Genomic DNA, 144,179 nt, shown 5'->3' with positions numbered 1-144,179 from the left:
TTCTCTATTTATCGTAAAAAAATGAAATTGCTATAATGGGGAAGGCACCTAATGTATTGTTTAAGGCATTGTCAAAATCCCTACAAAAGGCAGTACCACCGACGAGAACGCAATCTACGATTAGCTTTTACCGGTTTTCCCCGATAGCAGCAGAGCGATGTCGGAGATCAACCATTTTTAAAATGCACCCCCCTCTTAAGGACTTCATTCATTCAGTAAATAAATCAAGATACAATCTGTAGTTTGGCTTGTTTCTCGGCCCCACTTAGCCATAGATCCCACGATGCCGATTCTGATTTATGTTTTTGGATTTGGATTTGTAATTATGGTTTTGAACTTGTTTTGATACGACCTTGACAATAGTTCACGGTAATTGGCGTGGTGTTGGTGAAACACCCTGAAATTACTGGAAGTCATGTCATTAGTATCTAGCTCGCGCTCGCTTATTGGTGCTCTTGAGTGTACTCTGAGTCGTGGTAATACAAGATCACGATAATATCCTAAGATCCTAACCATAACATATTGATTCATCAGAATCAGCTACCATTACCCACTCTAGGTAAACGTTTGTGTTATAGGGCATGTATGTGACTCAGTCTTGTCATGTAACCAGTATATTAAAACTTCTTCAATGGTTTACCGTATTTACACAATAAATTACAAATTCATTTCCAATGGTTGTTAAGGCTAAATGAATGTGGAGCTACTGCTCAGAGAGTTGTCAATCCACGGGTTGTAACTAGCAATACTTCTTTCACTAGTAGTATTTACTGTATAAATGTATTAATAGTAAAAAATAAAAATAATTGGAAAGTAAATGGGTCAATTTGTCAATAGAAAAAAAGTATTTGTTTGGTTTTATGAAACCACGATACAAGTAAAACTTTTTTCGGATTGTAGATATAGGCATTTAACTGAAAATATTCGGAAATTTATCCGATTTAGGGTGTTAAGAACGGGTTTTTAATCTTAACTTAATAAATATTCTCTTTAATTATCTTATAAAAGCTCGCCCAACGCCAATCACGCCAATGTAATTCACGCCAGTTACTCAACATGATGCTGTAGTTCATAATATCGCTTATAGGCGAGTCAAGGGCTAAAGCAACCGGTATAAAGTAAGCTTTCCGATATGAAACAAATGTATGCAATCCGCCTGGCTTGGCAGATCATGTTAACACACACTTATCTATACTTACCTACGTCTTTCGTTCAGTTATTTTTCTATTAATGATATGGTTTGTCAATTTATACACCTATCTAGTAAAGACTAATAGGATATTGCTAGTTAAAACCCGTGGATTATAACACAAACGTATACCTAGAGTGGGTAATAGTAGCTGATTCTGATGTATCAATTTGTTATGGTTAGGATTTTATCGTGATCTTGTATCACCACGACTCAGAGTACACTCAAGAGCACCAATAAGCGAGCGCGAGCTAGATACTAATGACATGACTTCCAGTAATTTCAGGGTGTTTCACCAACACCACGCTAATTACCGTGAACTATCGTCAAGGTCGTATCAAAACAAGTTCAAAACCATAACAAATTGTTAAATCAGAATCGGCATCTTGGAATCTATGGCTACAACCAAAAGTGGGGCCGAGAAACAAGCCAAACTACAGATTGTATCTTGATTTCATTACTGAAGGAATGAAGTGCTTAAGAGGTGAGTGCATTTAAAAAATGGTTGATCTCTGGCATTGCTCTGCTTCTATCGGGAAAAACCGGTAATAGATAATCGTAGATTGCGTTCTCGACGATGGTACTGCCTTTTGAAGGGATTTTGACAATGCATAAAACAATACATTACTTGCCTTCCCCATTATAGCAATTTCATTTTTTTACGATAACTAGAGAACTGTAAGACTTACTGACTTTTACTAGCACTTAAATGAAAGGTAATTAAATTTGCTACAACTTTATTCCTTGCAATATATCTCATAGCATGAGCGGTTGTGCCAATATTTGTCTTAAAAAATAGGAAAAACTAAAAATTTCATTCCAAGGAAAAAAATATCCTTTTTTAAAGCCCCATATCTCAAGAACTATTTGACATACGTCACTGCTTATAGGCTTAAATTGTTCCAGATTTAATATACTTTCAACATTATATAGCAAGTTTTGACCAAAAACCCATAGTTTTATAATGAAACTGTAAAATCTGAAAAAAGTCCGAAATTTTAGCAGTTTTTCGCAAATTACGCAGAGAGCACAACTTTTTTTTGCTTGCAAAACATAGTCTGATATTCCTCCAAGGACTCCACATAATATACAAAAAATACAGAACTACATCACGCATTGTTTTTTTAAGAGATTTTTTTGTAAGATTTGACTGGTGTATGATTGCAACAGTTAAACATGAGTGTGCATGGCGTAGTAGGTACCTAGGTAGTGTTAACCGGAAAATCAAAACTTGCAACAACACTAGCATCGGTGTCAATCCCTAGCGGTTGACAGCGTGGAAAAAAAAAACAGAGATCGCTTGCGCATGTAATGGCGTGTAGCGTAACTAATAACTTGATCGGAATCCCGTAGAAATACGGTAAGTGCTTTCTATATCTTAATAGTAGTAATGCTCAAGTTTACAAGAGGTAAAAATAACGCATATATTATTAAAATAATCATACAACTCAAGCGTAGATGACAAAAGCCGTGCAGTATACTGTAAGTATAGGTTATAATATAAACACGAACGGGCCGCGACCTGTCGGTCGGCGAGCGCGCGGCGTAGCTTTGTAATTCAAGACAGCGACATGCGAAATTGAACCTTGTGCTTCTTAAAGGGACTTCTTATACTTTAACAAAATAAATATTGTTTTGTTTCCTGTTCTTTTTTTAGGTTACGTTAATGTAGTGATTTGAAATTACCTAACCTAACTAAGAAATTAAATGGACATAACGCCATAGCGGTAATAGTACTTATAACTTTGCTATTATTTTCACTTAATGCCACTACATAGGGTCGTATTTCACAAAATGTTTTGATTATGGCATTGTTTAAGTTTGTTTTCTTAAGGTACCTATTCGATAGAGATGTTGACCTAATAGACCAGTCGAAATATAATAGTCCGGTCACATAAATTTCTGGCGTTGACATTATAGTAAATATCTATTTCTTAGTCATTGTGTGATTTCAAATGAAGGAAGATACATACATTTCTATTTTACACTGTATGACTTTTAGAAAAAATTGATTATATTACTTAGGTTTTAATAGTCCAGTAATAGGAGAGTAAATAGTCCAGTAAGTGAAAATTTAAATGTATGCAAAATATGTCAAAATCAAAACCTATAGTACCAAGCAAGATGTTGTAAAGCGTGATGGCTGTTACGACTTAGATGTATAGGTATGCAGATGATGACTGTAATATACCTGGAAAAATGCATAGAAACTGGGAAGGAAGGATGCGGACTGAGTAGGATTGAACAGATGACGTCTGTTTAGTGCCTACTACAGTTCATAAATCAATATATATAAAATACATAATATGTAAAAAAAAAAAAATAAAAAAAAATGAAAAATTGGATGGAAGGATGCGGACTGAGAAGTATTAAACGGATGACGTCTGTTTAGTGCCTACTACAGTTCATAAATCAACATATATACAAAATATATATATATATATATATGCAGATGGAAATTTGGATGGAAGGACGTAGACTGAGGAGGATTAAATGGATGACGTCTGTTTAATGCCTGCTACAGTCAATATTTTTTGTCAACAGGAAGCCAACAATGACAACACCATCGCTGGCGCTTGAAAAGTTTGACTGCGAAGGTGATATCAATTCTGTATGTACACGATGGGAACGTTGGAAGAGGAGTTTGTATATTTACCTGGAAGCGGCAGGTGTTAAGACTGCTGCTAAAAAACGAGCAAGTTTGTTACACTGGGGGGGAACTGAACTACAGGAAATATTTTTTAACATACCAGGGGCAGACGTAAGATCAGAGGAGTCCGGTGAGCAGGATGTATTCCGGGTGGCCATTGAAAAATTGGACAATTACTTCGCACCTAAGCAGAATAAAAGATTTGAACGGCATACCTTTAGACAAATTAAACAAGAAAACAATGAAAAATTTGAGAAGTTCTTGGTGCGCCTTAGACAACAAGCGGTGAAGTGTCAATTTGATAACGTAGAAGATCATTTGATTGATCAAATCATAGAAAGATGTGCGTCAGAAGAACTGAGGAAAAAAATACTTAAGGGAGGAGATAACATGACGATTGAAAATATTATCTCAGAGGCTAATGCCCTGGAGGCTATTAACAGGCAATTAGAGGATTACAAAAATAAAGAAAAGAATGTGCCGATAGAGGTTAATAAAGTGGAAGAGAAGACAGACAGAAAAGGGAAAGAATGTTATAGATGCGGGAGCTGGGGACATTTGTCCAACAGCGAAAACTGTCCTGCTAGGGGAAAAAAATGCCTAAAATGTGGCAAAATTGGGCATTTTAAGTTGCAATGCAAAAGTCAGAACCTGAAAAGAAAACATGAGGACATAAAACATGATGAAACTCGACAGAAACAGTTTTCAAAGAAATTTAAAAAATCTCCTAAAGCTCATGAGGTAAGAAATATTATAGAGGAAGAGGAGGACTCTGAAACCGAAGAAGTCGAGTATTTATTTAACATAAACGGAGATGACATGGTGGTCTGTGATGTGGGAGGAGAAAAAATTAATATGATGATAGATTCAGGATCAAAAAATAATCTAATTACGGATAAGACATGGGAAAAAATGAAGGATATGGGAGTAAGGGTAGTTGACGAAATAAAAGAACCAAAGAAGAAGTTCTTCCCCTATGGATCTAAAACACCTTTGCGACTGCTGGGATCTTTCCGCTCCGACATTAAATTAGCCGGGAGAGAAGAAAACGCAATTTTCTATGTGGTAGATAAAGGTACACAAAATTTACTGGGGAAGACAACAGCAACTAAGTTGGGGGTTTTAAGAATTGGGTTAGAAATAAACCAAATTCAACTAAAGCCTTTCCCTAAACTTAAAAATATTATGATTCAAATACCCATCGACGATAAGATTAAACCAATCGTTCAGCCTTACCGTAGAATTCCAATACCTTTAGAAACCAAAGTCGAGGAAAAAATTACGGAATTACTGGAAAAAGATATTATAGAAGAAGTCCATGGCCCCCCAAGTTGGATATCCCCTATTGTGCCTATAATCAAAGAAAACGGTGACATTCGGCTTTGCGTTGACATGAGACGTGCAAATAAAGCGATTAAAAGGGAAAATCATCCATTACCGACTATGGACCAACTACTGCCAAAGTTTAGGAATGCTACAGTGTTTAGTAAATTAGATATTAAGGACGCATTCCACCAGCTAGAAATCCATCCAAACTCACGGGATATAACGACATTCATATCTGGAAAAGGCGTATATAGATACAAAAGATTAATGTTCGGCATTACATGCGCTCCTGAAATATTTCAAAAAACTCTTGAACGCATATTAATTGGATGTGAGGGAGTTGTCAACTTTATTGACGACATATTAGTTTTTGGCGAAGATCAAAAGGAACATGATGTCAGACTTCAGAATGTGCTGAAGGTTCTTAAAGAGCATGATATCGTTCTGAAAGAAGAAAAATGTATCTACAACGTTAATAAAATTCAATTTTTAGGACACGAACTAAGTAATAAAGGAATTCGACCACTAGATAAATACGTATCGGCTATTATGGACTTCAGAGCACCCCGAACAATCTCGGAATTGCAAAGTTTTTTAGGACTCGTCAACTATGTAGGGAAGTGGATACCAAATATGGCCACAATTACTGAACCCCTGAAGGAATTATTAAGGCACAAGACAGGCAGAAATGCGGACATCCAAGAGCTCTGGAAGGAAAATCAGGAAACAGCATTTAACAATTTGAAAACGGCTTTGTCTAAAATACCTAATTTGGGATACTATAATGTTAAAAATAAAACAATGGTATTCGCAGATGCTAGTCCTGTGGGGCTCGGCGCGATCTTGGTACAAACAAGTGAAGCTGGTCCACGCATAATAGCTTACGGCAACAGAACCTTAACGGAGTGCGAGAGACGTTATTGCCAAACAGAAAAAGAAGCTTTAGCTCTGGTATGGGCAGTGGAGCACTTTCATATGTTTCTTTTTGGGAAAAGATTTGAACTCATAACCGATCATAAACCTTTAGAGGTGATATTCGGACCGAAAGCTAAACCATGTGCTCGTATCGAACGATGGATATTACGTCTACAGTCATACGACTTTCAAGTTATATATCGTCCAGGAAAAACCAACATTGCCGACTCCCTTTCCAGACTATGTAAGAACCTCGACGAACGGAACAGCAACACTAAAGGAAAAGATTTTGTACAAAACATAGTAGAACAGATAAGACCAGTAGCAATATCGCTACAAGAAATAGAAAGCAATTCTAAAGAGGACTCGGATATACAAAAAGTAAAGGCAGGCCTGTATGACTCCAAATGGGACCAACAAATAAAGAGTTACAAAATCTTAGAAAACGAGTTGTGTTTTTGTGGAGATATTCTTTTAAGGGGTAGTAAAATAATTATACCAAAAACATTGCGAGAAAAGGTTTTAGAAGCCGCCCACGAAGGCCATCCTGGAGTCGTTGGAATGAAAGCTAGGCTTAGAGCTAAAGTATGGTGGCCCAGGTACGACAAGGACGTTGAGAGACTGGTTAAGTCGTGTAAAGGATGCACCCTTGTTTCAGCGCCAAATCCCCCAAATCCGATCAAGAGAAGGGAATTGCCGACACACCCCTGGGTTGATATTGCAATTGATCTCTTAGGTCCTTTGCCGTCTGGGGATTACCTTCTGGTAGTAATCGACTACTATTCGCGGTATAAGGAAATAAAGGCTTGCCGCGATATATCAAGCAAGGCTATGATAGCTATATTGAAGGAAATGTTTAGTCGACTAGGATGTCCAATCACGATTACGGCGGACAACGGTAAACAGTTCGTTAGTCAGGAGTTCAGAGATTTTTGCCAAAATAATGACATCCATTTGTTCAACACTATCCCTTACTGGCCCCAGCAAAATGGAGAGGTGGAACGTCAGAACAGAGACATTATTAAACGTTTAAAGATAAGTCAAATTGACAAAAAGAACTGGAAAGATTCGCTCTTGGAATATCTGACTATGTATAATAGTACTCCCCATACGACAACGGGAAAGACGCCAGCGGAATTATTTTTCCAACGGAAATTTAGAGACAAGATACCGATGATAGATACGTTTGAATATAATTATAAAGACCAAGATATGGACGTCAGAGACAGGGACAGAGAGCAAAAAGAAAAAGGAAAAGAGTACGCGAACAAGAAGAGAAGAGTTGAGGATGGAAACATAAAAGTAGGGGATGAGGTTTATGTTAAAAATATGAATAAGACAAATAAGTTAGCTCCAAATTATGAGCCAACCCCTCACACTGTAGTATCTTGTAAAGGGGGAGATGTAAACATTGAAAATAACGAAACTGGACAAAGACTGAGAAGAAACATGATGCATTTAAAAAAGGTCGAAGGACAATGGAAAATCTTGGACGAAGAGACGACAGAGACGAATGATGGCGAATCAGATAATTAAATATATATCTTAAAATTTAATAAGGGATAAGAGGAAGACGTGAAGTAATGCTAATGCATGAAGCGCAAAAATATTGCTAAATATATACATAAATAAAGTGAAGTATAAAAGTACTAAGGAAGTTAACGAAGCAGGAAGTAGTTGTGTTAAAGTAATGATTAAAAAAATAAATAATGATGATTATTGAAATTACTGTTTTATTTAATTATCCAAAAATATTAATACAACAAACTTAACAATAAGGAAGGGATGTAGTATACGTGCGAAAGAGATGCGTATATCTGTCGTCTCCTGCGCACGAACACGGACTCTACGCGCGTGCAAGCGCGCAGTGGTATTTGAGATACGGAAGCCGAGTCACGTCGCGTAGCGTAGCCGAGGAGCCGATATTCATTATTATATTATTGTGTAGTGGAACTAGTGGATACAGTTGAAGAAGCGAACACTACAATTGGAATACATTATTTTTGTAGCAGTAGCCTTAAAATCCCTTCTCACCCCCCTCTCAAACCTTATCTCCCCATTCATAGCCCACCTCTCCCCGCGAAACCTCCTCCTCCTCGCGTCGGTTTCCTCAATGCTGAGGGTCGTGACCATCTCGTCGAAATAGTTTTGTGTGGACCACTCGGCGCCACACACATCTATCTGCTGCCTCGTGAAGAGCGTCGTGTACGGTGGTGTCGAGGGTGGTGCGAACCTGGTCAGTCCAACGTATCGGGCTTCTGCCCCTAGGTCTGTTTCCTTCCACTTTGCCAGTGACCACTAATTTTTCGAGATTATCGCTGCTTTTCCTGGCTATGTGTCCGAAGTACTCCAGAATCCTTCGCAGGCAGGTGGTAGAAAGCCTCGTCTGAATCTTGAGCTCCCCGCGAAACCTACTCACCCCGTTTTACGGTATTGAAAAAATAAGTTTGTTTTAGAAGAGGTGTAAGGGCCGTTATAGACGGACTGCAACCCGACTGCAACCTGTATGGTGACTGCACGTGGGCGTTGCAGTTGGCGTGCATCGGCGTGCAGTTTCCATAGAAATTGCAGTTGGGTCGCAGTCCGGTTGGCCCTTAAGAGTTATAAGCCTCAGAGTTAAAGAACAGTTCAAAGGATGACTCACGATAGACCGGCCCAGACCGGGCCGGGGCGTCCGACATGTCATTTGATGACGGCTGATTGGTCATCACGTGGTGCTTTCCATAGAATGGCGTTTTCTAAAATAAATATCAAAAACCTGATTCTCACAGATCCTGGTGTTTTTGGGTTCTTTCAACTCAGAATCACTAGCATATTCAATTCTGATGATAAAATAAAATGTCCCAAAAATTTGTATGAAAATTGTACGTTCCACTACGTCACGCACATACAAGTGATTTTTTTTTCATACTAAAACGTGCCGTAATGGAATGGACATTTTGGGACATCTTTTTTTAATGGTGGGATGGGGAATGCTATCGATTCTGAGTAGAATGAGCCCAAGAACGTCCAGATTTGAAAGACAACAGGTTTTCAATATTTATTTTAGAAAACGCCCAGAAAACGAAGCGCCGCAAGCTCCGACCCGTACCGGTCTAGCGTGAGTCATCCTTAAAATACTGTTCTTTCGTTTATGATTTATCACAGATAAAAAGATTCCTATTAATCATATTTTGTTCTCCAGGAAAGTTCTGGATGGACGACGTAGTCTGCGAAGGCACGGAGCCATCCCTGAACCAGTGCATCTTCAGCGGCTGGGGCTCATCGGACTGCGAGCCTTCGGAAGCCGCGGGCGCCATCTGTACTGAAACTCCAGTGGCTCTGGTGAAGCCGAGAAGGAGGCGCTTGCTGGAGACACTAGATGGCAGTGCTACGTTGAGACTTGTTGGCGGGAGAAGTCATAATGAAGGAAGGGTTGAGGTAAGACTTGAATGATTTAGTTGTCATGTTTTATCCCTTTTTTATTATTACAAATACAATAGTCAAATGACAAATAAGAACAAACGATTCATAGCTGATTCGGGCCAGTGACGTGATTGTGAATAACGCGCTTTATACTTAAGGTGGAAAATTTTCATTCTTCTTTTTCTTTTCGATATTTTAATGTCAGGGACTCTTTATGTGGCATTTTCTATACAGGGTGGCCTGTTTTCATTGTCCGTGATTATTATTTTATTATTCTGAAACTACTAAAGTTTATTATTTTAAAGTTATCTTGTTAACTTTGTTTATACCGACGAATTAACCTCCAGGTCTATTTGTTATTTATCTTTGTATATATGATTACGACTGTTTGTGTTCTAAATAAACCAAAAAAAAGATTTAATCAGGTCTAGAGGTACCGTAGACCGGGGCACAGATCATATAATACTAGTACAGATACCCAATCCCATACTAAAAACGCGCACCGTCCTAAGTATCTTATACTTGTAGCTAATTTTTTAGTTCACAGTGACAAACTAGATGGCGCATGGAGCTAACAAAACTCTTACAACAAACATGAGTTGAAATAGCGTCGAAACACCTCTCTTGCGACATCTGTTGTAGCTTTCATGCACTAAACCTACATATCACATTCATTTTAAGGTTCATTGTTACTAGATGGCGTTTCAGACATCGGCGACAAAATTAAAATCTATTTACATACTTTAAGTCAATTTACGATTATGAAATCAATTTGACATTTTTGTTTTTTTGGTTACATTTTTTGTATTGTAAATAGAAGTTTGATTGGGTACTTTAGTAAGGGGTCAAAGTTTCCTTACAAATCACAGGTCATGTTCTTATCGCTTACCTTGCTTCGGCACGACGAGCGTTCGAGTAAACCAGCATAACTGTGACTTTGAGATACACAATAATGCATAATCAAAGAGCGACTCTTATGCTGGATTGAAGTTATCTAGTAGGTACCTACGCATCACGTTAGGGCAAAAAGAACAAGGCATTGCGGTACGATCAGTTTTAATAAATCATTCTGGGCGCTAAGCGTTGCATTGGTTGCCGTGCACATGGCCTTGAGAGGCCCAAGGTTGCGCCGATACAAACTATTTGAAACGTTCGTTAAATAAAATTGTAAGTAAAAAGTATGCGCATATTAAATTAAAAATTTATATTGGTAAATAGATAATTATATAATTATAACGCGGTATTGTCTTAGATTTATTATCAAATAGAAAAGACCATGACCATTTTGTGTCAAAAAGGAAAGGCCAACACTTACAACAAATACAAATATATTGTATTTCTAGTGAATCTTGTTATTTTATCTTTAAGTTTTTTGTGCTTTAATTACTGCTGTGTAGTTCCGGTAAGTGAGTAATCAGGCGATGGCACGCCATATCCAAATTTTAATTGTGTACAATGCGATAACTCTTTTAAAACGCAGAGAGGCCTCAATATTCATATTTCCAAAAAACACCGTCTTTGTATCAGCCAAAATGACGCCGGTCTAAATTTAGGCCCATCCCTTTTGACCACCCCCCTTTCTGACCATCCAAATTCTATCCCTTTCCATTTACACCTTAGCGAACTTAAAAATAATGTGCCCGTTATTAAAAGAGTTCCGCGCGGCGCCAGGATCACAGTCGCTAAACACCTTTCAGGCCTACTTACAAAATGTGTGGAAAATAATCAAATTGATGATTGGCATAATCTTTTCCTTTTCTCATTCAAAACCCTTCATGCCAAGAAGCATAAGACAATTTCTTTAACACAAAAAATCAAAAACAATTGCGTTTCGAATACAACTCCACACATTTCTCGACCTTCTGGATGTAGCTCATCCACTTTCAATAGAACTAAATTAATTGAAAGCAAAATTAGCGACGGCGATCTTAAAGGTGCCGCTCGTCTTCTTTTCACAAACGACGTGCTATCGCCAGATACTCCCGATACCCTCTCGGCCTTACGATCTAAACATCCCCCGGCTCCTTCAGTACCACACTCGTTTGCCCCACCTACAGCTGACCAGGCCTGCCTCCAAATCGAAGGCAAAGACGTTATTGACGCCATATTGTCTTTCAAAGCCGGTTCGGCGGCCGGCCTGGATGGGATCTCGCCCCAATATTTGAAAGATCTTATTTCTCATTCCGTGGGCGACGCAGGTGAGCAGCTTGTCTGTTCCCTTACTAAATTAATAAATTTTATGTTTTCAGGCAAAATTAACACTAATATCGTCCCGATTCTATACGGGGCAAACCTGATCGCCCTAACCAAAAAGGACGGAGGGGTGAGACCCATTGCGGTGGGGTCAACTTTACGACGTCTGGCTTCAAAAATTGCGGTTAGACACATTAGATCAAAATTACAATCCCTTTTTGAACCAATACAGCTAGGTTTCGGCACGAAAGGTGGGTGCGAGGCAGCCGTCCATGCCCTAAGGACCTACCTTTCACTCGATGATTGCGAAATTGTTGTCAAAATTGACGTTAAAAATGCTTTTAATTCGGTTAGTAGAGACACCTTGCTGACAGAAGTTAAGGACAAAATTCCGGAACTATACAATTACCTTTTCTTTTGCTATTCAGACTCATCTAAATTAATGTACAAGTCACATGAATTATCTTCCGAGGTTGGCTGTCAGCAGGGTGACCCTCTCGGGCCAGCAATTTTTAGTTTGGCTATAAATCCAATTATCAAAAATTTAAAATCAAAATTCAATGTGTGGTACTTAGATGACGGAACCCTAGGAGGTGACGTGAATACTGTACTCTCTGATTTGTCTTTTATTAAGAGTAGTTTCGAAAATATTGGTTTAGAACTGAATTTCAGTAAATGCGAACTCTTTATTCAAAAATCTTCTTGTACTTTGACCAACTTACAACCCAAATTTGACGATCTGACTCCCAATATCAAATCAGTAGACAAGTATTCTCTTTGCCTCCTGGGTTCTCCTATATTCGAAGAATCTTTTCCCGATTATATTTCTAACTCCATAACTAAATTCAAAAGTCACACGGATCGCTTACTCGAAATTAGCCCTCATTATGCTCTTGTGATTCTTAAATTCTGCCTTTTTGTCCCTAAATTTACGTATGTGCTCCGCTGTTGTCCTTTCTGGAAACATCAAAATTTATTGTCGCCCATAGATGATTTGATCAAAATTAGTTTAGAGACGATTCTAAACATTCAGCTAAGTGAGCCTTCCTGGTCTCAAGCGTCCCTCCCCATTCGGTTTGGAGGTTTAGGAATTCGCAAAATTTCCAGTGTGGCTTCCCCAGCCTTTTTGGCGTCCACTCATAGCACGTCTGGTCTCATAGGAAATATCTTAAGGGCTTTGCCCACAAACTGTGAGATTGCGGGCTTTGAGGATGCCAAAAATGCTTTTAAAATTGCTTGCCCAGGCAAACAATTTCCAGACAACCCAAATTCACAAAGGAGTTGAGATAATGTTTACTGTGATTTAACTTACAATACTCTCCTAAACAACTGTACAGGTCCAGACCGCGCGAGGCTTTTGGCGGTCGGAGCCCGGGAAGCCGGTTACTGGCTACATGCCCATCCTTCGCCCAATACTGGTACTTTCTTGGATCCGGCCTCCCTTAGACTGGCGACTGGTTTGCGACTCGGGGTTTCGGTGTGTACGCCACACATATGCTCTTGTGGCACGGACGTGGACCGACTGGGACACCACGGATTATCTTGTCAAAAAAGTGCAGGCCGTTTTTCGAGACATGCGTCGCTTAATGACATAGTCCGTCGGTCTCTTGCCACCATCAATGTGCCTGCTCTTCTTGAGCCGACTGGCATTATCAGAGATGATGGCAAGAGGCCCGATGGAGTGTCCTTAGTTCCTTGGAGCTTGGGACGGATGTTGGTGTGGGATGCTGCGTAGACACACTGGCACCGTCCCACCTCCAACGGACTACTGTAAAAGCGGGCGGAGCGGCGGAAAGCGCCGAAATTCTAAAACGTAACAAATATAAGAGCCTCGGTAGAGAGTACCATTTTGTACCATTTGGTGTTGAAACTCTAGGTCCATGGGGTCCCAGCGCGCATAAGTTGTTCGCAGAAATCGCGAAGCGTCTGGTTGACGTAACTGGTGACCGAAGAGCTGGCGGCTACCTCGCACAACGTATCAGCATTGCGATACAGCGAGGAAATGCCGCCAGCATCCTTGGTACAATGCCTCAAGGGCCTATTTTAGATTTAAGCTAGTTATTAATTTCGTTTAGTAGTACCACTGTATATATATTGTATGTAAATAAATGTTTTATTCACAAATACCTAAATACCTATGGAAGTGTCTCCTTAGACAGTTTACACACTCTTGCGGTTTCAGTATGTGGGTATAGTGTCATAAGCGCTTAATACCTAATCCCAACTTCAAGTGAAATAATCAGTTATCAGGCAAGTCGGTGCCACACGGGGTTAATGACCTCAATCATTCTGCTGATACGGATATGCAGTGGGCATTCCGGGATTCGTGTTATATTTTATATTAGGTACTTCCTACTACAATGTTTCTGATTTTAATAAATTAATGAGATATTTTTATATTACAGTACCCATAATAAATATATTAATGAACGTGGGTGAAGGTTCTAAAATAAACACTAAGCAAATAAATTTAAAATCACAACATGCGAACGTAATGGTCCGAGGAATATAAATAAACATATTTTCTAATAGAAATGGGTTAACAACGAATTCCTTATCATTAAACTCGAAAAGGATACACGACTCAAACAATAGAAAATCTCACAGTGACCTTCGACAAGCCAGGTAGTCGGGTAAATGGTTATTTATCATTTTAGATAAGTATATTTTGAACAACACTATACTTATTTAAACTTTCACAATTTATTCATGTATTTAAGTTTTAAGATTTACCTCCGAAGTCCGAAGAGGACGGCGTTGACGGCGGCGATGGGGCAACGCCGTCCTCGAAACGTCGGAGGTAAATCTTGAATGACTTATAATTTATACGGAAAATTGAAACAATACGGTTAAAGTGTATCAATGATTTAGGAAAGTTAGGTAAGGTAGGTACCTATTTAATTTGTTATGATATCAAACATCAGAGGGACTACCATAACGAGCGAAATTTAAAGAAATTTCGATGTCGATGATAGGGCCTCCCGAATCAGAAATTAGGTTAGTTTAATTTGTATACCTACCTACTTATTATATGTTTAGTAAGAGGACGTTCAAAAAAGTAACCTTGACCTTCTTGAGGGGTCGATTTTTTTCATATTGAAAATTAAAAAAGAATTGTAAGTGTAATTAGGATTTCTTTTTAGAAAACAATCAACTTGTAACTTTCGAGTTCATTTCATTATGCTCAGCTCAACTCACCGAAAAATCTAGGTATCGGAATAATCTCAATGCCCCTTTTACATGGAGTAAATAAAGAAAAAATATTCTTGTTCATTAATTGTTCTGGTTCTTGCCAATCCATTCAAACTATTAACCGATTTCTTAACCCTTATTTTGGCATTGTAACACCCGTGATACGTGGAACTTTAAAAAATCTAGCAGGTTCACTTTATTATCTAATAAAATATTTTTCCATTAATATGTCGAGCTACGCTCCTTTATTATAGAAAAAAATAATGGACACAAGTGTCATTTTAAATTAATTAGTAATAATCAACATGGCGCCGCGGAAACAACAGATTTCGTTTCGCACTGAAAGTTTGGCACTTATTTCTTAGATACGTACTTATATATTTTTCCATAATCTACATTTTGATGCATTTACTATCTGTTAGGGCATAAATATTTACATTGTGGTCTAATCTAAAAACATTTAATACACAGAATATTTACATGAAACTGTTGTGTAGTATATTTGATACATTGCCAAGTTGTCATCAAAATAGGTTTACTACGCCGTAGTCTGTAGCGCGGAAAAATATGTTTATGGCAAAAAATGCTTCCTAAGTATATATTTTTTTTACTTTTTAATTATTTGTTTACTTTTCCTATTTTACACAACTTTTTGTTGGCGACTTTTTTGTAACTTTACGGGATCAAATTTTTCTTCCATTAATGTGTTCAGGTATTCGTAGATATAATTTATATTTACAGGTGTAATAGTCATCTGATGCTTTAGATTGGGTTTAATTAGCAATAAATGATGATTTCTGCTGCATTACATGTTTTATTTTTATTAAAACCCACATTTTTCTTCTAAATAGTATGTCTAGGGATTGGCATTGTATCAAATATGATACGTATGATTTTCCGAAACTGGAAAATATTGGATTTTTCTTTATTTTTGAATAGTCTAGTATGCTCAATAGGTGACCAAAACTAAAAAAAAAATACATATTTAAGATATTTTGATCCCTGCAAAGATAAAGGTTAACGATCTGTCTGGCCTAGTGGGTAGTGAGTAGTGACGCTGCCTATGAAGCCGAAGGTCCTGGGTTCGAATCCCGGTAAGGGCATTTATTTGTATAATAAGCACAGATATTTGTTCCTGAGTCATGTATGTTTTCTATGTATTTAAGTATTTGTATATTATATGTATCGTTGTCTGAGTAGGTACCCACAAAACAAGCCTTCTTGAGCTTACCGTGGGACTTAGTCAATTTGTGTAAGAATGTCCCTATAATATTTATTTATTAAAAATTTACTTCATGTTAAAAATTTGCATTTTCGTACAAAAGGCATAACACAATTTATTTCATAGTATTTTAAAATTCAAAAACACTATACTCCTATTTGCTCTAAAAACAAATATTTACAGGCATATAACGTGCTTAATAATTTTCCGAATGAATATACAACGTATGTACCTACTTAATAGTTAATGTTTTAAATTTGACGTAAGTCGCAGGTATCAATAAAGCCTAAGATACAATTGTAAGTTTAACCTAGGTAAGTAGGGACAAAGGTATTTGGTAGAATGCGATAACAATATTTATATCTCATTCTGTAGTATAGCTGTGTCCCTATTTACGTAAGTAAAACTTACAAGTGTATCATAAGCCTAAGGATCGGTCTTTCGCGGTGCACCACTAAGCGACTCCAGTTTCATTTCAAACCGTGCATGCTGTTCCTGTCGCCCCTATTAGAAAGAAGTCTGGTTAGAATAGGAGGGCACATGACGGCACCACAGAATAACTAATAGTACTACCGTACAGAAAATTATACCTATACTCGCCGCCTGCAAGCAAAATTGAAACTTATATACCTACGTAACCGCGCACGAACCGTGAATCTTCCTTGCGCGTCGCAGTTTTATGACCGAGCTGTGAGCGTCGGCACAGGGACCACAGGGTTGAAACTTGACAAGTTTTTGTACCTATAACTACCGATTTATTATTTTTAAGATTAATATGTACGAATACTACGAATTACAAACGTTGATTCTGTAAACATATTTTTTTTTATCCGGAGATAGTATGTCTGATTCTTCGGAAGTAGGTAGGTAGGTATGCCACAGCCGTATTCCTTTGAAAATATGTTGGTCAGTTCCTAATATTGTTTTGGGCAACCAATAATCATTTTAAATTGGTCTAAAGCGCTTTAGTTTTATGCAAACAAAACGAATTAGTTATCGAATTTGATTACTTAGTATTTATGTTATGTTTTAAAGTTTAAATTCACCTTTCAATATCGTCCGGAATTTAATAAAATGTTATTTCTACTTCCTTCACTTCCTTGTTCTTCAGACACCCGTAAACAGTACAATAACAACAATATCTTTTATACGGATTAGATCGAGATATAGGTTTCGAAGCCATTGTGTATTTTCAATTTTGCGCGAGCGCCACATCGTGCGAGCCGAGCGGCAGCCCACTGCCATACGCCGGCCCGCGCGGCGCGCCGGCCAAATGTACCTAAACTGCGTAGTGACACCCCTCTGACGGCACGCATGACTGGCGTTCTCGCCTATGTATGTACCTAGTTGTATAGTAGTTTACTTACGCACACAGGCGCACCTTATAAATCTGAGTGTGCAGTTTTGGTCGCTGTGCAGACGCGGCCTTGAGAGGCTGCGCAAGGTTGCGCAAGCGGCGATACGAACAATTTGAAATCGAAAATAAGCACATATTAAATTAAATATAAATACAAACCTATAGACATAATACGCCGTATTGTCAGTTCAATACTATTACCACTAAAGGACTAATAATATAATCATATAATCGAGTGATATTGATCACTCGTAATCGTAATATTCCATATAGTGGGCTGGCCATATCGCACGAAGAACCGACAACCGCTGGGGTAAACGTGTTCTTGAGTGGAGACCGCGACTTGGCAAACGTAGTGTAGGACGCCCTCCGACCAGGTGGGATGACGATCTGCGAAAGACTGCAGGCAGAGGCTGGATGCGGCAAGCTGAGGACAGGGCGCTATGGCGCTCTTTAGGGGAGGGCTATGTCCAGCAGTGGACTACTATAGCCTGATGATGATGATGATGATGATGAATCGTAATATTCGTATTACAAGTGATCAATATCACTTAAGATTCTTAATTTCGCTCATCTATTTCATAAATAGCATGTCATCGTTTTTGAGAACCGGTCTGGTATAGTAGGATTAGTAGGTAACCCTGCCTATGAAGCCGATGGTCCGGGTTCAAATCCTGTAAGGGCATCTATTTGTGTGACGAGCACAAATATTTGTTCCTAAGTTTTGGGTGTTACGTACGTATATGTATTTTAGTATTTATAAAAACATATTTATATACTAAATACTGAGGTCTTATTGCTGTACTGTGGGATTTGACTTGGTCAATTTGTTAAATGGTGTTCTATCTAAGATATATCATTTTCAATAGACTATCGAGTAACAAAATCATGCGCCATAAATGTGCTCAAAATTAATAAATCGGCTGTACTCCCCGTCGCGTCGTAGTCATGAGTGCAGTAAGTAATTGTCGGAGTCCGTCCGTCAAAAAAGTTCGTCTGAATACCAGCGGGCCCAGCGGTAGGCAGGCCCCGCGACCCGCGAACACCGAATATTGCATGGGCATCTTTCTCTTTTACTCATCGTAATTAGAGTGGCATCAGTCCTACCAAGCTATTTTATTAGTGTTATTTAAACGTCAAACTTCTATTAAATTATGAATTAAAAAAAACTCTTGCACAGTCTGTGCTATCAAAATCCCTGTCAATTTAGCTTGGTCTAACTCTCGAAGTCTTACAAACTTCGATTTTCGCGGTTAAAGCCGATCGTTGTTTACAACTTAAGGAAAATTAATAAACTAGTGGCGCTGTGAGCAACGTGGTTTCCGGTAGGCCCTCTGTAGACCTCGCGAGCATAGCTTTAAACTGAATAAAAAAATAACGCTACGCCGTTTAGAATAATTTGGAAAAACTAAATTAACAAAAAGTTAAATAAAATATTGTATGCTTTGCACTCGCTTGATCAATCAACAATACAAAATTTACGGTTGAGAATGTCTTTAGGCATTAAGTCCGCCATTTGTACTTTATTTCTGCAATAAAGATTAAAAAAATAAATAAAAATAAAAGAATATAAAATTTAAGTGTAAAAATTACAAAAAGTTCACACACTTTACTGGGGATCGAACTAGGTACCTCTATGCATCAAAGCAATTGTTTGCCAACTGCGCCAATATAGCACTTAGCTAAAGATACGAAATTTGGCTACTTATTCTCGAGTACTACATACCTACTTATCTAAATACCACCTACACCAGCGTTACTAATTTTTACATTTTTGACAAACACTGTTAATATCTCTCAAAAAGAAAAAAAAACGTATTATATTGATACGACTATTTGTTTCCGCCATTTTCAAAAAAAAAATCAATAATCGAATCGAAAAAGAACTATTTTATTCTAGATTTTGGTCACAAAATTTGATAAGAATCAGTTGAGAATTGAACCGAGGAGAACGTCCGAACATACGAAATTTGGCCCGAGTTAAAACGGAGACCTTAGCAAATGCTTCGGTCAATAAAGGAGTAAAATGCGCGTTTGACTTGGACACCAAGCGAAATAAAAACTTGCATTATGTTTAAAAACAAAGCATTCATGTGTTTTGAAAGACATCGCCCTGTGATGTGAGTTTATTAATTTGTATTTTAACGTCAGGCAGGCCTATTTTAAAATAAGTAGGTACTCATTTAAATTAGGTATGTTTATTCACCGTACCATTTTTTTACATTTTATACTGAGTACTTAAATTCCGAAATTTATAACTCAAATGTAATTATTCTAATCTAAATCAAACTTCACATCATGTCTTAAAACGAAAATCAAATCGTAGGAAAAGAAACCCACACTCGTTTCGTTTTGGAATGATTAGGTAAGTACTAGAATCGTAGGTCTTACTAGAATCGTGGTGGCTCCATCTAGTGACATTATTCAATATTACTTCGACAGCTCGACATAATTGTCCTGCGCTGTAGCTCATAACGTAGCCAGTCGCAATATAATTGTGGTTTCAAATTTTGTAAATTATTGCATTGAATTCGTGTTGTTATTAATGTTTGTATTTCATTTATAATGATTTTAATTTATGACACTTTAAATATCTCTTAATCCATCTTAATATGTAGTATAAAAATTTCATAATGGCTGATTGTGACATTTAGCGCCATCTATGATATCGATTTGAGAATAATTATAACGCCTTCGGGATGGGAGGGCATGACCGGGGTGACTTTGGAAAATTTGGTGTTACTTTGATAGATTTAAAACGGCCATAGAATTACCATTATTCATTATTTACTGAAAAAGTTCCTGTAACTAGTTAGATTACTAACGTGTCCCAAAATTTAACGATAAGCTGGCACCAGAAGATGGACCTGCGGGCTCAGCACGGTTCCATTTTTATCGACTATCACTATGCGCGTCCCTTTCGCACTTACATACTTGTTAGAACGTGACAGGCATGGTGACAAGGGATAAAAACGCGACCGTGCTAAGCCGCCTGCTCATGACTACTCGAGGAAAAAAAAAATATCTCAATTTATTATGGAATTACAAAAAATTTAAAATCGACACCCCTAATGGTAACATTCCATTTCTAACCGCAGCTGCATTACTGTCAATTTTACTATGGAAATAGACAATGACAGCGACGCTTTCAGTACCGGTAGTGCAGCTGCGGTTAGAAATGGAATGTTACCATTATGGTATTTTTAACGACCATGTCTACAATTTTTCAAATAATTCTGTTTTTTTTTTTGTATCGGCAACCTAAGTAGCATTGCTATCCACCACAACCCTTAAAATACCAGAATACCATTAGGGGTGTCGATTTTAATTTTTTTTGTAATTCCATAATAAACTGAGATATATATTTTTTATTTTTTTTCCTCGAGTAGTCATGAGCAGGTCCATCTTCTGGTGCCAGCTTATAGTTGAATTTTGGGACACGTGGTATATTCATATTCATCTACTGTAAAAAATCTCGCATAAATATATATTATGGCTTAAAACTAGAATTTTAAATTCGCCCCTGCATTTGAAAGTCACCCCGGTCAATGGTACTTAGGTATTGAGTTTCGAAAACGTCCCGCTTGGCGCGCTGTTTAAAATCCCATACAAAAATAGACATAATGCAAACGAGAACGCTCGTCACGCTATCGAATGAAATTTACTAGAGATGCAACGGATAGTTGTTTGGCCGGATACCGGATACCGGATATTCGGCCTGCCCATCGGCCGAATATGCGGTATCCGGCCGCTGAATATTCGGCCGGCGGAACTATACCTACATTTCGGTTTTTCAAGTGGGCATTGTGCAGGTTTTGACCTGTTTCGTAGTGATCGTTCGCGCGGACTCATTTCTAGGTTCGAAATGAGTGCGCGTGCAAGTGAGTGGAATGTTTAAATTGTTTTAAAATAATAACGGGTAAGATTATGACCGTGACTGTTTCTTAAATCCAATTTTGTTTACTCCGAAATCAAGCAATGTTACTATCCGGTATCCGGCCGGATAGTAGGTCACTATCCGGTATCCGGCCGGATATTAAAATAATGGCCGGATAGGCCGGATACCGGATAGTAACCGAATATCCGGTGCATCTCTAAAATTTACACGAGTTCAGAACTTCAGACCAATACAAGTCACAAAGTAACTTTTCCCTATAATTCTAATAAGTGCTTACCGTACTTACCCCGTTAATCATTGGAAGTTGTTTCGTTCTGAAGAAACTCCTTAGCGATGTCAAAGTCTACTTAGCTTACTCTTTGGGCCCGATTCGGATTTTGAAATAGACATCTATTAGATATCTTTTAGACATCACCAAGATACGATAACGATATGTTTAAGATCTAACCTGTCAAATATGACATTTGCGCGATTCTGGAGATACTCTTGAACGATTTCCTCAGGATATGACTTAGAGATCCAATTCACATCTAATAGATATCTTACGCTATCTAACGTAAAAGTGACATTGGTTGCCCGAATTGCGCTGCAAAAGAGAACTAGTTGATATCTAAACTATAACGTATCTACAATGGATCTAGTACGTGTCGTCTCTTGTGAATATCTTGAAGTTCGAATACGGCAGTTTACCTACTGGAGTGTTATTAAGAACGACACTTTAAAAGGGAAGCTTTTGACGTCATGTCAGTCAAGAAGTTTTATTTAAGACTGTAAACTTTAAGAAATAAATTATTACCTACCTATATACATACAATATACAGTGGTACTACTAAACGAAATTAATAACTAGCTTAAATCTAAAATAGGCCCTTGAGGCACTGTACCAAGGATACTGGCGGCATTTCCTCGCTGTATCGCAATGCTGATACGTTGTGCGAGGTAGCCGCCAGCTCTTCGGTCACCAGTTACGTCAACCAGACGCTTCGCGATTTCTGCGAACAACTTATGCGCGCTGGGACCCCATGGACCTAGAGTTTCAACTCCAAATGGTACAAAATGGTACTCGATGTATGTATCAAAGAACATATTATGTATCATTAACCGGGGTGAATAGGTTGGTTGGGGTGAATAGGGACAAAGTTGCTTTGTGCTGTAATTAATGCTTATTGCCTTTATATAGGGTGGTTGACTGTCAAGTCAAATCAAGTTCTCTTTTTTTTTGCGACGTTTCGGAACGGTTAGCGACTATGGAGTGTATATGAACGCACACACGACACGATGTCACGTTAAAATTACATTCTCCTTGTATATCTCGTTAATTAAATATATTACATATATTCTATATTTTATATACAGTCAACAACCCTATCGGACTTTAACCTTATAATGTAAGCTGTAACCTTTTTTGTTTTCTCTTTGTTCGATTTGTTGCTGTAAGTTTAGTTGCGACAATAAATGACTTTAAATTTTTTTTTTTTTTTTTTTTTATTTAAAATGTGATTTCCCTGACAATGTGTTAATACTATATCAGTAGGTACTTAAATATATATTATGAGTATTATGACAGCGTACAGAAACACGTTGAACATTTCAATTATATGTAGGCTTTTTAGGGTTCCGTACCCAAAGGGTAAAACGGGACCCTATTACTAAGACTCCGCTGTCCGTCCGTCCGTCCGTACGTCTGTCTGTCACCAGGCTGTATCTCACGAACCGTGATAGCTAGACAGTTGAAATTTTCACAGATGATGTATTTTATGTTGCCGCTATAACAACAAATACTAAAAACAGAATAAAATAAAGATTTAAGTGGGGCTCCCATACAACAAACGTGATTTTTGACCGAAGTTAAGCAACGTCGGGCGGGGTCAGTACTTGGATGGGTGACCGTTTTTATAGGTAATGGTACGGAACCCTTCGTTTGCGAGTCCGACTCGCACTTGGCCGGTTTTTTTAGTTCGAATTGGTTGAACTCAATCAAAAGAACACAAGAGGTATTCAAGTCCCTAGACTATTCATTATCATGAGATTAGATTGTATTTATAATACAATTAAATCCAATTACTCCTATTTATTGTCTTCTAATATCAGCAAAAACCTCCATAATTTAAATATCTCCAAAAAATACAATAATTTTAAATACCCTTAAAACGACTACATTCAATAATCCCCTTAATTAAGGATGACTCACGTTAGACTGGGCCGTGTCCGGGCCGAAGCTTCCGGCGCATCGTTTTCTATGGAAAGCATCACGTGATCATCTGTCATAGAAAAGTAAGCGCCGGCAGCTCCGGCCCGGACACGTCCCGGTCTAACGCGAGTCATCCTTTACTCCTATAAAATCAAATTAACTTTAATTTATTTATTTATTAAGATTTTTATAACATAATAAAAACACTAAAAACTTATACTTAAATAAAAAAATTGACGTAAGTCGCAGTCGCTCGGTAGGGTGCCGAATTTTCGTCTGTCAACATACACTTAATATACAAGAACTTGTTACAAACATTGTCTTGGTAAACTAAAATCTTTCCTAGAAGTTATTATATTGGCAAAAGATGTTGTGTAGATTTTATGTTTGTTCGTGAAAGAGCAATTTCTTTCAAACTTACAAACAAACAAAGATTAATTAATGTTGTTTTGAAATTACAAGAGTGCTTACCACTAACATAGAGAAGTATAGTAAGAATGGAGTGCTCACTCCATACATCAGTTTAATCAGTTTTCATACCAAAATGACTATTATTTTCGTAGTCGACATCTAGCATCGAGTAGCGGAATTATCAGTACCGCTACTCGATACTAGATGTCTCTAGTGTGGCGACTCACGAAAATTGTGTTGGACAACAATTTACAACTAACATTTAAAGCAGAAGGAGTTGAAAGTAGAGTTCCGGTTAATCCGGTTATAATATTAGCGGAAAATTGTTGAGCATTAGACTTTTCGGTCGTCGGAACATCTATTGTCAAGAAGTATTACTGAAAATTTCGCTACTCGATGCTAGGTAGATGTCGACTACGAAAATAACAGTCGTTTTGGTACCCTACTAAAACGAATGAATGGAGTGAGCACACTATGTATTTTTTTCTCTATGCCACTAATTAGGTATACTTGTAGAGAGATGTAAACAACATATTGGAGCTACATAAACCTTAATATTCGAGAAAAACCAATGTACTATATCATGTTTATTTTACCTTGAATAACTTTCGACGCACACACGATGCTTTCTGTAACTTTTAAGGATGACTCACGCCAGACCGGGCCGGGGCCGGGCCGGAGCTTCCAGCGCTTCGTTTTCTATGGAAAGCACTACGTGATCACCGATCAGCCGTCATAGAAAATGACATGTCGGTCGCCTCGGCTCAAGCCCGGCCCGGTCCAGCGTGAGTCATCCTTTAAGGCAACCTTTAGAAGGCCGTAATGAAGATTGAAGGTGTATGAGTTTCCAGCTTATCCCCCCAAAAATTCCCATAATTAAAAAAAAATATCCCCATAAATTTAAAAAGATCTATTATCCTTTATCTAGGTAAGTTTATAAATATTGTTATTATATTTAATAAGTGGCCACCGCATAAGATTTGCGATACAGCGAGTAGAAACCCACTTTAGATATACATACATTTTTTTATTTTTTTTATAAATTTTTTTATTTACATTGATACTTATACTCTGTATCTTTAGGTATTTAAATAAAAGTAAACAAATAATTTGTAAATTTTCGGGTAGTTATAACATTTATTGGTGAACCAACCAAATACTGCCACCTGGATCAGTCACTGAACGGCCTGACTTTAACCTACATTATTTGATCACGTAATGTTTTCATCTACCCTCAACTGGCTTAAGGAGCCATTTGAGGGTAGATTCTGTTTACTTTTATTTAAATACCTAAAGATACAGTCTATAGTTAATGAGTTCTTTTTTATTTAATTTTTGACAATTTACGTAATAAAATTAATTTCCAAATTGTTAAAATATAATTATGTAAGTATTTTACTACGATATTATTTGTTCAGATATACTACAAAGGCGAATGGGGCAGCATTTGCGCAGACGGCTGGTCTCTCTACGAGGCCATACCCGTCTGCCGGCATTTAGGTCTCGGCTACGCGGCGCAGGCCTCGCAAACGAACGTGTTTGGGGCCTCGAAGGTCGTCCTCAGCGGCGTGGAGTGCCAGGGGAATGAGAAGAGTCTGTTTGAATGCAGTCATGAAGATATTGGGAAGGTTTATTGCCCGGGGGAACTAGGTGAGAATTGAGGCCTTTTTATTTATTTAAACTTTATTGCACATAAAATTATAAGTACAAATGGCGGACTTAATGCCTTAAGGCATTCTCTACCAGTCAGCCACTGGGCCAAAAAGAGACGGTTGATAGGTGCAGATTTTATAATAGAAAAATTAAAACGATAATCACGAAACTACATATTTACAAAATAAACACTAATTAACATACTCTGAAATAATAACTTACACATATAATTTTTGTAGTAATTTTAGAGTTAAGTTTACAATTTTATTAGTGCCGGATTAGTGAGATTGTACTGTTTATGCAATGGTGCTTTATGGTGCCCTTTATCAAAATATGTAGTCTATCATTATAGTAAACATATTTCATGTGTAACTACAGATTCCATCTCAAACGACGCGTACAATATCTAGAACATTAACCTTAATCTCAGTACCTAGTCTATCTTACTTTCTACCTGAAATTACTTAACTACAACTTGAAATTCCTTCATTCCTTTCTCCTCACTCTTATGTGGAAACTGTATAGATCAAGAGAGACAGCAAGCATTTTCTACAGATCCTTGATTTCGTGAGTTAGGTACTTGAATTGTCTTTTCACTGTAAGGCATTAAGGTGGCTAATGGTGTTAATAAATTGACGTTGATTTAAGACTGTGTTTATGAACAAACGTAAACATGATATATGTCACCCACGGTGACATTGTTAACTTACACCACATAAGGTGTTTTATTGAAGTGAAAACTTCTTTAGCGGCGCTGTGCACTTTTTGTGATGGGGAAAAAATTAAAAACTCGCGACAGGTCACGTGGTCGTAAGATTCGTAAGACGTAAGACGGACACGTGACCTGATCGAAAAACTGTTACAATGTCATTGAGTTTTCACTTCTGCCGGCACTCCCAGTGCAACCCGTTGTTTTTTTTTTATAGCACAGACCACCTAAAACTACTAGACGGAGCACATAGGTAATTCAGTCGAGGTCACCACACATAAGCCCTCCCGTACTAATTTAGTCACGCTAGACCGGGCCGTGCCCGGCCGGAGGCGTCCGACGTGTCATTTTCTATGACGGCCGATCGGTGATCACGTGGTGCTTTCCATAGAAAATGAAGCTCCGGAAGCTCCGGCCCGGCCCCGGCCCGGTCTAAAGTGAGTCATCCTTATTTCAGTTACGCTCACAATTAGGACCACTACTTGAGTATTTTTAAAATATTTATAATTATCAAGCTTTAGGGCTGTTCTTGGATTATTATAGTATAAAATAGCATAAAATACAACTCTATTGTGCTGCTAGATTCATAGTACTTTTACCCGACTACGGCAACGCAAAAGGAGGGTTATGATTTTGACCGGTATGTTTGTGGGTATGTATGTATGTATGTATGTTCATCTGTTGCCTCATAACTTCTAAAGTACTCATTGAAATTTGACAAACGACGTGTCATTCGAATCGTCTTAATCGTCCGCTGGTTATAGGCTATATGACGTCACAAAAAAATGAACACGGCGCCCTCTAGAGGTCATAAAGTCACGAACCAAGATAATAAAAATAAGTAATGATGACGTGTTGTATATCATTTGAAAGAGCTCAATTAGCACATTTAAAATATATACATATTATTAGCTTTTGCACCCCGCTTTGCTTGCATCCACCCGATAAAACATTAATTTATCTGGTAGGTAATTCGAACTACGAATCTACAATCGCTCTGGATTCTATCTATCCGCGTGTTACGCGACTACGGCGATACAAGAAGGATTTTTCAAAAGAAATTTGTTTGGCCGCTATATACATGGTGTTTTTTAATGACCTGCAATATTTTATAACGTGAATAGGTATAGAAGTCCAGATCAGCAATTTTTTTTACGAGATCGGCTTTGGTCCCATGGTAAAAGTTGCTTAGTAATCTTTGTATATTCACCTCGTTAAAATTCGCAGTGGTCAGGCGAAGCATACTGAAACGTACCTATGTGACGCACCGGACTCGGTCCAAAAGGCGACACTAAAAGGGTCAGGCGTAGCCCGATGTACGTGGCGCGCTATACGCGGTCCAAAGCCGGGCGCCTTCGGCACCCTCATACTAAAAGAGTCGGGCGTAGCCCAACGTACGAGGCCTGATGTACGCGTTCCAAAGCCGGGCGCCTTCGGCGCCCTCATACTAAAAGAGTCGGGCGTAGCCCGACGTACGAAGCACGATGTACGCGTTCCAAAGCCGGGCGCCTTCGGCGCCCTCATACTAAAAGAGTCGGGCGTAGCCCGACGTACGAGGCACGATGTACGCGTTCCAAAGCCGGGCGCCTTCGGCGTCCTCAAACTAAAAGAGTCGGGCGTAGCCCGACGTACGAGGCTCGCTGTACGCGTTCCAAAGCCGGGCGCCTTCGACGCCCTCATACTAAAAGAGTCGGCCGTAGCCCGACGTACCGTAGCCCGACGTACGAAGCACGATGTACGCGTTCCAAAGCCGGGCGCCTTCGGCGCCCTCATACTAAAATTGTCGGGCGTAGCCCGACGTACGAGGCTCGCTGTACGCGCCGCGTTCCAAAGCCGGGAGCCTTCGGCGCCCTCATACTAAAAGAGTCGGCCGTAGCCCGACGTACGAAGCGAAAATATTATTGTAAGTAACGAAATCCTGACCCCAAAATTAATTAAATAAAAAATAAGTTCAAAAACTAAAACACGACTACTGCAAATCGGGCTCTAAAAAGTATGAAACAAGATAGAATTCTTATCTGAAATTATCATATAGGAAAATTCAGAGATTCAGAGGATAGCCGTGGTCGTATGCCACTTTACCTTAAAGTTTATAATCGTGGCATACGTTCACGGCGATCCTTTGAATATCTCTGTAAATATATAAAGAAATGATAACTCTTATAATTTTCCTATATGATAATTTCAGATAAGAATTCTATCTTGTTTCATACTTTTTAGAGCGCGATTTGCAGTAGTCGGGTTTTAGTTTTTGAACTTATTTGTTATACAAGTAAAGTTGTACATTATGCGTGGTGATCTCGTGCTTTTTATAAACACTTCATATTATGCGGTGTCTGTGTAGTCTGTGATTTAATCACGACGAATATGTAGGTAGAGTCTGACCGAGAAAATTCTGCAGTGATTTTGATAGTCCACGCAGTGTTAGTTTAAACGTCAAACTTCTATGAAATTATGACGTATAAATAACACTTCCACTACGTGGGCTATCAAAGTCGCTGCAGACTTTTTTTGGTCTAACTCTACACAAGTTTGAAAAAAATTATAAATTTTGAAAGGCTTTATCTCGGAAACTATTAGATGTAATGTAGACGAAACGTGTAATGAAACGCCCAAACGCCCAAATCTAAAAGAAAACCGAAATTTTCGCGGTTTTTTCGATTTATGACAAAGTTGCGTTGGGCGCTCGCGGTACAAACTTGGATTATTCATTGGGCCAACATGGTGAATAAGTCTGCAAAAAATCAGAACTACCGGATTTGACGCAAAAGATCCCGGTAACAAAAATCTACTAAATTACTGATTTAATTATAAACAATTGTGTCAAAAGCTAGCAAAGCTGTTTCGCATGTAGGTACCTATCTAATATTAGCGATTTAGTAGCTACAATCAAACCACTATTACAAAACCTTTTAGTTAAAACCAATTTAATATAATGACATGGACTCATTAGATCATAGTGATGTGCCATTACCAAGCAGTTACTCCCGTTCCCAGCAATATTGACATCTTGGCAATAATAGTAATCACTATAGAATAGTAATATGCAGACATCGTAAACTTTATTGCGTTTTCGGTGCAGCGGAGTGATGTTAACAGAATTGGTAAAAACAATTTCAACCCTAATTATTAATTAGCGTTAATTACGTTAATATTAACCTTAATTTACCATTTCAGTTGGAATTATCTTAACACCACTCCCCTGCACCAAAAATGCTATAAAATTTACGATGTCTGGTAATATATTACTTATTGATGAATTAAAATTAAATAATAGTAAATTGCTAGTCTCTGCTTAAGACATCGTCCGCGTAAGAAGTTGTTAAAAAATGTTAGCCATAGTTTCACCCCCTTATGGATTGAATTTCTAAGAATTACCTACATAGACTTTTAGGTAGTAGGAAAAAACGGTCGATAAGTCAATCAAATCAGAAAATAACTAATTGTAAAAAATATATTAATTATGATATTTATTTGATAATATAAAACAAATACATACAAAACTTAGGAACTAAAACCCGTTCTGAGCCATGCCGGGTCCAAAGGTCCCCATCACACTTGCAGCGTTACCCCGCTGTATGGCGATGGAGACCTGTTGGACAAGCCATGACTCAGAACGGGGGTCATTCCCCTTTTCCCTTAGGCGCTTGCCGATCTCTCTAAATAGCTCACGCGCCTCCCGTCCCCAGGGCCCGGCTGTCTCGACGGCAACGGGCACAAAGTCGTAGTTGGCTCCCAAGGCAAAGTATTTTTGGTGCTTGTTTTTGGCGGCAGTCTCTGCCGCTGAGCCTGCCGACTTAGCGGTGTGTCCTACATGGGACGCAGCAAATGTACTCACACAAGTTGCGTCCCATATAAGACACCGCCCTCTCTGCCAGGGAACCAAGGTCAGCCCGTCGGGTCGTTTGCCGTCTGTTCGAGACAGCCCTGGTGGTTCAAGGAGGCACGGAACACCCACCGACAGCATGGCTCGACGTACGATTTCATTTAGAGAATGGTGCCTGGGGAAACGACCGGCGCATCTCTGGCAGCTGAGCCCATGGTGGCCGTTCTCTTCCACCATCACTCCGCAGATGCAGCGGTGCGGGTTGCACACCTTGCACCCCAACCTTAAGGCCACTGCGATCCTAAGGGAATCATTGTCCAGCAGTGTGCCTAATTGAGGGGATGGCAAGGCGTGCAGCCACGCACCCGACTCAGGCTTATTAATTTATATTTGCAACAACTTTAAAAACCTTAAGTTACCTACCTTAAACCCTAACCTTATCTTAGATAGACTCTTATTGCATCTACAGGAGTAATGCCGGTAATGTCGGTAATATTATCGCAATATTACCGACATTACCGGCATTACTCCTTTAAAAGCACAACATTACAGCCTTGGCATCGTATTATATCAGTTAAGCTACGAAAATCGAATTAGGCTCCCGGCTTGTTTCGTACGTAAAATTTTAAAGGCTGTGAAACACCGGCTGGGGTATTAATGGTTTAACACTTACTTTTTAAGCTTCGAGCAATACCGGGATGGGAGACGGCATTCGTACTATTTCCTGTCTGCCGAAGCATAGGTACAACTGTACCTATGGCGATGCGTGTAGTGTCTCATCCGTACCCAAAAAGAGATCGAAGTTTGCAAGATTTGTCTGTGACGTGTGTCATTTTCTGTGTAAATGTGTCGTCATCACAGATTGGATTTTGTATGTCGTGAGTGAGAAGTGCGTCTGTGTGCCCGCAAAAAATGGCAGAATGATTTATACGGTAAGATATCGCTTGGGCTCCTTCCGACATGTCGGAAGCTGGCGTTGCTCGAGGGTTTTAAGAGATCAGGAGCCTATTCTAGAGCCTATATTCAGACTTAATAACTTGTCACGGTTTTCATCTGGTTTTGATACGACCTTGACGATCGTCTTAGTGATTGGCGCTCCTCACTTCATTAAAACTTACACGAAAACTTCATTAAAAAATTACACGAAAATGTCGCCTAGTTTGTAAAATGTGCATATTTTAAAATGAACCCCCTGCGCATACCCCCAGAAAAGGGACCCCTAAATTTTTATAGGACTCGGCAGATCGCATTTCTATAGTTCGTTTTTTTTAGCATTAGAAATAAGGTAAACAATCTTGATGTGTCTTTTAATTGAAAAACACATTTTAAAAATAAGTTACGGCAAATATGTAACAATTATGACTCTAATACGATAATTTATATTCTTCTGCTTTCATAAGTAAGTAATATTTACTGATTTTTAAAAAGCGTTTTTCAATTAAAAGACATGTCAAGACCGCTTACCTTCTTTCAAGTTCTTTCTAATGCTAAAAAAAACGAACTATAGTTCCAAGATAAAGATAAAAAACAAAGTTTCATGGATTTGCCGGATATGCTATTTTTTCTCTACTATTATCAATTCACATTACAATATAATTTTTTTGCAGGCCACGTAGCAGCAGTGGTGTGCACAGACCGCCTCGCTGATTTAGAGCTAGACACCGTGGCCATTGAAAGATCGGCACATCTTCAAGATGTTCCTATGTATCTTCTGCAATGCGCTATGGAAGAAAACTGCCTCAGCAAGACCGCATACGAGGTGACATGCTAATATATTGCTTATGTACAAACTCCGTTATCAATCTTGTGATACATAAACTAAACATAAAACTAAATACAAATATAAACTAAATAAGTATAAAAAAGGTGCCTACTGAATCCCGTCCCGGGCTGCCCCCGACGCAAAGGTGCCCATCACGCTCGCTGCGTTGCCGCGTTGGATTGTAATGGAACCTTTGCATCAGGACGAACCCGGAGGGGGGGTCAAGGCCCCTTTCAAGCATCTTGTGATTCGTTAAAAATCTTTTGTTCACCGTATATTAGGACCTACACTCTCGAGTCTCTCGACTACAAGCTTTGCTTAGTTTGGGACTAGGTTGATCTGTGTCAGATGTCCCCTGATATTTATTTATTATTATTTATTTAATTGATAATTTCCCCTCTTCGGGGTATCGACCTATGCACAGTTAAATATTTTATTCCTTTCCACAACTAAACTAAGTATGCTGTGATTACTGTGTGCATTATTTATGAGTTGTCAAATTATTGGGCTGTACCTAACTGTACCGATCGAAGTTCAGTGACTTTAGGGGCCTTGAACCCCCAACGTTTATCATTTTTAGGGTTCCGCACCCAAAGGGTAATAACGGGACCCTTTTATTATGACTCTACTGTCACAGTCTGTCTGTCTGTCTGTCTGTTTGTCACCAGGCTGTATCTCATGAACCGTGATAGCTAGACAGTTGAAGTATTCACAGATGATATATTTCTGTTGCTGCTATAACAACAAATACTAAAAACAAAATAAAATTAATGTTTAAGTGGGGCTCCCATACGACAAACAAGACGTGATTTTTTCGCCGTTTTTTTGCGTAATGGTACTGAACCCTTCGTGCGCGAGTCCAACTCGCAGTTGGCCGGTTTTTAGTTTGAATATGAAACCTTACAAAAGTTGATGAAGATATTGATAAAGATACGTAGGTACTTATTGGTTGTCTATTCGGGTTCTTAAAAATTTGCGTCATAAGATTATGCAAAATAATTTTCAAATAATTAAAGTTTTGATGCTTAATATAGAACAAAAAAAATAGATACCTACCTGTATTCTAAAAAAATATTATTACTATGTAATTAACCGAGCGTTAGCGTCTCCTTTTCAGCTTGGTCAAAATACCTACCTACATTTTCCGTTAACAACGTTAATTTCCTACGAGATTTTCGATATTTTCATCTTTTTCGATTTTTCCGCAATTTTCAAAAACTTAGATCTAGTGTCGTTGCCCTCAGCTCCAAACTTAACGTTCTGTTAAATAAATATAAAAAGATTAAAAAGTAACTTCGCGATATCATTTTAGCCGACCCCGACTCATTTTCGATCATTCAAGTCAGTGAATAGTCAAATGTTTACGTCGGCCGTGATTGGTTTAGCTGCCGAAGCGAACAGATTTTTGACGCCCGCCAACAACTTTTCAATATTATATCGTATTATTTTTTTGGCTCCTTCTACTAAGGATTATATTTCCAATATTCCATACAATGAAATCAAAGCGTGGGTGTGCGTAGTAAACTCTTACTTCGATAACGCGACCTCATTATACCTCTTGCTTTGAATGATGGTCCCTATATAAGACAGGTCTTTCAAGTCTCTTTTGATTGATGGGCTTACCTAATTAAAAACAAAATATTGAAGAAATGTGTGTTTACCGTATTTTTATTACATATATTTGTATTGTAAATAGATAATCGTACTTGTTTATTAGTTTAAAACAATTTAAACATTCCACTCACTTGCACGCGCATTCATTGCGAACCTAGAAATGAGTCCGCGCGAACGTTCACTACGAAACAGGTCAGGAAAAAGTCAGATAGGTGTAAATAGATTAATGTGCTAAATTTCTACAAAATGACTACAAATACGTGACTATCATTCGACGCGAGAGAAATACGTAGGCTTTTAACACATACATCAAGTACGGTAACAAAAATTTCGCCAAACTTTATAACAGTTTGTTGGCGATGCGCTCTTATCCTGGATTTATAGTAATAACAAATTGAATTCATAATGAACAATCTAATGTTATTTCACCCTAAATGCTTCCGTTTTTTAATCAGATCCAAAAAACCAACCCCGCCTGGCAGTACGAGACCCGGCGTCTACTACGATTCACCGCGGCTTCTCTTAACATCGGCAATGATGAATTCCGGCCCTACCTACCTAAACATCTGTGGCAGTGGCATCTTTGTCACATGTGAGTTAAAACATTTCTCCAGATCCGAGACGATCCAGGAAGATCGCGCAGTCTGGAGGGCGTGGGGTACCAATTGGCCGAAGACCGTCTGGACGCCCTAGGTTGCTGGAGAGACAGTGCAAAAAGTCCTTAGCGATCTCGGCGCCGTCGGCTGGACAAAAACGGCTTTGTACAGAAGCATGGCGGTCTTTGGTGTCGGAGGCCAAGATCCACTTCGGGTCGTTGGGCTACAGCAGTAAGTAAGTACCAGATCCGAGACACTGTGAATATCAGCCGCCGCTCCGTTGGAGGATTAAGGCATTCTACAATATATTTTATATATTATCATGTTGTATAGACAATGTTGAGTTCCGGCCTTATCTGCTAAGCATTTGTGGCAGTGGCATCTTTGTCACGTGTAAGTTAAAATATTTCAGTTCCAAAATACCTCGTGAACGCAAACTGATTGAAGAATTCTTGTCACCAATAACTCGTGAAATCAATAAATAATTTTATTATTTTTAGTAATTTCCCCCTATTGAGAATTGTGAGACTGATGACTTCACAGTCAAACTCATTGTTGAGTTTTGCGGGGCCTGTGACTATATTTAAGAATACCACTGTATTTTCTTAACACAGACAGAGGTATTCGCTAAACTCGTTCAAAAACCGCCCATGAATGATGCATGAGGATGAATGAAAGAAGCATTCACAATATTCACGAATAATGCCAACATATTAGTAATAATTCCCGAATATATAAATTCTATCAAGAATTTCGTTAGCGAGGTACGAATCAACGAGGTCAAGGTGACAAGCGGTTGCGCTTCGCCATCGAATCGTTTTGTCTCTCTATCACTCTTCCATATTAATGTGACAGTGACAGTTACGTTTCCTTTCGCACGAAGTCGCATTCACAGGCAGAAGCTAGTCATATATAATGACGGTGCTAAGCCAAAAATCGCTCCATACAAAGTTCATTAACGGCTGTTTTCATATTTCCAAGGCACTACCACAGCATGGAAGTATTCGCGACGTTCGATGTCCTCAATTCGACTGGGCACAGAATAGCAGAGGGCCATAAGGCCTCCTTTTGTCTGGAAGACAATACTTGCTTGCCTGGTGTGGAGAAGAAGTATTCTTGCAAGAATTATGGGGACCAAGGTAAGTTCACTGAACATATAGGCCATAACTATGGGGCATTATCTATGAAAAGGTTAGGGACCTTATTGTCGATAGCGCCTACGCCGCACGGCGTCGCGCGGCGTTGTATTTATATCGGAGCATCGTTCATAATGGCGTAAGCGCCATCGACAATAAGGTCCCTTTTAATAGATAAAGTCACATATGAGTTTAATCATTTATTTACATACAATATATATACAGTGGTACTACTAAACTAAATGAATAACTAGCTTAAATCTAAAATAGGCCCTTGAGGCATTGTACCAAGGATGCTGGCGGCATTTCCTCGCTGTATCGCAATGCTGATACGTTGTGCGAGGTAGCCGCCAGCTCTTCGGTCACCAGTTACGTCAACCAGACGCTTCGCGATTTCTGCGAACAGCTTATGCGCGCTGGGACCCCATGGACCTAGAGTTTCAACTCCAAATGGTACAAAATGGTACTCTCTACCGAGGCTCTTATATTTGTTACGTTTTAGAATTTCGGCGCTTTCCGCCGCTCCGCCCGCTTTTACAGTAGTCCGTTGGAGGTGGGACGGTGCCAGTGTGTCTACGCAGGTAGCATCCCACACCAACATCCGTCCCAAGCTCCAAGGAACTAAGGACACTCCATCGGGCCTCTTGCCATCATCTCTGATAATGCCAGTCGGCTCAAGAAGAGCAGGCACATTGATGGTGGCAAGAAACCGACGGATTATGTCATTAAGCGACGCATGTCTCGAAAAACGGCCTGCACTTTTTTGACAAGATAATCCGTGGTGTCCCAGTCGGTCCACGTCCGTGCCACAAGAGCATACGTGTGGCGTACACACCGAAACCCCGAGTCGCAAACCAGTCGCCAGTCTAAGGGAGGCCGGATCCAAGAAAGTACCAGTATTAGGCGAAGGATAGGCATGTAGCCAGTAACCGGCTTCCCGGGCTCCGACCGCCAAAAGCCTCGCGCGGTCTGGACCTGTACAGTTGTTTAGGAGAGTATTGTAAGTTAAATCACAGTAAACATTATCCCAACTCCTTTGTGAATTTGGGTTGTCTGGAAATTGTTTGCCTGGGCAAGCAATTTTAAAAGCATTTTTGGCGTCCTCAAAGCCCGCGATCTCACAGTTTGTGGGCAAAGCCCTTAAGATATTTCCTATGAGACCAGACGTGCTATGAGTGGACGCCAAAAAGGCTGGGGAAGCCACACTGGAAATTTTGCGAATTCCTAAACCTCCAAACCGAATAGGGATGGACGCTTGAGACCAGGAAGGCTCACTTAGCTGAATGTTTAGAATCGTCTCTAAACTAATTTTGATCAAATCATCTATGGGCGACAATAAATTTTGATGTTTCCAGAAAGGACAACAGCGGAGCACATACGTAAATTTAGGGACAAAAAGGCAGAATTTAAGAATCACAAGAGCATAATGAGGGCTAATTTCGAGTAAGCGATCCGTGTGACTTTTGAATTTAGTTATGGAGTTAGAAATATAATCGGGAAAAGATTCTTCGAATATAGGAGAACCCAGGAGGCAAAGAGAATACTTGTCTACTGATTTGATATTGGGAGTCAGATCGTCAAATTTGGGTTGTAAGTTGGTCAAAGTACAAGAAGATTTTTGAATAAAGAGTTCGCATTTACTGAAATTCAGTTCTAAACCAATATTTTCGAAATTACTCTTAATAAAAGACAAATCAGAGAGTACAGTATTCACGTCGCCTCCTAGGGTTCCGTCATCTAAGTACCACACATTGATCCAGTGCCGTAAGTTCGAGTCTCGCCCGCGAACTGTCGCGGAGAAAATTGTACTTATTGGGATTAGAAATAAATTAAAAGTGCAGAAATTCCAATTTCTAAGCTTCCTTGCATCGCGTTCAGACGTTTCTGCTTAATACAAAATTATTTTTCTTTTATTTTTTGTGATATTTTCCGGAATTTTCCGAGATTTACGTACACTTTCCGCAAATTACACTTAATAATCGAAACGAAAACTCTTATCCAAACGAAAAAACTTTTTTTTTTGCGTAAGCAAGACTGCTAAAAATGAGAGGGGTTGCGAACCATTTGTTAGCAAAATTTAATAAGAAATAACAGCCGACAATCCACAACAAACATTTTCATTTAAAACCTTAACGCCGCCAGCGCCTGAAATCTAGCATTTTATGGAGCGATATATTAGACCTAGACCATTTCAAATTGCTTTCCTGGCGCGTTGCCAGAGCCTGGTGTGAGATACGTATATTTTGTGCAAGCGATGTCATAAAATCGAGAATGCTTGTTAGATTATGCTGATACCAACTTCTCCGCTTCCTGAATATCTTATAGCTACATACATAGTTTTTATGGTATAAACGAGTGTTTGAGAAAATGAAACATCGATAAGTCATAGATTAATATTTAAAATATGTAACTTCTAGTTGGTGTAGGTAAATTACCGAGCTGGCGAGGTTGCGGAAGAGTACTTCGGCGTTCCTGGGACCTCGCCTTATAGCAGCGAGGCGGCAACAGAGGGGTTTTAGTGGGTAAACCTGGGGTCTCATTAGCCCACAACAGGGAGTCCCACATAACCATCCCGGCCCGTCCCCGCGCCGGGTGGTATGCGTAAAGCATTTCCCCTCTTAAAAAAAAAAAAAGGTAAATTACCGACATATTTCAATAATGCAAATAAAATACAAAGCGCTACATAATTTCTTTACTATTACCAAAAATATATCAAAAGAGAAGAAGATATCGAACGTGTTGTGTATTTCGCGGTAGCTATCTTCTTATAAAATGTAATAAATATCTAAATACATAACGTTAAGGTAACATCGACAACAGACATGTCCTTATTTCATTTTGGCAATCACTTTATTTTTCCACAAAAACTTCTATGTCTGTATCAGTAGTTTTTGAGTTTATCGCAAACATACTGACGCGGCGGGGAACTTTGTTTTATAAGCTTTGTTATATATGTGTGACGTTCCACGGGTAAAGGTACCTTACGGCGGTTGGCGCTTACGTCACATACCTTAATGGAGCGTCGTTAATTGCAGCGTAATCACTGACCGCCATAAAGTACCTCTACCCTTGGAACGTAAGGAGCACGCTGTTTGTGGAGACTGGTATATTTAAGCTAACACGAGCTATTATATTTAGTAACTTTATTTTGAGTATAATTACATTGAGACGTGTCATTTGGTATGTTTTTTTTTCTCTTAATCAATGTTTTAATTATACAGATTTTGGCTCTTGGGGACTCTATAACCCTTTACATTTCTATTTGATTAACTATATAATCTTTTCATTTATACACCTCTAAGTAATTGTAATACTTAAGTTTGAATTGATATTTGCGGTTGGATGTCTTTTATAATTGTTGATGTTTTTTTTTTGCTTGTGTGTAAATTCCGTGTTGACGTGTAAAAGTGCTCTTGTGGGATATTTGCTGAATAAATGTTGATGTTTGATGTTTGACGTCACATAATTATACCTATCGTTACACAAGCCTTATCTGTCGGTATGTGTGTTTGTATGTTCGGGATAAACACAAAGACTACTGACCGGATTTTCATGCGGTTATCATCTATCGATAGAATGATTCTTGAAGGTTTAGGTGTATAATTTGACAAGGTTTTGTGTAACCCGAGGAAAGCCGGGGCGGATCGCTAGTCTTTTAACCTTGTAAGACTCAGGGCAATTTTGGCGCTTTTGAATTTGGAACTTTCTTTTATTTCTAGATGCGTTCAAAACTCGAGTTTTATTTGTACTTGTACAACTACACGGGGACTAACTAGGCTATAATATTTATTTATTCAAACACGTAATCCCGAGAACTCCTCACAGACTACTCAAAATTATTACATATATTCCCAGCACGCAAAACCAATTCTGAATTATATGAGTTCAGAACTAATTACCCGCACGGAGTTTCCATTATCGGTGCATGAATTGAATTCGTTCGATGATTGGGTGCGGTGAACTTTTGTTGTTGAAGGGGTTTTTGTGGATTCATTTCGTTGTGGATAAAAATATCTCAATAATTTCATAAATATAAGTGAGTCATGGATTTTGAACACTTTATTTAAACTAAATGTTAGGGTTCCACCACGCTAATGAATCTTTAGTTATTTGACAAAGTGTCGTCTGTCAATTAGTAAATTAAGGTAAACATACTAGTGCTGGAAATGCTAATGCCCAATAGATGACACCTAGCTTGTTGTCACCTCTATATTGGCAATGATTTCAAGAAATCGTTACAAAAAATTGACAAAGACGAAGTTTCAAGATGACTGGGAGCGCGTCGAGCTGGTCGAGCACCAGTACGTTTAACTTAGGTTTACCAAAATTTTCATTTTTTTGGACCAAATTGCATTATCATCGCTTTTCGTTTTTCACCATACAATCACACAATAGGCAAATCGTATTGCCGATTTTAGATTATCCTTCATCTCTATTGTAGTTATTGTAGTGACTGTCGGCAAATGGATCTATTGTCCCTGTTACCGACATGCATTCGATATCCGTCAGAAAGTGATTGAATGCAGACCCTATATATCGTTGGCTATATCGCAAGTTTCTCTGTTGAGAGGAGTATTTGTGATATACAATCAATAATCATTTTTTTGCATTTAATTAGCTTACTCACTTAAAATGGGAATCAATTCGCGTTAACCTCAATGAGCTGTATTCAAATTTTAAAAACTTTTTTATGATTTATTTTAAAGAAAATAATCAAGTTAAGTTTTTTTTCAAATTTAAACACAGCTGCAATACAATATGGGGCATTATCTATGAAAGGGGACCTTATTTTCGATGGCGCTTACGCCGCACATCGTCGCGCGGTATTGTATTTATAACGGAGCATCATTAATAATGGCGTAAGCGCCATCGACAACAAGGTCCCTTTTCATAGACAACGTCACATATGGAGCCTGCTGGCAGCTAACGCTAGACATCATTTTGCAGGCATTTCCGTCAACTGCTCGGACGTCTACATGTACAACATCGACTGCCAATGGGTCGATGTCACTGATGTTGAGTTGGGTGACTACACTTTCAAGGTAACTTGGAGGACAGTTTCATCTATACTCTGTATCTTTAGGTATTTAAAAGCCAGTAAACAAAATCTACCCTCAAATGGCTCCTTAAGCCAGTTGAGGGTAGATGAAAACATTACATGATCAAATAATGTAGGTTAAAGTTAAGTCGTTCAGTGACAGATCCAGGCGGTTTTTGTATTTGGTTGGTTAACCACCCGAAAATGTAAAAATTATTTGTTTACTTTTATTTAAATACCTGAAGATACAGATTATAGCATAAAATCTTCCGAATTTTTAAATATCCTTATCGCATAATTTGCCTGGAAATCAGGAAAGTTGTTATGCAGGAAAGCTAACCCCACCAGCGACCATGCAGTATGTGGGATAGATAGCTAGAAAGAGAGAGTTGTTACGCTTGTATTTCCCTGTATGTATGTGTGTGTTCTGTGTATGTGATCTGTCAAATTTATAGAAAAGAAGACCTTATACGATTATATAGTTTTCGGGGCTTAAGTAATTTCAGTTTTAAAACATCGCACTTATGTCGGATTTTATAAGCGCAGCGACAAATTAATTAAACATTTTTGTACAGTCAGCAGCAGAAGTTGCTAAGCAGGCGAGGTGTTCAAAATTACCTTGACACGCTCTTATTCTCTTAGCAATAAAGTCGCGTCAAGATCATTTTGAATACCTGGCCCGCTTAGCAACTTCTGCTGCTGAATATATTTATCTGCGGATGTATGCAGGTTTACTCACGAATCATATTGGATGTCAAATCACTCAGCCTAAGCCGCTCTTGTTTTCTTTTAATTAATAAGAGTATATTTTTCGTTATCCTCAGAATGGGTTAAATGTTATTTGTTATTTAATTGTCCTCTTAAGGCCCAAAGTCCTACCTATAGTACTTATTCAGTTCAATGAAATTTAAATCATGTTCAATAAGTTTTGTGACAAGTTTTTACAGACAATAGGTAAAATATGACATTGATGCATCAAGGCGATTTGTTAACAAGGATATTTATTTAATAACATAGTTAACAAGGGCCTACCGGGAAACGAAATTTAGTTATCTGCCTCTTTATCGCTCGAATATTATGCAAGAGTGATATATAGGTTAGATAACATGAAATCACTTTGTTCTGTTCAATTCGATGCAAATTTAGCTTAGACGGACTCTATACCCATATAATTCGATGCAAATTTAGCTTAGACGGACTCTATACCCATATAATTCGATGCAAATTTAGCTTAGACGGATTCTATACCCATATATGCATTTATTAAAAGTGAACTTTATCCACAGGTAGCGGTAAACCCACACGCCCGTATAGCAGAACAGCAGTTCCACAATAACGCAGCGACTTGTGTACTACGGTTATCAGAGACATACGCGAGCGTGTACGGCTGCACGCTTGGACGACCATAGATTTTAAAAGGTCGCGCCTACATTTGTCCTACTTATAGGACATAGAGCATACTTATTTACAGTAAACCAATATTATAGTTTTTTATAGCTTAGCAAATCTGCATTCATTTTTATAGCTGGTCCCATCGCATACACACTGCACAATATGTGTCTAGGTTGACTTGCCATATCCGTTTTAGCCTTCCCATTCCCCCGTAGAATCCCAGAAAAAATTGTTTACCTGACCAAACCCTCATTTTGTGAAGTATTAAGTTACATATTAACTCTCGCAGTAGGTATTAACCAGAATACATTCTGTATATATTGTAGGACTAGCTGTACCCGCGGCTCCGCCCGCGTGGAATTCGGTCTGTTCTGTTTCTCTCCCTCTCCCCTGGAGGCGGAACTTGAAGTAAAGTTGACAGATGGATATGCTAGAGGACTGTAGTCCAGATAAAATATTTTACAATTAGGTACCACTAAATAAAACTACACTCCAAAATCAATAGTTTTTTTCGCCCTTATTTAAAATTTACACGTGATTTAAACGACAGAGTAGTGGGTGGGTGTATATCGGACGATACAGTAAGGTATACGCGCGCGAGCGAAAGCGAAGCGGCCTGCCTGGTTAGAGCGCCACTCACCGTGGTCATCTTCCTAGACTCCTGAGGAAGACCACGTGCCCCTTGTAACCTCAGTGCGTTGCGAGACTTTCGCGAATCATTCGATTTTTTTCGGGAAGGCATGGTAATACGTATAAAATGCGAGTCCCAAATCGTTTGACTCCGCAAACGACCAGTGCCGGATTAAGATATTTTGATGCCCTAAGCATTTCTAGACCATGCATGGTGCCCCCTCTCCCTAGGGTCATCAAGATTATATTGAATATTTTTGGTCAATTGAGTGACGTTCATTGCCGCATTACAGCTGAGTATGGAAATCAGTCACATCATTTTATCACGAAAATTTACAGTCCTGCAGCAGTCACGTTGTCACGTTGCAACAGAGTAATGCTGCTGCAGTCGCCACCCGAATATCTCCTTTATCATATCTTAGAATGTTATTGAAAACGCGAGCGAAGCGAGCGCGAAAAATGTTCGATATAAAAACGCAATTTGATAGACAGTTGTACATTTTTACTTTTAGTATGGAAATCAGTCACATCATTTTATCACGAAAATTGACAGTGTTAGTGCTGCAGCAGTAACGTTGCAACAGAGTAATGCTGCTGCAGTTACCACCCGAATATCACCTTTATCATAACTTAGAGCGAAATTTTTTCTATATAAAAACGCAATTTGATAGACAGTTGTACATTTTTACTTTTAGTATGGACATCAGTCACGTCATGTTATCACGAAAATTGACAGTGCTGCAGCAGTAACGTTGCAACAGAGTACTCGTAATGCTGCTGCAGTTGCCACCCGCATATCACCTTTATCATATCTTAGAATGTTATTGAAAACGCGAGCGAAGCGAGCGCGAAAATTTTCGATATTAAAAACGCAATTTGATAGACAGTTGTACATTTTTACTTTTAGTCCCAACCAGGCGCGAATCCAGGATTTCAAACAGAGAAGGGATGGGACAGTTTTCTATCAGCCTAGCTTCGCATAGGGCTCGATATTTAAGGATCTCAGCGAGGTTGTTTTCATACAAAAAAGATGCAAGAAAGCAGAGCTTGGAATTGACCAAGTGAATTGAATTGGCGAAATGTGAGCAAAGCAGAAGGCCCAGCTGCGAAAGAGGAAAGCATGGATTTGGATCCACGCCCAAGTGTAATTAAGGCAGAAGATCAACTTTGCCGTAAGGCAGAAGGCCTCGCATAAGACCTCACGCCGAACTGCAAAAGAGTGGCTTGAAATTGAATCTATGCATGTAATCACGACTCTTCTACTGCTCGCTCTGGCTTCACTCCAAAGCGCTACTTGATAGGATGCTTTTAGTTTTCGGCTTTCACGGGGCCCCTGAGACCTAATTGCCAAAGTGTTATCACTTTGACAGTTAGGTCTCAGGATCGCGGCTAAGGAGCAACTCGCCTTGGCCGACAAATCTGCCGTGCAAGAGAGCAAAATTCGCTATAAAATCGGTAACCTATGTCGAAAAAATCGGCTGGCCGCAAGCCCGAAAGCAAGATTTTTTCCATGACTTTAAGGGCCTCCGCGTAAGGTCAAATCGAATGCCTACGTTGGAGATGTTCATACGTACCCTCACTCTCTTACTTTTAGTATGGAAATCAGTCACATAATTTTATCACGAAAATTGACAGTGCTGCAGCAGTAACGTTGCAACAGATTACTCATAATGCTGCTGCAGTTGCCACCCGAATATCACCTTTATCATATCTTAGAATAAAAAACGCAATTTGATAGACAATTGTACATTTTTACTTTTAGTCCCAACCAGGCGCGAAAAAGTTTGCCCCTCCTTCCTTAGTAGCGCCATATGATTTAGGGGCAAACTTAAGTCAATCGAGTGTTGTGGCTGACCCCCCTTTTAGGGATTGAATTTTTATAGCCTATAACCTGGCCGGGGATTTTCTCGACAGATTGGTAAAGTTTTCATCAAAATCCGTTCAGCCGTTTTCACGTGATGCGCGTTCAAATAAACAGACAAACAGATAAACAGATAAACAGACAAACAGACAAAAATTCTAAAAACTATTGGAACGTGTTCTGTTATCGATTCTAAGTATCCCCAGCCAAATTTTTTTCGAATATCTTCCATGTACAGACTTTCGACCCTCTTCAGCTTTATTATATGCATAGATTTATACATAGAATATAGGATTTATACATTCACGATGACGCGCAAATTTGACAAATTGGTTAATTTGTTAATGGCATGACAATACGAACGAAGGCACGCATTCTCGTGTATGACACGATCTATAAATGAATAATAAAACACAAGTTACATTTCTAAACCACTTTTATTTACAAAACCTTAACTTTACTATCAGTTATCACAATGTCAACAATATCTAATTGAGCCGTTATAATTCTATTGTACTCTAAAATAACACCCATTATCAAACCAATAAAGTCCTATTTACAGTGATACCTTCCACCTTCATCCTTGTGATTTATAGGAAAAAATATATATACATTTTCCTCTTACGTCCCAGCGTACTTTTGGAAGTACAAATTCAATTCGAATCTTCAACTACTTCTAATAAATAATCTAAATCAGAATAAAAAAAAATTAAATTAAATTTATTAAACACGAAAGTCCTTTTTCTGAAGCAACATGCATTACCCTCTCGGCTTCACTGCTTTATCCCACAGGAAAGGCGAGCCAAAACGTGTGGAGACAGGTCAGCTGCAGGAATCTGCCGCTTATTTAAGGTTGGACCCTACTCGCGCCTAACAGAAACTCCATTTCGGGTTTTAATTTTGGAGCATCCTTCTCCTAGATGGATTGCAAACCAGTGCTAAGAGGACCATTTCCCCTGCCAACCAATCCTCGTCGGTGTCGTTCCACAAATTACGAAGCAAGAAGCTATTTCGATAACAACTATATGACACCAAGAAAACAATATAACAAAACACCATAACACCATAACAAAACAACAATAGCCCAACCTATTATGTAAACTTAAGTTTTACCCAAATTTCCATAATTTAATTCAAAGCAGGTACAGAATTGTTTATACACGGTTGCTTTTAATTTAGATAAGGCGCGATAAGAACTTATAGGGTCGAACACAAAGGTTTAGAACTATCTAATTCTGAATCTTTATTGTGTTTCAGCCTATTTTGGCGATTATCCGTCCAGGCCGATTGCCAACTTGGCTAGGCCGGCTGTTTCAGGGAAACTATTTGACTTTTTGAAGTGAAAACTTCTTTAGCGGCGCTGTGCACTTTTTGTGATGGGGAAAAAATTTAAAACTCGCGACAGGTAAGATTCGTAAGACGTCGCGTCACGTGTCCGTCACAATGTCATTGAGTTTTTCTTTATTGATTTAAATGCCATCTAGTGATTTTCCCTCTAACTGGTACTAAATTATAACAGTGATGTGCTTATGGGTTTCAAGTAATGCGACGAAATAACGCTAGATGGCGTTAATCTCAATTATACATAGTGCTGCAGATATTTTGCACTAGATGGCGCTGTTATTAATATTTTGAGTTTTCACTTCTGCCGGCACTCCTGGAGTGCTACCCGTTTTTTTTTTATTAGCCTATAGGAGTGTCCCACTGCTGGGCAAAGGCCTCCCCTCTTTCCCGCTATTTGGTCCTATCCGATGAACACTGCCGCTACACTTTACCACGGAATAAATAATAGTACTAAGTACAGAAGACTCACTCTCTAACAAAACGCGTCTGTTACGATCAGCACAGATATGGCCGCTAGGTGGCGACAGCGCCACGCGCGGCTTATGGCAAACCCCAAAATTGGGGCCGAACGGATGTACTTTTAGCTACCTGTAGCAAAGCGTCGAAATCGCGGAGTGAGACACGCCTGACTTTACAAAATGTGTCAAGGTCGTCCCGCCATCTCCGTTTTGGTCTTCCTCTGCCCCGAGATCCGTCCTATGGGAACTAGTCTGTAACTAGTTTGGTCCGTTTACGTACGGTACGGTACGGTACGGTACGGTACGTTTGACTTTGTACCTAAATGATTTCACTGACAAAGAAAGGGATGAAAATTCCGGTGTTCATCTTGCCCTGCTATTCTTATACTCTTACACTGTCTGATCCTTTTTATCGAAGACAATAAACGTTGAACATGATATTAGGTCTAACGGGTTCACTGTCCCAAGCGAATTGTTAACCTTACAGTTTTGTAGAAGAGGCTTGCCGTGACCCATAAATGGGGCACGGACAGTGAACGTGTTTAGTACCTCTACATCCATTAACAAATTGTACAGTCAGCATGGTCTAATAAAACATGGTCTTCTATTCCCAGAGTGACACAGGCCTACGTCACGATAACATGGCCGCTATATATAGCGCTATCGCATATTATCATATAGCGCTGTCGCATGATGACGTAGGCTTGTGTCAGTTAGGTGACCTAGAAAAGACGGGAATAGAGTACCAGGCGGAGTATATTATTATACCATGACAGTCAGTATCAAAAGTAGAAGATCAGACTACGGGTCAAAAATATGTATATGTACTTATCTTCTTATTAAAAATATACATTTCTTTATAACGTAGAACAATTACCGTTACCGTGTAATTTTAAACTGTAGAGATACATATCTCTTTGGATAAGTATTCCTGCAGGCGCAACATGTTTCCATTTTTATCGCCTGTCTATGCCCGACACTTGTATGTAAGTACATACTTGTTAGAACGTGACAGGCATGGTGACAAGCGATAAAAATAAAAATGCGACCGTGTTACCGCCGCAGGGCGGCAAATACCTACTTATAGTGACTCTTACAGAGGAGAGTTGTGACATTGTCGATTTTTTGGAATCTAATAACTGTTAGTGAGCTCGCAACAATGTGCGTTTGTTAGCTCGCAACTTGAACTAACAAACGCGCGCTATTGCGACCTAGTTTTTAGTTAATAGATTCCAAAAAATCGACAATGTTTCAACTCTGTCACAACTCACCTCGGTCTCCCCTACGTTGTTTTATTTGCTACTATTGGTACTATTGACTGTGTTTGGCGAAGTCAGATACGAAATCGAACATAAGACAAATCGACTAAATGTCCTTATGATATGGCATAGTAAATACAATCTTGAATAAGTACAATTTTCAAATTGTAAATATAAAACCGCTTTTCAGAGGCATTCGAAAAAGTTAATTGACTCAAAATAAATATTAGCCAAGTGAAATCCATAGGAATATTTTCGGTTATTTGGACTGGCCCCTCGTTTAAAAAACCCTCAGGAAATTTAATGTAAATATTTCAAAATAAAGGTGTATTTGCGTTTGACCAGGTTATTTTTTGTAAAATAATGCGTTTTTGGGCGAACTCAAGGCAATTATTACTTACTAAAATTGAGTTAAAAAAACAGAGTGTAATTTTATTCACCATTACTCTGCGTAGTAAATTTAAAGGTCATACTGAACAACTTTTATTATGGGACCACCTATAGAAATAAAAAAAGAAATTGTCTGTTTCATACATTCCGGCTGATGGGATGCCGCTGATTTCTATGGAACAGCCAAATCTTTTTTCGCGATATGGCCCTGTACAATAACTACAATAAGGCTTGGACAAACAATGACCTTGACCACACACCTCAGAGTCCCCGTCCTCACGGACAGAGCTTGAACCACTATAATTCGTGTTCATCTGGGACGAAAGTCATAGCACCAGTACTGCGCTTCTCAAGGTAACTGAAGACATCAGGCGGGGCATGGAGAATCAATTGGTCACGGTCCTTATTCTTATTGACTTTTCTAACGCATTTAATACCGTTGACCATGACATTCTCCTTGCCTTGCTCAAACATATGAGAGTCTCTGAAATAGCCCTTCACTGGTTGGGTGCCTACTTGCGGGGGCGCCAGCAGGCAGTCCGAGTTGACCGGTCTTTGTCTGACTGGTATGATCTGGCGACTGGCGTGCCTCAAGGAGGTATCTTATCCCCACTTCTTTTTTCCACCTTTATTAATTTTATTACACCTGACCTTCGCTGTTCCTACCATCTGTATGCTGACGACTTGCAACTCTACGACCAGTGCTCCGTGACTGACCTCCCAACTTGCATTGATAAACTTAACCTGGACCTTTTTCATATCCAGAAGTGGTCTGAGAGGTTTGGCCTCTTTGTAAATCCGTCAAAGTGCCAGGCTATTGTTATAGGTAGTTCCAAACAGCTTGAAAAACTAGACTTGGACGCACTTGCACCTGTAAGCTTTAACGGCTCCCCAATAACATTTAGTCGGAGCGTTAAAGACTTGGGCGTTCTTTTCGACAACACCTTGAGTTGGAGAGCACAGGTTACTGAAATCAGTCGTAAGGTCATGGGCTCACTTCATTATCTGAACAAACTGAAACACTTCTTACCGGCCAAAACTAAAGTTGCATTAGTTAACGCCCTTATACTACCCATTATTGACTATGGTGATGTCTGTTATCCGGACATAAACGAAGAGCTTCTTGATAAATTGGACCGCCTGCTTAATAACTGCATTCGCTTTATTTTTTGCCTCCGCAAATATGATCACGTTTCTTCTTTTCGCTCTCAGCTTGGCTGGCTTCCCATTCGACAACGTCGCAATATTCGCTTGCTTTCCACTCTTTTTTCTGTGCTTAATGATCCACTCTCTCCGGAATACCTCAAATCCTTCTTTCAATACTACGGCGTTTCTCGCGTCCGCCAACTTCGCTCTTCTGGCAATATGTCTCTGTCCATCCCTCCTCACCGAACCGGGTTCATGTCGAATTCGTTCACTGTGCAGGTGGCGCGTCTTTGGAACGGACTTCCTTTCAACATAAAAAATGCGCCTAATAAGTTCGCTTTCAAAAAATCCGTACGTGCTTTCTTTGCTAGCAGAATGAAAAAATCTTAGTGTATTATATATTAGTTTCATAATATGTTTCGTCGTTATTTATATATATATATATATATATATATATATATATAGGTATATAATATATACATGTACATATATATCATAGTATATTTGTATACGTAATTAATATGTTATTCGTAATTTATTGATTGTTTTTGCTGTTGTAATTGTAGCACCGCTCACAATCTCTCTGCTTAGCCTTAAGGTTGACTGGTAGAGAATGCCTTATGGCATTAAGTCCGCCTTTTGTACTATAAGGTTTTCTTTTGTGCAATAAAGATTAAATAAATAAAATAAAAAAAAATAAAAGTAACTAATTTTCGACCAGGGCTACAACCGCGAAAATCGAAGTTCGCAAATTGCGGGCATCTTTCTCTGTCACTCTTATTACGCCTTCATTGGAGTAAAAGAGCAAGATCCCCGCAATTTGCGAATTTCGGTTTTCGCGGTAGCCCCTCAGTATCGTGTCCGACGCCGGTGGAAGCGCGGAACAGTCCTTCCTAAAGTCTATTTTATTATTCGGTAGACTAAAATGACATTTCATACTATGAAATGTTATTTTATGTTCATACTAGGAAATGTCATTTTAGTCTACCGAATAAAAAACTATAGACTTTAACCTTTTCGACGCCGTGTCAAACACAAAAGCTGTCACGCGGACGCCACGTCACCAAAGTGTCAAAACGGAAATTGAACTTTATGCATATGCACGTAGGTTTATGTTGTTCTGTGGTCTGTGACCGACTAATCAGTCTTTGGCGTTGAACCTGCGGTGCGTATATATCGGTCATTGGCGTCCAGAAGGTTAAGCGTAAAGTCTATTTTTTCTTTCCGTAGACTAAAAACACAACCACAAATATCATACGTAGAAATAACCAGCTTAAAACAAATAGTGCCGACCTTTGATTTCGGTTTGTGAATAACCGATAAATATTAAATTCATTTTAGATTCAAAATAAACAATAAATGAAAAGAAATACAGATTTTTTTTCTTCTGCCAAACTGCAGGGCAGTTTGTTGGCAGAGGGAACTCCCTTAAAACATAGATGGGTAGACTTAGCTAATTGCCTAATTAATTGTTAACTTACATACATCTTATTGCTTATATGCTGGTAACATTATCTTAATTTTGAAATGTACTGAACAAGGCAGTCTTCTGAGATACCAAAGTTTCGAAAATTTCAAGCTGTATAAAACTGAGATTAAGGTCAACTTGGGTAAGACCGGAGAGTAGCGTGGGTAAATAAGAATAAGCCCATTATTCTTAGGTACACGTAGGTACACACCTACACACATTGATATTTTTATGGAGGGAAACTTTCCAACATTCCACCTTTTACGGGCATTTAAACTGGAAATTCTAACCCTTTAAATAAGGTCACTGTGGCGAAGTCCGGCATACTTTATTTTTTTTCGACTTTGGAGTGATCTAGTTCCGTTAATTATTCACCTATGTTACTGCTTGTAATCGCATACGATGAAGAATTTAATAATTAATAGTTTAGCCTTAGTGACAGATCATTTCAATCACAAATTAAGCAAAAACAACGGCATTTTTTAAAATTCGGCGAGTAGACGGACTTCCCGTGCAGTTTAAGGGAAGTCCGTCTAGTTATGATATCAGCCAATCTATGGGTGCGTATATGTTCGTAGTTAAATTCCTAAAAAGAACGGATCAAGACAATGAAAAGTGTATTTTAAACTTGTTAATATACGGTTCAGGTTCGAAATAAACACCATTTTTCTAAAACAAAGGCAAGTATATACTACCAAAATGGGGTGGTAAACCTTTTTTGGCAAATAATTAAACATAATTATTTTTTTTATTTCCGAAATAAAAGATCAATAGTAATTTTAAAATGAATTATAATCGTTTCTTTAAATTTACTGAGATCAAAATTTAATAAAGTAACATCATGCGCAAAGTCAGGAGGATTTTTTGATACCTTATCAAATCGTTATAATATTAAAGTCGCAAAAACAGTTGGTAATCTCTGATTTAACGAAAGTCCGGCATATGACGGACTTGCCTTGAACATAATAGACGGACTTTCCAACTTAGTCAAATTTTAATATGATAAATTGTGGAACGTATAATTACAAAACTAAGCTAATTTCTGATATTTTAAAAATAGAATAAAGACAACTGGTTCTTATGCTACCTACGTAGTTACTTTCTGATGCACAATCTTTTCAGAAACTATTTTTAACAATTTTTTTTCGAACGGCTGTCGCACTATTACTTCGAGTTCAAAACACGAAATGACTTGTTGAGGCGGATTGCTCTGAAGTTGGTTGTCACAGCGCCATCTGTTTTACAGTGACGGAACTAGCGCGAAAAACTGGTTAATCGACTGGACTCCAAAGTCGCATACGCCTTCAAATTCAAAAGTTATAACGTGTTGACGGACTTGCCTTGTAGACGGACTTGCCCACAGTGACCTTACCTACAAAAAACCGGACAAGTGCGAGTCGGACTCTCCCACCGAGGGTTCCGTACTTTTTAGGGTTCCGTACCCACCCAAAGGGTAAAAACGGGACCCTATTACTAAGACTCCGCTGTCCGTCCGTCCGTCCGTCCGTCCGTCTGTCACCAGGCTGTATCTCATGAACCGTGATAGCTAGGCAGTTGAAATTTTCACAGATGATGTATTTCTGTTGCCGCTATAACAACAAATACTAAAAAGTACGGAACCCTCGGTGGGCGAGTCCGACTCGCACTTGTCCGGTTTTAGTATTCGTTGTTATAGCGGCAACAGAAATACATCTGTGAAAATTTTAAATGTCTATCACGGTTCATGAGATACAGCCTGGTGACAGACAGACAGACCAACAGACGGACAGAGGGACAGTGGAGTCTTAGTAATAGCATCCGGTTTTTACCCTTTGGGTACGGAACCCTAAAAAACATAAATCGTTTCTCACATTCTTTATATTTTAAGCCAGGTAACGTTGCAAAATGGAATATTGTGACAGGCTTCGTGAAATGAAACACTGGCCGATCCGGGGATGACAGCTGGGAGACAATAAGATGACAGTTGGGTTTAATATAGAGAGTAACCCCCTTTTTCGGGTTCCGTACCCAAAGGGTAAAACGGGACCCTATTACTAAGACTCCGCTGTCCGTCCGTCCGTCTGTCCGTCCGTCCGTCCGTCTGTCACCAGGCTGTATCTCACGAACCGTGATAGCTAGACAGTTGAAATTTTCACAGATGATGTATTTCTGTTGCCGCTATAACAACAAATACTAAAAACAGAATAAAATGAAGATTTAAGTGGGGCTCCCATACAACAAACGTGATTTTTGACCGAAGTTAAGCAACGTCGGGCGGGGTCAGTACTTGGATGGGCGACCGTTTTTTTTTTGCCGTTTTTTGCATTATGGTACGGAACCCTTCGTGCGCGAGTCCGACTCGCACTTGCCCGGTTTTTATTCATAAACGTCTACAGTTGACAAGCCGATAATAATCGTTTGTCCCTTTCCATCATACCAATACGTCGGAAAGAGACAAACGATTATTATCGGCTTGTCAACTTTAGTAGACGTTTATGAATACGGACGTAAAAACCTACGAAAAAGCTGAAAAGTTAGATACAAAATCGTGCAAATTCTTACCATACAGTCAGCAGCAGAAGTTGCTAAGCGGGCGAGGTGTTCAAAATGATCTTGACGCGACTTTATTGTTAAGAGAATAAGAGCTGTTGTACAGAACATTGAAGCAATTTATTATCCTCGGCATTTTATTTATTGATCATTATTTTTCTACAACCATCAAATTGTCGTCCCTACCCTCGTCATAAGAGCCCTTAGAGTCGAATAAGAGTCTTCAGGGTGCGTAGCCAACGTGCCAATCGTTAACGCTCCGTAACGAACGAAACGCAACTGTTCTCTCTTCTTCTTCTTAGTCGTTATGCTATTTGCAGAGTGTCGTGGTCAACTGCTGACATCAGTACGGTTACCGTCAGTTTGTCACTGATGTAAACGCCGTCGAGAACGTAATTTACTTTCTATACATCCCGTTTGCACTAATATGCGAGTGCGAGCGAGATGTATAGAAAGTAAATTACGTTCTAGACGGCGTTTATGTCAGTGACAAACTGATGGTAACCGTACAGGCACAGATGTGACGCAACTGTTACTGTCGCACTAATATGGAAAAGCGATAGAGAGAGGTGACTACGATACGTTAACGATTGGAACGTTGGCTACGCACCCAGGTAACAAAAATGTCGTAAGAAGCTTTAGGATTAGAATTAAGATTAAGGTGTAGTAGACACAGAGAACAGAGTTTTTGAAAAGTCGTGGCGCCTTTTTTATCACAATACGGTTATAAAACGAAGTTTACCGCCGCGTCTGTCTGTTTGTGTGTATGTATGTTCGCAATATACTCAAAAACTGCTGAACGGATTTCCATGAGGTTTTCACCTATCAATAGAGTGATTCTTGAGGAAGATTTAAGTGTACAATTTGTTAAGGTTTTGTGTAACCCGTGCGAAGCCGGGGCAGGTCGCTAGTTGATTTATAAATTATAACTCACGCATTCTCAAACGTGTCTAATGGAGCTGCCATCACGTCAATAAACTTTGCTTTCTATAATCTTGTACAAACTTCCAACACAGTGCATTCAGTGGCAGTAACTCAACTAAGACCATTAACGTGTCAATGATTTCAATACAAAAAGTAATAACTGTATATAATAAGCAAAAACGGCGTATGACGCCCCTGGCGGATTCCATTTTGTTTTTCTTCCTTGACTTCTCGGCGGCAAAACTTATTGGCCCGGGGCGCCAAATTTCAAAATATGCCCCTGATAATGTGTATATGTCGCAGTCAAAAGTGTGAACTGGTCAAAAGAACTTTTAACCGACAAAAACAGGCAAGACTGCTTTTGACTGAGCATGTTGGTCAAAAGTAGTTTTACCTGAAAATCATTGGTTAATAGTAATTGTGACTGTTACTATCAGTCAAAAGTACTCGCAGAAATAGGTAGGTTAGGGTTATTTTTTTTTTGCTACGCCCTAAAAACGAAACTGTTCCCAGAGATAGGTAGGTTAGGGTTATTTTTTTTTTGCTACGCCCTAAAAACGAAACTGCTGCCAGAAATAGGTATGATTTTCAGGTAAAACTACTTTTGACCAACATGCTCAGTCAAAAGCAGTTTTGCCTTTTTTTGTCGGTTAAAAGTTCTTTTGACCAGTTCACACTTTTTTTAATTTTTTTTAATTTATTTAGGCTCACAAAACAGGTTACAGTCATTGCGTTTACATGCATATTAGAGGCGTACAGCGTTCTGAACTGGACTCTAACCCTAAATATGTGTGCACATTAAGAACAAAATTTACATGCGATAAATTTGTGTCTAAATATCAAATAATCATTCAAATATGTCAAACTTATGGTATCAAAATTACAAACAGTTATAAGCATAAATCATGTCAATATTACATCGTGTTCGTACAAGTGAGGAGAGACATTATTAATATTATTATGAAAATTACAATAGAATAACAGAGAATTACAATATCTAACAAAGTGCTTTTTTAATGCTAATTTTGAATTTAGGTAGATTATTATTAAAGATGTCGAGAGAAGGATGTTCAGCAACTGTGTCGTTGTACAATCGACACATTCTGGTAACCGGATTATAATAAGATGTGTTGTTTTTGAAAATTTGTAGCTGGAAAATTCTGTGTGAGGGGTTTCGTGTGTTTATGCGTGTAATTAGGTTAAGTTGTGAAAGGAGGGAAGGACAGTCAATGTATGAGTGAATGATTTTATATAGAAACAATAACTCGCTGTATTGTCTCCGCGTCGACAGATATGGCAAGTTGAAATGTTTAAGCCTACTGGAATACGATCTGTATGTGCGACCAAGCTGAGATCTATAGCAAAGGATATTAAGGAAACGCTTTTGCACCCTTTCCATGCGATCAACGTGAATTTTGTAGTAAGGTGACCAGATTATAGATCCGTATTCCAGAATGCTTCTTATTAAAGAGAAGTAAAGGATTTTAATTGTTTGATTGTTTTTAAAGTCCCGGGAGGCTCTAGTGATAAAACCTAAAAGCTTATTGCAATTGCCGATCAAGTGGTCGTAATGATAATGGAAATTTAATTTTTCGTCGAAGTACACTCCTAGGTCGCGGATGACTTCCTTGCGATTAATTGAGACGTTGTTTAGTGTATAGTCAAAAGTGATTTTATTTTTGGAGTTTGTGAATGAGATCGTGAAGCACTTGTCCGTATTTAAGTACATCCTATTTCTGTTGCACCATTCAGATATAGTCTTGAGATTCTGTTGAAGCATTGTGCAGTCTTCAGTATTCTTAATAGTAGTAAAAATCTTGAGGTCATCCGCATATAAAAGGCAAGGACAGGTCAACTCAGCGACAAGGTCATTTATATAGACAACAAATAAAAGCGGGCCCAAGTGCGATCCTTGTGGTACGCCAGACGTGATGGTAACGGGCGCAGAGAGATGACCTTTGATATTAACAAGTTGGCTTCTGTTCTCTAAGTAAGACTTAATCCATCTCAGCAGATTGCCGTGAACCCCATACCCCTCTAGTTTTCTGATGAGAATAGAATGATCAACCTTGTCGAATGCTTTTGAGAAATCTGTGTATATAGAATCAGTCTGTAATCTTTTAGCAAAAGCGCTGCAGAGATAGTTCTTGTAAACCAATAAATTGGTAATAGTAGATCTGTTTTGTACAAAGCCGTGCTGGCTAGGAGAAATAAAGGCTTTTAAGTGTGAGTAAAAACAACTGTACACTACGGATTCTAGCAATTTTGAAAAAGCAGATAGGATACTTATAGGCCTGTAATTTTTGCATTGATCTTTATCGCCTGATTTGTGGATTGGGATAATAAATGCAGTTTTCCACGCATCTGGAAAATTACCGTTTGATATTGATTTATTGAAGATAATGGAAAGAGGTGGGCTGAGTTCGTCGACACATTTTTTTATGAATGACGCAGGAATGCCGTCAGGTCCAGCCCCCTTGTCACTGTCAAGACGTTTTATTTTAGCCTTTACCTCGTCCACACTGACGCGAGTATCGCAAAGAGTAATATGCGGATAGACTGCATTGGAAATACGAGTAGCATACGTGCATACGTCAGCTGGTTTCTCAAAGACGGAGCCAAAGTAACTAGAGAACATTTCACAGACTTCATTTGTATTTGACGATACGAGATTGTTATATTTCATCGTAACTGGTATCGAGTTAGAACCCTTTTTATAGTTTACGTATCTCCAGAAGTGTTTAATATTATATTTAATGGAGTCTTGTACTGAGTTTACGTATACAGTATAACATTTATCTATCAATTTTTTGCACCTAGCCCGTAATAAATCGAACGTGTCGTAGTCTCGAGGATTACCATATGTTTTATAGCGTCTGTGGTACTTCGACTTCTCTTTCAAGGCCTTTATTAGACCACGACTAAACCAACACGGATAGGTATCAGCTTTTACTCTTTTTGAGGGCGTGTTATTTTTGATAATTTCGTCCAGTTTACTGTGGAAACTATGTACAGCTGTGTTTATGTCAGAATCAGATAAGAGTTTCTCCCAGTCGACCGATCGTAGCTCCTGGCGAAATTTTTCGTAGTTACATTTATTAAAGTTTGGTTTCTGTTGGTTAAAGGAATTGATACATTTTGGTGGCAAGATGACAACATCAAGGTCTATTATTAATGGCGGATGATGTGCATCAGTCCGGCTTAGAGGAGGACTGCAACATATACACAGCGTCACAAATGCTCAACACATACTTTATAAATTTATACATTCAACACAATCTGTTTGAAGTCAGAAACTCTGTGATCAACTCCATTTGCTCGGCAAACATGGAACAAAACTTGCACATTTACACTTCGCAATGTTGGTACAAACAAACAAAAAATACCGTGTTACTTTGAGAGAAATTGAGACACACTGCCAAAGTCTTTTTACTGGCACAACTTTATTTTTCTGAATAGTTACCTACTAAACTTATCGTACTTTTGAGTAGGTAATAATGTATTATAAATATAGAATAGTAATGTACCGAATAATATGACGTGTAAAATTGTATTGGTTTTATGAATAAATTATTGTATTGTATTGTATTGTATATACATTTACGGGTAATAGGTAGGTATACATATACAGGATGATTCATGAGACGCGAGCAGGACTAATCCTGCACACTCAGTAACTGATAATTGATCGATCACCGTCGTATTTAGGTGAAACAACCACACTTATTCCTATTTTTTAACTTTTTGGTGAGGGCAAATTTAATCCTCTACAATCATGGTCATCCTACAAGACCTAATTAATAAGCATAAAACCTCTTTAAATTTTTGATTAAGAAGAAAATAAACTGTCAATCTTGAGTGAGATACGAGTTTTCAAAAGTAACCAGACCGCGATGACAGTGATGACATTCAATTTGACACAGAATATCGGTAGTTTAGTATTCTAATTTTAGGGTGACCACGCATATCGTAAATAAATTAATAACTTTTTTTTTCAACACGACTAGAAAATTAACGTTAACCTCACTAAATAATTATAAGTATCAGTATTAACTGATACTTATAATTTACGAAATGCGCAGTATTAGTCCTGCTCACGTCTCCTGAATCACCCTGTATATTGGGTATGGCAGCGTAAAAGATGTCACGCACACTTCTGACATGACCAAGATAACTCAAGATGGCCGGCTCTTTATCATTTGTCAGTATTTGTCACTATTCCTGTCACGTTCTAACAAATATGTAAGTGCAAAAGTGACGCATGGCATGACAGAAGAATGCGACCATGATACCGTTGCTGAGGTGACTAAGGCCACATGAAAAAGAGGGTCACGAAGTATTTTGCCACGCCAAATACAAGTAGAATCGTCATGAATAAGTTAGAAAAAATTTAGAGGGATTACTACGTTCTCACTTGGTTCTTACTAAACCAGGTGACTGTGTCGTGGACTCGTTGGTGACCAAAAGCACAGAATAAATATTAGTACTAGGTATAGTTACAGAAGGTTCACTCTAACAAAACGCGTCTATTACGAGAGATAGGTACAAGCGCAAGCGCGAGCAGGCGTCCATTCTATAGCGGTGCGTGGCAACTACTACTGCTAGACACCAAAACTGGTGTGGGCCGCATGTACCTAATTATAGCGACGCGATGAAATCGCGGAGTGAGCCACGCCTGCCAAAAGTTAGATAATCTATTAATTTGAGCTCCATATCGTACTAATACTTGTATCTCAAACTCTCCACGCTTCAGCCGTACCTACACATAAATTCGCCACATCTGCCGCCAGTTAAATATCGCCGATAAATCAAACGGCGATTTACACGCTACCGTCGATGGGTGTCAGCCATATTTTAGGGATACGGTAAGGGCGTGCCGCACACACATAAACCTGCATTTTGAGGTACAGATACGTCCCAAACGTAACTTAAAAGTGTCTGAAAAAGGAAAATTTATAGGCATCATCTTAGTCCTACGTGCATGTCTAGTGATTTAAGCATATACGCATAATAATAATAATAATTCAGCCTATATACGTCCCACAGGCACAGGCCTTCTCTCATGCGCGAGAGGGCTTGGGCTATAGTCCCCACGCTAGCCCAATGCGGATTGGGGACTTCACATACACCTTTGAATTTCTTCGCAGATGTATGCAGGTTTCCTCACGAAAAGCTAGTGGTAAATATCAAATATATTGTGGTCGAGTGGATATATGACGTCCGACTTTCACTCCGGAGGTCGCGGGTTCAAATCCTGGCTCGTACCAATGTTATATTATATTATAATGTTAAAACATTTAGATCAAACAACGGTTACAGTGCACAATGTATTTTTAGTCGCTATTGGCGACAAGTTTCGGGCCCATCGGGGGTCCTTCCTCAGGCTCGAGTGCTCGCGGTGGCTGCACTCCGTGACAGAAGTCCCAACTAGCAAAATAGTCGTATAAGAATTGATTTACTCAGCCTGTAATCGTATAACAGCCGAGTTACGGTTGTTGAAGCACCAATATATCGTATAATAGCGGTTAACTCGACTATTTAGCAATTTTCGCTAATTAGTGCTATCTTTTAGCACTTTTATTCCACCTTTTAATAAATGCTGAGTTAGCGCTACTAAATCACTTTTATTCAGCATAATTGTTCTATTAAAATCATATAACAACTATAGATTAGCTAATTGTCTGAATAAGGCGCTTTAATACAACTGTTACTTAACTCTCTTCTCTGTTGCTATAAAAGCCTATTAAAAGCAATCAAATAACCATTTGGCAACAATGCTGCTGTAACAGCGCGCTTATATCATAATTCGGGTAATGGGGTTCAAACCGCTGTTATAGGAGCTGAAGTGTATTTACAGGTTTTATTCAAAATGTATTTAGCTTAGAGTACTTTTAAAGAGTTTTGAACTACATTAACAGCACAAGTCAGCCATTTTGACGTGTCAATATAGTCCGGTGGCCAACTGCATGAAACCCTACCTGACAAAAAAATAGAATAATCCTACTCTATAGGGGTAGCTGACTTTTAGTAGCATCAACTGTTCTTGGTCGGCCGCGGCTTAATTTGGAAAATTTTGCGCTAATGGCAAAATAGTGGCACAAAAATTCATAAAAAAAAACCCCATCGTATAATAGAATGAAACTTGCATGGTAGGATAGCTGCCTTTGAGGACAGCAAAACAAAACTGGTCAGCTACATTCTGTGTTGGCAGGTTCTTGTGTCCGACCGAATTTGTGGTACCACGTGACAGCTACAATTTACCTCATCGAAAAATAGAATCAAAACAACTGATTGTAATACCTACATTAAATTTGTTGACATATGTCTTGGTCGGCCTCACCTTAGCCTGACAGCGTTTTCAGTCCGTCCGCATTAAAAAAAAAGTCAATGGCAGCTATCCTACCATACAAGTGACATTCTATTTTTCGATGAGGTAAATTGTAGCTCACTTGGTACCTACCACAAATTCGGTCGGAGACAGGAACCTGCCAACACAGGATGTAGCTGACCACTTTTGTTTTTTTGATGAATATTTGTACCACTTTTTTGCCATTTGCGCAAAATTTGCCAAGTTAAGTCACGGCCGACCAATAGCAGTTGAAGCTGCTAAAAGTCAGCTACCCCTACAGAGTAGGATTTTTAAATTTTTTTATCAGGTAGGGTTTCATGCAGTCGGCCATCGGACTATAAATCCATAAACATGGCGACATCATGTGCTATAAGTGTAGCAGTAAACGCAGTTACTCGACTTATAGTCGAATTAATGAGATATAACAGAAACTAGATCGTGTAAGCAAATTTTTACTTATTTTTATTAATATTTTTTTATTGAAATTTAAGAAAATAGGCGGCCCATGAATATATATGAACCAGTGCCTTTGGTTTTATCAATAAAGTATTTTTCGCGCTGGGTTTTACTGTATTACGTGTACTTACAGACAGTAAAATCTTATGTACACAATCACGGTAAAAATAAATGTCATGGATGACAGCAGTAAAAAATACTTAAGTACCTTTTTGTTTTATTAGACACGTGAAGACGATTAGGCCTCAAACTTAATCAAATAATTGAAATATAATCGCTTACCTGAGATCGTTTTTAGCACATATTAGTTGAATAAAAGCATTTACTGCACTCTTACACATTTAAAATGCCGAGTAAAAGCAATCCGGCTACCTTTACGAAACATTTTTGCTGAGAAAAAGCAGTGCGGCTGCTTTTATAGAACACTTTTACTGAGTAATAGTAAATTGCTAATGTTTATAGAACAAATAGTCGAGTAAAAGCACTATCGTTGCTATTAAAACACTAGAAGTGCTTTTATCCACTTTTACTCAACTCTTACAGCATCGATTTGCTTCTTATACAGCGCTTACTCGATTTTTATAACACTTTTAGTCTGTATAAGTGCGCCTTTTCGCGTTGAGTAAACGCTTACAGGACTTTTACTCGACTGTTTTTACACCGTTTATAGCACCAAAAAGCGAAAATAAAAACGTGCTCTCATCTTTTATAGCACATAGAGTTGCTAGTTGGGGTAAGTGTAACCGTTATGAACTAAATATTTTAAAATATGTCTCCCGAAATTTTAATTTCGATTATTATAATGTTCCTTTAAGACGAAACAGGAGCTGAGTTTTAAATATTTTAGGTAAATATACCCGTCTCGCTAACGGAAGCGGCACCTAAAAGTAGTGCGATAAGGACAAGGTGAAAAATCCTGCGAAAAATCTCAAAAATCGAGGTTTCGTACTCCTCTGTTTCCTCCTCCAAAACTTAACCAATCGTAACCAAATTTGAAAATCTAAATTATTATGAAATTATCTGTGTCGGACAGTTTTGCTTTTTTGGCTAATTGATATCAGTTTTGAATGCCACGCCTCTCATTGCGGCATAGTCAATTAGGCCATTTTGGCCATTTTTGAAGGGCTCTAGCGCCTTAAAAAACAAAAATATCAAAAAAGCAAAACGGTCCAACACAGATATTGACAATATTAATCTGTGTTGAAAAAATCATTGCTCTAGCTTCAAAAACCACGGAGGAAAACGAGGAGTACGTTTCTATGGAGAAATGACCACTCCCGTTGGCTCTTAATCTTGTCCATGAGTGTATAAAGTCTGTTAAATCATTTAGACAGTGAGTGAGACGCCGTTTCCATTATCCCTTGATTTATGTATTAGACGCAAAAACCGATCATTTGTTACCAGATAAACCCTTTGCCAACTCTTATTATGTTTTAGAGCCATACTTTTTTAGAAACTAGGTACCTACTTAAGGGGCCGGTATATGACGTTTTCGATTTAGACCTCACTTTGTAACCATAATTTGTTCAATAAATGTTTGATAATTGCATTAAATTACACGTAAATTTATTCACGAAGAAACCGTGTACCGACTCTTCATGCCATTATATTTTTAATTTGCTGTTATTCTCTACAAATGGACACTAAAAGTATCAAAAAATCAAAATATGGAGTTCCGTTTGAGACAGAAGCAAAACAATTTTGTCTTTGACAGTAATTGAAATATTGTATGATTTTGGAAGCTAGATAATTCAGCTACCAATTTATTATCGATTTATATTTTTACTCACAAAGACAACACAGAAATTCAATCTCAAATGTAAACTTTCGAACAATTTCCATACATTGACGACATCACTCAAAATCCTTCGTCAAGTCAGATGCCCGTTGGGGCTACACCGGAGCACACGTGTACTTCTTCTAATGAAAATGACAGCTTGATTTTCTTGCTTTTGACAATTATATTGACATTAAATCATATACGCACACGAGAAAGCATACCAGTAGATAAAATGTATTTCAAAAAATAGGGTACATAAATATCAGCTCGCGTCTCATTTAAATTTCATTTGCTGTTATTTACGGTCATTATTGTTGAAAACCGCAGTAAACTATCTTAAAACAATACGATTACAGTCGAATTTAAGTATTATGTTCCTTCAAAACTCGCTTAAAATGAAAAAAGTTTAAAGACTCATCTTTACTTATTGGGATCAAATTTTATTATGCTGGTATCATTTTGCGTCATTTTAAAAACGTATTTGACTTCTGTATGTCAATGAATTTTGATGACAACTGTAATCTTGTATTATATTATAGAACTTTTATATTAAAATATTGCCTATTAACAGGAAGAGTTATGTAATTCGTATAAGTAATACCTGAAAGTCTTGTACCTAGATCTGTAATACCATGGATTGCGACGAATAAATTATTATGATTATGCCGTTCGTTCCGTCTATATGTATAATGCGTGTGTGCTGTTCTCTGAAAATCTTCAAGAAAAATAACGGCTAGACCAGCACTAAGTACTAGCAAGTTTTTGCGGCTTTGGAGACCGAGATGAAGCTTACAGGCCAATAGCGTTCTGGCCTGGTTATTGTTATGTATACCTATGTATCGAATGTTTTATAAATTTACTATAAAAAGCAATGTTTTATTTCGATTAGGTCTACATTTTGTGCATATTGCATATCTGAAGTATTTTCGTACTAAACTTGAAACTTTCGTTGAAACTAAATAAAATAATTATTCCAAATGTACAGTCACCTGCAATTTATGTTACACAACGAAGGCCGCAAAAATATCTGACACGATCTTATTTGTAGAACCATAAGAGCATGTCACATATTTTTGCGGCCTTCGAAGAGTAGGTACCGTCATTACTCATTATCACCAACTTTGCCCGCTTTTTTTTTAAACACGAATTTCTCAAAAAAAATCACATCATATGACTTTTTTTTGCTCAGCATGTCCATTGTGATCAAACGCATCAGTTTATGTGAAGAAAACATTTTTTTATCGTGTTTTTACCCATTTTTTTGCGTTTTAGAGGGCGGGCAAATAAAAAAATAAAATAAAAAAATATCCGGGGTTTTCGCCAACATTGCCCACGTCAATTTGGTATTCAAATACAGCTCGTATGATGATGATGTCTAAGGATCACTTAAAGGTTTTGGGCAATCCTACCATACCCAGTTAATAACTTAGCGATAAGTGTAAAAACTTTTAAATAAATTTGCTGGGCAATGTTGCCTACCCGTTTTTGCCCATTTCCAAATAAGGCTCGCCTAAGCATTTTACAAAGGCTAGGGTTGTCACTTTTGAGAAAATCTGTTACAATAGTTTAATGACCAAAAATATGATTTTTGTTGTGTTTTCATTCGTTAACGGGATAAAACATCTAAATAAAGGATAATAAGACAAATTAAATACAGTATATATTTATAAACTTATTTTAGTGTACAAACATAACCTTCTTTTACTTGCGAAGTAGGGTAAATTAGATGAAAGTGACAAACCTAATCCGTTTTTGGTGGTGGGCAATGTTGGTATGGATGCCAAATTACCGGATTACTTTGCCCACCGCTAAAACTTTTGTGTCTTTAGGCCTTTTTAGTTTAAATCTCAATAGACATAATCTATGCTTCATGTGTTATAACTGAAACCCGAAATATTTGTCAAAGGGTTCTCAATTTTTTCTATTTGTATTCATTATTTATCAATTTTTTGCCCGCCGAAATATACCCTATATTAGACAACACGCTCAAAATTCCCAAGTCAAGTTATGCACAAGTTTGGCATATACTTTGTCAGAAATATAACCAATTTTCTACTAAAAACAGCAGGGTGGCTATAACTATTATCAATTTTTCTACATTAACGAATTTGTTTAAAATTGTCGTTTTGGGCAAAGTTTCCCTGGAGGCAAAGTTGGCGCTAATGACGTAACATATTATTGCAGGTGACTGTACATAAATGTTTCGGTGATTTTGAGATTATTTTCCAGGTTAGTTTACTAACAATCAAGTTATGCAGATACCGATTTCGTGAACGTATAAGTAGTACGGTACCGCTATTGTTTAGCGATACCGATTATTTTTGAAGGTAAAACTATACCGGTTGAAATATAAAGATATTAAAATTACAGCAGGGACAAATTTTTTTTATAGGTGTACCTAAACCATCATTGGCCGAGCGTTAGCAAAGGTCTCCGTTTCAGCTTGGGCAAAAATGCTTTTGTATGTTCTCCTTTGCAGATCACATTTCTCAACTGATTCTCGTGAAAATTTGTAAGCAGGTTCGATAGAACTATTCTGTTTCGCTTTATCCGCCAAAATGGAATCGCCACCCTGCTGAAACTTTATTTATTTAAATTCCTATTGAATGGATTTTGCACCTTATGAAAAACCGTATAGAGTAGTAAATAACATTTTACATCTGACTTAATGACATCTTGTTTTATTCGCTTTAATTGTACAAAACGCGTATCTCAACAAAGCAATATTAGGTAGTAAAACAGTCAACAATCAAATGAATTAAATAGGTACGTCACGTGTGACATGAACAGACAAGGAAAGCAAGATTAAATGCATTGTTTCTCTTTCATCTTTAAATGGAATGCTTTTACCCTCAAAGGAGGCTAGTGGTCAATACTAAACTAAAAGTCCAATCATAAAAAAACATGATGGGTCACTGACCTGTCCCAGTAAAGTGAGGTAGTGTGCGTGAAGTGCGCTTGTGTGTGAAATGGGGTAAATTGACAGAATCTGATATTTTACCCACCGCTACCGTCGCCTTAAGTAAGTAAGTAATCTTTCTTTATTTAATAAAGCAGAATGCTCAGCTTTTCAGTTATTTACGAGTTATTTAACCTTCAACATAAAAGATAGAAAGTTATTTACTCTAGAGTTAGACCAAGAGAAGTCTGCAGAGAGTTTGATAGCCCACGCAGGGCAAGTTACCCTTAGGTATACAGGATGGCTAAAAAATATAACTGCATTCCCGTGGCTAGGAAGGTTTTGGGATTATACTGAGCAACTTTTACTATAGGACCCACCCCGAAAACACGAAAAAAAAATTGCCTGTTTCATATAGGTATGTAGGTATTTTGGCTAGTCCATTTTCTATGGGAGAGTTATTTTTTTTGCGATTTCGGGGTTGGTCCCATAGTAAAAGTTGCTCAGTATACGAGCCCCAATGCAAATTATTTCGTCTAGTTCCACGCAACAATTTTGTTTATTCTAATATATTTTACACATGAACATAAAATGACCCAGTAATGGGAACCATAATAGTAATGTTTAATGTAGTTTATTTTGATCGTATAATAAAATTGCATGAGACTTTTATTGCAGAAGAAACGTACTTTTCAAAAACGTTGTCCAAATCGTATTGTCCTCTCCTACAGCACTGCTGCATGCATGGGCTCGAAACAAAATTGTCAGTAGAATTGGCAGAGCCCTGTTGCTTTCCCTAGTAATAGCCCTTTATTTTTTTTCTTTCAGTACAAACGGTATTTCTTGTATTTGGATTTAGTTATTGCAGGGTATTACCATATAAAATGAAATTACATTAGTATAAGCATTAAATATTAGTAATTTTAAAACTAAAACATTATTTTTGAACAAACGCGAGAACCTCAAAAAATGGTCTCACTAGACGAAAACATGTGCATCGAGGCTCGTAATCTCGAAACCTCTCTGGCAACGGGAATGCAGTTATTTTTTAGCCACCGTGTATCTCTCTCTCTCCTCAGCATTATTATTCCCATCTGATTGTGGGGTCTGCTTTTCTGGTCTTTTCTCTCCACTTCGCGCGATCGGACGTGTCGTCTACTGAAACGTCGCAGGCCCTCATGTCTTTTGCTATGGTGTCTGCCCATCTCATCTTCGGTCTTCCTCTTCCTCTGGAGCCGACAATGTTCAGATCTATAGCAACATTCCCGATGAAATCAGGAGGTCTTCTTTTTAGCCACCGTGTATAATATATTATATTATTGTGACACTAAGGTGACTAAGGCTATCAGTAAAACGGTAGAGCTTAGCTTCGTAAGTATTTGGCAGATTTGAATCAACAAAACTGTTAGCTTAGCACCCTTGCACAGATATTTGTACCATATAGCAATTTTGCATTCAACACCTACCAGTTTTAACCCAAAAACCAGCCAAGTGCGAGTCGGACTGGCGCACCATTATGCAAAAAACGGTAAATTTATTTTATTTTTAGTATTTGTTGTTAGCGGCAACAGAAATAAAGTTGGCCAAGCAGATCTTGTCAGTAGAAAAAGGCGGCAAATTTGAAAAATGTAGGCGCGAAGGGATATCGTCTCATAGAAAATTTGAATTTCGCGCCTTTTTCTACTGACAAGATTTGCTTGACCATCTATACATCTGTGAAAATTCCAACTGTCTAGAGTCGCACCAAGAAAAGTCTGCAGCGGATTTGATAGCCCACGCAGTGTAAGTGTTATTTATACGTCATAATTTCATAGAAGTTTGACGTTTAAAATGACACTTGCACTGCGTGGGCTATCAAAATCACTGCAGACTTTTCACGGTCTGACTCTAGCTGTCACGGTTCATGAGTTACAGACTGGTGACAGACAGACGACGGACGGACGGACAGCGGATTCTTAGTAATAGGGTCCCGTTTTTACCCTTTGGGTACGGAATCCTAAAAACAGTTCCAGTAACGAACCTCGAAAACTCGCACAAGCCCGGACACATCAAAAATCATTTTTAAATTGAAAAATCAAACGCTGTAAAAGTTTCGTCCGTCGCAGTCTAAAATGGCGACTGATTGCAAAAACTTGCGGTCTGAGTTTCAGGTCAGTTTAAAATGTTAAGAGGGCAGCAATTGTTGTGAGACCCTTAGTTTTAGACGCAAGCTGCAACTTGCCGTTCACTACAGCCTTCTGATAAGAGGGAAAATAGACAACCCTGTGGCGTTGGGAGGTATCCGTCTCTTTGTGCCCGAGCAATACCACAGAATAACTAATAGTACTACCGTACAGAAAATTCACTCCTTCACAAAAGTCAGATTTAGGTATAAAATTATACCTATACTCGCCGCCTGCAACAAAATTGAAACATACCGCGCACGAACCGTGAATCTTCTTTGCGCGAGCGCCACGTGATACGACTATCGTGCGGTCGAGCGGCAGCCCAAGCCCAGGCCGCTGTTCGTGGCGCCGACGACGGAGCCTCGCACGCGCCGTGCCGGCAACGCGCCTGGCGCTCGTGCGCCAGCGCTGCTCAACCAACTCGTTTTAAGCCAGGATGCCGACGTGTTCGCCGATGGCTGGCACACTTTGACTAGTAAAATACGCTCATTATGTAATCGATTCATTTAAAATTTAAATATGCTTTAGATCTAAGTGTTACATTATTGTATTGTTAAATACTGTTGTTAGCATTATAGGCGCTTTGGTACTACTGTAAGCTTGTAATTGTAATTGAATAAATAAAATAAAAATAATTGTAGCTGTTGGTTATCAATTTTGCTCTAAAGTTAATAATGATATTATACTGCACTATATGGGGAGCGTGCATGAACTGTAGACGGCAGCACAGAATCCCCCTATTCATAGGCTCGAAGCATTGAATGACTGAATGAATGTTTCTTTTTTTCAGCCAATAGACCTATTGCATTATTTCAAGTTACCTATCTGACACAATCTTATTTGCAGAACCAAACAAAGAGCGTAATATGTTACGTATACTTAGCGTGCCTTGTTATGCAAAATATTATTGCATAATACATAAGTATTGTCGTTCAATAAAGAAACTGGTTATTTTTCATAATGACTTTGTTATTTATACTTAAGTACAGAATTCAAGACAATATTTTGAGACATTAAGTTACGTATGTACATGTTTATGAAAACGTGAAGAAGTGCTGTAGATATCACCTTTATTGTAGCGGCACGTAGCGGTATCACCGCTGCGCGTGAAGATCACGGGAGTCCCCTTTTACCTAAAATAAAATAAGTTTATATTAAAACTTAATAAAATCAAGCGCCAAAAATGATACACCGAAATGAAAATAATTACCCAAACTCATTGGAGTAATTAAAAACATAACTGAACTTAAATGTGTCGCTTAACTTCAAACTCGGGTAAATCCATTCGACCCTCTCAGCAAATATCTACCCTATTACCTTTTCTTAATACCAAAATCGCATAATCTGCCAGATGGATTTACCCGAGTTCGAAGTTAAGCGACTCAAATAATAGTTACATTTTGATCAATATCCTTTAACCAATTGTGTTGTTACAAACAGACCTGGGGGCCGATTTTTGAATTTCGAGCGTTCGATTTCGTCACTCGAAAATCAGTGGAAAACAGCGAAATGCTAACTTTTGAAATACGAGCGATAGAAATTGGGAATCGAGTGGTATTGACTCGTTTTCAATTCTATTAGTAGAAGTTAAATGCCGGGTACTGGAGATATTATTGGACGAAATACACGAAATCGAGCGGTCGAAATCAAAAATCTGCCCCCTGTTGGTTGTTGTAACATAAAGGGTCTACCGCGAATCACGTTCGAAGTGTTGTCTCCTGTCACACTTACTTATGAAATTACAAGTGCGACAGAGAGGCAAAACCTGGTTCGCCCGGTAGGCGACTTAGGTAACAAAATGTTTTGTTAAATGTTATTTTGACGTTTCTTTCAACAGTCAACAAACAAACTGTTTCTTTCAGTAACAGTAAAATAAAAGTAAACAAACAATTTGTAAATGTTCGGGTAGTTAACACTAATTAACCACTCGGTCGGTGGTCGGTTAACCAATAAATAACATTTATTGGTTAACCGACCAATTACAAAACCGCCTGGATCAGTCACTGAACGACTTGACTTTAACCTACATTATTTGATCATGTAATGTTTTCATCTACCCTCAACTGGAGGATTTGAGGGTGGATTTTGTTTACTTTTATTTAAATACCTAAATATACAGACTATAAGTCCAAGAAAGGTAAGTATATTGTCTATTACCTCGAAGCGAAACAAGCACTTGAGGCCTGGCAAGCAAGAACACATGCATATATTATGCGCCAGCCTTCTTAGGAAATCCCAGGATCCTTTGCATATATCAAGAACGTTCTTAGCGACGGAAGTTTCCTTGTTTTCAACCATTATTGAACTCTGGTTGCCAGGCAGGCCGGAGTCACGCAGTTAATTATTGCACTCTGGTTGCCAGGCAGGCCGGAGTCACACAGTTACAATGTAATCCGAATAGTCCTAGGAATTTGTTGATGATTCTTATTCTGTATAGACACCAGTTTGGGAAGCAGCTACACAAACACATGCTTTTTGAAAAGCATTGCTTTTTGGAGGTTAAAGTTCCATAAATAACATTTTATTTGGATTTTACAAAGTCATTATGAATTTTACTTTCTATTGATTTTGATTGTCTTGATGTAGGTATGTCAAAGTGGCATGTGCTACAGAGGATGTTTAAATTCATAGATTCTAGCACATGTCTGTCCAGCCAGTCATAGAAATAAGACTCCTTGTTGTGACAACATATAATATATTTGCACCGACTTGGTAGAGTCTGTGCGTAAAGAGTCGGAGGTATTTAAATTCATAGATTCTAGCACATGTCTAATTTGTCTATATATCTAACCAGCCAATCGTAGAAATAAGATTCCTTGTTCTGACAACGTATATTTAGCATCGACTTGGTAAAGTCTGTGCAGAAAGAGTCGAGTCGTGAAATGTATGGGGCCCAACACATTCCACGACTCTTTTCTTTTCGCACAGACTACCAAGTCGGTATTAAATTACACGAATAAATAACACTTGCACTGCGTATGCTATCAAAATCATTGCAAACTTATCTTGGTCTAACTCTAACTTGGCCCACCTAACACCCTGACTTAACTGAGTTGTTTCTGACCCAGTAACAGAAATAAGAGACGAACGAAACAGTTCAGTTCTAAATAACCTACTAATGTTTTAATAAGGGCACAACATTGTAAAAAGAGCAGGCAAGTGAAGATAAGCTTGATTGATCTAAGGCCTTGGCCTTGATCGGAAGTTTCATATCAGAAAAGAATCGGGAAACACATTAAGCATTCGTATAAAACTTTTTCCGACATGAAAAACTTATTGTCAGTATTAGGTAGGTACAGACTGCATCAATAATATCGGATAGAATTACGCGCCAAAAGTAGTGTCCGACCGAAGGTTCGGTTTCGGTTTCGGTTTCGGCCAGTTTCGGCCAAAAAATCATGTTTCGGCTGGAGTTTCGGTTTCGGCCAAAAACCGGCCGAACCTTTCGGCCGGGCCGAAACTTACGAAATGGTACTTCGGACAAAGACCAAAAGTTGGGGAATAAGTAGGACAACAATATTAATACCTACATATACTGATTCATGTATTGTATAGGTACAGAAATTAATTGGTTTATTATAAAATACAATTCCACTAATGAGGGCGTTACTGGACGATCGACGCAGTCTTAAGAGGCTGTCAATACCTATAACGCGCACACTGTCTAATTGTATCGGAGTGAATGAGATCGCACTGTCGCATGTTACTGGGCCCTGGGCAAGAGAATAATAAGAAAACTCATCATCTTCCTCGCGTGATACCGGAATTTTTGCCGAGCCGTGGCAATGGGAATGGGAGCCTCGGGTCCAATTGACAACTAATCCCAAGAATTGGCGTAGGCACTAGTTTTTACGAAAGCGACTGCCATCAGACTGATATTCTAACCCAGAGAGTAAACTAGGCCTTATCGGGACTAGTCCGGCTTCCTCACGATGTTTTTCCTTCACCGAAAAGCAAATAATAAAATAAAATAAAAATAAAAAAGCCTTTATTATTCCAAATTCATACATAACATGCATTATTTAGTTGTAGTTATTTTACTTATTACATTATAATATTTTTTCCAACTAGCATGCATTTAAGTATAGTTTTAAATTTAAAGTGTTCTAAAATTATTGTTTAAGTCAATTCTTGTTCTTATATTATAATTACATATTTAGAATTTGTCCATTTAATTGAAAATTATATTGATTTAGCACAAATTAAAAAAAAGATGACATTTTATTCTTACTGCCGAAAAGCAAATAGTAAATATCAAATGATATTTCGTATATAAGTTCCGAAAAACTCATTGGTCCGAGCCGGGGTTTGTACCTGCGACTTTCGGATTGAAAGTCGCACGCTCTTACCGCTAGGCCACCAGCACTTAAGGAAATAATAAAAAAACTATTGTAATAAAAATAAACGTGGATTATTTGTGTAATATTACTCGTTAACGGTTTAGGTATAAATATTTACACATTGTGATTTAAATTTCAGATACATAAGTCAAAAAAATAAAGACATTAGAACCGTTTAATGGTAATTTTAAGCAGGGCCGGATTAAGCATGTCGGGGCCCACAGTATCAGGTCGGCCCGAGTCGAACGATGTCTTTTTCGCTCTTATTCATTCACTTATTCAGTCATTTTCCTACATACCTCTAATGGCAAATTTTAAGCGAGGCTAAAGGCTACGGTCAACTACGCAAAGTTGATTTTCTGAATAGTTTACATTTAGCGAGGCTGAACAGTTGACAATTGATTAAAACGAAGAAAAAACTCTTAAAAGTGTCCCCAGTACAGTTTATCATACGAATGCTCGACCTTAGCCTCACTTTTTACCTCAATTTACTATTGGTTTGTGTCCCACATGTCCTCTACATCAGCTTAGCATTCAGCCTCGCTGCGCCATGCTCGGCCTGCGGTCTCGCTTTTTAATACAATGGACATTGGTTGGAGTCTGTGCTCAACTACTTATCCTGAAGCCTGAAGCACGACTTTGACTTCGCATGAAAGTTCGCCTCACTTCGGACTATTGGGCCTACGGGGAACTTCGGACTATTAGGCCCAGTTAAAGATCGGTACCCGGCCTTGCGATATTTGTGAACAAAAAATTTCGCGCTCGCTGCGCTCGCGTTTATGGTTGGTTTTTTAGTTGACCCTATATCTACATGTTAGCTTGACTGGTGAATGAATAGAGTTAAACGAATTATTTTGATAGCAGTGCAACTAGTGCAATAGTACATTACATACCTAGGGAGGTAAATTCGTAAATGCTCCAGATCGCAGGTGTTTGTGGCCAGAACCGAAGGTGAGGGCCATAAATATGCGATCTGGGGCTTTACGAATTACCGCCCGTGGTTTGTATAAAGTTTTACGTCTTGCCTTGGCCAGGAAGTGAGATTTTCTTCCCATCCCGTGGGAAGAAAATCCCACTTACGGGCCTGGTGACGTAAATGTTATTTATACGTCATAATTTCATAGAAGTTTTGACGTTTAAAATAACACTTGCACTGCGTGTGTTATCAAAATCGTTGCAGAATTATCTTGGTCTGACTCTAGTAATTTTCTTAAAAAACTGCTTAAGTAACATCAATTTCAAGGACATTGGGTGTTGACAGCCCCATAATATGTGTGTAAAAGCGGTTTTATACATTTCTTCAACTATTTTAACAAATCTACAAAAGGTTCGGTTTCGGTTTCGGTTTCGGCCGAAACTAGAGCCAAAGCCGAACATTCGGTTTCGGTTTCGGTTTCGGCAAAAAAACATGTTTCGGTCGGACACTAGCCAAAAGTGTTTACGACCATACATATACCTAATCAATTTCCAAATAGTGATACATATCAGTTCATGTTAAAAAGTATCTGCTAAAGTCTTCATTTAAATGCCTTCCGATAAAGTTCAAATTTTCCGTCAAAAGCGTGAACTATTAAGAAAGTAGAGTTAGTAGAGTTAGACCAAGAAAAGTCTGCAACAATTTTAATAACATACGCAGTACAAGTGTTATTCTAAACGTCAAACTTCTATGACATTAGGATGTATAAATGACACTTGCACTGCGTGTGCTATCAAAATCGTTGCAGACTTTTCTTGGTCTAACTCTAGTATTTATTGAACACCGCAAAGTTTTAAAAACACAGAATAAAACTAGGGAATAAGAGACCACTCTTATATTGATTTTATTACCTACAAATATCTATGCTTAAGGTGTAAACATAAAGTTAATAAATATTATTTCCTACTAGCTTTTGCCCGCGACTTCGTCTGCGTGGAATTAGTGACAGCAGCTAAAGTAGGTATAGCGCCTGGATAATGCTAATGCAATCATTCAATTCGCGCATTGCCCAACTAGCAAATCTATGTGCTATAAAAGCTGAGAGCACGTTTTTATTTTCGCTTTTTGGTGCTATAAACGGTGTAAAAACAGTCGAGTAAAAGTCCTGTAAGCGTTTACTCAACGCGAAAAGGCGCACTTATACAGACTAAAAGTGTTATAAAAATCGAGTAAGCGCTGTATAAGAAGCAAATCGATGCTGTAAGAGTTGAGTAAACGTGGATAAAAGCACTTCTAGTGTTTTAATAGTAACGATAGTGCTTTTACTCGACTATTTGTTCTATAAACATTAGCAATTTACTATTACTCAGTAAAAGTGTTCTATAAAAGCAGCCGCACTGCTTTTTCTCAGCAAAAATGTTTCGTAAAGGTAGCCGGATTGCTTTTACTCGGCATTTTAAATGTGTAAGAGTGCAGTAAATGCTTTTATTCAACTAATATGTGCTAAAAACGATCTCAGGTAAGCGATTATATTTCAATTATTTGATTAAGTTTGAGGCCTAATCGTCTTCGCGTGTCTAATAAAACAAAAAGGTACTTAAGTATTTTTTACTGCTGTCATCCATGACATTTATTTTTACCGTGATTGTGTACATAAGTTTTTACTGTCTGTAAGTACACGTAATACAGTAAAACCCAGCGCGAAAAATACTTTATTGATAAAACCAAAGGCACTGGTTCATATATATTCATGGGCCGCCTATTTTCTTAAATTTCAATAAAAAAATATTAATAAAAATAAGTAAAAATTTGCTTACACGATCTAGTTTCTGTTATATCTCATTAATTCGACTATAAGTCGAGTAACTGCGTTTACTGCTACACTTATAGCACATGATGTCGCCATGTTTATGGATTTATAGTCCGATGGCCGACTGCATGAAACCCTACCTGATAAAAAAATTGAAAAATCCTACTCTGTAGGGGTAGCTGACTTTTAGCAGCTTCAACTGCTCTTGGTCGGCCGTGGCTTAACTTGGCAAATTTTGCGCAAATGGCAAAAAAGTGGTGGTAAATATTCATCAAAAAAACAAAAGTGGTCAGCTACATCCTGTGTTGGCAGGTTCCTGTGTCCGACCGAATTTGTGGTACCAAGTGAGCTACAATTTACCTCATCGAAAAAAAGAATGTCACTTGTATGGTAGGATAGCTGCCATTGACTTTTTTTTTAATGCGGACGGACTGAAAACGCTGTCAGGCTAAGGTGAGGCCGACCAAGACATATGTCAACAAATTTAATGTAGGTATTACAATCAGTTGTTTTGATTCTATTTTTCGATGAGGTAAATTGTAGCTGTCACGTGGTACCACAAATTCGGTCGGACACAAGAACCTGCCAACACAGGATGTAGCTGACCAGTTTTGTTTTGCTGTCCTCAAAGGCAGCTATCCTACCATGCAAGTTTCATTCTATTATACGATGGGTTTTTTTTTTATGAATTTTTGTGCCACTATTTTGCCATTAGCGCAAAATTTTCCAAATTAAGCCGCGGCCGACCAAGAACAGTTGATGCTACTAAAAGTCAGCTACCCCTACAGAGTAGGATTATTCTATTTTTTTGTCAGGTAGGGTTTCATGCAGTTGGCCACCGGACTATATTGAAACGTCGACATGGCTGACTTGTGCTGTTAATGTAGTTCAAAACTCTTTAAAAGTACTCTAAGCTGAATACATTTTGAATAAAACCTGTAAATACACTTCAGCTCCTATAACAGCGGTTTGAACCCCATTACCCGAATTATGATATAAGCGCGCTGTTACAGTAGCATTGTTGCCAAATGGTTATTTGATTGCTTTTAATAGGCTTTTATAGCAACAGAGAAGAGAGTTGAGTAAAAGTTGTATTAAAGCGCCTTATTCAGACAATTAGCTAATCTATAGCTGTTATATGATTTTAATAGAACAATTATGCTGAATAAAAGTGATTTAGTAGCGCTAACTCAGCATTTATTAAAAGGTGGAATAAAAGTGCTAAAAGATAGTGCTATAAACGTTTATACGACATGATTATAGCACTAATTAGCGAAAATTGCTAAATAGTCGAGTTAACCGCTATTATACGATATATTGGTGCTTCAACAACCGTAACTCGGCTGTTATACGATTACAGGCCGAGTAAATCAATTCTTATACGACTATTTTGCTAGTTGGGTGCTTACTTCAATTATCAGGCAATTCATTAACTCTTTCAATTCCACCCCCTTCACCCCTTTGCACTCTCTTCAGGGATGATTTCCGGCATAAAAACTAACCTGTCTTTCCCCGGGACTCAAACTATATCTAAACAATTTCAACTAAATCGGTTCAGCAGCTTAAGCGTGAAGAGGTAACAGAAACAGACAGACAGATACACTTTCGCCTTTATAATATTAGTATGGATTAACAAGCAAGACTCGAATAGATTATTATAGCAAATATACCTAGTATTTGTTATGATAACTACGCAATAAGTAGGTACCTACTTATACTTATTTACGTCTCTTGAGTCATTTAGGTAGGTAGGAATCATCATCATCATCACCCACTGCTGGATAAGGGCCTGCTCATGCATTCTCCAATAGCTTACCTTAAATCTGCCCGTAGCAAAGCAATTCTACATCAGATCAGCCCTAAGAATAAATAAGTTGTGTTTTATATAATATTGATGTAGCTTTTTATCTGTCAAATTTCTTGAAATCATCAAATCCGAGAAGCTGTAATTTTTTCCTTATTTCCCAAGTCATGTTGTATTTCCGTAAAGCTCTTCCCTTTAGTCTCAGGCAATTTAAATGCCACAAACACTGCTAGTATGACGCAAAGCCCAGCAGAGGTCCAGAAAGTCGCCGTTGGTCCGATAGCGTCTATGATAGCTGTGAAATATCGGACGGTGAGGAAAGATGGGACGGTTCCCAAGAGGAGTGTGGACGCTACACCGATACCTCTGGAACGGTCGTCGAAGAGCTCCGCTATGAGTAGCCAGAGGAGGGAGGCCGTGCCTGGAACATGCAACCAAATTGAGGACCTTTTGAAATATTGAAGTAGATAAAAAAAATAATTATGAAATGGTTATGCCTTTGTCTTTTCAATGTGCTGTTGGGTATTGTATCACTTCAATTTTTTTTACGTGCCTTTGTAATACTATCCTAACCTAACTCTTGGTGAATAATGAAATTGGGTGTTAAAAGTTCATTCAAGTTTGACATCTATTTTCAAGACTTTTTTTTGTGTGTCGATGGCGTAAGTCTCGCCACTAACTAATAGTTTTAAGTCAGATCCCCATTGAAAAGCAGGGCCACGGATTGCCGCGGCATTATGCTGAGGGGGATCCTATTTTAGCGTCCAATGTTTTTTTATGTCTGTAAGTATGTCTTCTTTTCCATATGTAATATGTTGTGGCGTTAAATACGTTAAATAAATGTATTTTCTTTCTTTCTTTCTCATTTCCTTGGCCATATTTTTTTTCTTTCTTTGGTTATTTCTTTGGCTTGGCTTAGCCTATTCAACCTATGTACAATTATAAATAAATTATCTCGCGATATAATAATTAACTCCCAATGATTAATATATTTTATAATTACCTGCACTGTAGCAGAAAACTATCACAAGTAGCGACAAGAGTGGCAGGAAGTTTAAGAAGCCAGAAATTTCAGTTTCATCTCGTGTAAGCTTGAAAAAGGTTCCAAGGCCAACCTGAAAGAAAAATTGATATAAGTAATTACAATACATATATATAACAGGCCTTTTTATTTTTTAAGAAGCATCCTGGTAACGACACATGCGTTCATGGGTGGTTCATGGTTGTATAGCCCTATGCGAGAGAGGATCCCTCGTCTACAAAAGCTATCTAGTGCTGTTTCTGACCACTCTGCCACGCTTCTATTTTTGTCTTTTACCAAATAAATAAAAAAACCGGGCAAGTGCGAGTCGGACTCGCGCACGAAGGGTTCCGTACCATAATGCAAAAAAAAACGAAAAAAAAAAGCAAAAAAAAAACGGTCACCCATCCAAGTACTGACCACTCCCGACGTTGCTTAACTTTGGTCAAAAATCACGTTTGTTGTATGGGAGCCCCATTTAAATCTTAATTTTATTCTGTTTTTAGTATTTGTTGTTATAGCGGCAACAGAAATACATCATCTGTGAAAATTTCAACTGTCTAGCTATCACGGTTCGTGAGATACAGCCTGGTGACAGACGGACGGACGGACGGACGGACGGACGGACGGACGGACGGACAGCGAAGTCTTAGTAATAGGGTCCCGTTTTACCCTTTGGGTACGGAACCCTAAAAAGGTGACTGCTGTAGATTATAATTCTTGAGAAACATTCAAAACTTAATTTTACCCCATGCAAAAAGCTCCACTCCGTCACATTTTTTGGGGACAAAAAACAAGACAAACGAAAAGAATTTTGTTTTTCTTATGATGCAAGCCTAAAAGCAATTTTTAATTAATTTGCATCACTGATAGCAGAACTTACCATCCCAACAGTCATTCCAAATAAAGTTGACACCAAAATAGGCTTCCTTCCAAACCTATCAGTAGTCATCAGAGTCGAGAGACTGGCTACAACATTAATGGCACCAATAATCCCCGACGCCACCTCCGACCTTACGTTCGTCTGCGTCGCAACCAAAATAGTTTGAAGATACGACGTTACAGAATTGTATCCTATCAACAAAACCATGATAAGAATAAATGAGGCCATCGCAAGACTTTTCTGGAACAGTTTATTACGGAAAATTATCCGTAGACTGACTTTCTCGTCAGTTCTGTTTGCGGTATATTCTTTTATTTCTTCGTCAGCTCGGTGCTCAGAGCCTCGCAGGAAAATGAGGACATTTTTGGTGGCTTCGGGTCCAACTATAAAATAAAGTTAAAAATATAATACATTTGAATGCAAAGTTGTCTATATATTTTGAAAGATTATTTATTATGAGCATTGCGATACAACGAGGAAGCATCCGTAGTACAATTATGCCTCAAGGGCCTATTCTAGATTTAAGCTAGTTATTTAACTTATTAATTTCGTTTAGTAGTACCACTGTGTACTTATATATTTTATGTAAAATGCCTTTTTCTTATCAATTTTGAAACATAATTGAGTTTTAACATGTAAAGAATCACACTTCTTAATTAAGTTTATACCATGTTTTTTTTGAAAAGAAGATTTATTATTGTAGGAGAACAATGACAGAATATATTTTTTTGCTATAATATTATTATGTACCTAGCAATAAAATGCAATGGCTGTTATAAAATGTTATAAAACAGACAGTTTGGGACCACCATTACGTGCGTGACCAGGTGTTTCTTTCTTTCAGAATAAATTAAAATACCTACTATCACAAAATAATACAATTGTTTATATTCAATAGATGGAAGATAAAGAATGGTCACAGAATTAGTAACAAATGATTTTTACGGTTAATACCTAATATCCGCCACTAATGCATTTGCGTAATGCATATTTACGATACGAATTATTAAATTATTAATGTACTTAATGTAGTATTACAAAGTAAAATTATGTGGGATTGTGTTAACATTATAGTAAAAAAACAGACTAGAAAAAAAAACTTCTAGCCGCCCAGACATCATAACTTGCCAATTCAAATACAATTTTGATTTGTCAAAATAAAGATTCAAATTAGAATGGAACGGGAGGCCTTTTTATAGACCTCTAGGCGGCTAGAGTTGAAAAAAGTACCTTTAGAAAACAAGAAGTTAGGGCTATCAGGTAAGAAAAGTGTAGGAATGCTGGTAGCCAACACGAGCATCGTCAGCATGAGATTCAGTTGAAAGTAGGAGATAAACGGTCCAACGCTCAGCATGATCACTGTGCCTATGGAGGAAAAGATCTGCAGCAGCGTGCCGAGGGCTCCGCGGACTTCTTTCTGTAAAAAAAAACAAGTAAGTAAGTAAACTTTGACGACCGGTCTGGCCTTATAGTGACCCTCCCATATAACCATTCCAGTCGCAGAATCACAAAGTGGTAACTAAATGTCAGATGTGTCGTAACAGAGTCCACACAATGTGTCTAGAATTGTTTCGAAACAAAGTGTCGTCGCCGTGTCTACACTTTTCCGTAACAAGGTGTCGACACATTTGTGTGCACTTTGCGTGCGGTTTGCGACTAAATCTGACAGCAAATTTGTGACAGCAAATGTCAATATAAAATACCTCTTGAAAACCAAGGTTTGTCAAACTACTATTAGTGTCTCGTGTGCTCGTAATTCTAGTAAGTCATCATGGGCAATGCAAATGATAATAATCGACCGAAACCATATAAACACCCAACACCCGTCAACCTTTTACAGAAAAGTTTTTAAAGAAATGCAATTTTAAGCTACTTAGGTCAGGCAACGAATGCTCCAAAAGTTGTAGAGGGAAATGCTCGGAACACAATTTTTGACTCCGTAACTCGGTTTGACAAGTTAGGAGGTGAACATATCAAAAGTCCCCGGCCGTAGCCCTTGAGCGGGGGGGAGAGAGTGGGCTTTGAAGGTCCCATTTTCCCGTTTTTCGATTATATCTCGGAAACTATGCATCTCAGCGACATGGCCACTTATACAAAATGAAAGTTAATTTAATTTGTTACAAGTTTATTTAATCAATTTTTTCGATATGTTGAATAGTTTTTGAGATATCCGTTCTTAAAAGTTTATTTAGGGCTCTCAATTTTATCTGGGGTGCTGAATCCATTTTTTAAGATATCACATTGACACCATTCCACAAAATAAAAATAAATCTTTTTAGGGTTCCGTACCTCAAAAGGAAAAAACGGAACCCATATAGGATCACTCGTGCGTCTGTATGTATGTCCGTCTGAATACACAAAATAGTTCTTTACCTATAGATGACAGGAAAACCTATTAGAAATGTGCAGTCAAGCGCGAGTCGGACTTAATGTACGGAACCCTTAATACGCGAGTCCGACTCGCACTTGGCCGGTTTTTTTGAAACTCTTCTTGACGCTTAACCGCTGAACCGATTTCGTTGAAATTTGGTATAGAAATAGTTTGCGTCCCGGAACAGGACATAGGATAGATCTTATAACCAAAATCATCTTTTGAAGGTGTGAAAAGTGGCGTGGAAATTTGTACGGGAAATCAATAACCGCTGAACCGATTTATATGAAATTTGGGATGGTCTACATCTTTGATTTAGTTAAAAATGATGAAAAAACATGACTTCAAACCTAAACTTAAACAGTATTAACTTCAAGAAGTCAATTCTGAATTCTCCCCTACACCTCATTTCACACCTTTAAAGGATGATTTTTGAGATAACTTATTATATCCTGTCTCGGGACTCAAAATATATGTGTACCAAATTTAAATTAAAACTGTTCAGCAGTTTAAGCGTGAAGAGGAGTTTAAAAGAAAGTATTTTAATAAGTTTATATGTTTTTACTTCGGAATGGTGTCAATGTGATACCTTAACTAAATTTGGTACTGCGAATTTATACGAAAACGATACCAAACATGGCCTCGTAGCTTTACTGTTGTAGAAGTCAAAATAAAATTGAGAGCCCTAAATTCTTATTACTTGGCCAAACTTGTGTAGAAGGAAAAGGTAAAATAAAAGTCTTATATAAGACACAAATATATTTTTTTTTTGCGTTACTATTTCATTCATCAAATATAAACATACCTTGATTATACTATTCTAGTGAGATCCTCATAGATAAACAAAAACATTTACTTAAAAAATTACAAGGTCGAAATGTCACGGAACTTGTGAGAGTAATATGTGAAAAATAAAAACTTTTATGACAAAAAAAATCTGGACACAATTTAAGAATCACCCAATTGCGTCGAGGAATCATCTGTATTTTTGCTTGTTTCATTACCTCCTCGCTTCTTTTTTGTCCTTTGTATTCTGTAGCAATTTGTTAGATCTGAAAATAAAGATAACTTGCGTCGTCACGGATGTCGATTTATAGGTTTTAGGGAGTGCAGAATTCGAAAACGATGATCATTTTATAATCCAAGATGGCGGCTACGTATTTTGTCATAAAAGTGGAATCCAAAATAGTTATCATTTTCGAAATCTGCGCCCCCTAAAACCTATAAAACGACACCCATGACGACTTTTATGGCATAGTGCATGGCCGCCATTTTGGATTCCAAAATGGTCATCATTTTCAAAATTGGAGCCCCCTAAAACGTATAAAACGACATCTATGACGACTTTTATGACACAGTGCATGGCCGCCATTTCGGATTCCAAAATGGTCATTATTTTCGAAATCGGCACTCCCTAAAACCTATATATCGACACCCATCTCGACTTTTATGACAAAGTGTTTTGCTACCATCTGCATGCAAGACATTTCTATTATTTTTACGTACAAAAATGGCCCCCTGTCAACCTTCAATCGAGATTTAATCGATAATTTATTCGATTAATATTCAGATTAATTCAATTTCAATCTATGTTAGGTCGACTAAACTAATCGCGATTAAAATTAGAAAATTAACTTTTTTTATTCCATTAATTAGTCGAATAAACAGTTAATCGATTAATGCCCATCTCTGACCACGGCATTTTTACACTTTGAGAATATCTGAAAACAAATCAACACAACGAGCCATTTTGCAAATCCAGTAACATACCAGTAACTTTGTTATTACTTTTGACAGCGCGTGTCATGTGTCAACACAGAGTCGACATAAAGTCGAAACATTGCAACTACTTTGTGACTGCAATATTTCTCAGCCTTAAACCATATTTATACATCATAATTAACAAGTTTCGTAGTATGTAAAGCGTTATTTCTGTTATTTAAGTATAGTATACGCATCGAAGTACTAAAAATGCTTCAAATAATATAGTTATGAACACAGGCACTGAGAAGTAAACAATTTCATTTCCGGCTAAACTAAAACAATGTGGTGGCGCGTTGATTATATTACACTTAGTTTATCAAATCACTCGAGCAGTTTAATTCCCCATAATAATTTAAGTCCTATTCTAATATAAATGCAAACAATATATAATTACGTCTTGTAATCCGTTTAAGAGATGGCGTATTAATGTCACTTAATTTTATTTAAGTATTTTTCCATCTGACAGTTTCCATTTGACAGGAACAAAATGAACGAATGAACGAATGATTTTGGCATAAAGTAGTCGCAAACCCGAAACAATGTGTGCACACGGCGACCACACTTTATGTCACTTTGTGTCATGTGTCGACCCTTCCCCATTTCTGGTAACTGTGTCGACACGGCGACGACTCTGCGACTGGAATTGTGACCGAAACAGACGGTGTCGACACAAGATGTGTCAACACCGCGTCGTAACGGCGACTGGAAATGGTTGTATGGGCTGCCTATGAAGCTGATGGTCCCGGGTTCGAATCCTGGTAAGGGCATTTATTTGTATGATGATACAGATATTTGTTCCTGAGTCATGGATGTTTTCTATGTATTTAAGTATTTATATATTATATAGGTATATCGTTGTCTGAGTACCCACAACACAAGCATTATTGAGCTTACCGTGGGGCTTAGTCAATTTGTGTAAAAATGTCCTATAATATTTATTTATTTATTATTATTTATTTATTATTTATTTAAATATTCTCTATCGCACCAATAATTATACATTTTACATAGGTACCTACATGTAAAACTACAAAGAAATTTTAACGAAAAAATAGAACCAGATAACAACAGGCAGGTAACAAGTTAGGTATGGATAAAGTTTTTTTCGACGCGACGGAACCTGCGCGGTATTAATTTAGTAAGGTCATTCTTTGATTTCTCCTGGTTTTGTTGCTTATTTTTTTTCTTTTCGGTCGTGGTAAAATATGACTTTCTCCCATTTTCATTATTTTGTTCCTGATTTATTCCCTGCGTCTGTTTCATATGCCGGTCTGGGTTTTCTCTATTTCTGAAAGTATATTTTTACGGCCATAAATACTTACACTGGCAACTTCTGAAGCGTAAACCGGTATAACACCCAGTAAGATGCCATCCGCCGTGCCAATGACGGCCCTGCCCAGCATAAGGATCCACACGTCATTCCCGAACAGAAACAGGAGAGCTGACACCAACTTGATGACGCTGGATAGAAGGACGCATTTCTTACGCCCTATAACGTCTACCAAAGTAAACGCAACGAAGTAGCCTGAAATGATAAAATGGGACATTATCTATGAAATAAGGTCCCTATTGTCTATGGCGCTTACGCGGCACAGCGTCGCGCGTCATTGTATTTACATCGAAGCATCGTTAATAATGGCGTAAGCGCAATCGACAATAAGGTCCCTTTTCATAGATAACCTCACAAATATGTAACGTGCCAAACCAGCTTGGCCTTTTTTGCGTTCGTACTCACCAGCTGCTCCTAAAAGGAAGTATATAGAAACAATCCAAGATGCTTCTGTTGGATCCAGGGGCCTTGGAAGTATGGTCTCCGTGGGATCAGCTAGCTTCACCAACACGGGAGACGGCCAGTTCAAGCCAAGACCGTAGCCGAGGAAGTTCAGGTTTACTGGGAGTTAAAATTATAATGAAATATTTAGAATTATTTAATCAGGCAACTATAAATAAATAAATAAGTAAATATTATAGGACAATTTTACACAGATCGACCTAGTCCCACAGTAAGGTCAATAAGCCATGTGTTGTGGGTACTAGACGACGATATATATAATATAGGTACACATATAATTATAAATACTTATATACATAGAAAACACCCACAACTCAGGAACAAATATTTGTGATGAACACACGAATAAATGCCCTTACCAGGATTCGAACCCGGGATCTCCTGCTTCGTAGGCAGGGTCACTACCGACTAGGCTAGGAGGCCGTTTAACTATAGATTCATGGATACGCTCTACTAAATCTCAGGGCGCGAACTGGATGCCTCGTGCGTTTATTATCTAAAACCAAAAATACACTAACCCGGGGTTGACCGGTTAAACCGTTAACCCAGGACAAATTGTACTGGTAACCAGGTTTAACCGGTTAACCCCGGGTTAATGGGATGGTGCAAGTGGCCCTAAAGGGGCCCACTGATTAGCAGTCCGCCGGACGGTATCGGCCTGTCAGTTAGAACAAAATTTTGACACTTCCGAACAACTGACAGGCCGATACCGTCCAGCGGACTGTTAATCAGTGGGCCCCTTAAGTAACGAACTTAGTTACATCATTGAAAATGATTTTTTAGTATTTAAGTTTTTTATTATTGTATATATATATGTTAGTTTGTAAGGTATGTATCTATGGGCCTTAGTAGCCTGAAAATAAATGCTTTGATTTGATTGATTGATTGATTGTGAACGTGCCAAAAGTGATCATAGAAATAAACGCAGACATGTTGCTCCTCAGCACGAGTTATCTCACTAATCTTTACGAGTATAATCCCACTCACATTTTACTTATCTATACCTACTTGCTATTTGCAAACATCTGTATACGTAGGCAGCTGTCCCAATAGTAATTGTTTCAAAAATGGTCTTGACATTGCATTGACTTTTCCTTTACCAAAATAACAGCACATTTTATCTCTTAAAATATTTTGTTGTTATATTTCGTTTGTTATGTATTTCATTTATAAATAATAACAATAGATAATCTAAACCATACTAAACTCTAATTTAATGTAAGAAATCAAATGAAGAATAAATAAAATAAATCCTTGAAGTTATTATATTTTTAAATCATTATTATTATTTTCACTTTATTTTGCCAGAATGCTTCTTATTTAACTGAAAATGTGTCCCACCATGTTACCTAACAATTTTCACGTCACCACTTACTTGCAAAAACCACCATATATTGCCGAAATACTGCACCGTCGAGCACTTTAATCATTTTAAACAACACTAATTTCCCAAAAAATGCACGACTTAACAAAAATATATAAGTAAATATTACGAAATTATGATAAAAACACGTCGAACCGTTTCGCTTACAGCCATAGAAGTATGTATGAATAATTGTAATCTTTAAAATGGAACATCTATGTAGTATACCTACGTTGATTTGCATTTAAAGAGGTTTCCACTTTACTATCTAGGCGATTATCTCAGTAAGATTTTACGGCGGCAGTACTGATAATAGGTATGAGGATGATGTTTTTTTCCCATACCATCCCATACCTACCGTAAAATGTGCTTACTTTGCCCCAAAATTACAAATTTAATCTAAATTAAAAAAAAATATTGGCTAACCAACCAAATACAAAACCGCCTGGATCCTGTCACTGAACGACCTGACGTAATGTTTTGATCTACCCTCAACTGGCTTAAGGAGCCATTTGAGGGTAGACTTTGTTTACTTTTATTTAAATACCTAAAGATACAGACCATAGACTATGCACATAACACATACAAACTGGTTAACATCTCCGAAGCTGTTCAAATTGTATGAGTATGAGTCACAACTCACAATACAATACAAATGCAAATATTCTTTATTGCACACGACTGGTTTGATCATTTTCCCAAAATCATAATTTACCTGTAGCATAATTTCTATTCGCATTTTTTCCTAATCTTAATTTACACTAGACGCATTAATTCCTAACATGATTTTTCCATTCGCATATTTTCCCATTAGACAATTTGGCCACTCACAAATATTTCTTACGGCGTTTATTCTATAATCAAAAAATCGATTACCCCACCCCACTTTCTTTTCAAAAAACATTTAGTGTACAACTTAGCTAGACGGAGCCCCGCTTCGCGGGGCTCCTATTTCTGGGCGATTTGCCCTTCGGGCATCTGAAGCTACCTAACGAACCTAATCTACCTACACTTTTTTCCCCAAAGTGTAATGTTTTCATGGACGTCACACTAAATTAATAGGTGGGACCATGGTAATATTATCGCCTAAGACATAAAAATAATGCGAATAAAATGACTTGGAAAGTATTAATTATGAGAAAAATTTAACCTAGGAATTAATGCGTCTGGTGTAAATTAAGAATAGGAAAAAATGCGAATAGAAATTATGCTACAGGTAAATTATGATTTTGGGAAATTGATCTAACCAGTCTTCAATACAGAAAAAACAGCAACACGAGTATGGATAAACGACAGATGGTGTTCGATGTAAGTTAAACGTACTAGTACTCGACATGCTAATGCCCAATAGATGATACTTTGCTGTCACCTCTATTGACAATGACTTAAGTTTCAAGATGACATGTACTGGGACCGCGTCGAGCACCAGTACGTTTACACTCCTCAATTAAGCTCTTGTGGTGAATAAAGAAACTCCAGGATAGTACTATCTTCTTTTTATTAACTTATTAACTATAGTTGGTCAAACCAAGCAAAGCTTGCAACACCCAAACACTCGCAGGTAGCTCAAGCTAGATGAAAAATAGAAAGATTTTTTGCCACGTGTACCTATCACGCGGCCTGTTTTGCTTTGGAGAATTTCTCTCTTTTATCCGACTTGAAGAAAGGTAGTAAACTTTCAGGAAATTTACGCTAAGAATCTCTACTTATTTATCTTAAGTATCTAGGCAAATAATCATAAAACATCTTTATCATAATACTATGTTTTATCTGTATTCCTCAACTCATACTGAATCTCAGCAAAATTCTTCCCACTAGTCTCCGGCACTCCAAACGCTATAAACCCAGCTAGTATTACAGAGATCATTCCAGAAATCCAAAATGTCGGCGCTGCCCCAATGGAGTCGACCAAGGAAGAAAAGTATCGGAGTGTTAGGAAGCCAGGTATGGTGCCTATGAAGAAGGCAGTGGTGGATCCGATGCCTCGGGAGCGGTCGTCGAAGAGTTCCGCTATGAGCAGCCAGAAAAGGGAAGACGGGCCTGGAAGTTGAAGAAATGGTGTTTTATGCAACGGGAATATTCAGAATTTGAACCTGGGTCTTAAGGTATCATTCGGATTCAGTTTAGACTGCACCAGCGTAATTGCTGCAGTATGCGCGACATTGCTGTAGACTGCATTGCTGTCGCAAATGTCACAAGTTCAAAAGTGTCGCTTAATCGAATTTAAACTGTTGTGAGACATACTAACATTGAATAATTTTACGGTTATGTTAGTGCTTGAGAAAGGAGACCTAGGCTCTCCGAAACATGTCGCGCGAGTGACTAAAAACAAGTGAGTCTAAACCGTAAAATTATTCAGTGTCGCTTAACTTCATAGTCGGATAAATCCATCTGTCAGATTATGTGATTTTGGTATTAAGAAAAAGTATAGTCCTCCACCTCGATTTCGATGACGGTGATCTCAGCAATCAAGGGTTTTTCCTCATGAGCTCTTATGTGGCTGGCCAGGCCAAACTTGTGCTTAAAAACTCTGTCACATTCACGGCAGTAGAGTTGACCGGCTGTGTTGCACGTATACACGTAGGAGGGCTTAGGTCTTTCCTTGCGTAATTGGCGTAAAGTAATAGGGTACCCTAGATATTTGTTGAGAGGGTTGAATGGATTTACCCGAGTTGGAAGTTAACCACTCACTTGCTTTTGGTAACTGTAGCTACCAGCTGTCACCCTTATTTTATTATAATAATAGAGGTCACTGAAAAATATCAAGCATGTGAGTGGTTAAGCGTCACAAAAGGTCCATTTATGAAGAAGTTTATATTAAATTTGACGTTAATTCAAATGTCATAATTGATGTCACCGCCCGGATTTATGACATTTTACGGTAACAGTAATGTCACTCTGCAATAATACTGCGAACTAACGCTGGTGGAGTCTGAATCCAGACGGTTAACACAGAATGATGATCACATTTTGCTTTTTTAGGGTTCCGTACCCAAAGGGTATAAACGGGACCCTATTACTAAGTCCGTCTGTCTCCACTGTCCGTCTGTCTGTCCTTCTGTCTGTCTGTCACCAGACTGCATCTCATGAAAACTGATAGCTAGACAGTTGAAATTTTCACAAAAGATGTATTTTTGTTGCCGCTATAACAACAAATACTAGAAAGTACGGAACCCTCGGTGGGCGAGTCCGACTCGCAATTGTCCGGTTTTCTGTAAAATTTGCTTCCAATATCCTTAACTTTGAGGTACAGGAGGCTAATGCGTAATTTATAGCTTATTAAGGTGGTGGTACTAGTGTTCGACATGCTAATGCTTTATAGGTGTCACCCTGCTGTCACCTCTATTGACAATGACTTAAGTTTCAAGATGACATGTACTGGGACCGCGTTGAGCACCAGTACCACCACCTTAGGAGGAGGCATAATATTATGACCAGAAACGGGCAAACAAAATGCTGTAATAGATAGAGAGACATCACGCTTTGCGTTTTAATGTAAAATTTGACTACTGTAAATTTGAATACCTACATAATTGTAATTTTCTCCCAAAAACTAGTTGAACAATTACCTGCACTGTAGCAATATACGACGATTATCAAAGATATTAGCGGTAAATAGTTCAAGAACCCGGATACTTTTGTGTCCGTCTCTGTGAGCTTGAAAAATGTTCCAAGTCCAACCTGTAGAAATATTAAAAACACGAAATATAATTATGAAACCAACGCAATTCTAGGATAATATAAGACCTATAGGTGTACAATTGTACTATGTAGTTGCGGAAAGTTTCCCAAAAATCGAAAATGTACTCGAAAAGTATCCTCGGGTTAAACCTACTAAAGATTAACCTACGAAAAATTGTCAAGCTATTTAAAATATCTTATCTGTAAGTACCGTAAAATGGGGTGAGTAGATGCAAAACTGATATTCAAACCTCGATAACATTTTATTTTTACATATGCAAACTGAATGGTGTAGGTACATAATAAGTGTTCCGGACGTTTGTATTTTAGTTTTTATTTTATTTTGGGTACCGTAAACCGGGGATACTTTGATCAATTTTAGAGTTTGGCACCATTTTTTGACGATCCTAATATACGTAAAAATATGAAATAAAAATATAATAATCGGTTTTTTCTCTTCTTTCCGTCTGCCAAATAAAAAAAAATTAGGACTTATAATTTTTTCAGAAATAAATAAAAACAACGCGATCAAAGTTATATTCAGAATGGGGTTACTTTGAAACCACTAATTTTTTTGCTGACAATTTAAAGTAGACCCGCTAAAAAGGCTGTAAAAAATAAAAATAATAAAATCGGTTAAGTACTTTTTAAGTTATTTATATCTTTAACGTGTGGGGTTACTTTGATACCATACCAACAGATACAAATTAAAAAATTTAAGCGCTTATTAGATTATTTACTATAAATAACGTAGGGATTTAACTTATCATTGCACTTAGCAACAGATTTTTGAATTGCAAGCCTTTCCGTTTCAGTAAATTTGGTCTGTACACCCGGGTTTTTGATATGTTGCCTATATAGGTAGGTACTTATTGTATGAAGTTCTATAAAAATATTGTATGCTTTCGATGCGGCATGAATAGATTTTGTGCCCATGTTTGCGAGTGTTGTTCTTCTTGGTATTTTTTGTAGTCTCGTTACCCGATATTATTTGTAATCTCTGGCATTATTTCTATAAAAAAAAACAATGCATATTTATTTATTGTAGAATTAATACCCTGGGCTGGTGGCCTTACGCACGTATAATAAAATACCTAAAGCAAAGCCGCAGGATACAATATAGCCAATTTCCACCCAGAAAGTTAATTCCATACAATAGAAACTGGTAAAAGAATGTTTAAAATCAGATGAGCAGTTCCGGAGATCAACTCCTACAATACCTACAAACTTATAATTCTACAACCTCTACCTCTTTCACTGACTCAAACGATACCTATTTGTTATATAACTACTGAAAAAAATACATAAAAAAATCGTAAGCTGCCAAAATAATTCATGGTGTTACTTTAATCTTTTGATCAATTTCACCACGTATAAGTGATCAAAGACACCCCGACCCATGGATTCCCCGGTTACGTGCGCATGTGGAGGTTGTCGAATTCAGGTATTTTTTTATAAACTCGCGAATAAACACTGATTGACCTAAGACACTATAAAATTTACATGTATTAATTATTGACACGAATACAGTCAAAGTTTTTCAACCAATTAAACCAGGACGAAAAGCGTACTCGCCATTAATATTTTTTTTCTAGACGAAATAATAATATTACACTCGCATCCGCTTACTGCGCGGTGAAACAATTATCAGTGTTGCCAATAAAGAAAAAACAACTGCGAAATTATTTTTCAACTCGTTAAAACAAGGACTTTAGTAGCGGAGAGAAGTTGCTATCAAAGTCGACCCGCAAATCAAAGTAACCCCGGTTTACGGTAGTTCCATTTCGTAACTTTGACGATAAACAGGAAATCCCACCTCACCCCGTAGTTCCTCGAATTTGGGGTGAGTTGAGTTTTCATACAAAGGTGATTTTGGGAGATTGTTGGATCGTTTTTTTTAATTATGATTACTATAGCTCTATTTTAAATTGGAATACATTATTTTTGTAGCAGTAGCCTTAAAATCCCATCTCACCCCCTTTCATGCCTTCTCTCCCCATACATAACCCATCTCTCCCCGCGAACCCTACTCACCCCATTTTACGGTAGCAAAAACTTACCATACCAACAGTAAATCCAAGCAAAGTCGTCGCCAAAATGGGTTTCCTCCCAAACCTATCCGTAAGCAACATAGTCGAAAAACTGGCCACAAGTTGTATAGCACCAATTATACCAGACGCCACTTCCGACCTTACGCTCGTTCGCGTAACGTCTAAAATCGTCTGCAGATACGTCGCCACACAGTTATATCCAATCAGGAATACTAATGCACTTATAGCACAAGGCTTTATAAGACTTGTTAGGAACATTTTGTCCAAGAAAGCGGTCAGGGGGTTTAATATTTTGTCAGGTTTGTTTGATGAATACTCCTTTAGTTCTTCGTTGGCTTGTTGTTCTGAACATCGAAGGAAAATGAGGACTTTTTTGGATTCTTCGAGTTTACCTGAAACATTAGGGAAGTATAACTACTCACAAAAGGTATTTTTCATACAATTTCCATTTCGGGAGAAAACTGTTTCCAATAACTAAATCTTAACATATCACTTTGATTTTGATGTCGACCGCTTCAGCATAATATATTCTAGGTTTATAGGTTTCACTTTAAAAAAAAATTTGCCTACTTATTGCAAACTGTTAAATAAAATTTGCCCCCGAGTGAAACACAACATTTTTCACCGCACCAACCCGAACAAAATATTTACTCTTATATCTATTAAATATGTATCATTCAAAATCATCATTTAAAAGTCAATTCAACCAGCAAACATAAGAAAACAACTCAAAATTTGCATTTGATTACTTTGCCTCACATGTGAATAAAATGCAACTTTGCTATCGGTCTTTGAACAATCAAGAAAGCCTTTACCAATTGGTGTGGTGAAAAATAAGTTGTTTAGATAGATACCTACATACAAAAGCTTTTGTTGCCGACTATAATTTTATTGATAGAGTTCCGTACCTCAAAAGGAAAAATGGAACGCAAGACACACGTGCGTCTGTCTGTCCGTCTGTCACAGCATATTTGCTCCGAAACTACTGGACCAATTAAATTCCAATTTGGTACACAACATAATGTAACTCCGTGACCCAAAGACGGGCATGTAACGTAAATCAATATATTTTAAATATAGGTAGTGGCCACTTTTGGGCCTGAATACTTATACACAGGCTGCGTATACCTGATACCCTTTTTAGCATGTTGGAAAAGGTACGTACTACAAAATAACAGCGTAAATTCTTACTGTATTATATCAAATGTCTATCACTAATCCAAAGTCAATATAGATGAAAACACAACAATAGCGGCGCGAGAATATTATGAATATTAAGATATTGTTATCCCAACTGGCGGGAGGTCAAAATGGTCACCCTAAACAGTTTAGGTAGTTATAAACAGACATCGTAAATTTTATAACATTTTTGGTGCAGGTGGTGGTGTTAACGGAATTGGTATAGATAATTCCAACGGAAATGGTAATTTAAGGTTAATATTAACGTAATCAAAGCTAATTGATCATAAGGGTTGAAATTGTTTATACCAAATCCGTTAACACCACTCCGCTGCGCAGAAAATGCTATAAAATTTACTATATCTGGTTATAACATAACATTCTTACTTGATATTTTAGAAAACAACAGCTAGCAACAGTAGTCTTTTTTGTGAGATTTTGATAAACTTTAGTAAGTTGTACGGAAATATCATACGTTTCCGTAACTCAGAGGAAGAATTTGTAGAACAAGGACATACAGTAAGCTGTACAGAAAAAGGAACTCAATATATCCACCAAATTTTCTAACAAAACTAAAACAAAATAAAAATTGGCTCATTTTGATGCCTTTATAACTTTCTTTTATTATTTTTGCCCACTTTACTCCTATTTGGTAAAGTAGGTAGAAGATTTCTAATATTAGCTGGTTAACAATTAGCGTAAGCACTAGTTTAGACACACTAGACCTAATCGAGACTATAGATAGCCCAATTTTATTACGATGTTTTCCTAAATATGACATAAGTTCCAAAATACTCATTAGTAAAATTCTCAACGCATTTTTAGGCCACTATGTATTCATAGAACCCACCTTTAGAAAACAAGAAACTCGGACTGTCCGGCAAAAATATAGTAGGTATGCTGGTCACTATAACAAACATGGTGACCATGAGATTCAGGCTGAAGTAGGATATGAACGGTCCAACTCCGAATATGATAACAGCCCCCAACGAGGAAAATATCTGTAGCATCACTCCAAGGGCACCCCGGACTTCCTTCTGTGAATCATAAAACATCCATAGATGACTGAATAGTCTTATGGAACTTTCAGTGGGAGTAGGAGAAAGCGCTATTATTGTTTGTCCCTGTCATAGTCTCATTGTCATTTCAGCCTACTCTAAGCAGTCCTAACTCCGAAGCTACGTCAAAATGCTGGAGGAATTATTGTTAACCACTAGTGCTTGGTGGGCAACAATGAAATCGAACCCGACTACTCTGTATCTTTAGGTATTTAAATAAAAGATGCGATATAATTTCATTCCAACGTTTCAGCTGAGTTGCACCAGCTGTGGTCACGGAAACACTAGGTCCGTCCTTCTTTCCGTGACCACAGCTGGTGCAACTCAGCTGAAACGTCGGAATTTAAGGTAAAAACAATGAAATTATATCGCGGTAGACCCGTTTGTGCACGGGCGTAGCTTTAGTATCGGGGGGGGGGGGGGGGGGGGGTTCGAGATATAAAACGACTAAAAGTACATAAAATAACCCTTATACAAGAAAAATATTAGAGACTAGCTGTGCCCGCGGCTCCGCCCGCGTGGAATTCGGTCTGTGTCAGTAAGCGGCTAATTTCTAATCCTAATTTCTCTCCCTCTCCCCTGGAGGCGGAACTTGAAGTAAAGTTGACAGATGGATATGTTAGAGGACTGTTATTACTGCCCTCCTAAGCCGAATAGCGCTATCTCAAAAACAAATGATTTTGAAAATGGAACTCTCAGTAATAGAAACTAAAGTATAAGTTAGCAATGGATTTTCTTTTGAGATAGCGCTCTTTGGCTTAGCAGGGCAGTGTAGTCCAGATAAAATATTTTACAGTTAGGTACCACTAAATAAAACTACACTCCAAAATCAATAGTTTTTTTCGCCCTTATTTAAATTTTACACGTGATTTTAACGACAGAGTAGGTGTATATCGGACGATACAGTAAGGTATACGCACGCGAGCGAAAGCGAAGCGGCCTGCCTGGCTAGAGCGCCACTCACCGTGGTCTTCTTCAGACTCCTGAGGAAGACCGCGTGCCGTTTGTAACCTCAATGCGTTGCGAGACTTTCGCGAATGATTCGATTTTTTTCGGGAAGGCATGTAAATGTGTATAAAATGCGAGTCCCAAATCGTTTGACTCCGCAAACGACCAGTGCCGGATTAAGATATTTTGATGCCCTAAGCCTTTCTAGACCATGGTGCCCCCTCTCCCTAGGGTCATCAAGATTACATTGAATTTTTTTGGTAAATTGAGTGACGTTCATTGCCGCATTACAGCTGAGAATGGAAATCAGCCACATCATTTTATCACGAAAATTGACAGTGCCACAGCAGTAACGTTGCAACAGAATAATGCTGCTGCAGTCGCCACCCGAATGTCACCTTTATCATATCTTAGAAAGTAATTGATGCGATCCGATAATCGACGATGGCGGAGAAATCCAAAATCCAAACCACCGTATACTAGGTAAATAGTTAGTAATCAATGAAATAAATATGCCGCACACCTGTTCTTATTTTAATTCTATGAATGTTAATATTCTGAACTTTTCGGGGGGGGGGTTTGAACCCCCGAAACCCTCCCTCTGGCTACGCCCGTGCGTTTGTGTAATTAGATATGTGTACAAAACGCTAGAGTTTAAAGTGTTATGTTGAAACGTATTTTTAATCTCGTCATATTAGGTATTGCAACTCTATAGTATACTTGCTTTGAGCCTCAAAGTAAATATTATCCCAGGAAGAGGTGACGCTTAGAGATTGTATAATGTAAACGCAAGATACTACCGATCCCGTTTGCATTTGCTGTTTGCAGTTAATGCGAGTAATTTGCTTTTCATTGTGGTGAGATTATGGCAAAAACAACGGAGATAAAGCCGATGCCATGTTTATAATTCTCTCTCGAGTGGCGTAGACCCTCCACAAGGTGGACTGATGCCCTAGTAAAGGTCGCGGGAGTCCGCTGGATGCTGGTGGCGCAAGACCGATCATTGTGGCATTATTTGGGGGAGGCCTATGTGCAGCAGTGGACGTTCTCTGGCTGATATGATGATGATGATGTTTATAATAATATAGTGGCTATGTAAGCTATAGACTTTTATTCCAGAGCATTTATTCTGCTCTTCTCTGCCATTTATAAAAAAATCTATGAAGTGAATCGACAAAATATTTTTTATCACCGAACCTGCTCACATAATTTCACGAGAATTGGTTGAGAATTGCGACAGAAGAGAACATTCGGACATTTACCAAAGCATTTTTGCAAAAGCTGAAACGCTGACGCTGAAAAGCTCAATTAAGCCAGATCATCATCATCATCGTCATCAGTCTATAGTAGTCCACTGCTGGACATAGCCCTCCCCTAAAGAGCGCCATAGCGCCCTGTCCTCAGCATGCCGCATCCAGCATCTGCCTGCAGTCTTTCGCAGATAACGTCAGCCCAAGAAAAGTCGGCAGCGGATTTGATAGCCCACGCAGTGCAAGTGTTATTTTAAACGTCAAACTTCTATGAAATTATGACGTATAAAATAACACTTGCACTGCGTGGGCTATCAAGTCCGCTGCAGACTTTTCTTGGTCCGACTCTAGTCATCCCACCTGGTCGGAGGGCGTCCTACACTATGTTTGCCGAGTCGCGGTCTCCACTCAAGAACACGTTTACCCCAGCGGTTGTCGGAATTAAGCCACAGTTCACCTCAACTAAGACATTTGTGGATGAGGAGGATTTCACAGTGGTATCAAGAAAGAAGAAGGCGCGCACGGCGCCTCGTAAGATTCAGTGTGGTACCGCCGAACCGGCTAACTCTGGCTTGCGGATTGCTACACCGAGTAAGGCGCTGTACGTATCGCGCCTGCATTACACCGCCACGGCTGCTGAAGTGGTGGAGTATGTACACCAGAAGACCGGATACACGCTGAGGGTATTCCAGCTTCGATCGCGCCACTACGTGCACTTCAACTCTTTTGTGGTGCGCGTGCCGCGACCGCTGCAGGGAACCATCGAGTGCGTCGACTTCTGGCCGAAAGGTGTCGTGTTTCGGAGGTTCCGGGGCAAACTGCCGAATCCGACACAAGAGCAGCCGATACAACGGAGCCACGCCGTTTTGTCGACTAAATAGTGTTTAGTTTTAAGTTTATAAAATACATATGTATGTTAGTCTGTAAGGTATTTGTAATATGGGCCTTGTTGCCTGAATTAAATTTCTAAATAAATAAATAAATAAATAAGACCTTAGAGGATATAACCAAACGGAGTAGCCATTAACATGTGTTCCCCTCTGTCGAAAATAGGCGGCCAATGGTCATTCACAAAGTATGGACTGACGTTTATATACGTTGCTATTTTTAATTAATTTATATGGTACAAAAACAAGTCAAAAATAATAAATAAAAATAACTTAAAATTACAATTAAACTAAATACAAACTATTCTAAAGTAAAATTAAACTAAACTAAACTAAATCTAAAAAAGGCCCCTGTGGCAAGGTCCACAAGATGCTGGCTGTGTTACCCCGCTGAACTGCCAGACTGAAGCGTTGAGCGAGGTAACTGCCAGCTCTTGGGTCCCCAGTTGCTATTTTTACGTTCCTCCCCCGCAAAAATCGGCAGACAGATTTGTACAGAAAATTACAGGCGTCTCCGTTCGGTTATATCCTTCAAGCATAAGACAATTGAGGTCAGGTAAAGGTGAAACTTTGAACTCCTTTCTCTACTCGTTTGCCTCCTAAACACAAACAAAAAAGGGAAAAAAAACTTACGTTAGCAATCTCCGAGGCATAAACCGGCACGACTCCCAGAATGATCCCCTCAAACAATCCATTAATGGCTCGGCCTAGCATGATCATCCATACCTCATTAGCGAAAAGGCACAAGATGGCTGACACTATGCTAAAAATGGCCGACAAGATGGCGCAGTGCTTTCGACCAATGTAGTCTATGAGGGTGTAAGCAACTATAAAACCTGGAATGAAAAGGAAAAAAAAAAACATTTTTAACAAGAAAATTACGAGCGTTTGTAAGGACAAACGTCCCCATTTTCGTCTGGATATTGATATATGCTTAGAGCCATCTTAGAGCATTTAGTAACTGGAGACGCCTTAGCTGTCATTTTCTGTACAAAACAGTCTGCCGGTTTTTGCGAGCGGGAGGGGCACGTCAAATGTATGTACATAACGTACAAATCATGTCAGATAAACGTCAGTCCATTGAAAGTTTGCATACCTAATTGTGCAAGGTTTTCGGCAGTTTGGTAAGCTCTTAAAGGCTCCGAAAGGCTTCGGTTATTAAATGCTCTAAGGAATGTAACTAATGCAAAATATTTTGGGAGTGTGGAAAACTCCGTATAAAATATGTAGTACCCAGTTTTATCTTTGGATATTTCATTTCATTTATTCATTGTATAATCATGTACATAAACGCAAACAGGTGTAAATAATTAAATAAAGTCAGTCCATGACGCCCTGCTAGGGCACACAACATAAGTACTTAAAACTTAAAACTATTGTTATAAGTTAGTGTGTTTGGATAAGTTAATGGAAAATATTTGTGCACAATTTGATGAATATTAACCACAGCTATGCCGCTTTGTTTGAGTTACGAGTGAAATTTAATAATTATAGGAGTTAAGAACGAAAACAAAACTGCAAACAAATTTTTGGAAGCTTTATCTCTTATAATAATTGAAATAAGTTTTTTTTATCAAAAATTTGGTTTTTTGTCGCCGACTGTACTTATCTTTCAATAGGCAACTAATATTTATATTTATTTATTTAAAGACTATTCTAACAAACCCAAACACAATTAGGTTGTTGGTTTTATCACAGAGTGTTATGGTTATATTATCTTGATCCACTTCGCCCTGTGATCCGATTCGCCTCGGTCTACCCTACGCGTACATACAACTGAGATAACAGACAGGTGAAAGTAAATAAAAGCTTGTAAAATTTTTAAAAGGCTTAGCCGTGGAAGATATACCTACGTCAAATTACGTAAAAATATTTTATATTCATTATTTTATAACACATTTTAATAGCAACTATTACATTTTTTTATCATATATATAATATATATCTAAATGTAGGGATTGAATTATAAGGAATTGTCAATATTATCTTAGCTTGCAAAATGTAATAAAATAAAATTAATCCTTAGTTATTTATTCTCACAATACGCTAGTTACGGACAGATGTCGCAGGCAAATTGTAAGATTCGGCATTTTACAAACGGCGTCGTCATTTTACAAACGTTGTCACGTTTGCAAATTGCCGAAGGCAAATTGTTAGTGCGCTCAATAGTGTCAACGTAAACGTGATGGTTGTCTAAGGGTGACTATGGTTTACTGTTTTATCAATTTATATTAACTTTTATACCACACTACCATCCTCACGGCCACCAAAATCTCAAGGTCCCCCAAAAGTCTCAAAACCGAATCAGAGCACCCCACTATCCACGTAGTCTTGTGTGTCCTACCTCTAGAGAGGAATTACGAAACCGGAGGCGCGGAGGGACAGCAGCCCTCGCCAGCTAGTAACCACCAAGCCGAAGCTGCGGAGCCGAGTGTAGTGTGACACTAGTGACCGTGCTTCGTCACGCGAGGGCGGAAGGGCTGCTCTTCCGCAGCGGCGAAGCCACCCAGATCCAAAAGCCTCCCCCGTCCCACGCGCCTTTAATAAGTCCGACGAATTCCAGATTTGTTGCACACCCCAGTATTTTTCATAGTTTTGATGAGCAGCGCCATGCGTGGTAAATTAAAGAACTATTGCGACCAAAATGCCGTGGCAAATTGCAAACGGCGCTGCCAATGTTGCCGACTATTTACAAACGCCGTCGTCATTTTACAAACGTGAAAACCTTTGTAAAATAACGACGCCGTTTTGTAATCGGCGGATTCTTACAATTTGCCTGCGACATAGTCATATAAAACTTATTAAATACATACTAATATATATACACATACAGGATGATTCATGAGACGTGAGCAGGACTAATCCTGCACACTCAGTAACTGATAATTGATCGATCACCGTCGTATTTAGGAGAAACAACAACACTTTTTCCTATTTTTTAACTTTTTGGTGAGGGCAAATTTAATTCTCAACAATCATGGTCACCCTACAGGACCTAATTAATAAACATAAAACCTCTTTAACCGTAATGGCATTTTGATTACGAAGAAAATAAACTGTCAAACTTGAGTGAGATACGAGTTTTCAAAAGTAACCAGACCGTTATGACAGTAATGACATTCAATTTGACACAGAATATCGGTAGTTTAGTATTCTAATTTTAGGGTGACCATGCATGTCGTACAAAAATTAATAACTTTTTTTTTTTCAACACGACTAGAAAATTTACGTTAACCTCACTAATACTGATACGAAACAGTTGCTTATAATTAACGATATGCGCAGTGCTAGTCCTGCTCACGTCTCCTGAATCACCCTGTATATACCTACCTAGTTACCTACATTTGTGATAGTGATACTCACCAAAAGCCGCCGTGAGGAACCCGATAGAACCAATCCAGGAAGCATCATCAGGTGTTAAAGGGTGAAGGAGTACTGTTTCCGAAGAATTCGCCAACTTCACTAACACGGGGGACGCCCAGGAGGCTCCCAGGCCAAGGCTTAGGCAGTTCAGGTTTACTACAAAAGAAATCACTTATAGTATGTATCTTTAGGTATTTAAATAAAAGTACTTAAACAAACAATTTGTACATTTTCGGGTAGTTATAACATTTATTGGTTAACCAACCAAGTACAAAACCGCCTGGATCAGTCACTGAACGACCTGACTTAAACCTACATTATTTGATGGTGTAATGTTTTCTTCTACCACAGAATAAATAATAGTACTAGGTACAGAAGGCTCACTCTCTAACAAAACGCGTCTGTTACGATCAGGGCAGGTATGGCCGCTAGGTGGCGACAGCGCCACGCGCGGCTTATGGCTAACCACCAAAATTGGTGTGGAACGGATGTACTTTTAGCTACCTATAGCAAAGCAACGGAATCGCGGAGTGAGCCACGCCTGCTTCTACCCTCAACTGGCTAAAGGAGCCATTTGAGGGTAGATTTTGTTTACTTTTATTTAAATACCCATGGTATAATAATATACTCCGCCTGGTACTCCATTCCCGTCTTTTCTAGGTCACCTAACTGACACGGGCCTACGTCATCATGCGACAGCGCTATATGATAATATGCGATAGCGCTATATATAGCGGCCATGTTGTTGTGACGCAGGCCCGTGTCACTCTGGGAATGGAAGACCATGTTTTATTAGACTATGTAAATACCTAAAGATACAGAGTATAGAGCCACCCCACACTAAGCGTCTTTTGAGCGTTGGCGTCTAGTCAGCGCTATGGAAAATAGCGTCCTTGCAGCCGCAGTTGCGTCAACGTTGCGTCAAGCAGCAGCCATTGACTAGACGCCGACGCTCGGGAGACACTCCAGGGGCGTATTTACCCCAGGGCCATCCGGGCCATGGCCCGGGGCGCCAACCCCCGGGGGCGGCGGGATGCCGACCCTGGCGGATTGCATTTTGTTTATCTTCCTTGACTTCTGGGGCGGCGAAACGTATTGGCCCGGGGCGCCAAATTTCAAAATACGCCCAAGCGCTAGTGTGGGGTGGCCTTTAAGGTTAGGCGGGGTAAGAGAAACGCGGACGAACCACTTGTACTTATAGATAATTAAAACAAAACAAATGTAACTCTAAAAATAATATCAACTTTAAAAATACTTATACTTAAGTAGAACTTTCTTATACGGTTTCTCTCGCCCCTAAGTAATAATATAAACGGTTGGTATTTAACTGATCGCCAGATATTGTACAAATTTAACATCATCATTTTTTCCACCAAAAATTTGGTCCTATATGTGAACACCTCCATTTACACAATCCATGACAGAACGATTACCGTTCTACATATGTGAACACCTCCAATTAAATCTAGGTACAGGCCAGTAGGTACGGATATGATGGTCGTTTTTGTCTACGTGACAGCGTGCTAAAACGGTGTCCGTCACTTACTATTCCGCGGAGTTAAAAAGTGACAGTTATTGTATCACGAGGATAAATTATAAAGCGATCCATAATACGCCGGCTGAAAACCACTATCTGTCGTTACGACATAGTCGGACGGTTGTAAGTTCCGTAATCAAGTAGGAATCTACCAACTATATGAGACAATATCTATGAAAAGGGACCTTATTGTCGATGGCGTTTACGCCGCACAACGTCGCGCGGCATTGATTTATATCGGAGCATCGATAATAATGGCGTAAGCGTCATCGACAATAAGTTCCCTTTTCATAGATAACGTCACATATAAACTAGGCGTACTACTATGTGGGTAGGATTGCGCCACGGTATTCATCGACTCCGTAAAAATTACTTAAATAAAAATACTTTATAATGCATATTCGCTACAAAACATGTGTAAAGTGATTAAGTTATCAACGAATGTAGTGATACATTGAAGACAATAAAAATTAAGCTGTGTAAAAGTGTAAAAACTTAAAAATGCTAACTCATAACGGACTATGGATTTCTGTGTTTTTCCGCATATGTGAAGCCAAACGGATGATGCTGAACTATTTTAAGGAGTTATAGAGTGAAACCGCAACCAAAAAAAAGTGAATTTTATGGACATTTGACCGATATATGTTTTATATGAACTTAATATTGACAACGTGATAGTAAACAAACTTAAGCGCAATCTGGTGTGTAAAGTCCGAACTACAACGTCTTGGATATTTGTGACAAGTTGACAACCACGGGAATATATGAACGCAAATCAAGTGTACATTCAGCGACATCTACCTCGATAAGCAGGAACTACTACGAGATCAACGTTAGAAACAACACTCAGTCAGATCTATCGTAATACGAGCTTACTAATAAAACGGTTCGTCAACAGAGGGCGCTTAACTCAATCCTAAAAGTTCATATAAAAATCACACAAATATGGAAGACATCCTGAACGAGCTGAAAAAGATACAAAAGGAGTTGAACGAGCAAAAAATAACAATTCAAGAAAGCGGGAAAAGCGTAACAGATCAAGTAACCAAGAATGTTAACGCTTTGTTAGAAGAAAAATTCTGTGTATGGGAACAAAAACACGAAAAACTCAAAGAAATAATAGAAAATCAAGAAAAAAGGATATATTTTTTAGAAAAACAGGCGAGAAACAGAAATATAGTATTTTTTGGTATTGAAGAGACCGAGACATCATACGAGACCCTAGAAAAGAATACTATTAGATGGATAGAACAATATTTTTCCATTAAACTAAACTACAGCGACATACAAGAGGCCAAAAGATTGGGAAAGAAAGGCGAAAAACCAAGACCGTTAGTTGTAACTTTCTCAACTTTAGGCTTAAAAATAAAAATATTTAAAGAAAAAATCGCACTTAAAGATACTCAATACTACATGAAAGAAGACTACCCAAAATATGTCCTTGAGAAAAGAAAAGAATTACAAAATCAGCTGAAATTGGAAAGAGAAAAGGGTAACATTGCCATACTAAAATACGATAAGCTATTTATTACCAAAAACAACACAAAAAGAAAACTCCAAACATCACCTATCAACAATAACTCGCCAAAAGAAGCTGTAAATTCCCAAGCGAATAAAAAGAACAAAACACAGTCACATGAATCATCAGTAAAGAGGTCGAATAGCGTCACCAACGGAGTTATAAAGCCGGGAATGCTAAACTTCTTAGTCAATAAAAACACAGAGACAAATAACAACCAAGCTAGTAAAGATAGCAACCCATAGCAATTAAATTCCTCCTCCCACTCACATACTTTATTCGAACATACAAACATAAGAAATATAAATCAACTTCCAAGCCGGCTGGTCACCGTGGAAGTTCACGACCAAAACCCTCCATGCGAACAGATATACGTATGCACATACAATGCAAGATCTCTCTTGTCTCATGAAAGGTTAGTAGATTTCAAGCAAGCCATTTCAAACATAAAGTACGATATTATTGGCTTATCTGAGATAAGAAGAATAGGGTATAACATCGAAGAAGATGATGATCACATATTCTGCAGCTACGGCCAAACTAAAGGCCAATACGGAGTTGGTTTTATCATAAAAAAGAAATATAAACAAAACGTTGAAAGCTTCGTTGGAATATCGGAACGCATATGCGTCTTGAAACTCAATTTTATAAATACAAAACTTTCTCTGATTCAAGTTCATGCACCAACGTCTGATTCGAACGAAGATGAAATAAACAATTTTTATAATCAACTTGTGCAAGCTTACGTGCACTGTCAAGAGCGTCAAGGCCTACAACTTATATTGGGTGATTTCAACGCACGCGTCGGACAGCGTCGTACAGGCGAAGAAAAAATACTAGGAAATTACTGTTATGGAAAAAGAGATAAAAGAGGCCAAACTCTACTGCATTTCTGCCAGCAAAACAATTTAATAATTGCAAACAGCCTATTTAAAAAGAAAACCAAGAACCTCTGGACATGGCTATCTCCAAAAAATAAAAAAAGTCAGATAGATTACATACTAACCAATAACAAAAATAAAATCGCCAACATTGAGATACTCAATAATATTCCGTTTCCCAGCGACCACCGCCTAATAAGGAGTACGGTTTTGCTATCTAAAGTGACCAAGAGTAGAGCCAAATTCAAAAATAAAATAACCAAACTAAATTCACCAGAACAAACCGAACAATTCCTAGTTAACCTATACGAACAACTCAAAAACCTGGAAGTAAGGAACACCGAGGATACAGAGTTTTTCTATAAGACGATAAAAAACTCTATTACAGAAAGCTTGAAAAACACAGACGACAAAGCTCTGAATATTAAACATTATACAATCTCAGATGACATAAAACGCCTTATAGAAAGACGACACGAATTGACAAAGAAGGATAAAATTACAAAAGAAGAAAAGAGAGAGCGCTGTTATCTATACAAACATATTCATAAGCTCATGAAAAAAGAAAATCAAAACCACAGAATAAAAACTATAGAAACCCATCTCAAATCATCAGGCAGCCTGAAAAAAGGATATAAAGCACTAAATAGCACTAAGCATTGGATTCCTTGCCTATACGATAACTCTACATTAGTCAAAACGTACTCTAGATCAAAAATAATTGAGATCGCTACATCATTTTATACATCTCTTTATTCATCAAACACAGAAGAAATAAATGACTGCCAACCAATTCCTCAAAACTCTACCAAAATAGAGCGATTTTCAAGTTCAGAGATCATGAAAAAATTAGAAGAACTGAAAGCAGACAAAAGTCCCGGGCCCGACGGAATCCCGAATGAAGCATTAAAAGCAGGTCGGTTTCTATTAGTATCTCATATTACTGACTTGTTCAATAAAATTCTGGAAACTAGAAAAGTACCAAAAGAATGGGCAAAATCTGACATCACTTTACTATACAAGAAGGGCGATCCAGCAAATATTAGCAACTACAGGCCTATCAGCTTACAACCCAACATCTACAAGCTATTCGCCTCGTGCCTTGAAAATCGTCTTGTAAAATATACGGAAAACTACCAACCCCCTGAACAAGCTGGTTTCAGAAAACACTTCTCTACAACAGATCATATACACACATTAAATCTTATCATAGAGAAATACCAAGAATTTAGAACACCGCTCTACCTGGCGTTCATTGATTACGCCAAAGCTTTCGATACTATATCGCACAATAGCATGTGGAGAGCTTTACACGACTGCAATGTACCAACAGAGACTATAGAGCTTTTACAGGATATTTATAGAAAAAGTGTGTCATGCGTGAAAATGGAAACGAAAGGCCCAGAAATAAAAATATGCCGAGGAGTCAGACAAGGTGATCCCCTCTCACCTAGAATTTTTATTACTGTGCTCGAAAATATAATGAAAAAGCTCAATTGGCAGGGAAAAGGCATATACATAAAAGGCGACTTTTTAACTAATCTTAGATTCGCTGATGATATCATTATTTTCTCAGAATCAGCTAGTCAACTGCAGAAAATGATATGCGAACTCAACACAGTCAGTCTCAACATTGGCCTAAAACTAAACACTACAAAAACAAAAGTAATGACAAATTCTACAAAACTACCCATTAACGTTAACAACACGGCACTAGAATATGTATCAGAATACGTTTATTTGGGAAAACAAATATCATTTCACAAAAATAGACATCAGGACGAATTAAATAGACGAATAAACATAACATGGAATAAATTCTGGAGCTACAAAGAAGTATTGAAATCAAGAATCCCTATAAAACTAAAGAAAAAAGTTCTAGATTCCTGCATACTTCCCTGCCTGTCCTACGGCAGCCAAACATGGATATATGGAAACGACACCAAACACAAAATTCGAACATGTCAAGCAGCTTTAGAGAGAAGCATTTTAAATATTAAAAGAAAAGACAGAATACGCAACGTCCATATCAGGGAAAAAACGAATGTTATAGACGCTCTAGAATACTGTAAGAAACAAAAATGGAAGTGGGCTGGCCATGTTGCCCGTATGAACGCCGACAAATGGACAAAAAAAATCACTACATGGACAGGCCCGCCCAATAAAAGAATGCAAGGAAAGCCGAAAGATAGATGGAACGATGAGATTGTCAGAGTGGCGGGAAAAGACTGGATAAGAAAAGCAAGAGATAGAGACACCTGGAAGAGTATGGAGGAGGCCTTTACTCGAGAAGAGGTCCTTAGAAGATATTTTAACTAACAAAAAACATATATATACTGCATGTTATACATTATTATTATTTTGAATTTTTTATATTTTTAATCGTAAGTTTACAATTTATCGAGATGAAATGCGTTTTAATTATTTACAATTTATTTTAACTTTTTTTTTGGATTTAATAATGCAATACAAACAAAATGTGAACTATTTTTATAATGCAATTATTATTTTTGTTTTGATTAACTTTAAGACTGTGATATAGATATATTATGATTATTTCAATATTTTTAAACGGATTTTAAATAATTTTATACAACAATTTTGCTCATTTATTAAATTAATTATCTTTATTTCACGGTTTATGACCAAAAATAATTTATTATTAGGTATACTTTTTTATTATATTTTATTTTTTATTAAATTTTACAATCTTATTTTTATTCATTCATGACTTCCTAAATGTTGTTATTAAAATTATTTAAATATCTTGACTACTATAAATCAAATATATTTGTTGCTCTAAAAATTAGGTAACCTATTGTTATATAAAATCAGCATAGCATTAAGCATATTTGCAACTTATGATAATGATGAAATGTATTTACTACTTCAAGCTGTAAAAAAAAAAAAAAAAATTATGTATATACTTGTAACTAAATGTGAATCTTTTTAAGGAATAATAAAGGCTATAATAATAATAATAATAAACTAGGCAAGCAGTTTGTAAAAATATCTAAAAAACACTTTACTCACACGCAAACACTACTGCATATTGCCGAAAAATTGCACTAGTAAACAAATTATGCATTTCTTACTGAACGAATAACACGACTGAACTAAATATAAGTATTACAAACTAATTCGACAATAACTGCTGTTAGGGGTCATCCATTAATTACGTCACATGAATTTCTAGATTTTTTGACCCCTCCTCCCCTCCTTGTCACACTTGGTCACATTTGGCAAACCCCTCCCCCTGGTGCGTCGTCACATTTTTTCAACGAAATCGGCAAATCGAATTAAGTATTATTAATATTGTAGCACAATATTTTTGACAAAGAAATATTAGTAATTTTATAACCCAAAACTGATTAGGATAGAAAATTAAACGAATAAAAACTATTATCATTCCAATAACTTGTTATTTAACTCTAGGTACAGAATATAAAATAATAATATAAATATTTTTCCGGTTACTGATGAAGTTAATCTGACGTCACAAAGTTTGTGACTATCCCGCCTCCCCCTTGTCACATGTCACATTTTCTTGTCCGCCTCCCCCCCTAAACGTGTGATGTAATTAATGGATGACCCCTAAACGTGTATATTTTGTATATTAAGAAATAAATACATACACTTAATTAGCGTTTAAAATTGATTTTCCGCGACAGGTGCAATTGTATTGTATATAAACAAAGAACTACTTACTTATAAAAGCTGTCAGTAACGTCTCTGACGTATGTTTAATGCACATACGGTCATAATGGTCAACCGGGGTAAATGGTACTATGGGGTTATTGCGTCTATTTAACTTTCATTTCAACTTTTGAACAACGTTTAGTTAGTAGAGTTCCCGTCATTTGGAAATAAAGGTACGAATCGCATTCAAATCGTCGACCATTTTAAAATTTTACAGTACATATGCTTACCGCACTAGTGCGGTAAGTAGCACTTTACCTGTCTATGTCGAAAATTTAAAGGGCCATATGTAGGTATATACTGTAAAACGCTGTACGATACACGTGCGAATAGGTAATTCGCAACTCATGTCGATTTAATACACTCCCTTGGTAGTTTAAATCTGAGCAGCAATGTAAAGTTAAACCAAGATAACTGTGCAACGATTTTGACAGCACAGACTGTGCAAGTGTTATTTAAAGGTCATATTTGTATAGAAGATTGACGTTTAAAATAACACTTGCACAGGACTGTGCTATCAAAATCGCTGCAGGAGGTATCTTGGTCTCACTCCATAGGCAAAGGCAGATATGAAAAATCAAGATACACGTATAAATATTTTATTATTTAATACTGGGTTCACTTACATAACTATTTAACAAATCGTCGGCTAGTACCCACCATAGTCTAATAAAACATGGTCTTCCATTCCCAGAGTGACACGGGCCTACGTCACAACAACATGGCCGCTATATATAGCGCTATCGCATATTATCATATAGCGCTGTCGCATGATGACGTAGGCCCGTGTCAGTTAGGTGACCTAGAAAAGACGGGAATGGAGTACCAGGCGGAGTATATTATTATACCATGGTACCCACAACACAAGCCTTATTGAGCTTACCGTGGGACTAGATTGATCTGTGTAAAAGTGTGTTTAATATTTATTATTTATTTATTTATATTGAGAACTAAATGGCTATAGGTTACCTATAGTGACTCTTCATGATTGTTGAATCATTTAGGGTTCTAGCTAAAACGCTATGGAATGTAAGTATAAGTATTGAACAACCAATTTAGCGAGGACCCTAAAAGGCTCTACAATCGCGGAGCGTAATGATATATCATTAAATAAATATCATTACATATTATTATAATTCTAATTAAATATCTCTCGTAATTTGTACTAAACTAAAACTAAAGTACCTACTTATTTAATGAAAACAGATCACATTTAACATCGTCAGGTGACAAGCAAAAGTCACTAATTACTAAAAAAAACAACCGGTTGCACTCCGGGAGTGCCGACAGAAGTGAAAGACTAGTCCAAAATGTCTGCAGCACTATGTATAATTGACCCATCCTCCTTTCTATTGAAAAACTTTAGTTCCGAAATTGCTGGCCAGTGAGCTTAAATTTGTAGCGTTAATTGTTTAAAATTCGAATAGAAATTGTAAAGTTACCTTACAATATATTTGGTCATGATATTTTGAGTTTTATTCACCAGTACTAGAGTTCACTTTTATTAGCGATTTCATCAAGATGAGACTTTATTGAATTATTGAATTATATTGGAGTGATATAAAGTTAGAATGTAACTGTGAGATCCTCGTATTTCAGCCCGTACAAGATTAGAACATTGAGCTTTATTGCTTAATATAAAAGTCCAGTTTTAAATAATTGACCTGATTATGATACGTTATGACTAAAGTTCTTTGGTGAATAACATTGTCCGTGACACATGACGTCAGCGTTACGTTACGCGTTACGCTGAACCGAGTTTATCATTTTTTCCCCACCTCAAAAAGTGCTCAGCGCCGCTAAAGAAGTTTTCACTTCAAAAAAGTTAAACAAAAATCAACCTTCTTTTAGTACTAATATGGTTCACTATGGCTATGAACTTGTGGTGGTACTTAGTGACTGTTGCTTGTCACCCGACGATATATTATATTAATTACTCTGGCAAACTCACTTTTTCAGTAGAAAAAGGCGCGACATTCATATTTTCTATGGGTAATGGGGTATTTTTAAAATTGCCGTCTTTATTTACTGACGGAAATGGGTTGCCAAACTATAATTCCCATACACATCGCTTCTGCGCTAGAATGTACATACCTACTTAGAACGCTTAGGTAAGTAGGTACCTATACAGTGTGGAAAGATAAGTCGGGCCCTGGAGGGAAACTACCTTAAATCCTTAAGCTGGCTCATTTTACTTAAAGGAGACATTCCTTTATTTTTAAAAAGAAACAAAACTGCATTTAAAGATTTTTCTTTTTTTCTTCAATTTGGCTTGTCTAAAAAAATCTTGAGTACTAAATATTAGATTTTATGGATATTTTGTATGACAGACGAGTCTAAGACCTAATGTTTCTTGGAGAAATGTTATCATAACCAGTAACTGTATCGACTAATAGAATAAAATTGCGAGTATATATTTTTTGGAATTTTTAGTCGGTTCGAGTCCAGGGCGAGGCAAGCGAGTTTTAGAAAATCTTTGAATGCAGTTTTATTTCTTTTTAAAAATAAAGGAATATCTCCTTTAAGTATAATGAGCCAGCTTAAGGATTTCAGGTAGTTTCCCTCCAGGGCCCGACTTGTCTTTCCACACTGTATTTTGAATTCCAAATTGAAAAAAGTACTTCTATAGTAGGAATCTTCACTTATATACCTAAATATTATAAATATAAATGTATACGACTACGACTTATGTCAAATTATTTATTTACACGTTTTTAGTGCTTTTACAAAAATATGTTAACTAATAAATAAATTACTGCAATTAAATAATTAATAGGGGAAAAAATATATAGATTATCACATAATAAAATAAATATATACATTTGCATAGGTACATCAACGTTATTATTATCGTGTTTTTTTTTTTTTTAATAATTTGTAGACAGTATTTTGTGTCATGGATTTATCACTAGAGAAGGCAACTAGAGTCAGACCAAGAAAAGTCTGCAGCGAATTTGATAGCCCACGCAGTGCAAGTGTTATTTTAAACGTCAAACTTCTATGAAATTATGACGTCTAAATAACACTTGCACTGCGTGGGCTATCAAATCCGCTGCAGGCTTTTCTTGGTCCGACTCTATCCATCGGCTATTTTGTCGCGTAGCTTCTTAGAGCATTTAGTAACTGGAGATGTCATCGCTGTCGTTTTCTTTACGAAATAGTCTGCCGATTTTTGCGGGGGAGGGGACGTCAAATGTATTGCTACGTAACGTACAAATAGCAATGTCAGTCCATAGAATAGTTTGCACACTTGTGCAAGTATTTCGGCAGAGGGGTAAGCTCTTAAAGGCGACTCCAGTTATTAAATGCTCTAAGGCTGAAACACACAATAAATATTCACAATTAGATAGTAAATATGCTCTAAGCGCAGCTTAGAACTATTTAATCTATTTATAATTTAATCTAGTCCAAATAAAGTAATAAATTAACATATTTCTTAACTTTTTGCCTTAACTTTGCTTAACTGTACTGATCATCAGAGCCCCTAAACCATAGTATATTATAGATATAGGTACTCGTATTTATTTTGACATCAGCTGCTTTCTATTAGGTAAATTATACCTAATTTTTCAGTTTGTCTATGTCTATCTTAATGGTTGAAATTCGACTCCAATTTTCTAAAAATTTTCTACCTGCTTCTCACTATCAATTTTCTGTTTAGCCCCCAAAGCCGTCTGAATCTCGGCTATAGTCTTCCCCTTTGTCTCCGGAACACAGAAACACACGAACAAACACATGAGCACACAATTAACGCTGAAGATGCCGTAGGTTGTTGGTGCGCCGATCATAGTTGTCACAAGAGCGAAGTACTTGACTGTTAAGAAGATGAAGACTAAAGAAGTTAGCATGCTGATGGTGACGCCTACGGCGCGGGTCCGGCCCTCAAAGAGCTCCGCCAGAAGACCCCAGGATAGAGAGCCAAGACCTGAAAAAGAAAGCAACCATAACGTCAGCGACCTTCGACAAGGAGGGGTTTTGGCCGAAGGGTTTTGGCAAGTTCCTGCGGTTCCGCGGCCGCCTTCCTGACACTGCGGGGTTGCGTAATGCATCGCAGCCATAATGTGTGTGTGTGTGTGTGTGTGTGTGTGTGTGTGTGTGTGTGTGTTAAGTTCTATCAATTAGACAATCGCAAGTAAAATTTGTGATCAAGTCAAGATTTAAAACAGTTATCTACCCAATATTGTCTTTCATCATCATGCAAGCCTACCTGTCGTCAGTTACTTTAATTTTAAGTATTGAAGGGATGTAACAATTTAGTTATTTTACTGTCATGATCTTATCTAAAGTTTCAGTTATTACAACTTACCTGCACTAAAGCAATAGACCACGAGGATTAATGATATGAGAGGCACATAGTTGAGGAATCCGGTGACAGGACCGGCGTCTTTCAGCTTGAAGAATACGCCAAGTCCAACCTGGAATAATTGTAATAAACATTTTACACACTGTCTTAACAAATTGACCAAGATATTTGTAATTTTAACTATAAAACTCCCGTGAGACTCACACGGTTTCCTCGAAATCTCTCTCTCTTCCTAGCTATCTATCCCACCATGGTGGTGGAGTCAGCTTTCCTGCTTAACCTTCTCCACTTCGCCCTGTCCACGATATCATCCTCGGATAACTTGCAGTCACTCATGTCCTTTTAAGTCCTTTAGCACTACATCCTTCCATCTTGTTCTGGGTCTGCCCCTAGATCTTAAGTCTAGATTTCAAGTCCTCGAAATCGAAAGCTATTTTCGATCACTATGTAGAAAAATCAATGCTACTGATGATGAAACTGTACAAAGTCCTTATTAAATACACTTACCATCCCCACAGCTTGTCCAACCAGCGTCGAAGCCAAAATCGGCTTCCTCCCAAACCGATCAGTCACCAACGTCGTCGAAAACGCTGCCAACAGCTGAATAGACCCAATCACCCCAGACGCTATCTCTGGTCTAACACTCGTTTGCGTAGACTCAAGTACAGTTTGCAAATAAAACGAAACTGCGTTAAACCCGACTAACTGTAAGCCGGCTCCGAAAACAATACCGATGCAGGCTGATTTTAAAAATATTCTGTCCCTTAGTAACTCGCGCGCAGTAATTTTTTCTTCGTTTCCGGATAGCGAGTACTCTTTCAATTCCTCTTTGGCAGCAGTTTCTGTGTCGCGAAGGTAAAGGAGGACTTTTAAAGCTTCGTCAGTACGACCTGAAAACGAGGATTTTATTACTTTTAGAAAGGACAAAAGGCTACTATACAAGTAACTATACAAGGTAAAAAATAACTGCATTCCCGTTGCCATGGAAGTTTTGGGATTATACTGAGCAACTTTTACTATGGGACCAACCCCGAAATCTCGAAAAAAAAATTACCCTCTCCTTGAAAATGGACCAGCCAAAATGTATGAAACAGCTAAATTTTTTTTTTCTCGATTTCGGGGTTGGTCCCATAGTAAAAGTTGCTCAGTATAATCCCAAAACCTCCCTGGCAACGGGAATGCAGTTATTTTTTTGCCACCGTGTATATTAATTCCTAGCCCCTGTTAGTTTCATCATAGCAATAGTGTTATTATAATGAGATATAATTATCGACAAAGCCACGCTTCAAACTTGAGTAAATGACAAATTAATTGATATCAAAGGAAAACATGAGTGCAATTTCGTTACATTCATTATTATTCACAGTATTGATATAATTACTTTTCAAATAAAAACCAATACTTACTTTTCAAATTAAAAGCGAGTAGGTAACTAACAATTCTATTAGAAAATACCTGGACATGTAAATTAAAGGAATACTACGCCTTAAGATATCATTTGTATTATGACTGCACCAGCGCCACCGATGCAGCATCGCGGAGCGATATTGCTAGTTTGCAGAATTAGCTTGGTCGGACTTTAAGATTGTCTTACCTTTAGAGTACAAGAAGTAAGGGCTGTCAGGCAAGAAAAACACTGGCACCAACGTGACGACAGCAAAGGTTTACATCATGACGTTCAGGGTGAAATACTCTAAAGGGGCCCACAGATTACCAGTTCGCCGGACGATATCAGCCTGTCAGTTGTTCGGAACTGTCACCTTTTGCGTTTAACTGACAGACTGATATCGTCCGGCGAACTGGTAATCTATGGGCCTCTTAAGAAGGGGCCATCTTACCTTTAGAGTACAGGAAGTAAGGGCTGTCAGGCAAGAAAAACATCGGCACCAACGTCACGACAGCAAAGGTCAGCATTATGACGTTCAGGGTGTACTCTATAGCTCGTTTTTTTTAGCATTAGAAATAGGTAAACAATCTTGATGTGTCTTTTAGTTGAAAAACACATTTTAAAAATAAGTTACGGCAAATATGTAACAATTATGAATCTAATACGATCTTTTATATTCTTCTACTTTCATAAGTAATAGTTATTGATTTTTAAAAATCGTTTTTCAATTAAAAGACATGTCAATATCGCTTACCTTCTTACAAGTTCTTTCTAATGCTAAAAAAAACGAACTATAAGAAGGGGCCAGCGAGAGATCTTACCTTTAGAGTACAGGAAGTAAGGGCTGTCAGGCAAGAAAAACATCGGCACCAACGTGACGACAGCAAAGGTTAGCATCATGACGTTTAAAGTGAAGTACTCTAAGAAGGGTCCAGCGCACAGCATGATCAGGATCCCGAGGGACGAGAATATTTGGAGGAAAGTTCCTAGGGAACCTCGCACTTCTTTCTGTAAGAAAAAATTCAATGTGTTATGATTTCAGCAGTCTACGTATCAGAGCTGCAGAGACACTGGACCCCCCTGCTTATAAACAGTCTATGGCTAGTCTATGGCTGACTATATGTACTTATGTTTGTTCTGATCCACTGTAGAGTCAAAATGTTTGTTTGCAAAGAAGGAAGCGGTTTAGATTTAGGCCAAGCACCAACAGAAGTCTGCAACGACTTTGATAGCACACGCAGTGCATGTGTTATTTATACGTCATAATTTCATAGCAGTTTGACGTTCAAAATAACACTTGCACTGCGTGTACTATCTAAATCGTTGCAGACTTATCTTGATCTAACTCTATGTTTCTTTGGATTTAACGATTTAACACCTTCTGCGTTAGGATTTGCTCGTTCCCCTCACTAAAACTGTTTTACAACAGTTTATTTTATAGTACTTAGATATATAGTGTTAGCTATAAATTTAATTATTACCTACTAAGTATGATTAAATCGTGTCAATCTTTAATTCAACTTATCTCGTTTACTGCAATAACTTATTTTTTCTGACTTGACTGACTCATGTAATTAAATTGTGACTTTTATTTATGTCGATACATCAATTCCCCATAAATCGTGTGGAGAATGCGAATCACGTATTGCACTCATAAATTTATATTAGCTGCAATCTTATTAGTGTGATAGCAAAAAACCGAATAAATGAAATTCAACCCAATTAAAAAATAAATGGCGAGCGGAACAAGGATATTTATAGAGAGTTACTTGTCATGGTAAATTATGTTATGTAGCTACAGTACATTGTCTGCCATCTTTCGACAGGCGATTAAAACTGTTAGAACGCCATTTGACTTTGATCATTATTCTTTCACTGATATGTGTTGACTTGTTAAATATTAATATTAACGCCATCTACTCGAGAATAGGCTGAAGGTTATGGCGCCATCCCTCGAAAATATACCCATACCTTTGGCCTATAGTCGAGTAGATGCCGTTAATATTAATATTTATTATCAATAGCAATATAATGAAAGTAAAATTATTATATCCAGGGGCACATTAGTACTCCGGCCAAGTCAAGCAAAACTCTGTACTCACACTAGCGATCTCCGAAGCATACATAGGAACCACAGTAAACGTGATGGCATCACACAGTCCACTCAAGGCTCTGCCCAGCAACACCACCCAGAGTTTGGAGGCGAATGTCAAGGCGACACACATGATGATGCGAGGCACGTAGCTGATGATGACGCAGTACTTGCGGCCTATGCGGTCGACGAGGAAACATGCTAGGAAGTTTGCTGAAAAGTAATAATTGGATTAAAGATGACTCACGCTAGACCGGACCGGGGCCGGGTCGGAGCTTCCAGCGCTTCGTTCTCTATGGAAAGCGCCACGTGATCAGGTGATCACTGATCTGCCGTCATAGAAAATTACATGTCGGACGCCTCGGCCCAGGCACGGCGCGGTTTAGCGTGAGTCATCCTTTAGGCTGCTTATTGCAAACAATCTTTAATCGAAATAGATGTCACATACCTAGTGGTCAAGGCGTCTGTCGCGAATGCAGACGCTGGTTCGATTTCAGCCCTGGGCACTGAAGGTCTTGGTCACTTCTTTTTCGTATATGATATCTATTTCAGTTTATAATGTGTCTACCTAAAATAATCCAAATCAAAATATTTTCAAACAATAAAAATAATTTAAACAAATTCTAGTAGCTTGATACGTAAGTCTTACGTATTTTCGGGCTGTCAAGATGGTGTTCTGGGGACGACCGACTGGTGGCCGTCCCGTGGGTCGGCCTCGGTATCGCTGGGATGACAGCGTGACGGCGGATCTGCTTCAGCTTCGCGTCAGTAACTGGCAGGAAGTTGCCAAGATTCTCTTTGGCTCGCTGAGCCAAAACAGTTAATTAGTTAGGATATTCACCTAATCCTCCCGTCAAGAACCCAGCAGAGACGATCCAAGAGCCCTCAGATTCGGTGACAGGTCTCGGCAGAGTGGTGGTGTCATTCCTGCTGAGCTTGACCAGCACTGGAGACGGCCAGGCGATACTGAGCCCAGTGCAGAAGACGCATAGATTAGCTGAAAGTAATAAGAGTAGGTAAGAAAAAAATATTCATTCATAATACTCAATTATTACACTTGTCTTTAAGGGTAATTCCGGGGTAGATGGCCATAATGGCGAGATTGCCCATCGAAATATTTCATGACTCTGATGGCTAGATGTCGCTTGTTCTTGTTTAATACGCTTCAAGTCATGCTTGGAAGCAAGGATGTGGCCAAAATTTTGGGGAAAAAATTGAAAAGGTACGTAAAATCTCTATTAATTGTTTTGACTGGTGAAAACATTTTTAGAGGGTTCATATTTTCCATGGTGGTGATGCTAGTGTCTTATCCTAATGGAGTTGCCTTTATTTGCTTTTGCTAGGTCGCGTAAAACTCATGGTGAGGGTACTAGTATCTAACAGAACAGTCTATTCATCGCATAAAAGGCACGTTTACTAAAATTACAGTTCAATAAAGGCAAGGAAGTCTGCAATGATGTCACTTGAGCCATCATTATAAGGCCCACAGTCCACGTATACCTTGCAGTATTACGTGCATTATGATTTCGCGCGTGTTTATTGCGCATTTAAAGAGAGCCTTGCGGAGTATAGCTCATATAGATGCGCAATTATATGCGCGCCATTCTAATTACCGTAAAATGGGGTGAGTAGGGTCAAAACTGAAATTCAAACCTCGATAACATTTTATTGTTACATATGAAAACTGAATGGTGTATATAATAAGTGTTCCGGGCGTTTGTATTTTAATTTTAATTTTATTTTGGGTAGTTCCATTTCATAACTTTGACGATAGAGAGGAAAACCCACCTCACCCCGTAGTGCCTCGTATTTGGGGTGAGAGGGGTTTTCATACAAAGGTGATTTTGGAAGATTGTTGGATCATCGTGTATTTTGTATGTAATTCGACATTAAGAGACCATATACATCTCTTAGTAATTGTAATACGTTAGATTGAATTGTTAGTTTTATTTTATAAAATTGTTGATGTTATTATTTTTGCTTGTATGTAAATTCAATGTTGACGTGTAAAAGTGCCCTTGTGGCCTATTTGCTGAATAAATGTTGATGTTGATGATGATCGATTTTTTTTATGCGTATTACTATGGCTCCATTTTAAATTGGAATACATTATTTTTGTAGCAGTAGCCTTAAAATCCCTTCTCACCCCCCTCTCAAACCTTCTCTCCCCATTCATAAGTTTCATAACCCAACTCTCCCCGCGAAACCTACTCACCCCGTTTTACGGTACTTACGTAGGATTTGTCACGAAATTGTCATTGTCAATACTACATAGATTTTTTATAGGTACTTAACTCTATGTTACGTTTAAAAATATTATAATCCATTTATTCAAGTTATAAGTTTCAAGTTTTTTATTGTATGTAAGAATCAGGTTACATTGCAGGTGGAATATACAATTACATATTTAATTACACCGAAACTTTACTTTTTCAGGTGTATGTACATACATTTACAGTATGTATACATATTTAGTTATTAGGAACACTCGTGATAAACATATGTAAATAAGCATTATTAATACAAACCGTGGGCAAGCCCACGAAATTTTGTATAGGAACGTGGGTCGTGTACATAGCGTGCGCAGCAGTGGGGCTCCGGCCTCATTGATATGATAGGTACCTAAAATGCTCTAGTGCAGAAAATGATACATTTCTGCACTAGAGCATTTTAGGTTCCAAGTACGATTTAATTATTTTTTTTTACGATAAGCAATTGAAATTTGGGTATAAATGGATTTGTTATACAATTTCCATTCTGATGTTTGACTCGCCATTCCATAAATAACGATACTTTTGCCTAAATTGTTAATTGAAAGTAGGTACCCTCAAAAAAGATTATAAAAATGTATACTTAGTCATGTTTTTAAAAAACCACATGCATTTTACTTTCCTCGTATTCGAAATGAAAAGTAGAGTGTTTAACTCGGGTGAAAGGCATCATTTCAGCTTCGGACTATTGGCGCTCTCACTGCCTTCGAGCGCCAAACTACCTCGGCAGAGATGAGTGCCTTTCATCCCTTGGTTAACAATCTACTATTTTATATTTGCTTTGAAAAGCTCTATTCATGTCTTTAAAACGATCAGGTAATTTATTGTAAATTGTGACACACGTAATATAGGCGTTTTTGCCGTGAGTAATAAGTTAACATATGGCCCAGGTAACCTGTGTCTGTATTTAGGTCTTAGGTACTACATGAGGACCCAATGATATATTTTCTGTGAAAAGATATTTATACAGGATGATTCATGAGACGTGAGCAGGACTAATCCTGCACACTCAGTTACTGATAATTGATCGATCACCGTCGTATTTAGGTGAAACAGCCACACTTTTTCCTATTTTTTTACTTTTTGGTGAGGGCGAATTTAATTCTCTACAATCATGGTCACCCTACAAGACCTAATTAATAAACATAAAACCTCTTTAACCGTAATGACAGCATTTTGATTACGAAGAAAATAAACTGTCAACTTGAGTGAGATACGAGTTTTCAAAAGTAACCAGACTGTGATGACGGTGATGACATTCAATTTGACACAGAACATCGGTAGTTTAGTATTCTAATTTTAGGGTGACCATGCATGTCGTAAAAAAATTGATAACTTGTTTTTTCAACACGAATAGAAAATTAACGTTAAGCTCACTAATACTGATACGAAACAGTTGCTTATAATTTACGAAATGCGCAGTGTTGATCCTGCTCACGTCTCCTGAATCACCCTGTATTTGTGAACAAAAACAGAAACTTCATACACAGGGAAAGTCAGAATATTATTTTGTATAAAATATGGACGGCATGACTCAGTAGGACTAATCGAAAAATGGCTTTAATACAGCGTTTTTGAACAATTTATACATTATGTTTGTCTGTGCAGTTTCCCCAGATTACTACGCCATATCTTAAAATAGAATGTACATATCCATTATGCTATTAACGCTGCTGGAATGGAAACAGTTTGACTCACTCTTCTTAGGGCAAAAACGAACCTATTTACCTTGGAACACAGTTTATCTATATGTTCCCTCCAGTTGAATTGATTATCAATAAGAATTATTACCTATTGTTTTATGGAGTAGGTATAGTATCATAGTCACGTAAATTTATTCTCATAATATATTAAATATTATGGATTTCTAAAGATGTTAACACAGCGTAGCGAGTCAAATGCACGCAGCTACCTTCTGAAGGTTTACACTACAGAAGTTGCCTAACCACGAGCTTGAGACTGACATGGACATATTTAGTCGATATCGTGTGCGTAATTTACTTTCTATGCATCTCGCTTGTACTGACGTATTAGTGCGAGAGAGATGTATAAAAAGTAAGTTACGCAGACGTTAGCGAATATGTCAGTGTCAAAGTCGTAGTAGCCGTAAAGGTCGCATCGTGTATTTGACGGCTCTAGGGCTAACTGCAGGCTGGTTTTTATTATGTCTGACCACGTCTGACCATATTTCCTACAGAGCAACTTTTATTTTGGAGCCGATCCCGAAACCGTAAAAATAAAATCTGCAGTTCCATAGAAACATTGACTTGACGTCATAATAATGCATACTGTGTGAAGTCAATGTTTTCTATGGAACTGCAGATTTTATTTTTACGGTTTCGGGATTGGCTCCATCCATAGCAAAAGTTGTTCAGTATGACCTATATACCCCGTATTCACCCCTTAGAGTATGGTCGAGAAATCTTTAATCATTAGGCTAGCAGTAAAATTTTATATGGGACATTGCTATATGATTTTACTATCATAAGTTATACAAACTGTAGGTACATAAATTTTAATTGCGTTGCATTGAAAAGTAAGAATGTAATGGACGATAGTCTTAAACATTGCGTGCCTACTAATAGTCAAGGTCTATCTACCTGGGAGCCTACCGCGAACCACGTTCGACGTGTAGCCTCCCATGCATGAAGTTTACGTACGAATTTACTTAATTTAACGGGTAGGCCCTCTGAGGCGGTATTCATATTTTTAAAATCCGTTATTGACATGATATAACTCCTTATGCACATTGACATGCACTGGCGGTAATATCAAATTAAGATCAGATGTCTAACGTTAGAATGCCATTCAAGGTTTTTCTACGTGTTCGTGCATTAATATCATCGGGTTCATGAGCATACTTAATTATTGTCCGACCGAAGTCTCAGTTTCGGTATAAAAGTCATGTTTCGGCTGAAGGTTCGGTTTCGGCCAAAACAACTGCCGAACCTTTTGGCGGCGCCGAAACTGTATTTTCGGTTTCGAGTTTGGCGTAAACATCATGTTTCGGTCGAAGATTTTTAAACCGTCTGAGGGCCTACCGCGAACATCGAAGTTCACAAATTGCGGGCATCTTTCTCTTTACTCCAATTAAGGCGTAATTAGATGACAGAGAAAGACCCGCAATTAGCGAACTTCGGTGTTCGCGGTAGGCCCTCTGATCACCCAAAATGTATGAAACAGCCAATAATGTGGCTTAAAAAAACTATTGTATTTTTTTACGTTGGTGGCATCAAACTCAGCTCGCCTGATAGTAAGCGGTTACCAAAGCCTATAAACGGTTTCTACCAACGCGGTGGGTGTTAATTGGGCAATTTTAAAAAACGTGATAATTTGCACTAATGGTGTTGGCGTGTGTGTGACATTTTAAGATAATTAATTAATTATAACATATGGCAAGGTTAATAATATGTGTTTGAATAAGGTCTAGTGTAAATTATAATGCAGTTCTAGTTCATGTAACCCTAGAGCATTTAGTAACTGGAGACGGCTGTCATTTTCTGTACAAAACAGGCAGCCGATTTCTGCGGGGGAGGGGACGTGAAATGTATTGCTATTCTTAGATTCCTATATGATTCCATAGTCCATACAAAAGTTTGCACAACTGTGCAAGGTTTTCGGCAGAGGGGTAAGGTCTTAAAGGCGACTCCAGTTATTAAATGCTCTAAGATGTAACCTCCATTGCTTATAGGTTATCTATTTTGTTTCCATAAGTACCACACTGTGTTGCAGTGTTAATGAAGTAACAGGGATCAGTAATTAATTTTAATGTTTACTAATTAGCAGCCTGAATGAGAATGTTACTTATTCTATCAGAAATATAGGTACAGTCAGCAGCAGAAGTTGCTTAGCGGGCGAGGTGTTCAAAATTACCTTGACACGCTCTTATTCTCTCAACAATAAAGTCGCGTCAAGATCATTTTGAACACCTGGCCCGCTTAGCAACTTCTGCTGCTGACTGCAGTAATATGTTACACAACGAAGGCAGCAAAAATATCTGCCACGATCTTATTTGTAGGGCTATAAGAGCGTGTCATATATTTTTGCGGCCTTCGAAGAGTAACTTTGCATGTGACTGTACTACCTACTTAATAGCAAAATTATCTTTGTTTAACTACTAACTTAAAATAGAAAATTGTTGAAGAGTCTAGAAAGTGACCAATAGATGGAGGAGTTACTTATACGAGTTGATCTTTCCCACGTTTTTGTGCCCTTTAAGTGTGGAGGCCAAAGAATATAATACTCACTAGGAGAAGAACGATAACTCCATACAAAAAATTGTCCCTTTCAAAAGTTCGTTTATACTACTAGCGCTCTGGTAGGATACCATTGTAATTAGAATTGACAACCCGTTTAGCCTAGCGGGTATTGGCAGTAATCCAGTTCAGGAAGCTAATGGTCCTGGGTTCGAATCCCAGAGAGGGAATTTCTTTTTGTATTTTTTTATTTTTTGTTCGGGTCAGGTTTTTAAGAGCCCATCAACGTGCACACTAGCGCCACTGCTGAATACATTAAACTAGTTTTTATGTTATTGGATTCGTCAATCTACCCGTCCAAAGTTAAAACGGCCGTTTTTGTTTTGAGCTCATAGATCGACGAATCCAGCAACATAAAATCTAGTTTGATGTATTCAAAAGGTACCTAAATACACAATACAGTCCGTAGCGGCCCCCTTTTTTAAATACATGTCGTTAAATTTAAATAATCACGATTATTTAGCAGTGGCGCTAGTGTGCACGTTGTTGGGCTCTGAAATTAGCATTTCACAAATAAGTAAAAAAATACGTTAAAAGATAATGATTAGGTACTATATTCAGAAATTCGTGAAATATAAAAGGTAACAAAAAGTTACGTATTATTAAGATATAGATATTTTCATAATACATATGAATACATACACTGATATGGCAAATGGTTACAAGTTGTTATTACATCTATCCGGTTATCGGACATTTTCTGCTTCACAGCTCCGCGCAGCGTTCTTGGTCACCGGGAAACTAGTTTGGATATGCGGCAGATACGTGCCCTTCTGAGCTTTTTCCAAGAAATCATATGACGGCCCAGGATTATATTATTATCTCACGCTCAAGCCATCTGCTGATTCACTTTCTAAAACAAAATAGTCAAAAAATTAAACAATATAATCTATCTTCCTAATTACTAACGTCGCTAATTCCTAGGGTTACCAGCTTAAACAGGCTCAGGACCGCTTCGGCCTCAGTTTCATTTCGGCAACTTCTTAAGTAGTTCTCATTCGCATTTGGTCTACTGTTCCGATTCGCCAGCATTCCTATATCGTCACTTTCTTATCTCGCCCGCTTTCTTACGTGGGCCACTGTAGTAACTTGGTTATATCCCTAATTAGACTACAGTGCCGATTCGTCAACACTCCTAATTCGTCCATAGTGCTTACTCGTCAACATTCCTATTTAGACCACAGTGCCAACTCGTCAACTACATAGCAGCCCTAATAGTACATCATCATTATCATCAAAGTTATCTTTATGGTTAAGGACAAGTGTGAAAAAATATTTTATTTGAATAAAATGTGTGCTGCTTCTGACAGTTTAAGTGACAATCAGTATTAATTCTACATTCTCAATTCAAATAAAAGAACGCGGACGAGTTGGCACTTTGGTCGAAATAGGAACGTAGACAAAAATGGTATATTGACGATATCAGATATTGGACGAGTTGGCACTATGGTCAAAATAGGAATTTAGACAAAATGGGGTATTGACGATATCAGAAAGTAGGCAAGTTAGGAAGGTGACGATTTAGGAATTGTAGGCTGACGACATGGCACTGTGGACGATTTATGGAGATGACGAAATGAAACTGAGGCCGAAGCGGTCCTGAGCCCTTAAACAATGTGGGGTTTTACATCTATGTTGAATTTTGATTATAATTTCGGACGCGTCCGCGGGACTTACGGGGATAGTAAGATTAAATTATTATATTTGAATTTGGTAATTAGCACGCTCATTTTTTTTTAAAGATTAATATATATCTTACCTTGAAATTATCGCTGTTTCTGATTTACTACAACGGTTTCCACACACACATTAGGGCTTTCCATAATCCGGATAAGAATTGTTGATAAAGTCGCCATTGCCGGATACATACAGCAAGGAAGGAAGAGAGACAACGGTTTAAATTTAACTAAGTCTGTGCGAAGACGCATTTAGATATGTTGCTCGTACATATGAATAGATTTTATTTTTAAAATTAATAGGTAAATAAATATATTTCAAGTGAATAAATCGTTTTATATGAAAATTGATATTTTTGCATTAAATGACTTAAATGACAGAATTGACATTACAGACTTTTATCTTGTCTATGTTCTTACCGGCCAGACCCAAATCAAGGCCTATCAAAGAGGCCAATTGACAAAGATTTTTTTTTATTTTATCAAGGAGGGTAGAGGCACGTCTACCCTTCGTAGATTTTATGAACATAGACAAAGAAAAACTGAAATATAATAGATAATAATATACATATATCAAAAAATAAATAATAATTTACATATGACTACTTCATAAAATACAAATCAAAATAATTTGATTTGTTCCTAGAAATCGCATCTATAGACAAAGCCAGTTCTAGCAATGTTGCTGTAGTAAAATATTTTGATGTTAATTACTGGCAATCTCGTCTGGGAACGGACAACACATGCACAATTTTGAAGGGTCACATCGTTTCAAGGAAGTCAATAGGCCTTGGTGGAGGCCAAAAGCAAAGTTACAATATAAATTGAATGTTTTAATGTAATATTCTATATGATCAAACGAGCTTAGCAAGCGAAGTTCGATCAATATTATATGACTCGCTTCATTGGAAGGTATAATTAAATATTTACGACATTATTGTAGTTTATTTCATCTTAAAGTTTACTACTACATGTTACCTATACGGTTACCATCAGTTTGTCACTGACATAAACGCCGTCGAGAACGTAATTTACTTTCTATACATCTCGCTCGCACTCGCATATTAGTGCAAACGGGACGTATAGAAAGTAAATTACGTTCTCGACGGCGTTAATGTCAGTGACAAACTGATGGTAACCGTACTACTTATTAACCTCTCGTGTGCCGTGATTATTTTTAGGGTTCCGTACCTCAAAAGGATAAAACGGAACCCTTATAGGATCACTCGTGCGTCTGTCTGTCCGTCTGTCACAGCCGAGAGCTAAACATATGTAAGTAAGTACTTACATGAACACGGTCATGGCCGCCAAAAGGTTAAAGTTCGCTTCAAAATACCTAGGTAAGTAATTATGATTTTTTGCGTTGAATAGGTACGCAAAAAGTATACTGATACTGATTGGTAAAAAAAACATTGTATGTAAGTATAGGTTTTAAGTTGAGTGAGTGGTGAATCCCAAAATCACATCGGAACCAGTTCTAGGTGTTATGAACTTAAAAATCAGATTGTCTAAACTCATTGGACATTTTTCATCCCGAAATTTATCCCTTAATGGTGTGCAATGGGGGTGAAATTTAAATAAGAGTTGAGACGAAATCGAGGTCAAAGCCTAGTCTCTACTAAATATATAATATTATATGCAGAAAGTAACTCTGTTTGTTTGTATGTCTGTCTGTCTGTTTTCTCTTCCTTTTGCTACCTTTCCATTTCCTATTTGGGAAAAGTGCAATCAAGGTTTAGTTATTTTCGCCAATGGTTATTTTTTTTAATACAGTTTTATGCTTTAAGGATTTTTTTTTAAATAGCAGTATTTATAAATTGATTAAATGAGTGAATTGCAAAAAAATTGTAGGTACGTAATTAAGCGCGCAGTTAAGAAGCTGTGACTACTCTTAACTTAATTGATTTATTTGTGTTACGAAAATTAACTATCGGCTCGATTCGGAAAATGAATTAGATTTCTACTAGACATCAACAAGTTACGATATGGATAATTTAAAGATATTTGTAAGATAGATATGTTAAATTTGACGTTTCCGCGATTCTGGAGGTCCTCTTGAACGATTTCGACAAGTTATGACTTAGATATCCAAGTCACATCTAGTCGATATCTAATGTAGATCTAGTTGATCTCTAAATCGTCTCTAGATCTTGTGATTATCTCGAAATCCGAATAGGCCTGTATGTAAATTGTATGTATTTATTGTACTTCATTCGTACACATATAAGTACATAGCATACGCTAACACACTTTCATGCATCTAACTTAATTAGAAATGGCTTAACTGTGGTAACACAATGGAAACAATTAATTAGACTAATTACAGGTGCTTAACTATGTACACATTTTTTGCAATTAACTCAAATAGGTACTACATTAAAAATTCTTTTCAAATTGCAAACGTTGTTAATGCAAGATAAACGTCCTAATGATTGACAGCCTAATGCCAGTGGTCAACAGCCCGTTTATCATCTCTATGGCTTGGCATTAGGGTCAAATACAAAACTGTGTTCGCGTCTTTCCTGTAGATATCTTCTTCAGTCGGTCCCTCAATACTGAGTATCGTGACATCAACATCATATCCTTCTATTGAAGACCAGGTTCCTCCATAGGGTTCTGTTCCCCATAGATATTCACAAAAGTTAAGGGCTATTAAGGTTAATTTTCTTATTTAACCCTTATCCAGATGAAAAGGTACTCCTTTTATTTGTATAAGTATGATAAAATCATTAGAGTTAGACCGTAAAAAGTCTGCAGCGATTTTGATAGCCCACGCAGTGCAAGTGTCATTTTAAACGTCAAACTTCTATGAAATTATGACGTATAAAATAAATAACACCCTGCGTGGGCTATCAAATCCGCTGCAGACTTTTATTGGTGCGACTATACCTACATGCCTGCATGCTGTTAACTATTGCCCACAGGAGAGAAAAAATTACAGTTCGCGCGAACAACCAAGTTTTCTCTCCTGTGGGCAATAGTTAAGATTGAATATGTCAACTATTAGATTAGATTAGATTAGATTTATTTATTTCACAACATATGATTACAGTACAAATTACATTAATGTCAATTGGGACAATGTCCAGCACTAGGAAATTTGCGTTATCTTTCAGTTATTTTATAGTGTGTAAGGTAAACGTACTAGTGGTCGACATGCTAATGCCTAATAGATGACACCTTGCTGTCACCTCTATTGACAATGACTTAAGTTTCATGATGACATGTACTGGGACCGTGTCGAGCACCAGTACGTCTACCTTATTTATTTATAAATCACGTTGACTTATGCGGCAATGTTGGCTAAATAATTATTTAATAAAGTTTCATTGAACTCAAGGAATTAACGCTTAGATTAATTTTTTACCGCACTATAGGTAAAATAACAAAAAACAAACCTGTTATAACTACAGCATATTGCCTAATCAAGGATCCTTTAACTTTTAACATGGTCACTACATTAATACTTTTTTAAACACTTCACGATTTACACACGCACGTATCAAGCCTTCTCTACATCTACTGCAAGCAGAATCGTGGACGATTGAACAACACTTATAATCATAGTTACACAATTATCGACTCTATTACAGGGCGATAAAGTTCCTTATGAAGAATAATTAGCACCTGCTGTTTAACTTCTACTATGACATCATTGCCATCACGAGAGAACTCTGCTTTAAAACAGTATTTCGCGTCCATTGCTTCTAAACGCTAAGTGTTAATAGTGACCGTACGTATGAAGCCAGCAATGTACGTCGCTTTATAGGTCATGACCCGGAAATATACTTTCACTAGCTCGCACTGTATACCTTGGTTGCGAAAGAGCCGTGTTCACTCATGGTTGATGTTTTGAATCGCTACGGTGTGCAAATTCAGGTTTTGGTACGGGTTTCCCCAAGCACCATAGTTAACACAATTGACCATTTGTAAATCTTATTCAATCGATATAAGGTCGAGTATCGGTTAATTTTCTGTTAGTACGGCGTAGAACTTCTGAGGAACACTTCTGAGTTGACTTCTTGGTAGATACCATTAGATCATCTTACTGTTCGTATTTGTCTCTAAATGTTCATACATTTTTACTTTTTTTATTGTGGGACGTAAGTACCATATTATTATTACCTACAATCTATAAATTGCTTTTTTTCTACATATTTTTAAATTTTATTATTTGTCTCTAGCCAACTATAAATATCATAGAGCATGGATTGGACGTTTAGTGAACTCGGTCGTACAGAGATTGGACATTCGGGTAATTGGACATACAAGGACTGCGGGCTCAGCACGGTTCCATTTTTATCGACTATCACTATGCGCGTCCCTTTCGCACTTACATACTTGTTAGAAAGTGACAGGCATGGTGACAAGGGATAAAAACGCGACCGTGCTAAGCCGCCAGGACGCTCGAGGAATTGGACATGGAAGCCAGAATCAAAACAAGTTTGACAGTAGACAGTAGTTTATTGGTAATTTATTATGTACTTAGTTTGTCTGTTTCTAGCTTATTTGTATTTTATGTGTATGTTTTCATAGCGTTTGGACGTTAATGGGGTTGGCAACTGTCAAAGGTTTGCCTAGATGGCGCCATCATAGCTTGCCCCTTTTTCTATGAGATTTGGCTTAAAGAGCTGGCATCCAGGGTATTAAAAAAACAAAAATTTGACACAATTCTAGGGATTGACGGGGCAAGCTATGATGGCGCCATCTGCTAAAAACTTCCACCGGCCAACCCCATTGAGACCCAGCCACACTGTGTGCAAAGTGACACTTCATACGTCTCTAATAGAGTACCTAAGACCAAGAAAAGTCTGCCGCGATTTTGATAGCCCACGCAGTGCAAGTGTTATTTAAACGTCATAATTACATAATAGAAGTTTGACGTTTAAAGTAATACTTTCAATGCGTGTGTTATCAAAATCATTGCAGACTTGTCTTGGTGTAACCATAAATAACTTTTACGTAAGTAAAAAAATCACTTCACAGAAGTAGCGGCAAAAATGCTTCGTTATGTTTATACATTCGGCTGCATTGCTTTGAATTCATTCATATTTGCAATATGGGAGCTGTGTTTATTCCACAGACCATGTACCAATTAGATGGCGCATATTAATTACAAAGCGAATCACGCTGCCCTTTATCAATAATAATAAGTTCCTGACAAAAGTAGGCAGACCTCGCATCCCCATGACCTTGACATTTCGCAAAATTTCCAATAAAATAATTGCCAAAAATCCATATACGTAGGTACGTAGGTTACTTAATCGTCGAACTTGCTCACAAACTTTTATGAGAATCAGTTGAGAAATGTGACCTGTAAAGGAGAACAGCCGGACATTTGGAAGCATTTCATCCAAAAGCTGATGGCTCCTCTACACGATGGACTATCATACTGGCCCACTAAGATAGGCCAGCGTGTAGAGAGGGTAGTGGTGTCGGATGGCTTATGGCGCGGCGGGATGGCGACGGTGTTGTCGGTTTTTCGTCCGCACATCAAAGGTAAATTGGCCAGCGATGTACGTACGCATATATACGTGGCCCATTCCATAGTGCGTGCTCTCAACCATCGCATGGCCGTCTCGCTGGTCCAGCGCTGGGCCATAGTGTAGAGGAGCCATGGACTTCATAATTTTTTAAAGTTACTAAATAAAAGTGTCATAGTTTGAAGAGTATAATCTATGTTTAAATAATTTGCTCGTGTTACCTACAACAGGCCACGTCCGGTATATGGTGTAAGCTCAAGTAAGTGTAAATTTTATTGTGAGCGAAGTACTAGCTATAAGGAGTCTATGAAAGTTAGTCGATTTTATATTCCAAACGCATTTGAAAATACAATTTAATCCGAATCGAACATGATGTACGTGCAAAAGCGTTCATGCAATCCATAAAGTCCTTTGAGCGAACCACAAAAATGCAAGTGCGTAGTTTCAAATGAAATCAGATGCTTTTCTATTCGCTCGCTTTGTGTTTTGTGGGTGATTATCTCAACGAATTTTTTTTGCGGCGGAGCTGATAATGACAGTGTGGACTAATTGTTTCACAATGGTATTTTTTTTCTAGAAACCTTACACAAATTAATATCTTAAGCCAAATCGCAAAATGTTATAAAAGTTATTGTTATTTATTAAAAAATTTTTTTTCGCCGCAATTATAATTTTGGTGTAGTGTCCCGAATCCGTTTTTCTTGAATGATTTCTATAGTAGAACCATAACATCCATTGATTTAACTAAAACTTCACAAACTTTTACTCGTTATTAGTCTACGTATATTATAAAAAAATTAAAGTGAAGATTAGTACATGAATTGATACTCTAAATTAAGCATTACTAGTTGTCCTGGTAAAATAGTAAATTTTGGTGGTAAATATTGAAAATGAATTTTATGGGCGAACGAAACGCAACAAGGCTTACAAACGTGGAGTAACCTGTTAATTAATTCACGTCTGCTCTGGCACTGAACGATGATGCACGTGTCGTATGACGCTAGATCTGTCCAGCAAACGCGTAAGTATCTAATTTTGGTGTATTAAAATACTTTTTAATGCAATTTTGGTGGTGTATCTAACCAATGACCGAAAAGTAGTTGTTTTTGTGTAAACTGTATTTAAAGCATGTTTATAGTTTCTTTTTTAAAATATAAACTTGAAACTGAAGTGAGTGATACGGTTTACTTTTAAATATACTTTTATGCAATGGTTCTAATTTTGGTGTATCAATTTTGGTGGTTTTGGTGGAAATTTGAAAACCACCAAAATTGCTTAATGCCACCAAAATTGATACTTATGAGCCATAACTAAGTAATTTTGTATTTGCTGACATAAATTTATATTTTGTATTCACAGCACTAATGACTAAGTGCATTGATTACCAGTAAAAAATAAATACTTTACAATAAAACAAAATTTCACATTTTGTAATTGCACTGACTTTAACCATAGCTGGGCATTAACTCGTTAATCCGTTAATCGTTAATTAACGAAGTTAAGTTTTCGAGTAACGGATTAACTTTAAAGTTAACTTTAAAAACCTGTAACGGACTTGTTAACTTCCGTTAACTTTTCTTATGTCCGTTAATCGTTAATACCTAAGTACCTACTCACACCAAGGCCGCGCGCTGCCCTAAATATAACACTAGTATACCTTCGAGTGCTGCTGTGGAACGCCTGTTTTCGGCGGGAAAAGATATTTTTTCTCCAAAACGGGCGTCGCTATCAGACGACAATTTTAATTTTTTTTTTTTTTTTTTTTTTTTTCATGTTCATGAGGAGGGGAACATGCACCTTATGGCACATGCTAGCGAATGATATTTTTATTGGCTATGCTATTATTAATTAGTAATGATTACCATGTTAATTAGTAGATTAGTCTTTAATAAAAATCAAAATTTATGATCATTTCTCCTAGTTTTATTTCTTATTGCGTATATTTACGATTTCGAGTTAACGATTAACGATTAACTTTAACTTCCGTTAAAACTTTTGAAAAGTAACGTTTTAACGTTTAACGAAGTTAACTTTATATTTAACGGATTAACGATTAACGAAGTTAACTTTTTGATTAACGGTGCCCAGCTCTGACTTTAACCTACATTATTTGATCGTGTAATGTTTTCATCTACCCTCAACTGGCTTAAGGAGCCATTTGAGGGTAGATTTCGTTTACTTTTATTGAAATACCTAAAGATACAGACTATAATAGGGATGGTGGCCAGTAAATCTAATTTTGGTGGCAACCAAATTATTAAAATCATAATATCTCGAAAACTACTATGTATAATGAAAGGCCATTACTACCCAATATCGATTGTGACTAGTTACGTATTATCGATACATAATTTAGACATAAACTTCAAAAATAAAAAATCCCACCAAAATTAGGTAAATTTTGGACCTGTTGAAATTCACCCTTGTGAGCTTTTTGTCAAAAATTTATGATTCTGAGAGCGATTTTATGGATAAAAATTGTTTATTAGGGTTCTGTGGTGGATTATACACAAACATGAATTATACACATTTTATTGTATGCAGGATGACTCACGTTAGACCGTGCCGTGTCCGGGCCGGAGCTGCCGGCGCATCGTTTTCTATAAATCGCCACGTGATCGCCTGTCATGTCATAGAAAAGTAAGCGCCGGAAGCTCCGGCCCGGACACGGCCCGGTCTAACATAAGTCATCCTTAACTCGTTCGCGTCTTTCCTGTAGACATCGCAAAATTAAAAGAATCTAAAGCTAATTTTTGCGCTGCACGTTGAGTAGATACCGACGCTCAGGAGAGGCTTGTGTTGTGTGGGGTATCTCTACAAGGTGGCCAAACATAAGTAGGCGTTTGCGCGGCAAAACGTATACAGGGGGGTGGCCAAAAAATAAGTGCATTCCCGTTGCCAGGGAGGTTTTGGGATTATACTGAGCAACTTTTACTATGAGACCAAAAAAAATTACCCTCCCATATAAAATGGACCAGCCAAATAGTACATTGTGCAACATGGGGCGTAAGTTGAATATTGCAAACGAGAGTAAGTTAAATCGCGACGGCTTGCCGGAGCGATTTATAGACTCGAGTTTTCAATATTATTACGCCCACACAATGTTTTTCATCACACTTGCGTTACAAAAATTAAGTAATATAAAGACAAAAAACTGATAATTATGGCACTAGAAACTTCATAACTCCCTAGGGAGAACGCTTTTTCTATAACTCCCGCTAAACCTGCGTGCAATTCCACATTTACTGAGCGAGTGTGATGAAAATGTATGAAACAGCCACGAAACAGCCAATTTTTTTCTCGCGATTTCGGGATTAGCCATAGTAAAAGTTGCTCAGTATAATCCCAAACCCTCCCTGGCAACGCGAAGGCACTTATTTTTTGGCCACCCCCCTGTATACGTTTTGCCGCGCAAACGCTCTTGCGTCAGGGTTTTTTAAGCGCATGTGTAAGGAGCCTTTGAACGCAATTAAAAATGATGAGGGTTAGGGTATGAGGCAATTTAAAAGGTACAACCGCGGAAAAGGCGATGGGCATTTTTACCTTTTATCCTGTATAAAATAAACCGGCCAAGTGCGAGTCGGACTCGCGTTTCTAGGGTTCCGTACATAAGTCCGACTCACGCTTAACTGCACATTTCTAATAGGTTTTCCTGTCATCTCCAGGTAAAGAACTATTTTGTGTATTTTTTTCATAATTTTAGACCCAGTAGTTTCGGAGATAAAGGGGGGAATGGTAATTTTTTTGGCTATTTTCTTAAATAACTTCGAACCTATGTATTTTAAAATTATAAAAAAACATGTCCATCTTTGGGTCACTAATTAACATATGTGTACCAATATAACACTTTAAACTCTCGCGTTTTGTACACATATTTAATTACACAAACGGGTCTACCGCGATATAATTTCATTGTTTTTACCTTTAATTCCGACGTTTCAGCTGAGTTGCACCAGCTGTGGTCACGGAAAGACTGACGTCCCAACAAATGTCAACGGAGATATTAATAAAACACCACTAAACTACCCGAAATTAGTTTATAAAAATGTTCGGGGGGTTTATAACAATGAAATTATATCGCGGTAGACCCGTTTGTGTAATTAAATATATGTGTACCAAATTTCAACTTAAGAGCCAACGGGAGTGGTCATTTCTCCATAGAAACGTACTCCTCGTTTTCCTCCGTGGTTTTTGAAGCTAGAGCAATGATTTTTTCAACACAGATTAATATTGTCAATATCTGTGTTGGACCGTTTTGCTTTTTTTGATATTTTTGTTTTTTAAGGCGCTAGAGCCCTTCAAAAATGGCCAAAATGGCCTAATTGACAATGCCGCAATGAGAGGCGTGGCATTCAAAACTGATATCAATTAGCCAAAAAAGCAAAACTGTCCGACACAGATAATTTCATAATCATTTAGATTTCCAAATTTGGTTACGATTGGTTAAGTTTTGGAGGAGGAAACAGAGGAGTACGAAACCTCGATTTTTGAGATTTTTACGCAGGATTTTTCGCCTTGTCCTTATCGCACTACTTTTAGGTGCCGCTTCCGTTAGCGAGACGGGTATATTTACCTAAAATATTTAAAACTCAGCTCCTGTTTCGTCTTAATTGGGCCAGTAGTTTACGAGAAAATAGGCTGTGACAGACGGACAGACAGACAGACGCACGAGTGATCCTATAAGGGTTCCGTTTTTTCCTTTTGAGGTACGGAACCCTAAAAAGGGTTAAAAAATACATGGCTATTTTCCACCATTTTAGTCTTTGCGAGGTAAATATAGTACCCTGGTTGAGGGTAAAGTGGCCATCAATTTCTTGTGGTTAAAATGCAACTTTCTCATTTCTAAAAAGTAAAGAGTGCGTTTACAAGCTGGTGTGGTGAAAATTATATTTTAACTCAACACGAAACAATAACCTTGCGTTTAAATTCAGAAACGTTTTAAAATGAAATGTAGTTCCATTCCAACATGTAGGTACAGATACAGTAAACAATTTCTAAACAGGCAGGTGAGAAACATCTAACATAATAAATTTAGCGTCAGTCTAGAAAATTGCTTTTTAAAACCCAACCGATGCATTTCTGTTAGGCAGGTACCTTTAGAGTAGACTGCACATGTTTTACGAAAATTCTCGGCGTAATATCTAGGTACCTACTTAATGAAAAATTTCTCCCATTGCAAATTTCTGTTGTCAATACCTATTATTAGAGGCCGATTTGATTTAACAATATATTTGGGTTTTAATTTAATTTCCACAACCTTCTCTTCAAAATCCATGTTGATGGATGCGGAAATTTTAAAGAAAAAGTTGTGTTGCTATCGCTCTAGTGGGCGCATCTTTCAAATCTCGGCGAGGAGACATCGACAGAGACGAAAAAAGTTGCGGAGACAAAAGTTGCTCGTGCCCATGGTATAATAATATACTCCGCCTGGTACTCCATTCCGAGATTCGCGTATGACCTAACTGACACGCGCCTACGTCATCATGCTGTTTACAGGTTCTCAAACTTTGAAATGTGGGAGAATTTTAACCAACGGTGAAAATTATTTTAACGGCATTAATTTTAAGTTATTCATGTAGAAACATAGTAAAATAAATCAAATCTAATGTATTAAATTAAACTTTATTTATCTATACAAGACAAACGTTTAAAAAACTAATTCACAGTTACACATTAATTACCAAGCTTACGACGTGAAAAGTTTGGAAAACACTGCGACTGCTGACACTGAGCGAGAAGGAAATAACAATTAACACGCGTTCGACAAGGATGACGGTCAGGGCATGAAGTTATCTAGATCCGAATTGTCAAATGTGCACAGCGCTATCCTGTGTTGCCAGTAGTATAAACAGAATTACCCGAAAGTCTGAAATTTCTTTCGTGAATCGGAAGATATTGCTAACGAGTAATTAAAAATGACGTGTTATTGTAAAATTTAAGCTAAAATACATATAAATGAAAATTATAAAATTATAAAGAAATATTTTAACTTATTAACCATACGTATAATGTACCCATGTAACATGTTATGTTGAAATAAAGTGGAAATGTTATTGTGACGTAGGCCCGTGTCACTCTGGGAATGGAAGACCATGTTTTATTAGACCATGCTCGTGCCATAAAATAAGACTTGCACAGTCTGTGCTATGAGAATCGCTGCATAGTTAGCTTAGTCTAACTTTATTACAGTCATATTTACAATAACACAATAATTTCATTTATTTTATTTCTATTCCTGCTAATAATCACTGTAGTTTCCATGTCTAAGTACTGCGCCTCAACAAATTTCGCCGATAAGTCAAATTGTTACATCTGTAAACCCCTTAAGTGTAATTTTATTTGGGATAACGAAACGCAACGGCGAGCAATTTGACAGTGACGTGACATTGACAGTATTTTCATTCTATTCTATCCTATTTTGAGGTTAGAATAGATAATCCAAAGAAAATACAATAATTGGGCATCAAAAACTTAAAATAAACTAACAAAATGCCGTTCATGAAAGGGAGAGCGCCGATTCGTCGCACATTAAACTATCTAAACGCCGGAAAACTCGTGTTGAAAGACAAAATCAAGATATTTTCCGTCGCATACAACATTGCGGGGCAGAACAACGCTGGTGCAAAGGATTTCGTGTTCTGGTATTTGCCTCAGATACAGTACAAGAATCCGAACGTGCAGGTCGCGACCTTGAAGAATCTGACGCCTTCACCGTTCATTAAGTGTTACTTTGAAGATGGTAGGCAAGTTTTGATAGATATTGACAATAAGTCAAAGGAAGATGTTTTAGAGCACTTATTGAATACTGTGGGGAAGAGTAAAGAGGTGTTGGAAGCGGAGGCAGTGGCTGCGGAGAAGAAGGATAACCCGGCGAACTTCGGTGTGGGTTGTGAGCGCGCTTGTATGTGTGAGAACTACGGACAAGTGCCCTGCTCCGGTGTAGTGACATTGCCTAAATTTATGAGAGGGAAGTATAAGAATCCGGCGAATTAGTTTAGTGATTGAGATATGTTGGCAATGCTTATTCATATTTTGAATAAGGGACAAAATACATAAATAAATAAGTTGAGTCGCTTAATTTAAAACTCGGGTAAATCCGCGTAGGATTTTGCGATTTTAGTATTAAGAAAAGAAAAGTTAATAGGGTAGATTTACCCTTAAATGCCCCATACACACCTGGAGGCGGAGCGTAGAGAACGAGCTGCGAGCCGTAGGACTAAGCTGGAACGAGGACAAGATGGTTGCTCAAGATAGAAAGGCATGGAAGGAACTTGTGGAGGCCCTATGCACCTCCGGAGTGCCCTAGGACAAGCAACTACAACAATAGGGTAGATTTGTTGAGAGGGTTGAATGGATTTACCTGAGTTTGAAGTTAAGCGACACAATTTTAGATGTCTAAAAAACACAAAAACTATGTTTTAAATTTCTGTAAATTGTTTAAAACCTTTGCATTTTATGAACAAGCATTTTCAATAAGGTAATGTAAGTATTGTAGTAATTCAATAGATAATTTTATTGTACATTTAGTAAAAAGCTTAACCTCAACTTGACTTTTATTGAACTAACAATAGGAACTTTCATCTCAAACTTTCTTTGTATGTTGTACTTCCCCCGATGTATTTCAGGACCAATACAACCTTCAAGAAAATAATCATACTCCCATCTTAAATGCTGGCAACACTTCTAGTACAATTGAGTCACTTAACTTCAAACTCGGGTAAATCCATTTGTCAGATTATGTGAGTTTGGTGTTAAGTAAAGATACCTAATAGGGTAGATATTTGCTCAGAGGGTCAAATTGATTTACCCAAGGTTGAAGTTAAGCGACACAATCAGCAGTGAAGGGAAATGAAATAAATTCGAAAGAGCACCTGGTTGGAAATACATAATTAGAAAATTTATTTAAAAAACATATTATTTTGATCACAACTTTAAACACAGTTCACTTACTTTTTTCTGATTAATTAAATAATATCACAGACTGTTACATTTCCATCATATCAAAGCAGTCTAAAATAAATGCCCTTTGACACCATTCGCCATGAGAGCGGCCGCTATAAACTGCATGTTCTCAAAACATTTGAATGTCCGTGTGTTTCCGTGGTAGAAGAGGTCATCCGTCACTTCAGCTCCTCTCGGGCAAGTGTGGAAGAAAATCCAGTGCGGGTTACAACCACTTTGAATATCCTGGAACCATTTTATTACCTTTTATTTTGGTTTAACCTTTTCGACGCCGTGTCAAACACAAAAGCTGTCACTCGGACGCCACCTCACCGAAGTGTCAAAACTGAAATTGAACTTTGTGCATATGCACGTAGGTCTATGTTGCTCTGTGGTCTGTGACCGATTAATCCGTCTTTGGCGTTGGACCTACGGTGCGCATATATCGGTCATTGGCGTCCAAAAGGTTAAGCACTAATTTAAATTTGGCGTTCCTTAGTGCCAGAGGCCAAGATCCACTTCCGGTCACTGCGCCACGGCAGTAAGTACTATATTTAAATAGGTGTATTAATAGCGCCACTTGCACCATTCCACTAGCCCGGGGTTAACCGGTTAAACCTGGAGTTACCATGGTTACCAGTACTATTTGACACTAGGTAAACGGTTTAACCGCTTAACCCCGGGATAGTGGGATGATGCAAGTGGGCCTTAGCCTTGTAACTTCCATTTGACATCCTAAATTAATTGAATTTTGTATAAGCAGTAGAAACGTCTGCAAACGATGCTATTAAGCTTAAAATAAAGTGGAAATATCACCATTCCGGGCGAGACTTGAACTCGCGACACTGGATCTCCATGGACTACCATCTGAGCTACCGAAACTACACTTGGGACAACGAATACTTCTACCATTGGGGCCTTACTGCCTGGCCACGACATCGCGCGACCAGCGGCAGCGGCGGCGGCGAGCGAAAAGCGAATGTTACAAAATAAGGCGAAAAGAAGAGAGAGGCCACGACGCGCTGCTGCCAGTGGCGAGCGCGCGAATTTACTCGAGCGACCGGTGGCGGCTAGGCGCGACGCTGGTCGCTGTCTGCGAAAATCGACTCCACACTTGCGTTCGCGGCTTCGCCCGCGATTCACGCGCATAGTCTGGAGGGGGCTTATGACCAATGTCGTGGCCAGGCCGTTAGGGAGGCACCCTAGCGACATCTACCGTAAGAGTGTTTCACCTCTTAAACAGCTACCGGAGTTCCGGACACATGGGGCAGGCACAAAATAGGAATATACCCCTTTAACATTCTAGTTACTACAAAATGTATGGCGCGCATTCTACTTCAACTGTCAAGTGAGTCCCTTAACTTCAAACTCGGGTAAATCCATCTGTGATCTGTCAGATTACTTATGCGATTTTGGTATTACAAAAAAGGTAATAGGTTAGATATTTGCTGAGAGGGTCGAATGGAATTACCCGAGTTTGAAGTTAAGCGACACAAGTTGCGGCAATACTTGTCACTATACTTTTAGGTGTCTTTGTATTTTTCCTTAATGTTAGACTTAAAATAATGAATAAACAAGAACTTACTTTTAAACTAAAGGTGAAATATTGAATCTTCTCCTTTTTCTCAGTAGTAGGGCCGGCGATAACAACATCAGTCTTCTGCAACACTTCGTTTTTCTCTTTACACGTCGTTACTTCAGTGTGGTTCGTGTCTTTGAGTTCTTTACTCGCTTTGTAAAGCAGTGGGGTTACTCCACACTTCTGTAATTGTAAAAAAAAAACGAAGCTTTTATAAAATAGTTAACACCTTCGCTGCGGCAATTAGGGTAACTCACATAAGCATATTATAGCAACAGTCGCGATACAGCTGCGATTTAGCATCAATACAGCCGCGATACAGTTGCAATAGGGATGTTTCCTCAACTTAAAATATTTTTTCATCACACTTGCTCGGAAAAGATGTATTTACACGTAGGGCTTGCGGGCGGGAAATTGAACTTTTCGCCCTAGGGCGGAAAAAATCTTTTCCGAGCAAGTGTGATGAAAAACACTTATTTACACGTAGGGCTTGCGGGCGGAAAAGATTTTTTCCGCCCTAGGGCGGAAAAGTGTTTTATACAGAAGTTTGTTTTTATTAATTCTCCTTTTTTTCCTTACAAGTGTGATGAAAAACATTGTGTGTGCCACGGGCGGTAAAGAAATTCCGAACTCGTGAACATTTTAAGCCCTCGCTTCGCGTCGGGCTTAAAATTGACACTCGTTCGTAATTTCTTATTTCCCGCCCTTAATACACAATGTACTATTTCATCACACTTGCTCGGAAAAGATGTATTTACACGTAGGGCTTGCGGGCGGGAAATTGAATTTTTCGCCCTAGGGCGGAAAAAATCTTTTCCGAGCAAGTGTGATGAAAAACACTTATTTACACGTAGGGCTTGCGGGCGGAAAAGATTTTTTCCGCCCTAGGGCGGAAAAGTGTTTTATACAGAAGTTTGTTTTTATTAATTCTCCTTTTTTTCCTTACAAGTGTGATGAAAAACATTGTGTGTGCCACGGGCGGTAAAGAAATTCCGAACTCGTGAACATTTTAAGCCCTCGCTTCGCGTCGGGCTTAAAATTGACACTCGTTCGTAATTTCTTATTTCCCGCCCTTAATACACAATGTACTAATTTTTCACACCGTGCACGAAATAAAGCATCAGTTAATTATTAGAAAAACATAAGTATAGCAGTTATTTTTAAACACAATTTCTATTTAATAAATGGGATAGAAATATAAATAGTAGGTGAGTTGACCGTGACGTCACTATACTTACTCGTTTTCATATAAATTCCATATTAGCAAATAGTTTTGACAGTTCTAAAAAAAGAAGCTGATTTGACTAGTAGGAAAGTAGCTTATTTACCTAAGGTCCTAAGCCATAACAAGGCAGCAATGAATGCAGTCGCGCGATTGCATCGATGCAGAAGCGATGCTGAATTAAAACAACGCGTTACGCGACAGTTCCGCGTTTGTATCGCTAATTCGCAATAACTGCATCGTTTCTGTCGTGCGGTCATATCGAATCGCTGCAAAAAGCCGCCGTGAGCTACCTCCCTCCTACCTACCTCCCTTTTAGGATATAACCGTAAAAAACAAAGGGTTTATAAAGTGTCATTCTATGGAACTTGCTAACTATGTAAACAAACCGCCATATTGAAATTGTCTCTGAATGATGAATTTACTAGTGACTTTTGTTTAGGTACATAGTTAGCAAGTTCCATAGAATGACACTTTAGGTACTTACACATCCTTATAACAAGAAGTACAGTCGCCATCCGATATATCGGAGCGGCCAATGTGTTCACAATATCTGAACACGCACTCTAACGCCCTGACAATAGATGCGTGTTCAGATATTTCTGAGCGCCTTAACCGCTCCGATATATCTGATGCCGACTGTACCTATAAAATATAACTTACAGGACAACAGCAGCAAAACTTGATATTGGCTCCAAGCATGGGACAGAGCAGCAGATACGAGTTTAAGACTGGGTGCGGAGGTCCTATGAACCCAAGGTTTAGACATCTCATCTCGCCAAATTCTTCCTGAAATCAGACCGCAGCGCAGTGGCGTAGCTAGGCGTGGGCGAAGTGGGCCGTCGTCCACGGCCTCGCGTCTCGCGTCCCAAAGGGGGGCTTCGCGCGAGGCCCTTTCGGGCACAGTGAAAGAAAAGGGCCTCGCAGATGTGATTTCACCCACGGCTAGATTAGTTCACGCTACGCCACTATTCAGACCTGCTAGCATGAGTTACGTTCTCGCGCGCGACTCCATACATCTTGCGCGACTTCAAGTACGGACTCGCACGCGAGAACGCAACTCATGCTAGACAGTCAGTTGTTCGTAATACCAGGCGTGGCTCACTCCGCGATTTCGTCGCTTTGCTACAGGTAGCTAAAAGTATATCCGTTCCGCCCCAATTTTGGGGAAAGCCATAAGCCGCGCGTGGCGCTGACGCCACCTAGCGGCCATATCTGTGCTGATCGTAACAGACTCGTTTTGTTAGAGAGTCTTCTGTACCTAGTACTATTATTTATTCTGTGGTAATACATAACAGTAAAACATTTAACCAGACTTATTTAGTACAGAGTAGTAGTATCTATGTAGTAGTCCATTATAAGTATTAAATTAACTCTTATTTAACAAACATTCGTTAATCGTGTTAACAATCTTAAGGCTCCTCTTCACGTTGGGCCAACGCCAACGCCAACGAGGGACGCATTTATGCGTTAGAGGGAGCAAGTGATATTGCTATCTCATTCTACCGCATGGCTGCGTCCCTCGTTGGCGTTGGCGTTGGCCCAACGTGAAGAGGAGCCTTTAAAAGCGCAGATATAAGTCAATATTGGTGTTAAACGATGGTAATTAACATAACGCCTGAATTGTGAACATTAATGAAGCTATGGCTAAACGTTGCAGCGAACAATTTCGCAGCCGCTATGTTTATCCTATGTATTTACACGGTTATTTATCATTATCACACATCTCTAATATTCTGGATGACACTTTTAGGGGACATAAGATTGCCTACTTTTACTATAGCAGCAAATCTGAAATCACAAAAAAATCCAGGTTTCCATACATTGTGTACCTAATAGTTGCCGCGCACCGCCGCGGAACGGACGCCTGTTCGCGCTTGCGCCACCTTGCGGTCATATTGGTCGTAATAGAAGCGTTTTGTGTTAGAGAGTGAACCTTCCTTCTAGTACTATTATTTATTCTGTATTACAGGTAAATAAAGCTAAAACAAAATGGAAAACTTACAATAATAGCCATGATCGTGGAGAGCGCTTGGATGCTGGCGTGAGTCCTGGACCTCATGCACATCACCGGCACAGTAGCTTGGTTTGCAAAGCGCTGGATGCAGTGGTGGGTGGATGTCGCCACAAATATCGCGTCCGCCATGTATGAGAAAATACTAAAACAATAGGTTTTACATCATACGGAATACACCCAATTTAATAAATTGCACTTGATCGATATTAAACTTTCGTGAGACATATCCTCGAGCCTGAGGAAGGACTCCCGAAGGGCCCGAAACATGTCGCCAATAGCGACTAAAAATTCAAGTGAGTGAAACCGTTTTCGTCTAAACAGTTTAAATTGCACTTGGTTGGCGATTTTCTGAAATATATTTTACGTGCTAGCTGGCTGCAGAAAAACCTATGAAATTTGAATGTTTGTCCTACTTTAGTCATCAGAACTGGACCTTGAGAAAAATGCGACCAATCTGGAACTATTAGGACCTTTTCATATACCTAATACTTACGTAAGTAGTATGTAGAGATCCCGATAATCTCAAAAAGTTACTTTAAAGCAGCAGAGTCTAAGAAAATCCTAGTAAAATCACTAGAGTAGGTACCTAAATGTGAATAGCATCGATAATTTAGTTTATCGTAAGTAGAGAGTACCTGCGTACCTACTCTCTATCTGCCATTTAATTTTGCCCCCTAAAATCCAATGTCTGGTTCTATCATTTCGTGATACGGATAAGTTTAAGTCCTGAATTCGATGCAAGGGTAGATTAGATTCACATTAGATTAGATTAGATATATTTATTTCTTATTAAGAAATTCTTAAAGAAAAAGACAAAGTATTTTACACAAAAGGATAAAACAAAGGCTTTCACTAAAAGATCGTCAACTTAACATGAATAAAAACAGAAAAAGAAAAATAAAAGAATATAAAATAAATAAATAAAACAATGTCACAAAAAAAGAAAATATCAATGTAAGCTTATAGTTAGCTAGGACCAACCTAGGTACTGTCGAATGTCCAGAACAAGAAAACCAGAAAAACAAATATGTACAAAAAATACGAAGCTATAAATTTCATTTCATTTATTTCAGCATATATAAGCATTACAGTGTTATACCAAAGCCCGAATCTAATTTAGAATCTTGAGCGTAGGAAGGGATTCAAAAGCGCACGAGATGTAAATAACTTAATCAGATTTTTTAAATCAAAAATAAAGTAAAAATATATTAAATGTCAACGATCTTAATAGCTAAAAATATTAATGGCAGTGTTAGAATTCATATCAAATTAAATTAGGTAAATGTTACAATAATAAAATAGGCATAAAATCAATATAAAATTTTTAGGTACATAATCTAGTAACCCTTAGTGTACCTAGATTTCATAACGCTTTTATATATTATACCTTCTAATATCTACCTGGTTCCAAGACCTTGCCCGAAAACGCGAAAAGAGGCACAATCCACCAGAAGTTGCTGCCGACGGCTCGGGATGCTTCAGCTGCCACAAATGCGGTCGCAAATGCCGGTCCCGCATTGGCTTACACAGCCACGGGAGACGTTGTCCCTCGCATACAGACGCTGCTTAATAGCCCATCAACGTGCTCACTAGCGCCACTCCTAAATAATTGTGATGATTTAAATTTAACGATAGATATTTAAAAAAAACCGGACAAGTGCGAGTCGGACTCGCCCACCGAGGGTTCCGTACTTTTTAGTATTTGTTGTTATAGCGGCAACAGAAATACATCATCTGTGAAAATTTCAACTGTCTTGCTGTCACAGTTCGTGAGATACAGCCTGGTGACAGACGGACGGACGGACGGACAGCGGAGTCTTAGTAATAGGGTCCCGTTTTTTCCATTGGGTACGGAACCCTAAAAAGGGGGCCGCTATGTACTGTATTTTGTATTTAAGTGCCTTTTGAATACATTATAATAGTTTTTACGTTGCTGAATTCGTCAATCTATGCGTCCAAAGTTACAACGGCCGTTTTTGTTTTGAGTTCATAGATCAACTAATCCAGCAACATAAAAACTAGTTTTGATGTATTCAAAAGGTACTTAAATACAATATAGCGCCTTTTTCAAATATCTATCGTTAAATTTAAATAATCACAATTATTTAGCAGTGGCGCTAGTGAACACGTTGATGGGCTCTTAAATCATTTGTCAGGATGTTAAAGACCTCATGATGATGATGATCTACCTGCCATTGTAGTCCTGGTTCCAAATAACGTGATCAATAATGCTACAATCGTACGCGCCCAGTAAAGTCGCGGCCTTCGACACTGCCATGTTCAGCACAGGCTCATTTACCTCCTGCAGCACCATGATCTTACAGTCTTGGAGAACGTTCTGGAAAATAATAAATTTTTGGCACATTTTATTTCTGGTAGGTACTAGCTTTTATCGCTGACTGTTCTTTTATTTCCACGGGCAACTAATAGTCGTCGAGACAATGCTAACAACCTTAAACACAAATACTTTGCATTGTTTTATTACAGAGTTCCCCTGGCCACC

General features: G+C 38.1%; 5 protein-coding genes and 1 long non-coding RNA gene across 6 annotated transcripts in view; 2 read left to right on the top strand and 4 right to left on the bottom strand.

The window, feature by feature from the left end:
* Positions 1 to 41,699, top strand: part of LOC134801132 (lysyl oxidase homolog 2A) — a 46,385-nt gene extending 4,686 nt beyond the window's left edge. The window contains exons 3-9 of the mRNA XM_063773671.1: positions 9,265 to 9,500; positions 25,368 to 25,599; positions 31,745 to 31,896; positions 33,969 to 34,105; positions 35,091 to 35,248; positions 40,193 to 40,287; positions 41,570 to 41,699. Of these exons, the coding sequence (XP_063629741.1) occupies positions 9,265 to 9,500; positions 25,368 to 25,599; positions 31,745 to 31,896; positions 33,969 to 34,105; positions 35,091 to 35,248; positions 40,193 to 40,287; positions 41,570 to 41,692 (1,133 nt within the window). The 3' untranslated portion in view covers positions 41,693 to 41,699. The remainder of the gene's footprint in view (positions 1 to 9,264; positions 9,501 to 25,367; positions 25,600 to 31,744; positions 31,897 to 33,968; positions 34,106 to 35,090; positions 35,249 to 40,192; positions 40,288 to 41,569) is intronic.
* Positions 41,700 to 68,418: 26,719 nt separating this feature from the next.
* On the bottom strand, positions 68,419 to 69,931 carry LOC134801311 (uncharacterized). The gene is made up of 2 exons (XR_010145663.1): positions 69,491 to 69,931; positions 68,419 to 68,466 (listed from the first exon to the last, which is right to left on the bottom strand). It is a non-coding gene; the product is annotated as an uncharacterized LOC134801311 (long non-coding RNA).
* Positions 69,932 to 75,806: 5,875 nt separating this feature from the next.
* On the bottom strand, positions 75,807 to 106,883 carry LOC134801327 (uncharacterized). The gene is made up of 15 exons (XM_063773868.1): positions 106,785 to 106,883; positions 99,815 to 99,970; positions 97,085 to 97,287; positions 93,159 to 93,345; positions 91,139 to 91,521; positions 88,967 to 89,078; positions 87,158 to 87,437; positions 85,984 to 86,005; positions 85,410 to 85,560; positions 83,978 to 84,133; positions 83,565 to 83,767; positions 79,338 to 79,524; positions 78,108 to 78,490; positions 77,207 to 77,318; positions 75,807 to 76,624 (listed from the first exon to the last, which is right to left on the bottom strand). Exons 1-15 carry the CDS (start codon positions 106,837 to 106,839, stop codon positions 76,329 to 76,331), a joined length of 2,886 nt encoding a protein of 961 aa, XP_063629938.1. The 5' UTR covers positions 106,840 to 106,883; the 3' UTR covers positions 75,807 to 76,328.
* Positions 106,884 to 111,023: 4,140 nt separating this feature from the next.
* LOC134801258 (facilitated trehalose transporter Tret1-like) lies at positions 111,024 to 126,954 on the bottom strand. The gene is made up of 7 exons (XM_063773789.1): positions 126,833 to 126,954; positions 116,074 to 116,229; positions 115,243 to 115,445; positions 113,962 to 114,148; positions 112,261 to 112,643; positions 111,757 to 111,865; positions 111,024 to 111,375 (listed from the first exon to the last, which is right to left on the bottom strand). The coding sequence occupies exons 1-7, from the start codon at positions 126,882 to 126,884 to the stop codon at positions 111,068 to 111,070; spliced, it is 1,398 nt and encodes a 465-aa protein (XP_063629859.1). The 5' UTR covers positions 126,885 to 126,954; the 3' UTR covers positions 111,024 to 111,067.
* Positions 126,955 to 135,346: 8,392 nt separating this feature from the next.
* Positions 135,347 to 136,462, top strand: LOC134801083 (small ribosomal subunit protein mS25). Its single transcript, XM_063773604.1, has one exon. The coding sequence runs from the start codon at positions 135,407 to 135,409 to the stop codon at positions 135,908 to 135,910; it is 504 nt and encodes a 167-aa protein (XP_063629674.1). The 5' UTR covers positions 135,347 to 135,406; the 3' UTR covers positions 135,911 to 136,462.
* Positions 136,463 to 136,870: 408 nt separating this feature from the next.
* The window catches only part of LOC134801152 (ornithine transcarbamylase, mitochondrial-like), an 8,477-nt gene continuing 1,168 nt past the window's right edge, over positions 136,871 to 144,179 (bottom strand). Inside the window, exons 3-7 of the mRNA XM_063773693.1 lie at positions 143,866 to 144,014; positions 141,665 to 141,818; positions 140,323 to 140,448; positions 138,444 to 138,620; positions 136,871 to 137,104 (exon numbers count right to left, since the gene is read on the bottom strand). Coding sequence (XP_063629763.1) covers positions 136,928 to 137,104; positions 138,444 to 138,620; positions 140,323 to 140,448; positions 141,665 to 141,818; positions 143,866 to 144,014 — 783 coding nt within the window. The 3' untranslated portion in view covers positions 136,871 to 136,927. The remainder of the gene's footprint in view (positions 137,105 to 138,443; positions 138,621 to 140,322; positions 140,449 to 141,664; positions 141,819 to 143,865; positions 144,015 to 144,179) is intronic.

This window comes from Cydia splendana, chromosome 21 (genome assembly GCF_910591565.1).
Source record: "Cydia splendana chromosome 21, ilCydSple1.2, whole genome shotgun sequence".
In the NCBI taxonomy this organism is placed as follows: Eukaryota; Metazoa; Arthropoda; class Insecta; order Lepidoptera; family Tortricidae; genus Cydia; species Cydia splendana.
The sequence above is the reverse complement of the archived record's forward strand: the minus strand, read 5'-3'. Positions and strand labels throughout refer to the sequence as shown.

What these genes read in the sequence shown, in the direction of transcription:
- LOC134801327 (XM_063773868.1), bottom strand. Translation starts at nt 106,839, where the DNA reads ATGCATAATTTGTTTACTAGTGCAATTTTTCGGCAATATGCAGTAGTG. An exon ending in ATATGCAGTAGTGTTTGCGT is followed by an intron (nt 99,971 to 106,784) that starts GTGAGTAAAGTG and finishes TTTCTTTTGTAG; the next exon opens with TAAACCTGAACTGCCTAAGC. An exon ending in ATATATGGTGGTTTTTGCAA is followed by an intron (nt 84,134 to 85,409) that starts GTAAGTGGTGAC and finishes TTTAACTCCCAG; the next exon opens with TAAACCTGAACTTCCTCGGC.
- LOC134801258 (XM_063773789.1), bottom strand. Translation starts at nt 126,884, where the DNA reads ATGTTAAAAGTTAAAGGATCCTTGATTAGGCAATATGCTGTAGTTATA. An exon ending in ATGCTTCGGAGATCGCTAGT is followed by an intron (nt 114,149 to 115,242) that starts GTGAGTACAGAG and finishes TTTTTCTTACAG; the next exon opens with AAAGAAGTGCGAGGTTCCCT. An exon ending in GGTCTATTGCTTTAGTGCAG is followed by an intron (nt 111,376 to 111,756) that starts GTAAGTTGTAAT and finishes TTTCTTTTTCAG; the next exon opens with GTCTTGGCTCTCTATCCTGG.
- LOC134801083 (XM_063773604.1), top strand. Translation starts at nt 135,407, where the DNA reads ATGCCGTTCATGAAAGGGAGAGCGCCGATTCGTCGCACATTAAACTAT.